We start from the raw sequence: 144,179 nt of genomic DNA on the forward strand, positions 1-144,179 counted from the left end.
GTCTGATACTCCTTCCATTTCAATATTATCGCTTGCAAAGTGCTCCTTGGGATGTTTAAAGCTTGGGAAATCTTTTTGTATCCAAATCCGGCTTTAAACTTCTTCGCAACAGTATCTCGGACCTGCCTGGTGTGTTCCTTGTTCTTCATGATGCTCTCTGCGCTTTTGACGGACCTCTGAGACTATCACAGTGCAGGTGCATTTATACGGAGACTTGATTACACACAGGTGGATTGTATTTATCATCATTAGTCATTTAGGTCAACATTGGATCATTCAGAGATCCTCACTGAACTTCTGGAGAGAGTTTGCTGCACTGAAAGTAAAGGGGCTGAATAATTTTGCACGCCCAATTTTTCAGTTTTTGATTTGTTAAAAAAGTTTGAAATATCCAATAAATGTTGTTCCACTTCATGATTGTGCACCACTTGTTGTTGATTCTTCACCAAAAAATACAGTTTTACATCTTTATGTTTGAAGCCTGAAATGTGGCAAAAGGTCGCAAAGTTCAAGGGGGCCGAATACTTTCGCAAGGCACTGTAATTCATACTACTGTAGCAAACATTATATTAAGCAGGACATTCAAATGAGCCTTAAATGTATAATCCAAAGTAGTGTGAAATGCTCTCATAAGCAACCTGGAAATGGAGGTTACTCCCCTGAGTTTTCCCCCATTCATATTCAGAATACATTGTGAAAAACTAAAATCTTTGCTCACCATTTTTGTTCCAGGCAGATATAGTACATCCATAACTATCGGTTTCCTCATTAGCAGGGAGGAGTTTCTGCAATCAAATTGCCCTCGTGCCACAATTTTAGCAAACACAGAAGGGGGCCTTGGAGAACAAAAGTCGTCTGGCACACTGTTTAGAGTTTCAACAACATGAATATCCTATTTCTAGCCTACAATCATCGATGTTACTACTAATGTGAAAACAAGAAAAAATATGACTTTTCTTGCTAATTTTAAGACAATTGTCAAATAATGTTAACATTCATTACAGACGTCAATTGCTTTACAACATCATAGCTACGCTGTTGGCATCACCTTTTACAGTGGACTTCTGCTGTTGTGGGCCTTTAATCATCTGTCTGACTTTGTTGTTCACACAGGAGAGATACGGGACTATCGTGGATCCTCTGGGGAGCCTCAACAACCTCATGATGCTGAAGAGGGAGAGAAGGGTCTCTCCAGATCAGAACACCTCAATAAACACCTGCAGAGACCCACAGTGCAGAGAACTCACTGCTGCTCTGACTGTGGGAAGAGATTAACCTCATCAGGCATTACAATTCATCAGAGAATACACACAGGAGAGAAATCTTACAGCTGTGATCAATGTGGGAAGAGTTTGTGTCGATCTGGAGAGCTGACAGTGCACCAGAGAACACACACAGGAGAGAAACCTTACAGCTGTGGTCAATGTGGGAAGAGTTTTACAACATCTGGCTCTCTGACTCAACACCTGAGAACACACACAGGAGAGAAATCCTATAGCTGTGATCAATGTGGGAAGAGTTTTGTTCAATCTGACCAGCTGACACGACACCAGAGAACACACACAGGAGATAAACCATATAGCTGTGATCAATGTGGGAAGAGGTTTGGTCGATCTTGCCATCTGACTCTACACCAGAGAATACACACAGGTGAGAAACCCTATAGCTGTGATCAATGTGGGAAGAGATTTGCTACATCTGGCCACCTGACTCTACACCAGAGAACACACACAGGAGAGAAACCTTATAGCTGTGGTCAATGTGGGAGGAGTTTTAGTCAATCTGGAGATCTCAGAGTGCACCAGAGAACACACACAGGAGAGAAACCATATAGTTGTGATCAATGTGGGAAGAGATTTGCTACATCTGGCCACCTGACTCTACACCAGAGAACACACACAGGAGAGAAACCTTATAGCTGTGGTCAATGTGGGAGGAGTTTTAGTCAATCTGGAGGTCTCAGAGTGCACGAGAGAATACACACAGGAGAGAAACCTTATAGCTGTGGTCAATGTGGGAGGAGTTTTATTCAATATGGAGATCTCAGAGTGCACAAGAGAATACACACAGGAGAGAAACCATATAGCTGTGATCAATGTGGGAAGAGTTTTGGTCAATCTGGAGAGCTGACAGTTCACCAGAGAACACACACAGGAGAGAAACCTTATAGCTGTGGTCAATGTGGGAGGAGTTTTAGTCAATCTGGAGATCTCAGAGTGCACAAGAGAATACACACAGGAGAGAAACCTTATAGCTGTGATCAATGTGGGAAGAGGTTTGGTCGATCTTGCCATCTGACTCTACACCAGAGAATACACACAGGAGAGAAACCCTATAGCTGTGATCAATGTGGGAAGATATTTGCTACATCTGGCCACCTGACTCTACACCAGAGAAAACACACAGGAGAGAAACCTTATAGCTGTGGTCAATGTGGGAGGAGTTTTAGTCAATCTGGAGATCTCAGAGTGCACAAGAGAATACACACAGGAGAGAAACCTTATAGCTGTGATCAATGTGGGAAGAGATTTGCTACATCTGGCAACCTGACTCTACACCAGAGAACACACACAGGAGAGAAACCTTATAGCTGTGATCAATGTGGGAGGAGTTTTAGTCAATCTGGCAATCTGACTCTACACCAGAGAACACACAGGATTGAATTCTCATAGCTGTGACCAGAGATCATCTGATAAAAGATCTCTGATCAAATATTAGAAAATACATACATGAAGGAGTTGTTTCATGATTTCAGTGAATTAATGTCACAATGTAGAATGTTTTTTACATTGTATGAGGAGTATTGTAATGATTTCACAATGTAGAAGCCTAAACGTTGGCCCCCTTATGAATTGATTTCAACATGTTATGGATATTAGCCTCATGGGGAAAATCCAGTCTCTGAAATGGAAGAGTACTATATCGGATCAAATCAAATGTATTTAAATAGCCCTTCTTACATCAGCTGATATCTCAAACAGAAACCCAGCCTAAAACCCCAAACAGCAAGCAATGCAGGTGTAGAAGCACGGTGGCTAGTATAAACTCCCTAGAAAGGCCAAAATCTAGGAAGAAACCTTGAGAGGAACCAGGCTATGAAGGGTGGCCAGCCCTCTTCTGGCTGTGCCGGGTGGAGATTATAACAGAACATGGCCAAGATGTTCAAATGTTCATAAATGACCAGCATGGTCAAGTCATAATAATCACAGTAGTTGTCGAGGGTGCAACAGATCAACACCTCAGGAGTAAATGTCAGTTGGCTTTTCATAGCCGATCATTAAGAGTATCTCTTCCATTCCTGATGTCTCTAGAGAGTTGAAAACAGCAGGTTTGGGACAGGTAGCACATCCGGTGAACAGGTCAGGGTTCCATAGCCGCAGGGAGAACAGTTGAAACTGGAGCAGCAGCACGGCCAGGTGGACTGGGGACAGCAAGGAGTCATCATGCCAGGTAGTCCTGAGGCCTGGTCCTCCGAGAGAGAGAAAGAAAGAGAGAATTAGAGAGAGCATACTTAAATTCACACAGGACACCGGATAAGACAGGAGAAGTACTCCAGATATATCAAACTGACCCTAGCCCCCTGACACATAAACTACTGCAGCATAAATACTGGAGGCTGAGACAGGAGGGGTCAGGAGACACTGTGGCCGATGATACCCTCAGACAGGGCCAAACAGGAAGGATATAACCCCACCCATTTGCCAAAGCACAGCCCCCACACCGCTAGAGGGATATCTTCAACCACCAACTTACCATCCTGAGACAAGGCCGAGTAAAGCCCACAAAGATCTCCGCCACGGCACAACCCAAGGGGGAGCGCCAACCCAGACAGGAAGATCACGTCAGTGACTCAACCCACTCAAGTGACACACTTCTCCTAGGGACGGCATGAAAGTGCACCAGTTTGCCAGTGACTCAGCCCCTGTAATAGAGTTAGAGGCAGAGAATCCCAGTGGAGAGAGGGGAACCGGCCAGGCAGAAACAGCAAGGACGGTTCGTTGCTCCAGAGCCTTTCCGTTTACCTTCACACTCCTGGGCCAGACTACACTCAATCATATGACCCACTGAAGAGATGAGTCTTCAGTAAAGACTTAAAGGTTGAGACCGAGTCTGCGTCTCTCACATGGATAGGCAGACCATTCCATTCAAATGGAGATCTACAGGAGAAAGCCCTGCCTCCAGCTGTTTGCTTAGAAATTCTAGGGACAATTAGGAGTTGTGTTACACTTACCACATTGGTGACCCACTTGAATGAAAATGCAACACTTTAAAATGTGGCGTGCTGTTTTCTACAAATTGTCCTCTAACCAGGGATGTACTCCCAGGGATGTACTCCCAGATTCCGTGTGTTTTTTGAGCTGTTAGTTTTAACAGGACGTGCAACCTCATCTCTCTCCTCTCTCACAATTTTTTTTAGCATGATCTCGATGAGTGATGGCAAATAAGTGCTGCAGTCCCTTGTTTAGCGACCCCTATATTTAATGCATCACTCCCAAATGTAGCTGACTTATATTATTATATCTCCCATTATATCTCCCATTTCCATGTGTTTTTTTTTGTTGTGTCAGTTTCAACAGCACGTACAACCTAATTTCCCACCTAATCGATATCAGTGATTTATTGCTATTTGTCAAAACAACAGTGTTTCTGGTGCTTGTGCAGTTTATAAGGAGCTTGTTTAAAAAATACAAGTAATGTGATTTTTGTGGCAGATGTTTGTGTAAATAGCACATGTTATGTTTAGGTTTTCAATTTATCCCCAAACTGTTCCTGCATATTGGTTATTGATTTGGACACGTTAAAACTGTGTTTTGACATTGGGCTATCCCACCAAGCAAAATTATATTGAAAAGACATTGAAAATATGACTATGCAATCAAATATTTCATATTTACATTTCATGTAACATTTGGTAGTGATATTTATTCATGCAACCAACATGACAATTTTTGGTACAATTATATTGACATTGTTGCCCTGTTTTTAGAATATCAGGGTTAATTCTCACATGTGCCAAACCAAATGTTCTAGAGCATGATATTGGGGACTGGGCCCAGATCCAACAACATGCCTATCTAGTGAACCCTGAAAAGAGAGAGAAGCTCCGCAGTGAGGTGGAAAGTTATTACGGATATCACAGGAGTTTCCTCTTGAAATCAGTCCGTGGTAAGGAAAACTTGATTGCTGATTATCTCTGGGGTGGGCAGTCAAAAAGATTTGTGTTTTGCGTTGAGCCAGTGTGTTTATTTGGAGTTTTATCTCTTATTCTTTTCCGTATTGAAACTGCACTGTTGGTTAGGGGCTCATAAGGAAGCATTTCACTGTTGTATTCGGTGTATGTGACTAATACAATTTGATCTGAGTTTTGTTTGGGCTCGTTCCAAGAGGACGAGAGTTCTAGAAGCTAGTGAGTTTTAGGAAGACGAGAGTTCTAGAAGCTAGTGAGTTGTAGGATTATATAGAAAGAAAAAGGAGAAAAAAATAACATGATTGTTTATTATTATTTAGGAATAGGTGTTTTTTCTTGTTTTTAATTGTTGACAGCCAGTAGACACCATGTTTATATTGGTGAAGGTGAACCAGTGTAGTTGATTATAATGTGAAATGGAAGTTGTTTTCTGTTGGTGGTGAGCAAAAGTGTCCAACAAAAATATAGGATATGTTTGTTGTCTTAAGGGGGAAGGTGATACAGGCTTTGGTTTTTCCATCTATGTTTTGAGGTTGGACTTTAGCACGTCTATCTCGTTAGCACGTAGGACGCACTGATTGGTGTCACCTCGTTAGTCAGTATGTGTTACACCTGTGCTGGCTTGTCCATCTCGTTAGTGAGAAGGTTTTTCACCTGAGCTGGTCCAGGTTCTATTTAAGAGTGTCTGGTCCAGTGCTCCAGTTGTCTTGATAGATGTGACAAATCAAAACCTTTAGTTGCACTACTGTTTTGGTTTGCTTCCTGTTTTTAAGTTTGTTGTGGGTTTTTCTCTTGTTTGCCTCTTCTTGGGCAGATTTAGTGGGTCTCATGGTGGGTGTCTTTTAGGTCCCAGTTGTTGTTACTAGTCAACTTTCAGTGGACACTGTGAGAGCAAAACTTCAACATTATGTTATTATACTTTTATTGTATCAAATGGTTGTTTTATGTAACAGAATAGAGGTTTCTTAGAACTATTGTGTCTGTGTTCTACTGAGGATGTGCCTCTGGGAGATAACACTGACAGGAGATTTACAATGTATTTTGGGTGATTAAGACCTAAAGAGACAGTATTCCAGATTAAGAGTTAATGTTTCTGTTCTATATGGTACCAGGGAGAGATGACCCCAGGGCCAGACCCTGGTTTCTACACAGAGTACTGTTTTTACAGCAGATACTGTCTGCTGTGAATTATAAGTATCTTTCATACAAATCTTAACCTTGTGACCCGTTGTATACATCTGTTGTTGGTCATATAGGTTGAAAGGGGTGTGTCTTAGCTATAAAATACCTTTGTATTTTTGTCTCGTGGCTCTCAACGAATCATCTGGGGGTGATTTGTTGACCAGCCAATATTATCGTAGAGCACTCAATTGATTCACTTTATATGTGTGTGTTGGATTGACCTGCTCCCTTATTAATAAGTGAATAAAGATTTAGTTTAAGAATACATCTGACTTGTGTGATAAGTTTGTTTCTCATTTGATATTAAAGAAATTAACAACCACATTTGGCAATGTGAATCTTGACTTGGTGACTCTGAGTATAAATGTATGAGTTGCATTATCCTAGGAACTAACCATGAGATAGATATTCCTGCAGGTAAAAATATTGTTGAAAAACTAATTGATTAGGTATGTTTGGGAATAGCATTGTGTGACTGATATGAGAGTTGTGTGAATGTGGAAATGAGTGTTAATCTGACGTTTGGATAGTAACATATAGAAATATGACTACTCAGATTATTGAAATTTGGATAATAAACGGGATGATATTTTAGAAAGCAGCGGGAGGTCTATAGTTCCTGGGAGTCTTGATTTTGCCGTGGTCTCTGAAAGGTTAGAGAACTGTTGAGGATCCCATGGTCATTGTCTGGGAAACAAAAGTTTATTTTTTTATTCTGCTGGGAGTATGTTTGGAGAGTTGCTTCTTAGCTATGGAGAGTCCTTGAAAAAGCCAATTGAATGGTTTTTGTGAGTAGCTAAGAATTAATTTTTATATGGATTCTGTGAATATATGAACATATGATGAATTGTATGTGTGTTTAATGATTACTAGAGATTTGATCAAGTAAAACTGGGAATATAATTAGATATAATTTAAGCAACCCGTATGTAGACAAACGTAGGTTTTAAGTTGGTATCTTTAATGGATAATTTGATAAAGACGAGGTTTAAGCATTATTAAACAGTCTACAAAGTCTGGGCAGTTGTCTCAGAAACTGATGGGAGTGTGTCCACGGTAAGTTACCCTAAGGATGAAACTATAAAAACGCTTATAGGATTTTCTCAGTCCGGGTACTACATTTGAAATAAAACTGCCCTTAAGGCCTGTGGGCCTTCCCAGTATGAGAGGAGTTGCTAGATTTATTGAATAAACCTTTTTTCCATCAAGTTAGAGTGAACCAAAGTGCCTGACTAACTGTTGATGGCTGTTGATGGCATCACAGTGGCAGAATCACCTGAAAGACACACATCGCCATCTGCTGACTGGAGTTGGTATCGCAGTTGAGAAAATAACTTTCAGACAAAAAGCTAAAAAAGTTATTTGAAGAACCTTTTGTGGGAACCCCTATACGTTATTTGAAGAACCCCTTATCATGGTTCCTCAAGGAACCTTTTGGGGTTCCTTTTGTAACTCCCTGTCCACCCTCCCTCCATTATAAAAACATATTATAATAATATTGACAATATTGACTTAAATAATGAATTGTTTATTTAGTGGCACCACAAATGTGAATTCATATTTACAAAACAATTTACCAAACAAAACAGATTACAAAACTGCAACATTTCTGCAGACATGTCAGACCATAATAAATAATACATTTACCTCATATTGTGCTTTTCATGACATTTAAAAAATATATACAAATGTGAATTAATATTTACAAAACAATTTACCCAACATTTTTTTTTTAAATGATGATGTACAATAAAAACAACACACATTAAAAATGAATCATAGGTAAACTAACAACATTGTAGACTTGATAATAAATGCAGATTTTTCAGCTTTAGTGTGTATATCATATTCACTTAGTTATGTTAGGAAGTTTGCCATCTTTATGACTGGCCCTGGTAACTTCACCCAACTTCTCCTATCCCCAGAACACAGAAACGTAATAACATAAGTGTTTTTCTGACATTTTTGAGAAATTTAAGGGAACATTTTTTAAAAAATACAGCCGAAGCAGAGCCCCAAGTCCCATGGGGACGTCCTCGAGGGCGTGGATGTTCTCCCCATCAAAGGCCAGCGGGATTTCACTCTCATGGTGAAATGGATTTCCACCGATGTGCAGTAAAGGAGTGAAGAGCGGTGAAATCTGTGTCAACAAAAGTAAGAAAAGATTAATACACATACAATTAACAAAGACCATAACAAATGTTCAGCTGTAGTTTTATATAAGCATGCTCACCTATGTTTATGAACAAACAGATGAATGGTGCATAAGCATACCATGTCACGGACATAAAGGCCACTCGAGTCCTCTTTGAAGAGGTAGGGCAAGAGCAGAATCGCTGCTGTGGTCTCCAGTCCTAGTAAAGCATTGATCTTACTATACTTGCTAATTTTATTACAAAATACATTAGAGAAAGGGAAGGAATAAGAGCAAATACCTCTTCTGTATTTTCCTTCAGGGACTGTCAAAATAGCAGGATGATGTCCTCACCCCTGCCTCGCCTCTCTACCTCTGCTAGTAATTTAATTCTCTTTTTGTCTATATCCATTCCATGGACTTGATTAATTTCTGAGAAGTTCTGAAAAGATAATTAACGCGGACATGTAACGTTTCCAAAATGGGATAGTATTGTACATGTAACGTTTCTAAAATGGGATAGTATTGTACATGTAACGTTATACCCCCGTGTGAGTTAATAGTGTTGCTGGCTGTAGCAGGCTATATAAAGAGAAAGACCTCCATTGACGATTCAGTTCGTTGTACATCTCGTCTGGACAGGTCACCGTCCTTACTTAGTTAGTTAACGTTTGCTAGTTCATTATCACAAAACTGAGAACTGCTCTAGATTGGAAACTTACGTTAATGAGAGTGTAAAGCCATGTTGGCTTTATGGAAAATATATACAATATATGGGAACAAATATAGTTGAGGGAAATAATCCAAACCTTGTTCTGCCTAGTTAGGACACAATGTTATCTAGCTAGATAACGGTACTGTACTGTAGCTCATACAACGCCGATGATCAAACCCGGCTTTCTAATATTTACGGTAATTAACTATAGTAACGTTACGGAAGATATTCACAGAAAACCATCATTGTCTTCGTTATTCATTATTAGTATGTTATATTATTATAATTATTATTTATAGACATATTCAGAGCCAAACATCAACCCAACTTAACCTTTTTAACTTGTTGTCGCATCCAAACTTGTCACCGTCGTTATCAGTTGTAATTGCGAAGTTCCCGGAAAAAGTCCAGCAACAACGGAGGTTCCTCGATGAACCCACCTTCTAACAAGTTCTTTGAAGAACCTTTTGGGCTGTTTTTCATTGACCAAGAACCCTGCGGTTCTTATGGGATCTGAGAACAACTCCAGTTGAAGCAGTTCAGCAGTCATAAAGCCTTATTTCCTTTAATGAACTACTAAAATAGTGATTTTGTCAGACAGCAGCTCTACACTTTATTGACTGATCCATTCATCCTTCCATCCCTCCTCAGCCTTCCTCTCCTCTGAAGACCCAGTGAGGGTGGAGCTCAGTCAGAGAGCTGTTGAGGGACTGGTTAGGAAGAACACTTCTACAGCCAGAGGTGAGAGGTCACAGATGGTAAATATTCTTAGGGGATCTGAGAACAACTCCAGTTGAACCCTTCATTTTTAGAGTTGTAATCGGATCTCTTTACTCTCAGATTCAAAACATGATGATTAGCATCAACGAAATGACGTTGAACTGGGCAGTCAGCGGCTGCTGCTCCAATACAGTATGAGGTGAGACGGTGAACTGATGTTGAACTGGGCAGTCAGCTGCTGCTGCTCGAATACAGTATGAGGTGAGACAGTGAACTGATGTTGAACTGGGCAGTCAGCGGCTGCTGCTCCAATACAGTATGAGGTGAGACGGTGAACTGATGTTGAACTGGGCAGTCAGCTGCTGCTGCTCCAATACAGTATGAGGTGAGACAGTGAACTGATGTTGAATTGGGCAGTCAGCGGCTGCTGCTCCAATACAGTATGAGGTGAGACGGTGAACTGATGTTGAACTGGGCAGTCAGCTGCTGCTGCTCGAATACAGTATGAGGTGAGACAGTGAACTGATGTTGAATTGGGCAGTCAGCGGCTGCTGCTCCAATACAGTATGAGATGAGACGGTGAACTGATGTTGAACTGGGCAGTCAGCGGCTGCTGCTCCAATACAGTATGAGGTGAGACGGTGAACTGATGTTGAATCATAATAATTAAGTTAATTAAAATTAATTAGTGAAACTATTAAAAAAATAGTGTATGGCATATTAAATACAGTGCCTTGCGAAAGTATTCGGCCCCCTTGAACTTTGCGACCTTTTGCCACATTTCAGGCTTCAAACATAAAGAAATAAAACTGTATTTTTTTGTGAAGAATCTACAACAAGTGGGACACAATCATGAAGTGGAACGACATTTATTGGATATTTCAAACTTTTTTAACAAATCAAAAACTGAAAAATTGGGCGTGCAAAATTATTCAGCCCCCTTAAGTTAATACTTTGTAGCGCCACCTTTTGCTGCGATTACAGCTGTAAGTCGCTTGGGGTATGTCTCTATCAGTTTTGCACATCGAGAGACGGAATTTTTTTCCCATTCCTCCTTGCAAAACAGCTCGAGCTCAGTGAGGTTGGATGGAGAGCATTTGTGAACAGCAGTTTTCAGTTCTTTCCACAGATTCTCGATTGGATTCAGGTCTGGACTTTGACTTGGCCATTCTAACACCTGGATATGTTTATTTTTGAACCATTCCATTGTAGATTTTGCTTTATGTTTTGGATCATTGTCTTGTTGGAAGACAAATCTCCGTCCCAGTCTCAGGTCTTTTGCAGACTCCATCATGTTTTCTTCCAGAATGGTCCTGTATTTGGCTCCATCCATCTTCCCATCAATTTTAACCATCTTCCCTGTCCCTGCTGAAGAAAAGCAGGCCCAAACCATGATGCTGCCACCACCATGTTTGACAGTGGGGATGGTGTGTTCAGCTGTGTTGCTTTTACGCCAAACATAACGTTTTGCATTGTTGCCAAAAAGTTCAATTTTGGTTTCATCTGACCAGAGCACCTTCTTCCACATGTTTGGTGTGTCTCCCAGGTGGCTTGTGGCAAACTTTAAACAACACTTTTTATGGATATCTTTAAGAAATGGCTTTCTTCTTGCCACTCTTCCATAAAGGCCAGATTTGTGCAATATACGACTGATTGTTGTCCTATGGACAGAGTCTCCCACCTCAGCTGTAGATCTCTGCAGTTCATCCAGAGTGATCATGGGCCTCTTGGCTGCATCTCTGATCAGTCTTCTCCTTGTATGAGCTGAAAGTTTAGAGGGACGGCCAGGTCTTGGTAGATTTGCAGTGGTCTGATACTCCTTCCATTTCAATATTATCGCTTGCACAGTGCTCCTTGGGATGTTTAAAGCATGGGAAATCTTTTTGTATCCAAATCCGGCTTTAAACTTCTTCGCAACAGTATCTCGGACCTGCCTGGTGTGTTCCTTGTTCTTCATGATGCTCTCTGCGCTTTTGACGGACCTCTGAGACTATCACAGTGCAGGTGCATTTATACGGAGACTTGATTACACACAGGTGGATTGTATTTATCATCATTAGTCATTTAGGTCAACATTGGATCATTCAGAGATCCTCACTGAACTTCTGGAGAGAGTTTGCTGCACTGAAAGTAAAGGGGCTGAATAATTTTGCACGCCCAATTTTGCAGTTTTTGATTTGTTAAAAAAGTTTGAAATATCCAATAAATGTCGTTCCACTTCATGATTGTGTCCCACTTGTTGTTGATTCTTCACAAAAAAATACAGTTTTATATCTTTATGTTTGAAGCCTGAAATGTGGCAAAAGGTTGCAAAGTTCAAGGGGGCCGAATACTTTCGCAAGGCACTGTATATTAGGCTATTATTATCATATAGAAACATCATGGAATATTGGACATAATAGCATCAACATACATTATTGTTTCATTCAATTTCACATTATACGGATATTTCATTTTTTCAAGTTCAGAAGTCAGAACCCATCACCTGCTATGTAAAAGAGACAGAAGAATGCACAATGGTCAATGTTATCTGGGATCCTTGGGACATCCCTACCCTCAACCCTACATTAACCATTGTAAATGTCAACTTCAACGGGCTAGTGACTTCCCAAGGATCTATCTCTACCTGAAAATACATGATCTAGGTTATTAATAGTTGGTATTCAGCAGTCTTAAAGCCTTATTTCCTTTAATGAACTACTAAAATAGTGATTTTGTCAGACAGCAGCTCTACACTTTATTGAGTGACTGATCCATTCATCCTTCCATCCCTCCTCAGCCTTCCTCTCCTCTGAAGACCCAGTGAGGGTGGAGCTCAGTCAGAGAGCTGTTGAGGGACTGGTTAGGAAGAACACTTCTACAGCCAGAGAGGTGAGAGGTCAAAGATGGTAAATATTTATGTCCCCTTGGCGGTTCATCACGTAAGCAAAAGGTAGTATGTTCCATCATCCATGTTTATTTACATTAGTACAAATTGTCCACTGATATTGGTGTAATTTCTCAACCCTTTTGGCTGTATGAAAGTTAATTTCCCCTCAGACACAAACATTTGTTCTTTGATATTATGAAGGTCATTTGTGTAGAATTTACTTTCCCCCACATCTCTTTACATTGCTTATGCATATTTGGTGGCCTGACTGCGTCCAAGGCCCATCCTGTTAGATCTGAACCTAATGGAGCGATCGGATGACAGAAATCACATTTAGGTGCCAGGTGTAACTGAGGCCATAAATGCTCCATATCCATTACTTTGAGAGTTTTATATAATATTACTAAATATATTTCTTTCTGTGTTGCAGGGGCAGTCAAGAAATGGAACGGCAAGGCCACAGAACATGACATAAGCAGAGCTGTGGGAGACCACCTCAAGCCCCTGGTAGAGCTGGGGGTGGTGTTTACCACTCCACCACGCCTTCAGCAGGCTGGAAAAGTGGGATTGATCTGTTTGATCCATTTGTCTGTTTCAGTTTTCAGTAGTTTGATCGTTTGATGTATTGTTCATTTCAACATTTTTAATTTTCAACAAATGCACTGGGTTGGTTGAAAAGTGATACTAAACTTACATACCATGCACTGAATTGATACTGTTTTTCATACTAAGATGGACCATGCGCTATAATGACAAGGTAGAAGATAGCATGAAAGACAATATAAATTCAGTCTAAGATGGACCATGCGCTATAATGACAAGGTAGAAGATAGCATGAAAGACAATATAAATTCAGTCTAAGATGGACCATGCGCTATAATGACAAGGTAGAAGATAGCATGAAAGACAATATAAATTCAGTCTAAGATGGACCAAAATATGCCTTTGCACATATTTGTTCATTGGTTTAGCAAGAGTCTGTTGATTGGTTGGAAACTGGGTTAACTTGTTTTGATTGGTTGGTCACTGAGTTAATTTGTGTTGATTGGTTGGTCACTGAGTTAATTTGTTTTGATTGGTTGGTCACTGAGTTAATTTGTTTTGATTGGTTGGTCACTGAGTTAATTTGTTTTGATTGGTTGGTCACTGAGTTCATTTGTTTTGATTGGTTGGTCACTGAGTTAATTTGTTTTGATTGGTTGGTCACTGAGTTAATTTGTTTTGATTGGTTGGTCACTGAGTTAATTTGTTTTGATTGGTTGGTCACTGAGTTCATTTGTTTTGATTGGTTGGTCACTGAGTTAATTTGTGTTGATTGGTTGGTCACTGAGTTAATTTGTTTTGATTGGTTGGTCACTGAGTTCATTTGTTTTGATTGGTTGGTCACTGGGTTAACTTGTTTTGATTGGTTGGTCACTGAGTTAATTTGTTTTGATTGGTTGGTCACTGAGTTAATTTGTTTTGATTGGTTGGTCACTGAGTTCATTTGTTTTGATTGGTTGGTCACTGAGTTCATTTGTTTTGATTGGTTGGTCACTGAGTTCATTTGTTTTGATTGGTTGGTCACTGAGTTAATTTGTTTTGATTGGTTGGTCACTGAGTTAATTTGTTTTGATTGGTTGGTCACTGAGTTAATTTGTTTTGATTGGTTGGTCACTGAGTTCATTTGTTTTGATTGGTTGGTCACTGAGTTAATTTGTTTTGATTGGTTGGTCACTGAGTTCATTTGTTTTGATTGGTTGGTCACTGAGTTAATTGGTTTTGAAATATGATCAGATCAAGCTTTATTTATACAGCACATTTCAGACATGGATGCAACACAATGGCTTCACAGGAAAAAAACTGAAATATTTAGTACACAACAAACAGAAACTTAACTGAAAGACTGAGCATTTTAAGGAAATGTCATTGATTCAAATATTAACAATTGGATGCAACATCCAATACAAATTATAAACTTGTTTTACTCCATTGTTTGTTGTTATGTTCTCCATCAAGAAACCCCAAAAACTAAATGTTACATGAATTGGAAAAAATATCAAAAGCAAATGTGATCGGTGAGGTATGGAATAATAAAACATGTCTTTGTCAGGCTGAATGTTTGAAATATGAGGTGATTTGAGTCATGCTTCTTCAGTAGTGGAATAAAGACAATTAGCACTTGAATGTTGTCAATAAATACTGGAGTGATGTTAGATTGTTAATAATATTGATTATAGGTGTATAAGCTAAATTAAGTTATGAAAAAAGACCTGAAAATATATACTTTATAAACAATACAAAACATACAAACATTAATATCACACCTGATCTTTTTGTTAAATCACATAAATAGAACTCATTCAATTCAGAGCCTGGATTCGTCCCCAGAGGCTAATATTAATATCATGCTGAAATCAATTTATCAAATTGAACAGGGGGCAAACGTTTAGGGTTCTACATTGTGAAATTCATTAAAATACTCCTACTACAATGTTACAACATTCTACATTGTGACATCATTAGAATACTCCTACTACAATGTTACAACATTCTACATTGTGACATCATTAGAATACTCCTACTACAATGTTACAACATTCTACATTGTGACAAAATTTCATTGATATCATGAAACAACTCCATGTATTTTCTGATGTTTGACTAGATATATTTTATCAGAGTATCTCTTGTCACATTGATCATAGCCATAAGGTTTCCCTCATGTGTGTGTCCGCTGGTGTGATATAAGGCTGTTTGACTGAGTAAAACTCTTCCCACATTGATTACAGCTATGGGATTTCTCTCCTGTGTATTCTTTGGTGTGATTTCAGGCTGCTTGACTGAGTAAAACTCTTCCCACATTGATTACAGCTATAAGATTTCTCTCCTGTGTGTATTCTCTGGTGTATCTTCAGATAGACAGATGTAGCAAAACTCTTCCCACATTGATCACATCTAAAAGGTTTCTCTCCTGTGTGTATTCTCTGGTGTATCTTCAGATAGACAGATGTAGCAAAACTCTTCCCACATTGAGTACAGCTATATGGTTTCTCTCCTGCGTGTGTTATCTGGTGTGATATCAGGCCGCTTGACTGAGTAAAACTCTTCCCACATTGATCACAGCCGTAAGGTTTCTCTCCAGTGTGTATTCGCTGGTGTGATTTCAAGTTGCTTGGCTTAGTAAAACTCTTCCCACATTGATCACAGCCAAAAGGTTTCTCTCCAGTGTGAATTCTCTGATGTATTTTAAGGTCTACTTCCCACAGTCAGAGCAGAAGTGAAGATTCTCTCCAGTGTGTATTCTCAGGTGTAGTTTAAGTGAATCTGATTTTAAGTAACTCTTCCCACATTCAGAGCAGTGGTGAGGTTTCTCTCCTGTGTGTACTCTCTGGTGTATTCTCTTATGTAGTTTAAGTGAATCTGATCTTGAGTAACTCTTCCCACATTCAGAGCAGTGGTGAGATTTCTTCCCTGTGGGTCTCTGCAGGTGTTTTTTGAGGTGTTCTGATCTGGAGAGACTCTTCTCTGCCTTGTCAGCATCATTATGTTGTTCTCCTGTGTGAACAACAAAATCAGACAGATGGTAAAAGGCTCAAAACAGCAGAAATCCACTGTTTATTTGAGTTAAAAGGTGATGCCTAGAGCGTACCCATGAAGTTGTACAACAATTGACGTCTGTTAAATTATTTGACAAATGTCTTAAAACAGTGAAATGAGCAACAATTTTGTATTGTTTTCACATTAGTAGTAACATCGATGATTGGAGGCTAGAAACAAGTTATTAAAGTTGCTGAAACTCTAAGCAATGTGCCAGACGACTTTTAGTCTCCAATTTTGGCCCCTTTCTGTGTGTAAAATTGCAGCACAAGGGCGGCGCACACACAATTTGGTTGCAGAAACTCCTCCCTGCTAATGAGGAAACTGCTAGTTATGGATGTAGTATATCTGGTAATAAGGAAACCACTAGTTATGGATGTAGTATATCTGCTAATGAGGAAACCACTAGTTATGGATGTAGTATATCTGGTAATGAGGAAACTACTAGTTATGGATGTAGTATATCTGGTAATGAGGAAACCACTAGTTATGGATGTAGTATATCTGGTAATGAGGAAACCACTAGTTATGGATGTAGTATATCTGGTAATGAGGAAACCACTAGTTATGGACGTAGTATATCTGGTAATGAGGAAACCACTAGTTATGGATGTAGTATATCTGGTAATGAGGAAACCACTAGTTATGGATGTAGTATATCTGGTTGGAGCAAAAAATGGTGAGCCAAGATTTTAGTTTTTCACTATGTATTCTGAATATTACAGCTCACTATCATCGCAGATCAGGAGTGCTACTGAAGGAAACTCACATTAAGCTCTGTGTCTATTCACTAATTCACCACCGTGGGGGAAAACTCGGGGGAGTTCTCATAGGCTGACAGCAAAAATAGCCTCCATTTCCAGGTTGAATATGAGTGCATTTCACACTATTTTTGGAATATAATTGTAAAGCTTGCTTGAATCTCCTGCTTAGTGTAATGTTTGTGGAAGTCTCAAATCAACTGCTTCATACTTAAACACTTCAACCAGTAAAATGCTCTTTAGCTTTTCCATCAGCCTGACAATGAGGGTTTGTAAACTAAGTGTTTGCCAAATTGGCCCATAACTTCACCTAACAACAACATAGACCTACTGTAGGACCCATAACTTCACCTAACAACAACATAGACCTGCTGTAGGACCCATAACTTCACCTAGCAATAACATAGACCTACTGTAGGACCCATAACTTCACCTAGCAATAACATAGACCTACTGTAGGACCCATAACTTCACCTAGCAATAACATAGACCTACTGTAGGACCCATAACTTCACCTAGCAATAACATAGACCTACTGTAGGACCCATAACTTCACCTAACAACAACATAGACCTACTGTAGGACCCATAACTTCACCTAACAATAACATAGACCTACTGTAGGACCCATAACTTCACCTAACAACAACATAGACCTATTGTAGGACCCATGACTTCACCTAACAACAACATAGACCTACTGTAGGACCCATAACTTCACCTAATAACAACATAGACCTACTGTAGGACCCATACCTTCACCTAACAACATACACCTACTGTAGGACCCCTAACTTCACCTAACAACAACATACACCTACTGTAGGACCCATGACTTCACCTAACAACAACATAGACAACAACATAGACCTACTGTAGGACCCATAACTTCACCTAACAACAACATAGACAACAACATAGACCTACTGTAGGACCCATAACTTCACCTAACAACAACATAGACCTACTGTAGGACCCATAACTTCACCTAACAACAACATAGACCTACTGTAGGACCCATGACTTCACCTAACAACAACATAGACCTACTGTAGGACCCATAACTTCACCTAACAATAACATACACCTACTGTAGGACCCATAACTTCACCTAACAACAACATAGACCTACTGTAGGACCCCTAACTTCACCTAACAACAACACAGACCTAGAACTATAAATAATTTAATATTTCAGGTGAAACATGGAAACTAAAATGTCTTTGTCATGACATTTCATAACCTGATCACCAGATAATTTTGTGAATAATCCCACTAGGCTACTCTGTAATGTGTTGTCATTCTAAATGTCCTGAAGAAAGTAAAATCGCTCTCTTTTTCTCCTTCTGGTTAGATTATCTTTATCTCTGGCTCCCTCGAGTCATTTGTGTGTCTTAATTATTTGATCAAACAACGTGCTTAAAGCATCAGACCAGTTCAGTACATATAGTTGATTTTATTAAAACACATGGGTTGTGTCTGTATTTGGAAAAATACACAACATTTCAACCAATCGATTTGTAGAAATAACAGATGACTCTTGGTGGACCAAGATTTATGTTAGGTGGGGACAGTACTAGAACATGATTTTGGGGCTCCTGAGTGGCGCAGCGGTCTAAGACATTGCATCTCAGTGCTTGAGGCATCACTACAGACACCCCGGTTCGAGTCCAGGCTGTGTCACAACCGGCCTTGATTGGAAGTTAAATAAAGTGTAAAACATTTTAAAATGAAATAAAACATAGTTTATTCAGAAAGTTCAGACCCCCTTCCCTTTTTCCACATTTTGTTACGTTACAGCTTTATTTTCAAATGGATTTAAACAAATAGAATCCTCATTAATCAACACACAATAATGAAAAAGTGAAAACAGGTAAAAACAATATGAAATAACTTATTTCCATACGTATTCAGACCCTTTGCTATGAGACTCGAAATTGCTTTCAGGTGCATCCTGTTTCCATTAATCATCCTTGAGATGTATCTACAACCTGTTCGGAGTCCACCTGTGGTAAATTAAATTGATTGGACATGATTTGGAAGGCACACACCTGTCTATATATAAGGTCCCAGAGCTGACAGTGCATGCCAGAGCAAAAACCAAGCAATGAGGTCGAAGGAATTGTCCTTAGAGCGCCGAGACAGGATTCAAGGCACAGATCTGGGGAAGGGAACCCCAAAAAATGGCTGCTGCATTGAAGGCTTTCCTCTGACACTGCCTACTATATATGTCCTGGATGGCAGGAAGCTTGGCCACAGTAATGAACTGGGCCGTTCGCACTACCCTCTGTAGCGGTCAGATGCCGAGCAGATGCCATACCAGACGGCGATGCAGCCAGTTAGGATGCTCTCGATGGTGCTGTTGCATTGCCTTTTGAGGATCTGAGGACCCATGCCAAATCTTTTCAGTCTCTTGAGGGGGAAAAGGTTTTGTTGTGCCCTCTTCATGACGGTCTTGGTATATACCCACGTGGGTGTTTGAAAGATGAACTGAGGTCCACACTTCAGTCCAGTTGATGGTGGTAATGCACCTCAAAGAGAAGTATGTGTTGATTGATTCGTGTTTAATGAGTGAGAGTTTAAAACAAACTTTTGCATTGAACCATACTTCTAGGCATATCTTTCATCATAGCCAAAATGTGGTTTATTCAATTATTCAGTTGCAAACGAGCTATACGTGCTAACGAGCTATACGTGTTAACAAGCTATACGTGCTAACGAGCTATACGTGCTAACGAGCTATACGTGCTAACGAGCTATACGTGTTAACGAGCTATACGTGCTAACGAGCTATACGTACTAACGAGCTATACGTGTTAACAAGCTATACGTGCTAACGAGCTATACGTACTAACGAGCTATACGTGTTAACAAGCTAAACGTGCTAAAGTCCAACCTCAAAACATAAATGGAAAAACCAAATAATGTAACATTTTCCCCCTTATGACAACAAATAGATCCTATATTTTTTTTCACCCACAAGCCTCTAGAACTCTCGTCTTCCTAAAACTAACTAAGTTCTAGAACTCTCGACCCCTTGGAACAAAATAAATTGTAATCCATGGCAAAGCGCTTGCTAAACGCAAAACTTGCTGACTGCCCACCTTTGAGACAATCAGCAACCTACTCCTGCAATATCCGTAGTAACTTTCCACCTTACTTCTCTCTCTCTTTTCAGGGTTCAATCGATAGGCATGTTGTTGGATTGGGGCCAAGTCCTCAATGTCATGCATTTGGGTTAGCACATCTGAGAATGAATCCTGATATTCTAAAAGCAGGGCAACAACGTCAATGTAATTGTATCCAAAAATGGTCAGCTGGTTGCATAAACAATTATGATTACTAAATGTTAAATAAATTGTAAATATGAAATATCAAAACCAAATGTACACCCCTTTGTTAATATGTATTGGCAATACTTCACTTAATGGTGAGGCATGGAATAATAAAACGTGTATATTTTGTCAGGCTGAATGTTTGAAATATGAGGTGATTTGAGACATGCTTCTTCAGTAGTGGAATAAAGACAATTAGCACTTGAATGTTGTCAAGAAATACTGGAGTGATGTCAGATTGTTAATAAAATTGATTATAGACCAATTTATTATACTGCTTTCATCTGCAACAATTATCATATTACATGTATTTTTTAACCAAGCAGCTTTTTCAACTAGTAGAAAACAGCTAGCTACATTTAGAAGTGCTGCATTTTGATTAAAGTGGGTCACCAACGCAGTAAGTGTAACACAGCTCATTTTTTTGTTAGTCACTTTTTGATAAATACTCTTTCAATTCAGAGCCTGGATTTTCCCCTGAGGCTAATATCCATATCATGCTGCAATCAATTGAACAGGGCAAACGATGAGGTAGAACATCATTAAAATACTCCTACTACAATGTTAAAACATTCTACATTGTGACATCATTAAAATACTCCTACTACAATGTTAAAACATTCTACATTGTGACATCATTAAAATACTCCTACTACAATGTTAAAACATTCTACATTGTGACATCATTAGAATACTCCTACGACAATGTTAAAACATTCTACATTGTGACATTTTTTCATTGATATCATAAAACAACTTCTTCATGTATGCATTTTCTGATGTTTGATCAGAGATATTTTATCAGATTATCTCTTGTCACATTGATCACAGCTATGAGATTTCTCTCCTGTGTGTGTTCTCTGGTGTCGAATCAAATGGCTAGATTGAACAAAACTCCTCCCACATTGATCACAGCTATAAGGTTTCTCTCCTGTGTGGTTTCTCTGGTGTTGAGTCAGATGGCTAGATTGAACAAAACTCCTCCCACATTCATCACAGCTATAAGGTTTCTCTCCTGTGTGTCTTCTCTGTTGTAATGTCAGACCGCCAGATGTAGTAAAACTCCTCCCACATTGACCACAGCTATAAGGTTTCTCTCCTGTGTGTGTTCTCTGGTGTATTGTCAGACCGCTAGATGTAGTAAAACTCTTCCCACATTGACCACAGCTATAAGGTTTCTCGCCTGTGTGTGTTCTCTGGTGTATTTTAAGTTTTGATGAAGATTTGCAACCTTTCCCACAGTCAGAGCAGCAATGAGATTTCTTCCCTGTGGGTCTCTGCTGGTGCTTCTTGAGGTGTTTTGATGTGGAGGGACTCTCCTCTGCCTCGTCAGCATCATGAGGTTGTTGAGGCCCCCCAGAGGATCCAAGATAGTCAGGTCTCTCTCCTGTGAGAACAAAAAGTCAGACAGGCGGTTTAAGGCCCACAACAGCAAAAACACACTGTAAAAAGGTGATGCCAACAGCGTAGCCATGATGTTGTACAAACAATGATGTCTAACGAATGTTAATTATTTGACATTTGTCTTAAGACAGTCAAGTGAACAACAATAGTCATTTTGTCTTGTTTACCCATTAGTAGTAACATCGACAATTTTATGCAAGAAATACAATTTTAAAGTTGTTGAAATCCTAAGCAGTGTGCCAGACAACTTTTGGTCTCCAATATAGGCACCTTTCTGTAGGTCTATGTTGTTGTTAGGTCAAGTTATGGGTCCTACAGTAGGTCTATGGTATTGGTATAACTAGCGGTTTCTGCATTTGCATGGAGGAGTTTCTGCAACCAAATTGCGTTTTAGCAAACAGAGGGCAGAGTGATGCAGAGAGCGATGCACCTATTTGGGAATGTCTGAAAAGTACCACTAATGATTTGTGGAGCTTCTCAAAGTAATGTTTTCTTCACCTCAAACAGCAAGTAAACAAAGTCTTACATAATTTAATAGAGAGAGTAGATCTCGCTGGTCTGTCATAATATAGAAGAGAGAGTAGATCTAGCTGGTCTGTCATAATATAATCGATACAGTAGATCTAGCTGGTCTGTCATAATATAATAGAGAGAGTAGATCTCGCTGGTCTGTCATAATATAGTAGAGACAGTAGACATAGCTGGTCTGTCATAATGTATTGTAAACAGTAGATCTAGCTGGTCTGTCATAATATAGTAGAGACAGTTGATCTAGCTTGTCTGTCATAATATAATAGAGACAGTAGATCTAGCTGGTCTTTCATAATATAGTAGAGAAAGTAGATCTAGCTGGTCTCGCATAATATAATAAAGACAGTATATCTAGCTGGTCTGTCAAAATATAGTATAGGCAGTAGATTTGGCTGGTCTGTCGTAATATAATATAGACAGTAGATCTGTCTGGTCTGTCGTAATATAGTACTGACAGTAGATCTAACTGGTCTGTAATAATATAATAGGGACAGTAGTTCTAGCTGGTCTGTCATAATATAGTAGAGAATGTAGATCTAGCTGGTCTGTCATTATATAGTAGAGACAGTAGATCTAGCTGGTCTGTCATAGTATAATAGAGACAGTAGATCCAGCTGGTCTGTCATAATAGAGTAGAGACAGTAGATCTAGCTCGTCTGTCATAATATAATAGAGACAGTAGATCTAGCTGGTCTGTCATAATATAGTAGAGACAGTAGATCTAGCTGGTCTGTCATAATATAGTAGAGACTGTAGATCTGGCTGGTCTGTCATAATATAGTAGATACAGTTGGTCTAGCTGGTCTGTCATAATATAATAGAGACAGTAGATCCAGCTGGTCTGTCATAATATAGAAGAGACAGTAGATCTAGCTGGTCTGTCATAATATAATAGATACAGTAGATCTAGCTGGTCTGTCATAATATAATAGAGAGAGTAGATCTCGCTGGTCTTTCATAATATAGTAGAGACAGAAGATCTAGCTGGTCTGTCATAATATAATAGATACAGTAGATCTGGCTCGTCTGTCAAAATATATTAGAGGCAGTAGATCTAGCTGGTCTGTCATAATATAGTAGAGACTGTAGATCTGGCTGGTCTGTCATAATATAGTAGAGACAGTAGATCTAGCTGGTCTGTCATAATATAATAGATACAGTAGATCTAGCTGGTCTGTCATAATATAATAGAGAGAGTAGATCTCGCTGGTCTGTCATAATATAGAAGAGACAGTAGATCTAGCTGGTCTGTCATAATATAATAGATACAGTAGATCTAGCTGGTCTGTCATAATATAATAGAGAGAGTAGATCTCGCTGGTCTTTCATAATATAGTAGAGACAGTAGACATAGCTGGTCTGTCATAATATAATAGAGACAGTAGATCTAGCTGGTCTGTCATAATATAGTAGAGACAGTAGATCTAGCTTGTTTGTCATAATATAATAGAGACAGTAGGTCTAGCTGGTCTGTCATAATGTATTGTAAACAGTAGATCTAGCTGGTCTGTCATAATATAGTAGAGACAGTAGATCTAGCTTGTCTGTCATAATATAATAGAGACAGTAGATCTAGCTGGTCTGTCATAATATAGTAGAGACAGTAGATCTAGCTTGTTTGTCATAATATAATAGAGACAGTAGATCTAGCTGGTCTTTCATAATATAGTAGAGAAAGTAGATCCATCTGGTCTCGCATAATATAATAAAGACAGTATATCTAGCTCGTCTGTCAAAATATAGTATAGGCAGTAGATTTGGCTGGTCTGTCGTAATATAATATAGACAGTAGATCTGTCTGGTCTGTCGTAATATAGTACAGACAGTAGATCTAACTGGTCTGTAATAATATAATAGGGACAGTAGTTCTAGCTGGTCTGTCATAATGTATTGTAAACAGTAGATCTAGCTGGTCTGTCATAATATAGTAGAGACAGTAGATCTAGCTTCTCTGTCATAATATAATAGAGACAGTAGATCTAGCTGGTCTGTCATAATATGGTAGAGACAGTTGATCTAGCTGGTCTGTCACAATATAATAGATACAGTAGATCTAGCTGGTCGGTCAAAATATAGTAGAGACAGTAGATCTAGCTGGTCTGCCATAATATAGTAGGGACTGTAGATCTAGCTGGTCTGTCATAATATAATAGAGACAGTAGATCTAGCTGGTCTGTCATAATGTAATAAAGACAGTATATCTAGCTCGTCTGTGAAAATATGGTATAGACAGAAGATCTGTCTGGTCTGTCGTAATATTGTACAGACAGTAGGTCTAACTGGTCTGTCATAATATAATAGAGACAGTAGTTCTAGCTGGTCTGTCATAATATAGTAGAGAATGTAGATCTAGCTGGTCTGTCATAATATATTAGAGACAGTAGATCTAGCTGGTCTGTCATAATATAATAGAGAGAGTAGATCTCGCTGGTCTGTCATAATATAGAAGAGACAGTAGATCTAGCTGGTCTGTCATAATATAATAGATACAGTAGATCTAGCTGGTCTGTCATAATATAATAGAGAGAGTAGATCTCGCTGGTCTGTCATAATATAGAAGAGACAGTAGACATAGCTGGTCTGTCATAATGTATTGTAAACAGTAGATCTAGCTGGTCTGTCATAATATAGTAGAGACAGTAGATCTAGCTTGTCTGTCATAATATAATAGAGACAGTAGATCTAGCTGGTCTTTCATAATATAGTAGAGAAAGTAGATCTAGCTGGTCTCGCATAATATAATAAAGACAGTATATCTAGCTCGCCTGTCAAAATATAGTATAGGCAGTAGATTTGGCTGGTCTGTCGTAATATAATATAGACAGTAGATCTGTCTGGTCTGTCGTAATATAGTACAGACAGTAGATCTAACTGGTCTGTAATAATATTATAGGGACAGTAGTTCTAGCTGGTCTGTCATAATATAGTAGAGAATGTAGATCTAGCTGGTCTGTCATAGTATAATAGAGACAGTAGATCCAGCTGGTCTGTCATAATATAATAGAGATAGTAGATCTAGCTGGTCTGTCATATTATAGTAGAGACAGTAGATCTAGCTGGTCTGTCATAATATAGTAGAGACAGTAGATCTAGCCGGTCTGTCATAATATAATAGATACAGTAGATCTAGCTGGTCTGTCATAATATAGTAGAGACTGTAGATCTAGCTGGTCTGTCATATTATAATAGGGACAGAAGATCCATCTGGTCTTTCATAATATAATAGAGAGAGTAGATCTCGCTGGTCTGTCATAATATAGTAGAGACAGTAGACATAGCTGGTCTGTCATAATGTATTGTAAACAGTAGATCTAGCTGGCCTGTCATAGTAGAGTAGAGACTGAAGATCTGGTTGGTCTTTCATAATATAGTAGAGACTGAAGATCTAGCTGGTCTTTCATAATATAGTAGAGAAAGTAGATCTAGCTGGTCTCGCATAATAAAGACAGTATATCTAGCTCGTTTGTCAAAATATAGTATAGGCAGTAGATCTGTCTGGTCTGTCGTAATATAGTACAGACAGTAGATCTATATGGTCTGTAATAATATAATAGGGACAGTAGTTCTAGCTGGTCTGTCATAATATAGTAGAGACTGAAGATCTGGTTGGTCTTTCATAATATAGTAGAGACAGAAGATCTAGCTGGTCTGTCATAATATAATAGATACAGTAGATCTAGCTGGTCTGTCATAATATAGTAGAGACAGAAGATCTAACTGGTCTGTAATAATATAATAGGGACAGTAGTTCTAGCTGGTCTGTCATAATATAGTAGAGAATGTAGATCTAGCTGGTCTGTCATTATATAGTAGAGACAGTAGATCTAGCTGGTCTGTCATAGTATAATAGAGACAGTAGATCCAGCTGGTCTGTCATAATATAATAGAGACAGTAGATCTAGCTGGTCTGTCATATTATAGTAGAGACAGTAGATCTAGCTGGTCTGTCATAATATAGTAGAGACTGAAGATCTGGTTGGTCTTTCATAATATAGTAGAGACAGAAGATCTAGCTGGTCTGTCATAATATAATAGATACAGTAGATCTAGCTGGTCTGTCATAATATAGTAGAGACAGAAGATCTAACTGGTCTGTAATAATATAATAGGGACAGTAGTTCTAGCTGGTCTGTCATAATATAGTAGAGAATGTAGATCTAGCTGGTCTGTCATTATATAGTAGAGACAGTAGATCTAGCTGGTCTGTCATAGTATAATAGAGACATTCGATCCAGCTGGTCTGTCATAATATAATAGAGACTGAAGATCTGGTTGGTCTTTCATAATATAGTAGAGACAGAAGATCTAGCTGGTCTGTCATAATATAATAGATACAGTAGATCTAGCTGGTCTGTCATAATATAGTAGAGACAGAAGATCTAACTGGTCTGTAATAATATAATAGGGACAGTAGTTCTAGCTGGTCTGTCATAATATAGTAGAGAATGTAGATCTAGCTGGTCTGTCATTATATAGTAGAGACAGTAGATCTAGCTGGTCTGTCATAGTATAATAGAGACAGTAGATCCAGCTGGTCTGTCATAATATAATAGAGACAGTAGATCTAGCTGGTCTGTCATATTATAGTAGAGACAGTAGATCTAGCTGGTCTGTCATAATATAGTAGAGACAGTAGATCTAGCCGGTCTGTCATAATATAATAGATACAGTAGATATAGCTGTTCTGTCATAGTATAATAGATAGAGTAGGTCTTGCTGGCCTGTCATAGTAGAGTAGAGACTGTAGATCTAGCTGGTCTGTCATAATATAATAGGGACAGTAGATCCATCTGGTCTGTCATAATATAATAGAGACAGTAGATCTAGCTGGTCTGTCATAATGTTATAGAGATAGTAGATCTAGGTGGTCTGTCAAAATATAGTAGAGACTGTAGATTTGGCTGGTCTGTCATAATATATTAGAGACATTAGATCTAGCTGGTCTGTCATAATATAGTAGAGACAGTAGATCTAGCTTGTTTGTCATAATATAATAGAGACAGTAGATCTAGCTGGTCTTTCATAATATAGTAGAGAAAGTAGATCTAGCTGGTCTCGCATAATATAATAAAGACAGTATATCTAGCTCGTCTGTCAAAATATAGTATAGGCAGTAGATTTGGCTAGTCTGTCGTAATATAATATAGACAGTAGATCTGTCTGGTCTGTCGTAATATAGTACAGACAGTAGATCTAACTGGTCTGTAATAATATAATAGGGACAGTAGTTCTAGCTGGTCTGTCATAATGTATTGTAAACAGTAGATCTAGCAGGTCTGTCATAATATAGTAGAGACAGTAGATCTAGCTTGTCTGTCATAATATAATAGAGACAGTAGATCTAGCTGGTCTGTCATAATATAATAGAGACATTAGATCTAGCTGGTCTGTCATAATATAGTAGAGACAGTAGATCTAGCTTGTCTGTCACAATATAATAGAGACAGTAGATCTAGCTGGTCTGTCATAATATAGTAGAGACAGTAGATCAAGCTGGTCTTTCATAATATAGTAGACACTGTAGATCTGGCCGGTCTGTCATAATATAGTAGAGACAGTAGATCTAGCTGGTCTGTCATAATATAGTAGAGACAGTAGACCTAGCTGGTCTGTCATAATATAGTAGAGACAGTAGATCTAGCTCGTCTGTCATAATATAATAGAGACAGTAGATCTGGCTGGTCTGTCATAATATAGTAGAGACAGTAAATCAAGCTGGTCTGTCATAATATAGTAGAGACTGTAGATCTGGCCGGTCTGTCATAATATAGTAGAGACAGTTGGTCTAGCTGGTCTGTCATAATATAATAGAGACAGTAGATCCAGCTGGTCTGTCATAATATAATAGAGACAGTAGATCTAGCTGGTCTTTTATAATATAGTAGAGAAAGTAGATCTGGCTGGTCTCGCATAATATAATAAAGACAGTATATCTAGCTCGTCTGTCAAAATATATTAGAGGCAGTAGATCTAGCTGGTCTGTCATAATATAGTAGAGACTGTAGATCTGGCTGGTCTGTCATAATATAGTAGAGACAGTAGATCTAGCTGGTCTGTCATAATATAATAGATACAGTAGATCTAGCTGGTCTGTCATAATATAATAGAGAGAGTAGATCTCGCTGGTCTGTCATAATATAGAAGAGACAGTAGATCTAGCTGGTCTGTCATAATATAATAGATACAGTAGATCTAGCTGGTCTGTCATAATATAATAGAGAGAGTAGATCTCGCTGGTCTGTCATAATATAGTAGAGACAGTAGACATAGCTGGTCTGTCATAATGTATTGTAAACAGTAGATCTAGCTGGTCTGTCATAATATAGTAGAGACAGTAGATCTAGCTTGTTTGTCATAATATAATAGAGACAGTAGATCTAGCTGGTCTTTCATAATATAGTAGAGAAAGTAGATCTAGCTGGTCTCGCATAATATAATAAAGACAGTATATCTAGCTCGTCTGTCAAAATATAGTATAGGCAGTAGATTTGGCTGGTCTGTCGTAATATAATATAGACAGTAGATCTGTCAGGTCTGTCGTAATATAGTACAGACAGTAGATCTAACTGGTCTGTAATAATATAATAGGGACAGTAGTTCTAGCTGGTCTGTCATAATGTATTGTAAACAGGAGATCTAGCAGGTCTGTCATAATATAGTAGAGACAGTAGATCTAGCTTGTCTGTCATAATATAATAGAGACAGTAGATCTAGCTGGTCTGTCATAATATAATAGAGACAGTAGATCTAGCTGGTTTGTCATAATATAGTAGAGACAGTAGATCTAGCTGGTCTGTCGTAACATAGTAGAGACTGAAGATCTAGCCGGTCTGTCATAATATAATAGATATAGTAGATATAGCTGGTCTGTCATAGTATAATAGAGACAGTAGATCTAGCTGGTTTGTCATAATATAGTAGAGACAGTAGATCTAGCTGGTCTGTCGTAACATAGTAGAGACTGAAGATCTAGCCGGTCTGTCATAATATAATAGATATAGTAGATATAGCTGGTCTGTCATAGTATAATAGATAGAGTAGATCTTGCTGGCCTGTCATAGTAGAGTAGATACTGAAGATCTGGCTGGTCTGTCATAATATAGTAAAGACAGAAGATCTAGCTGGTCTGTCATAATATAATAGATACAGTAGATCTAGCTGGTCTGTCATACTATAGTAGAGACAGTAGATCTAGCTGGTCTGTCATAATATAGTAGAGACTGTAGATCTAGCTGGTCTGTCATAATATACTAGGGAAAGTAGATCCATCTGGTCTGTCATAATATAATAGAGACAGTAGATCTAGCTGGTCTGTCATAATATAATAGAGACAGTAGATCCAGCTGGTCTGTCATAATATAATAGAGACAGTAGATCTAGCTGGTCTTTTATAATATAGTAGAGAAAGTAGATCTAGCTGGTCTCGCATAATACAATAAAGACAGTATATCTAGCTCGTCTGTCAAAATATATTAGAGGCAGTAGATCTAGCTGGTCTGTCATAATATAATAAAGACAGTATATCTAGCTCGTCTGTCAAAATATATTAGAGGCAGTAGATCTAGCTGGTCTGTCATAATATAGTAGAGACTGTAGATCTGGCTGGTCTGTCATAATATAGTAGAGACAGTAGATCTAGCTGGTCTGTCATAATATAATAGATACAGTAGATCTAGCTGGTCTGTCATAATATAATAGAGAGAGTAGATCTCGCTGGTCTTTCATAATATAGTAGAGACAGTAGACATAGCTGGTCTGTCATAATGTATTGTAAACAGTAGATCTAGCTGGTCTGTCATAATATAGTAGAGACAGTAGATCTAGCTTGTCTGTCATAATATAATAGAGACAGTAGATCTAGCTGGTCTTTCATAATATAGTAGAGAAAGTAGATCCATCTGGTCTCGCATAATATAATAAAGACAGTATATCTAGCTCGTCTGTCAAAATATAGTATAGGCAGTAGATTTGGCTGGTCTGTCGTAATATAATATAGACAGTAGATCTGTCTGGTCTGTCGTAATATAGTACAGACAGTAGATCTAACTGGTCTGTAATAATATAATAGGGACAGTAGTTCTAGCTGGTCTGTCATAATGTATTGTAAACAGTAGATCTAGCTGGTCTGTCATAATATAGTAGAGACAGTAGATCTAGCTTCTCTGTCATAATATAATAGAGACAGTAGATCTAGCTGGTCTGTCATAATATGGTAGAGACAGTTGATCTAGCTGGTCTGTCACAATATAATAGATACAGTAGATCTAGCTGGTCGGTCAAAATATAGTAGAGACAGTAGATCTAGCTGGTCTGCCATAATATAGTAGGGACTGTAGATCTAGCTGGTCTGTCATAATATAATAGAGACAGTAGATCTAGCTGGTCTGTCATAATATAATAGATACAGTAGATCTAGCTGGTCTGTCATAATATAATAGAGAGAGTAGATCTCGCTGGTCTGTCATAATATAGAAGAGACAGTAGATCTAGCTGGTCTGTCAAAATATATTAGAGGCAGTAGATCTAGCTGGTCTGTCATAATATAGTAGAGACTGTAGATCTGGCTGGTCTGTCATAATATAGTAGAGGCAGTAGATCTAGCTGGTCTGTCATAATATAATAGATACAGTAGATCTAGCTGGTCTGTCATAATATAATAGAGAGAGTAGATCTCGCTGGTCTGTCATACTATAGAAGAGACAGTAGATCTAGCTGGTCTGTCATAATATAATAGATACAGTAGATCTAGCTGGTCTGTCATAATATAATAGAGAGAGTAGATCTCGCTGGTCTGTCATAATATAGTAGAGACAGTAGACATAGCTGGTCTGTCATAATGTATTGTAAACAGTAGATCTAGCTGGTCTGTCATAATATAGTAGAGACAGTAGATCTAGCTTGTTTGTCATAATATAATAGAGACAGTAGATCTAGCTGGTCTTTCATAATATAGTAGAGAAAGTAGATCTAGCTGGTCTCGCATAATATAATAAAGACAGTATATCTAGCTTGTCTGTCAAAATATAGTATAGGCAGTAGATTTGGCTAGTCTGTCGTAATATAATATAGACAGTAGATCTGTCTGGTCTGTCGTAATATAGTACAGACAGTAGATCTAACTGGTCTGTAATAATATAATAGGGACAGTAGTTCTAGCTGGTCTGTCATAATGTATTGTAAACAGGAGATCTAGCAGGTCTGTCATAATATAGTAGAGACAGTAGATCTAGCTTGTCTGTCATAATATAATAGAGACAGTAGATCTAGCTGGTCTGTCATAATATAATAGAGACAGTAGATCTAGCTGGTTTGTCATAATATAGTAGAGACAGTAGATCTAGCTGGTCTGTCGTAATATAGTAGAGACTGAAGATCTAGCCGGTCTGTCATAATATAATAGATATAGTAGATATAGCTGGTCTGTCATAGTATAATAGATAGAGTAGATCTTGCTGGCCTGTCATAGTAGAGTAGATACTGAAGATCTAGCTGGTCTGTCATAATATAATAGATACAGTAGATCTAGCTGGTCTGTCATAATATAGTAGAGACTGTAGATCTAGCTGGTCTGTCATAATATACTAGGGAAAGTAGATCCATCTGGTCTGTCATAATATAATAGAGACAGTAGATCTAGCTGGTCTGTCATAATATAATAGAGACAGTAGATCCAGCTGGTCTGTCATAATATAATAGAGACAGTAGATCTAGCTGGTCTGTCATAATATAATAGAGACAGTATATCTAGCTCGTCTGTCAAAATATATTAGAGGCAGTAGATCTAGCTGGTCTGTCATAATGTTGTAGAGACAGTAGATCTAGCTGGTCTGTCATAATATAATAGATACAGTAGATCTAGCTGGTCTGTCATAATATAATAGAGAGAGTAGATCTCGCTGGTCTGTCATAATATAGAAGAGACAGTAGATCTAGCTGGTCTGTCATAATATAATAGATACAGTAGATCTAGCTGGTCTGTCATAATATAATAGAGAGAGTAGATCTCGCTGGTCTTTCATAATATAGTAGAGACAGTAGACATAGCTGGTCTGTCATAATGTATTGTAAACAGTAGATCTAGCTGGTCTGTCATAATATAGTAGAGACAGTAGATCTAGCTTGTCTGTCATAATATAATAGAGACAGTAGATCTAGCTGGTCTTTCATAATATAGTAGAGAAAGTAGATCCATCTGGTCTCGCATAATATAATAAAGACAGTATATCTAGCTCGTCTGTCAAAATATAGTATAGGCAGTAGATTTGGCTGGTCTGTCGTAATATAATATAGACAGTAGATCTGTCTGGTCTGTCGTAATATAGTACAGACAGTAGATCTAACTGGTCTGTAATAATATAATAGGGACAGTAGTTCTAGCTGGTCTGTCATAATGTATTGTAAACAGTAGATCTAGCTGGTCTGTCATAATATAGTAGAGACAGTAGATCTAGCTTCTCTGTCATAATATAATAGAGACAGTAGATCTAGCTGGTCTGTCATAATATGGTAGAGACAGTTGATCTAGCTGGTCTGTCACAATATAATAGATACAGTAGATCTAGCTGGTCGGTCAAAATATAGTAGAGACAGTAGATCTAGCTGGTCTGCCATAATATAGTAGGGACTGTAGATCTAGCTGGTCTGTCATAATATAATAGAGACAGTAGATCTAGCTGGTCTGTCATAATGCAATAAAGATAGTAGATCTAGCTGGTCTTTCATAATATAGTAGAGAAAGTAGATCAAGCTGGTCTCGCATAATATAATAAAGACAGTAGATCTAGCTGGTCTGTCATAATATAATAGAGAGAGTAGATCTCGCTGGTCTGTCATAATATAGTAGAGACAATAGATCTAGCTGGTCTGTCATAATATAATAGATACAGTAGATCTAGCTGGTCTGTCATAATATAATAGAGAGAGTAGATCTCGCTGGTCTGTCATAATATAGTAGAGACAATAGATCTAGCTGGTCTGTCATAATATAATAGATACAGTAGATCTAGCTCGTCTGTGAAAATATGGTATAGACAGTAGATCTGTCTGGTCTGTCGTAATATTGTACAGACAGTAGATCTAACTGGTCTGTCATAATATAATAGAGACAGTAGATCTAGCTGGTCTTTTATAATGTTGTAGAGACTTTAGATCTGGCTGGTCTGTCATAATATAGTAGAGACAGTAGATCTAGCTGGTCTGTCATAATATAATAGATACAGTAGATCTAGCTGGTCTGTCATAATATAATAGAGAGAGTAGATCTCGCTGGTCTGTCATAATATAGTAGAGACAGTAGACATAGCTGGTCTGTCATAATGTATTGTAAACAGTAGATCTAGCTGGTCTGTCATAATATAGTAGAGACAGTAGATCTAGCTTGTCTGTCATAATATAATAGAGACAGTAGATCTAGCTGGTCTTTCATAATATAGTAGAGAAAGTAGATCTAGCTGGTCTCGCATAATATAATAAAGACAGTATATCTAACTCGCCTGTCAAAATATAGTATAGGCAGTAGATTTGGCTGGTCTGTCGTAATATAATATAGACAGTAGATCTGTCTGGTCTGTCGTAATATAGTACAGACAGTAGATCTAACTGGTCTGTAATAATATTATAGGGACAGTAGTTCTAGCTGGTCTGTCATAATATAGTAGAGAATGTAGATCTAGCTGGTCTGTCATAGTATAATAGAGACAGTAGATCCAGCTGGTCTGTCATAATATAATAGAGATAGTAGATCTAGCTGGTCTGTCATATTATAGTAGAGACAGTAGATCTAGCTGGTCTGTCATAATATAGTAGAGACAGTAGATCTAGCCGGTCTGTCATAATATAATAGATACAGTAGATCTAGCTGGTCTGTCATAATATAGTAGAGACTGTAGATCTAGCTGGTCTGTCATATTATAATAGGGACAGTAGATCCATCTGGTCTGTCATAATATAATAGAGAGAGTAGATCTCGCTGGTCTGTCATAATATAGTAGAGACAGTAGACATAGCTGGTCTGTCATAATGTATTGTAAACAGTAGATCTAGCTGGCCTGTCATAGTAGAGTAGAGACTGAAGATCTGGTTGGTCTTTCATAATATAGTAGAGACAGAAGATCTAGCTGGTCTGTCATAATATAATAGAGACAGTAGATCTAGCTGGTCTTTCATAATATAGTAGAGAAAGTAGATCTAGCTGGTCTCGCATAATAAAGACAGTATATCTAGCTCGTCTGTCAAAATATAGTATAGGCAGTAGATTTGGCTGGTCTGTCGTAATATAATATAGACAGTAGATCTGTCTGGTCTGTCGTAATATAGTACAGACAGTAGATCTAACTGGTCTGTAATAATATAATAGGGACAGTAGTTCTAGCTGGTCTGTCATAATATAGTAGAGAATGTAGATCTAGCTGGTCTGTCATTATATAGTAGAGACAGTAGATCTAGCTGGTCTGTCATAGTATAATAGAGATAGTAGATCCAGCTGGTCTGTCATAATATAATAGAGACAGTAGATCTAGCTGGTCTGTCATATTATAGTAGAGACAGTAGATCTAGCTGGTCTGTCATAATATAGTAGAGACAGTAGATCTAGCCGGTCTGTCATAATATAATAGATACAGTAGATATAGCTGTTCTGTCATAGTATAATAGATAGAGTAGGTCTTGCTGGCCTGTCATAGTAGAGTAGAGACTGAAGATCTGGTTGGTCTTTCATAATATAGTAGAGACAGAAGATCTAGCTGGTCTGTCATAATATAATAGAGACTGTAGATCTAGCTGGTCTGTCATAATATACTAGGGACAGTAGATCCATCTGGTCTGTCATAATATAATAGAGACAGTAGATCTAGCTGGTCTGTCATAATGTTATAGAGATAGTAGATCTAGGTGGTCTGTCATAAAATAGAAGAGACATTAGAACTAGCTGGTCTGTCATAATATAGTAGAGACAGTAGATCTAGCTGGTCTGTCATAATATAGTAGAGACAGTAGACCTGTCTGGTCTGTCATAATATAGTAGAGACTGTAGATTTGGCTGGTCTGTCATGATATAGTAGAGACACTAGATCTAGCTCGTCTGTCATAACATAATAGAGACAGTAGATCTAGCTCGTCTGTCATATTATAATAGATACAGTAGATCTAGCTGGTCTGTCATAATGTTATAGAGATAGTAGATCTAGGTGGTCTGTCAAAATATAGTAGAGACTGTAGATTTGGCTGGTCTGTCATAACATATTAGAGACATTAGATCTAGCTGGTCTGTCATAATATAGTAGAGACAGTAGATCTAGCTTGTCTGTCATAATATAATAGAGACAGTAGATCTAGCTGGTCTGTCATAATATAGTAGAGACAGTAGATCAAGCTGGTCTGTCATAATATAATAGAGACAGTAGATCTAGCTGGTCTGTCATAATGTTATAGAGATAGTAGATCTAGGTGGTCTGTCAAAATATAGTAGAGACTGTAGATTTGGCTGGTCTGTCATAACATATTAGAGACATTAGATCTAGCTGGTCTGTCATAATATAGTAGAGACAGTAGATCTAGCTTGTCTGTCATAATATAATAGAGACAGTAGATCTAGCTGGTCTGTCATAATATAGTAGAGACAGTAGATCAAGCTGGTCTGTCATAATATAGTAGACACTGTAGATCTGGCCGGTCTGTCATAATATAGTAGAGACAGTAGATCTAGCTGGTCTGTCATAATATAGTAGAGACAGTAGACCTAGCTGGTCTGTCATAATATAGTAGAGACAGTAGATCTAGCTCGTCTGTCATAATATAATAGAGACAGTAGATCTGGCTGGTCTGTCATAATATAGTAGAGACAGTAAATCAAGCTGGTCTGTCATAATATAGTAGAGACTGTAGATCTGGCCGGTCTGTCATAATATAGTAGAGACAGTCGGTCTAGCTGGTCTGTCATAATATAATAGAGAGAGTAGATCTCGCTGGTCTGTCATAATATAGTAGAGACAGTAGACATAGCTGGTCTGTCATAATGTATTGTAAACAGTAGATCTAGCTGGTCTGTCATAATATAGTAGAGACAGTAGATCTAGCTTGTTTGTCATAATATAATAGAGACAGTAGATCTAGCTGGTCTTTCATAATATAGTGGAGAAAGTAGATCTAGCTGGTCTCGCATAATATAATAAAGACAGTATATCTAGCTCGTCTGTCAAAATATAGTATAGGCAGTAGATTTGGCTAGTCTGTCGTAATATAATATAGACAGTAGATCTGTCTGGTCTGTCGTAATATAGTACAGACAGTAGATCTAACTGGTCTGTAATAATATAATAGGGACAGTAGTTCTAGCTGGTCTGTCATAATGTATTGTAAACAGTAGATCTAGCAGGTCTGTCATAATATAGTAGAGACAGTAGATCTAGCTTGTCTGTCATAATATAATAGTGCCAGTAGATCTAGCTGGTCTGTCATAATATAATAGAGACAGTAGATCTAGCTGGTCTGTCATAATATAGTAGAGACAGTAGATCTAGCTGGTCTGTCGTAATATAGTAGAGACAGTAGATCTAGCCGGTCTGTCATAATATAATAGATATAGTAGATATAGCTGGTCTGTCATAGTATAATAGATAGAGTAGATCTTGCTGGCCTGTCATAGTAGAGTAGATACTGAAGATCTGGCTGGTCTGTCATAATATAGTAAAGACAGAAGATCTAGCTGGTCTGTCATAATATAATAGATACAGTAGATCTAGCTGGTCTGTCATACTATAGTAGAGACAGTAGATCTAGCTGGTCTGTCATAATATAGTAGAGACTGTAGATCTAGCTGGTCTGTCATAATATACTAGGGACAGTAGATCCATCTGGTCTGTCATAATATAATAGAAACAGTAGATCTAGCTGGTCTGTCATAATGTTATAGAGATAGTAGATCTAGGTGGTCTGTCATAAAATAGAAGAGACATTAGAACTAGCTGGTCTGTCATAATATAGTAGAGACAGTAGATCTAGCTGGTCTGTCATAATATAGTAGAGACAGTAGACCTGTCTGGTCTGTCATAATATAGTAGAGACTGTAGATTTGGCTGGTCTGTCATAATATATTAGAGACATTAGATCTAGCTGGTCTGTCGTAATATAGCAGAGACACTAGATCTAGCTCGTCTGTCATAATATAATAGAGACAGTAGATCTAGCTCGTCTGTCATATTATAGTAGAGACAGTAGATCTAGCTGGTCTGTCATAATATAGTAGAGACAGTAGATCTAGCTGGTCTGTCATAATATAATAGATACAGTAGATATAGCTGGTCTGTCATAGTATAATAGATAGAGTAGGTCTTGCTGGCCTGTCATAGTAGAGTAGAGACTGAAGATCTGGCTGGTCTTTCATAATATAGTAGAGACAGAAGATCTAGCTGGTCTGTCATAATATAATAGATACAGTAGATCTAGCTGGTCTGTCATAATATAGTAGAGACTGTAGATCTAGCTGGTCTGTCATAATATAACAGGGACAGTAGATCCATCTGGTCTGTCATAATATAATAGAGACAATAGATCTAGCTGGTCTGTCATAATATAATAGAGACAGTAGATCTAGCTGGTCTGTCATAAAATAGAAGAGACAGCAGATCTAGCTGCTCTATCGTAATATAGTAGAGAAGGTAGATCTATCTGGTCTATCATAACATAGTAGAGAAGGTAGATCTAGCTGGTCTCGCATAAAATGATAAAGACAGTAAATCTAGCTCGTCTGTCAAAATATAGTGCAGACAGTAGATCTAGCAGGTCTGTCATAATGTAATAGAGACATTAGATCTAGCTGGTCTGTGATACTATAGAACGCACAGTAGATCTAGCTGGTTTGTCATAAATTAGTAGAGACAGTATATCTAGCTGGTCTGTCATAATATAATAGAGACAGTAGTTCTAGCTGGTTTTTCACGTTATAGTAGAGAATGTAGTTCTAGCTGGTCTGTCATACTATAGTAGAGACAGTAGATCTAGCAGGTCTGCCATACTATAGTAGAGACAGTAGATCTAGCAGGTCTGTCATAATATAATAGATACAGTAGCTCTAGCTGGTCTGTCATAATATAGTAGAGACTGTAGATCTAGCTGGTCTGTCATAATATAATAGGGACAGTAGATCTATCTGGTCTGTCATAATATAATAGAGACAGTAGATCTAGCTGGTCTGTCATAATATAGAGGAGACAGTAGATCTAGCTGGTCTGTCATAATATAGAGGAGACAGTAGATCTAGCTGGTCTGTCATAATATAGTAGAGACACTTGATCTAGCTGGTCTGTCATAATATAATAGAGACAGTAGATCTAGCTGGTCTGTCATAATATAGAAGCGACAGTAGATCTAGCTGGTCTGTCATAATATAGTAGAGACACTTGATCTAGCTGGTCTGTCATAATATAGTAGAGACACTTGATCTAGCTGGTCTGTCATAATATAGTAGAGACACTTGATCTAGTGGTCAAGTGGTCACCACCTCTAGTGGTGTGGGGGCTGTGCTTTGGCAAAGTGGGTGGGGTTATATCCTTCCTGTTTGGCCCTGTCCGGGGGTGTCCTCGGAGTGGGCCACAGTGTCTCCTGACCCCTCCTGTCTCAGCCTCCAGTATTTATGCTGCAGTAGTTTATGTGTCGGGGGGCTAGGGTCAGTTTGTTATATCTGGAGTACTTCTCCTGTCCTATTCTGTGTCCTGTGTGAATCTAAGTGTGCGTTCTCTAATTCTCTCCTTCTCTCTTTCTCTCTCTCGGAGGACCTGAGCCCCAGGACTACCTGACATGATGACTCCTTGCTGTCCCCAGTCCACCTGGCTGTGCTGCTGCTCCAGTTTCAACTGTTCTGCCTTATTATTATTCGACCATGCTGGTCATTTATGAACATTTGAACATCTTGGCCATGTTCTGTTATAATCTCCACCCGGCACAGCCAGAAGAGGACTGGCCATCCCACATATGCTCTCTCTAATTCTCTCTTTCTTTCTCTCTCTCGGAGGACCTGAGCCCTAGGACCATGCCCCAGGAATACCTGACATGATGACTCCTTGCTGTCCCCAGTCCACCTGACTGTGCTGCTGCTCCAGTTTCAACTATTCTGCCTTATTATTATTCGACCATGCTGGTCATTTATGAACATTTGAACATCTTGACCATGTTTTGTTATAATCTCCACCCGGCACAGCCAGAAGAGGACTGGCCACCCCACATAGCCTGGTTCCTCTCTAGGTTTCTTCCTAGGTTTTGGCCTTTCTAGGGAGTTTTTCCTAGCCACCGTGCTTCTACACCTGCATTGCTTGCTGTTTGGGGTTTTAGGCTGGGTTTCTGTACAGCACTTTGAGATATCAGCTGATGTACGAAGGGCTATATAAATAAATTTGATTTGATTTGATCTAGCTGGTCTGTCATAATGTAAAAAATATAGTAGATCTAGCTGGTCTTTCATAATATAGTAAAGTAGATCTAGCTGGTCTCGCATAATATAATAAAGACAGTATATCTAGCTCGTCTGTCAAAATATAGTAGAGGCAGTAGATCTAGCTGGTCTGTGACAGAACCCAGTCACCCTGGCCCCTCCCCCCTACAGACCGCACCAATCCCCACTGTGATCAATTCAGTGTCAAGACGGCTCTAGGTCGCCTGCAACCGACTAATGATAGGTGTCTGAGTCGACTGACTCTCAGATAATCTTCCACTGCCTCGGCCCTGTTTACACCTACAAGGTGCCCCCCTCACACAGGAAAACACACTCAGAGCCTACTGACTGGGCCCTGTTTACACCTCCAAGGTTCCCCCTCACACAGGAAAACACACTCAGAGCCTACTGCCTCGGCCCTGTTTACACCTCCAAGGTTCCCCCTCACACAGGAAAACACACTCAGAGCCTACTGACTGGGCCCTGTTTACACCTCCAAGGTGCCCCCCTCACACAGGAAAACACACTCAGAGCCTACTGACTGGGCCCTGTTTACACCTCCAAGGTGCCCCCCTCACACAGGAAAACACACTCAGAGCCTACTGACTGGGCCCTGTTTACACCTCCAAGGTTCCCCCTCACACAGGAAAACACACTCAGAGCCTACTGACTGGGCCCTGTTTACACCTCCAAGGTTCCCCCTCACACAGGAAAACACACTCAGAGCCTACTGCCTCGGTCCTGTTTACGAGGCTTTTATAAAAACTACACTTAGCGTGTTTAGATCACCTCTTTTTATTTAAACTAGGTTTGAGATGTGGTATCCACTCGCCTCGCTGCCTCTCAGATCAAAGGTGCTCCAGGTGCTCCATCTGCGCCGTTCCCAAAGTGTGGTCTCCCTGAGATCCCAAGTTAGAGGGATCCCTGGTGTACCATTTACCCAGGTCGTCAGGAGCGGTCACCAAGTGAAGATTAACATCCCCAAATGTGGTTAAGTTCTTTAATATCAAATGAGGAAACAAACTTATCACACAATTAAGTGTTATTCTTAAACTAAATCTTTATTCACTTAATAATAAGGGAGCAGGTCAATACAACGCATACATAAAGAGAATCAATTGAGTGCTCTACGATAATGATGCCTGGTCGATGAATCAGCTCCAGATGGTTCATAGAGCCACGAGACAAAAGTACAAAGGTCTTTTACAGCCAAGACACACCCCTTTCAACCTATATGACCAACAACAGATGTATAGAACGGGTCACAAGGTTAAGATTTGTATGAAAGATACTTATAATTCTCAGCAGACAGTGTCTGCTGTAAAAACAGTACCCTGTGTAGAAACCAGGGTCTGGCCCTGGGGTCATCTCTCCCTGGCACCATAGAGAACAGAAACATTAACTCGTGCTCTGGAATGCGGTCTCTTTAGGTTTTATCACACAAAAGACATTGGAAATCTCCTGTCAGTGTTATCTCCCAGAGGCCCATCCTCAGTAGAACACAGACAGTATAGTTCTAAGAACCCTCTATTCTGTTGCATAAAACAACCATTTGATGCAATAAAAGTATTATAACATATTGTTGAAGTTTTGCTCTCAGTGTCCACTGAAAGTTGACTAGTAACAACAACTCGGACCTAAAAGACACCCACCATGAGACCCACTAAATCTGCCCAAGAAGAGGCGAACAAAAGAAAAACCCGCACCAAACTTAAAAACAGGAAGCAAACGTGTTGACTCTCCACATCTATCAAGACAACTGGAGCACTGGGCCAGACACTTAAATAGAACCTGGACCAGCTCAGGTGAAACACCTTCCCACTAATGAGATGGACAAGCCAGCACAGGTGTAACACATACTGACTAACGAGGTGACACCAATCAATCTCTTCCATTTCAGAGCCTGGATTTTTCCCCTGAGGCTAATATCCAAATTATGTTGAAATCAATTGATAAGGGGGCAAACGTTGAGGCTTCTACATTTTTACACTATTAAAATAATCCTAAAACAATGTTAAAACATTCTACATTGTGACATTAATTTGTTGAAATCATGAAACAACTACTTCATGTATGTATTTTCTAATATTTGATCAGAGATCATTTATCAGATTATCTCTGGTCACAGCTATGAGCTTTCTCTCCTGTGTGTGTTCTCTGGTGAAGAGTCAGAGAGCCAGATGAAGCAAATCTCTTCCCACATTGACTACAGCTATAAGGTTTGTCTCCTGTGTGTTTTCTCTGGTGCACTGTCAGCTCTCCAGATTGACCAAAACCCTTCCCACATTGATCACAGCTATACGGTTTCTCTCCTGTGTGTGTTCTCTGGTGTTGAGTCAGGTGGACAGATCGAATAAAACCCTTCCCACATTGATTACAGCTATAAGGTTTCTCTCCTGTGTGTATTCTCTGGTGTTGAGTCAGAGAGCCACATGTAGTAAAACACTTCCCACATTGACCACAGCTATAAGGTTTCTCTCCTGTGTGTATTCTCTGGTGTTCAGTCAGAGAGCTAGATGAAGAAAAACTCTTCCTACATTGACCACAGCTAAAAGGTTTCTCTCCTGTGTGTGTTCCATGGTGTACAGTCAGAGTGCTAGATGTAGTGAAACTCTTCCCACATTCACCACAGATATAAGGTTTCTCTCCTGTGTGTATTCTCTGGTGTCGAATCAGATGGCCAGATGTAGTAAAACTCTTCCCACATTGACCACAACTATAAGGTTTCTCTCCTGTGTGTGTTCTCTGGTGCACTGTGAGCACTCCAGATCCACCAAAACTCTTCCCACATTGACCACAGCTATAAGGTTTCTCTCCTGTGTGTATTCTCTGGTGTTCAGTCAGAGTGCTGGATGTAGTAAAACTCTTCCCACATTGACCACAGCTAAAAGGTTTCTCTCCTGTGTGTGTTCTCTGGTGTTCAGTCAGAGTGCTAGAGGCAGAAAAACTCTTCTCACATTGACCACAGCTATAAGGTTTCTCTCCTGTGTGTGTTCTCTGATGAATTTTAATGCCTGATGAGGTGAATCTCTTCCCACAGTCAGAGCAGCAGTGAGTTCTCCTCCCTGTTGATCTCTGCAAGTGTTTCTTGAGGTGTTCTGATCTGGAGAGACTATTCTCTGCCTCTTCAGCATCACAAGGTTGTTGAGGCTCCCCAGAGGATCCACGATAGTCAAGTATATCTCCTGTGTGAACAACAAAGTCAGACTGATGATTAAAGGCCCACAACAGCGGTAATCCACTGTAAAAGGTGATGCCAACAGCATAGCCATGATGTTGTACAACAATTGATGTCTGTAATGAATGTTAAAACTATTTGACAATTGTCTTAAACGAGCAAGAATAGTCATATTTTGTCTTGTTTTCACATTAGTAGTAACATCCATGATTGTAGGCTAAAATTGCAGCACGAGGGCAATGTGACTGCAGGAACTCCTCCCTGCTAATGAGGAAACCGATAGTTATGGATGTACTATATCTGCCTGGAGCAAAAATGGTGAGCAAAGATTTTAGTTTTTCACAATGTATTCTGAATATGAATGGGGGAAAACTCAGGGGAGTAACCTCCATTTCCAGGTTGCTAATGAGTCATTTTCACACTGCTTTGGATTATAATTGTAAGGCTCGATTGAATGTCCTGTTTAATATAATGTTTGCTACAGTATTATGAACTATGTGTAATTATTGAAGAACCGCGTTAATGACAGTATCCATTTGGGTGTTAAGAAAGTAAAGATTCTATTTTTTATTTCACCTTTATTTAAACAGGTAGGTCAGTTGAGATCAAGTTCTCATTTACAACTGCCACCTGGCCAAGATAAAGCAAAGCAGTGTGACAAAAAAACAACAGAGTTACACATGGAATAAACAAACATGCAGTCAATAACACAATAGAAAAATCTATATACAGTGTGTGCAAATTGAGTAAGGAGGTAAGGCAATAAATAGGCCACAGTAGAGAAGTAATTACAATTTAGCAAATTATCACTGGAGTGATACATGTGCAGATGATGATGTGCAAGTAGAAATACTGGTGTGCAAAAAAGTAAATAAAAACATGGGGATGTGATAGGCAGTTGGATGGGCTATTTACAGATGGGCTATATACAGCTGCAGCGATTGGTAAGCTGCTCAGATAGCTGATGCTTAAAGTTAGTGAGGGAGATGTAAGTCTCCAACTTCAGCGATTTTTGCAATTCATTCCAGTCTTTGGCAGCAGAGAACTGGAAGGAAAGGCAGCCAAAGAGGTGTTGGCTTTGGGGATGACCAGTGAGATATACCTCCTGGAGCACGTACTATGGGTGGGTGTTGCTATGGTGACCAGTGAGCAGAGTTAAGGGGGAGCTTTCCCTAGCAAAGACTTATAGATGACCTGGAGCCAGTGGGTTTGGTGACGAATATGTAGCGAGGGCCAGCCATTGTAAGTCAGAACCGTCCAGAGTAGTGATGCTAGTCAGGCGGGCGGGTGCGGGCAGCGATCGGTTAAAGAGCATGCATTTAGTTTTACTTGTGTTTAAGAGCAGTTGGAGGCCACAGAAGGAGTGTTATATGGCATTGAAGCTTGTTTGGAGGTTTGTTAACTCTTGGATCTACCCATCCCGGATCCGGGAGAATTGTCATCAACTGACACTAAGTAGCATAACGCAACGGACAAAAAATCTTACTAGAAAATATTCATATTCATGAAATCACAAGTGAAATATATTCAAACACAGCTTAGCCTTCTGTTAATCACCCTGTCATCTCAGATTTTGAAAATATGCTTTACAGCCAGCAAGACAAGCATTTGTGTAAGTTTATCGATAGCCTTGCATAGCATTATGCCTAGTTAGCATCAGGCAATCTGGTCACGAAAATCAGAAAAGCAATCAAATTAAATCGTTTACCTTTGATGAGCTTTGAATGTTTTCACTCACGAAACTCCCAGTTAGATAGCAAATGTTATTTTTTTCCAAAAAGATTATTTTTGTAGCCGAAATAACTCTGTTAGTTCTTCACGTTTGGCTGAGAATTCGACCAGAAATTGCGGTGATGACTTTGCCGAAAAATATTCCAAATTAGCGCCATAATAGCAACAGGAACATGGCAAACGTTGTTTATAATCAATCCTCAAGTTGTTTTTCAAATATCTATTCGATAATATATCAACCGGTACTGGTGGCTTCTTAGTAGGAAAGAGAGAAACAATGGCCGCATTTGTCTTTTACGCACAAAACACTCTGAGACCTACTGTAGGACCCATAACTTCACTAACAATAACATAGACCTACTGTAGGCCCCATAACTTCACCTAACAACAACATAGACCTACTGTAGGGCCCATAACTTCACCTAACAATAACATAGACCTACTGTAGGACCCATAACTTCACGTAACAACAACATAGACCTACTGTAGGGCCCATAACTTCACCTAACAATAACATAGACCTACTGTAGGACCCATAACTTCACGTAACAACAACATAGACCTACTGTAGGGCCCATAACTTCACCTAACAATAACATAGACCTACTGTAGGACCCATGACTTCACCTAACAATAATATAGGCCGAGGACTATAAATCATTTCATATTTCAGGTGATACATGGAAACTAAAATGTCTTTGTCATGACATTTCATAACCTGATCACCAGATAATTTTGTCAATAATCCCACTAAGCTACTCTGTGATGTGTTGTCATTCTAAATGTCCTGAAAAAAGGAAAATAGCTCTGTGTGTGGTACAATAGCCTATCCATCAAGGAACAGTTCTCTACACATTATGAGCTAAGTATCTCTGTGTCCAAACAGACTAACGAGACCCGACTGTAAATCAAGTAGACAATAACACACTATAAACATCAATTTGTTAGGGATGTTGGATCCAACATGGAGCACGGCATAACTGTCTTTACCAGAGTAATGAATGAAGAAGCACTTTGGTTGTTGTTGCATGTCGTGATGTTTGTCATTTGACTGGAATTCAGAAAATTATTTCCTGGATCAGCTGATGATAGTTGAACATGTGACTGTAACTAAACAGCTACAGTATTAAGAATTATGTGTAATTATTGAAGAACCGCAATAATGACAGTATTGATTTGGGTGTTGTCAATAAAGTTAAGGTGACTCTCGGTTAGAACCACTGGATTTTGCAAACTCAAATGATTTATAATTTCTGTGCCCATGAAAACTGTTTTCCCAGCGTAATATAAGGAGACACTAAATGTTACGTAGGTAGAGTGCATTTCAGAGATCTGACTCCCAAAAAATGTACTAACAGGACAATAACCTAAACCACAAGGCCAAATCTACACTGGAGGAGCTTACCAAGATGACATTGAATGTTCCTGGGTGGCCTAGTTACAGTTTGGACTTAAATCGTATTGAAAATCTCTGGTAAGACTTGAAAATGGCTTTCTAGATCAAAAACCGACTTGACAGAACAGGAAGGATTTTAAAAAGAATAATGAATTTCACATGAAGATCAGTCGCCTATTGGATGACATCACGACTTCCCATCAAGCCAACTCCTTAAATACCTTACTATGACATCACTCACTCCTTCTAGTTTCCAGTTGTCTAAAAAAACACTATTTTGCTCAAAACATTTATTTTGTTTCCCTTTAGTGTGTTTATACTTTAGTGTATTTGTATATCACTTTTCAATAGGAAAAGTTAAAAATCACTGGAGGACGTCATGAACAATTCATACAATACAAAAACATATTCAAGAGTAGAACGCCCTTTTAAAATGTACACATTAGTTCAACAACTGCAGAGTTTGTGTCCCTGTTTTATAAGATAGTACTCACTGTATTTACTGGTGTTAATCAGATCAATGTCCCTGTTTTATAAGATAGTACTCACTGTATTTACTGGTGTTAATCAGATCAATGTCCCTGTTTTATAAGATAGTACTCACTGTATTTACTGGTGTTAATCAGATCAATGTCCCTGTTTTATAAGATAGTACTCACTGTATTTACTGGTGTTAATCAGATCAAGGTCCCTGTTTTATAAGATAGTACTCACTGTATTTACTGGTGTTAATCAGATCAAGGTCCCTGTTTTATAAGATAGTACTCACTGTATTTACTGGTGTTAATCAGATCAATGTCCCTGTTTTATAAGATAGTACTCACTGTATTTACTGGTGTTAATCAGATCAATGCCCCTGTTTTATAAGATAGTACTCACTGTATTTACTGGTGTTAATCAGATCAATGTCCCTGTTTTATAAGATAGTACTCACTGTATTTACTGGTGTTAATCAGATCAATGTCCCTGTTTTATAAGATAGTACTCACTGTATTTACTGGTGTTAATCAGATCAATGTCCCTGTTTTATAAGATAGTACTCACTGTATTTACTGGTGTTAATCAGTTCTCCAGTCTTCTCTTCTTCGTCCTCCTCTAATGTGACAGTAATCTCCCCCTCTTCGTCCTTCCTTAAAAAAACGTCTTCATCTTCTTTCACTGTCACAGTAACCTCCTTCTCTCCAAAACCTGCATCCTCCTCTTTCTCTTCCTCCTCTTCTTTTACTGTAACATCCTCCTCCTCCTCTTTCACTCTGAACGCGTCTTCCTCGTCTTTCACTGAAACGTCTTCCTCCACCTCTTTCACAGTAACAGCCTCACCCTCTACTTGTTCTTGTATTGTAACAGCCTCCTCTTTGACGAGAGCTTCTTTCTCCGTCCAGCAGATCTTCTCTTCTTTATCAGGAGGAGAGTAGCTTAGTGAACTCATGGTCGGGGATAACAGCTAGTTAGCATTAGCGACTAGACTAGTGCTAACTTGACCAGACAGCTAATTGACTTACAACGTAAATATTAAATTAAATGAGGTAGCTAGTTGTTTACACATAAGTATGTTTAAATCATAGTGTTAAATAAACTAGTAAATTGTCTAAAGAGCTTGAATGTTCCGACTTTGTTGTCCAGCGAACTACCGAGGTGGCTGCAGTTGTTGAGGAAGCGTTCCGTCCACTAGATTATACGTCACAGTAGAAACATCGCCTGAAAGAACCATATCGCCATCTGCTGTCTGGAGGGAGGAAACGCAGTTGAGGAGGGAAAACTTTTTTTCTTCTTCATTGAATTATAATATTATAAAGCAGTTTAGATAAACGTTTTTTTCCTCTCCATTAAATATGAATATTATATCAACACGTACAAAGAGCAACAAGTGTTGTTTGATTAGTTCAGGTTTTTTATGAGATTCCAAAACAAACTCTACATCAACTCCACATCTTTATTTCTGATTCAGTCAAATAACTAGATTTTATAAAAAGCACCTAGTTATTGATACCCTTGATAAAGATGAGCAAAAATTACTGTATGAAATAAATAAATAAACTTTACCCACTACCAGGATATTTTAGCCCAAAACCTGGATACCTCTCTGCTAGGAGGCTGACACTTGGCCATAAGTGGATCTTCCAGCAAGACACATCATCATCCACAAAGAGATGGTTACTTGGGCACAAAATCAACATTTTCCATGGCCATCTCAGTCTTCGGACTTGAACTCCCTTTGAACATCTGTGGTTTGAATTGAACAGGGCAGTCCATAAGCGCAGACGAAATAAATCAAAGACCTGGAGAGATTCTGTATGGAGGAATGGTCTAAGATCCCACCCAATGTGTTCTCTAATCTCATAAAACATTTTAATGTCATTATCTTTTTCAATTGTATCAGTATAAAATAATATAATTTCCCTTTTATTGTTGGTGTAACAATACATCATGTAGATGTATATAATGAACAGACTAGGTCTATTCTGCTCCTACATGGTATAACAATACATCATGTAGATGTATATAATGAAAAGACTAGGTCTATACTGCTCCTACATGGTGTAACAATACATCATGTAGATGTATATAATGAAAAGACTAGGTCTATACTGCTCCTACATGGTGTAACAATACATCATGTAGATGTATATAATGAACAGACTAGGTCTATTCTGCTCCTACATGGTGTAACAATACATCATGTAGATGTATATAATGAACAGACTAGGTCTATACTGCTCCTACATGGTTTAACATCATGTAGAGAGGTATGCTACCGTTCAAAAGTTTGAGGTCACTTAGAAATGTTCTTGTTTTTGAAAGAAAATCATATTTTTTCATGTATCGTTTATAAAAACCTGTTTTTGCTTTTTCATTATGGGGTATTGTGATGTCATTTTGGGGTATTGTGATGTCATTATGGGGGTATTGTGATGTCATTATGGGGTATTGTGATGTCATTATTGGGTATTGTGTGTACATTGATGAGGGGAAAAAATATTTAATCCATGTCAGAATAAGGCTGTAAAGTAACAAAATGTGGAAAAAGTTAAAGGGTCTGAATACTTTCCGAATGCACGGTATATATAGGGGCAGTACTCAGTGACATCACTTCCTGAAACAGGAGGTAAAAATATATAACATAGGTTCAAAATATCAACATTCAATGTATCAAAAATATATGACCACGCTGAAAGTGGAAACGCCAGCCCAGCCACAATCCTAGAGGTTCACTGATGATCAACCTCCTCCTTCACATCTGACTCCTGATGATCAACCTCCTCCTTCACATCTGACTCCTAATTATCAACCTCTTCCTTCACATCTGACTCCTGATGATCAACCTCCTCCTTCACATCTGACTCCTGGTCATCAACCTCCTCCTTCACATCTGACTCCTGATGATCAACCTCCTCCTTCACATCTGACTCCTGATGATCAACCTCCTCCATCACATCTGACTCCTGATGACCAACCTCCTCCTTCACATCTGACTCCTGTTGATCAACCTCCTCCTTCACATCTGACTCCAGTGATCAATCCAGAGCGTCTTCTTTCTTGGGGGGAATCCCGATGGACGACATCATCCAATAGGCCGTCATCACCACCACCGCCCACAAGTTAATTGTCATTCAGGTTATCAATGGGAAGAGCATCAGCAATATGTCCTGTCTGGTAACTTGTCTCATTTAATGGATTTGGACAACATTCACAAATTCTACAGCACAACGGCAGAGACATGTCTTACGTGTAAAACTAACAATGACTCAATAATCCTTCTGGGAATGTTATGACGTCATAAAGTTATGGGAGGAGTTAGAAAGTTGGCTGTCAGAAGTACAGTTATACAATGTAAAATGACTTTTGATCAGTCTGTCTGCAAGAAAGAAAATAAAAAGTTGAAAGTGAGTGGGCGACGGAGAGAAATAAAATGGTGCTGATGCGGCGCTGGAGACGGGGGTGTGTTCTAGTGGGTCTGGGCAGGTGTGATGTAGTTAATGGAGATGGAGGTGTGTTCTAGTGGGTCTGGGCAGGTGTGATGTAGTTAATGGAGATGGAGGTGTGTTCTAGTGGGTCTGGGCAGGTTTGATGTAGTTAATGGAGACGGAGGTGTGTTCTAGTGGGTCTGGGCAGGTGTGATGTAGTTAATGGAGATGGAGGTGTGTTCTTTTATTTATTTTATTTTTATTTTACCTTTATTTAACCAGGTAGGCAAGTTGAGAACAAGTTCTCATTTACAATTGCGACCTGGCCAAGATAAAGCAAAGCAGTTCGACAGATACAACAACACAGAGTTACACATGGAGTAAAACAAACATACAGTCAATAATAAAGTATAAACAAGTCTATATACAATGTGAGCAAATGAGGTGAGAAGGGAGGTAAAGGCAAAAAAAGGCCTTGGTGGCAAGGTAAATACAATATAGCAAGTAAAACACTGGAATGGTAGTTTTGCAATGGAAGAATGTGCAAAGTAGAAATAAAAATAATGGGGTGCAAAGGAGCAAAATAAATAAATAAATTAAATACAGTTGGGAAAGAGGTAGTTGATAGGGCTAAATTATATGTGGGCTATGTACAGGTGCAGTAATCTGTGAGCTGCTCTGACAGTTGGTGCTTAAAGCTAGTGAGGGAGATAAGTGTTTCCAGTTTCAGAGATTTTTGTAGTTCGTTCCAGTCATTGGCAGCAGAGAACTGGAAAGAGAGACGGCCAAAGAAAGAATTGGTTTTGGGGGTGACTAGAGAGATATACCTGCTGGAGCGTGTGCTACAGGTGGGGGATGCTATGGTGACCAGCGAGCTGAGATAAGGGGGGACTTTACCTAGCAGGGTCTTGTAGATGACATGGAGCCAGTGGGTTTGGCGATGAGTATGAAGCGAGGGCCAGCCAACGAGAGCGTACAGGTCGCAATGGTGGGTAGTATATGGGGCTTTGGTGACAAAACGGATTGCACTGTGATAGACTGCATCCAGTTTGTTGAGTAGGGTATTGGAGGCTATTTTGTAAATTACATCGCCAAAGTCGAGGATTGGTAGGATGGTCAGTTTTACAAGGGTATGTTTGGCAGCATGAGTGAAGGATGCTTTGTTGCGAAATAGGAAGCCAATTCTAGATTTAACTTTGGATTGGAGATGTTTGATATGGGTCTGGAAGGAGAGTTTACAGTCTAACCAGACACCTAAGTATTTGTAGTTGTCCACGTATTCTAAGTCAGAGCCGTCCAGAGTAGTGATGTTGGACAGGCGGGTAGGTGCAGGTAGTGATCGGTTGAAGAGCATGCATTTAGTTTTACTTGTATTTAAGAGCAGTTGGAGGCCACGGAAGGAGAGTTGTATGGCATTGAAGCTTGCCTGGAGGGTTGTTAACACAGTGTCCAAAGAAGGGCCGGAAGTATACAGAATGGTGTCGTCTGCGTAGAGGTGGATCAGAGACTCACCAGCAGCAAGAGCGACCTCATTGATGTATACAGAGAAGAGAGTCGGTCCAAGAATTGAACCCTGTGGCACCCCCATAGAGACTGCCAGAGGTCCGGACAACAGACCCTCAGATTTGACACACTGAACTCTATCAGAGAAGTAGTTGGTGAACCAGGCGAGGCAATCATTTGAGAAACCAAGGCTGTTGAGTCTGCCGATGAGGATGTGGTGATTGACAGAGTCGAAAGCCTTGGCCAGATCAATGAATACGGCTGCACAGTAATGTTTCTTATCGATGGCGGTTAAGATATCGTTTAGGACCTTGAGCGTGGCTGAGGTGCACCCATGACCAGCTCTGAAACCAGATTGCATAGCAGAGAAGGTATGGTGAGATTCGAAATGGTCGGTAATCTGTTTGTTGACTTGGATTTCAAAGACCTTAGAAAAGCATGGTATGATAGATAAAGGTCTGTAGCAGTTTGGGTCAAGAGTGTCCCCCCCTTTGAAGAGGGGGATGACCGCAGCTGCTTTCCAATCTTTGGGAATCTCAGACGACACGAAAGAGAGGTTGAACAGGCTAGTAATAGGGGTGGCAACAATTTCGGCAGATAATTTTAGAAAGAAAGGGTCCAGATTGTCTAGCCCGGCTGATTTGTAGGGGTCCATATTTTGCAGCTCTTTCAGAACAGCAGCTGAATGGATTTGGGAGAAGGAGAAATGGGGAAGGCTTGGGCGAGTTGCTGTTGGGGGTGCAGTGCTGTTGACAGGGGTAGGAGTAGCCAGGTGGAAAGCATGGCCAGCAGTAGAAAAATGCTTATTGAAATTTTCAATTATGGTGGATTTATCAGTGGTGACAGTGTTTCCTATCTTCAGTGCAGTGGGCAGCTGGGAGGAGGTGTTCTTATTCTCCATGGACTTTACAGTGTCCCAGAACTTTTTTGAGTTAGTGTTGCAAGAAGCAAATTTCTGCTTGAAAAAGCTAGCCTTGGCTTTTCTAACTGCCTGTGTATAATGGTTTCTAGCTTCCCTGAACAGCTGCATATCACGGGGGCTGTTCGATGCTAATGCAGAACGCCATAGGACGTTTTTGTGTTGATTAAGGGCAGTCAGGTCTGGGGAGAACCAAGGGCTATATCTGTTCCTGGTTCTAAATTTCTTGAATGGGGCATGTTTATTTAAGATGGTTAGGAAGGCATTTTTAAAAAATATCCAGGCATCCTCTACTGACGGGATGAGGTCAATATCCTTCCAGGATACCCCGGCCAGGTCGATTAGAAAGGCCTGCTCGCTGAAGTGTTTCAGGGAGCGTTTTACAGTGATGAGAGGAGGTTGTTTGACCGCTGACCCATTACGGATGCAGGCAATGAGGCAGTGATCGCTGAGATCTTGGTTGAAGACAGCAGAGGTGTATTTAGAGGGGAAGTTGGTTAGGATGATATCTATGAGGGTGCCCGTGTTTAAGGCTTTGGGGAGGTACCTGGTAGGTTCATTGATAATTTGCGTGAGATTGAGGGCATCAAGTTTAGATTGTAGGATGGCTGGGGTGTTAAGCATGTTCCAGTTTAGGTCGCCTAGCAGCACGAGCTCTGAAGATAGATGGGGGGCAATCAGTTCACATATGGTGTCCAGAGCACAGCTGGGGGCAGAGGGTGGTCTATAGCAGGCGGCAACGGTGAGAGACTTGTTTTTAGAAAGGTGGATTTTTAAAAGTAGAAGTTCAAATTGTTTGGGTACAGACCTGGATAGTAGGACAGAAATCTGCAGGCTATCTTTGCAGTAGATTGCAACACCGCCCCCTTTGGCAGTTCTATCTTGTCTGAAAATGTTGTAGTTTGGAATTAAAATGTCTGAATTTTTGGTGGTCTTCCTAAGCCAGGATTCAGACACAGCTAGAACATCCGGGTTGGCAGAGTGTGCTAAAGCAGTGAATAGAACAAACTTAGGGAGGAGGCTTCTAATGTTAACATGCATGAAACCAAGGCTATTGCGGTTACAGAAGTCGTCAAGAGAGCGCCTGGGGAATAGGAGTGGAGCTAGGCACTGCAGGGCCTGGATTCACCTCTACATCGCCAGAGGAACATAGGAGGAGTAGAATAAGGGTGCGACTAAAAGCAATAAGAATTGGTCGTCTAGAACGTCTGGAACAGAGAGTAAAAGGAGGTTTCTGGGGGCGATAAAATAGCATCAAGGTATAATGTACAGACAAAGGTAAGGTAGGATGTGAATACAGTGGAGGTAAACCTAGGTATTGAGTGATGAAGAGAGAGATATTGTCTCTAGAAACATCATTGAAACCAGGAGATGTCATTGCATGTGTGGGTGGTGGAACTAATAGGTTGGATAAGGTATAGTGAGCAGGACTAGAGGCTCTACAGTGAAATAAGCCAATAAACACTAACCAGAACAGCAATGGACAAGACATATTGACATTAAGGAGAGGCATGCTTAGTCGAGTGATCAAAAGGGTCCAGTGAGTGGAGAGGTTGGTTTAGGGTCACGGCGATTTAGACAGCTAGCCAAGCCAACCGGTAGCAAGCTAGCATAGGATGGAGTCTGTTGTTAGCCACCTCTTGCGTTCGGTCAGTAGATTAGTGGGGTTCCGTGTGGTAGAGGGGATTAATCCAAATCACACAACAACAACAAAAATAAGAACAATAGATATAGTTATAGAGGCCCGAGAAGAAAACATAATAATTCAAATAAATAAATTGTCCGATTGTCTATTCAGATAGCAGCCGGAAAGACAGCTAACGGTTAGCGGGCCGCAGATGGGCGTTCCGGTAACGTCGCGACAGAGGAGCCAGCCGGATCTCCTTCAGGTAGATAACGTCGGCAGTCCGGTTGTGAAGGCCCGGTGGGGCTCCGCGTAGGCAGTGAAACGGGTCCGGATAGGTGACTGCAGCCCAGGAGTGAATGATGGAAACTCAGGCGTGATTGACGGAGCTGGCTAGCACCGGAACAATCGATGTTTGCTCCGGAATCGACGAAAGCCGACTGTCACACGGATAGCAGCTAGCTAGCTGTGAGATCCGGGTATGAATGTCCAGAGAGCAGTTGAAATCCAGGGACATGGAGAGAAAAATTGGTCCGGTATGTTCCGTTCCGAGCCGCGCTGCGCTGCGCTGTTCTAGTGGGTCTGGGCAGGTGTGATGTAGTTAATGGAGACGGGGTGTGTTCTAGTGGGTCTGGGCAGGTGTGATGTAGTTAATGGAGATGGAGGTGTGTTCTAGTGGGTCTGGGCAGGTGTGATGTAGTTAATGGAGATGGAGGTGTGTTCTAGTGGGTCTGGGCAGGTTTGATGTAGATAATGGAGACGGAGGTGTGTTCTTGTGGGTCTGGGCAGGTGGAGATGGAGGTGTGTTCTAGTGGGTCTGGGCAGGTGTGATGTGGTTCATGGAGATGGAGGTGTGTTCTAGTGGGTCTGGGTAGGTTTGATGTAGTTAATGGAGATGGAGGTGTGTTCTAGTGGGTCTGGGCAGGTTTGATGGAGTTAATGGAGATGGAGGTGTGTTTAACGTTTGCAAGCTTGAGCTTGATATCGACCTAGTGTGACCTTCCTGGTCCTGTCGTCTCTCAAGTCAGTGAGTCAACACAGGAAGGTGCAATGGATGGATAGTTCATTTATTTCCAAAGCTGCAATGATGGGACACACACAGTCTGGATGAATGATCAGTAGTGACAGGATATAAATACCACTCCCACAGCAATTCTACATTAATCTGCCCTGTAATATACTAACAAAAAAAACTGTTGAAATGTCTATCAAAGTTATTGGGATCGTATAGTGGATTTAACAATTCCTACTAATTCCTCATTTACTATAATAAAAATAAATACATTATTTCCATGTGTCTTATATTCACTACATCAGAATAAACTGTCATCCATTTTAGTATCAAAAAATTATCAAATTAACCTGAAATATTACTCAAAGTCCCCCTCTGGTGGCGAAGAAGTATGATACACCTAAACTAATAAAACCGGCTAATATACTCGCTGGTGTTCATGAGTTTATAAAACATGTACTTTATACATTTGTCATAAATGACCTGCATTGATGAGACACAGTGTGGATGAATTATCAGTAGTCGACAGGGTAAAAATAGCACTCCTAAAAGAAGATGCATTTTCCAGTTAGATACCAACTTGAAAGAGGGATCTTTAGCATAAAACCCACAAGGAAAACAGAGATTTGGCAAATAACATATAAAGAGAGGCTGACTTGACACCAAACCAACAACAGTAGTTACTAAAACATAAATTGCTAATGTGTGATTTAAAACGTGGATTTTATGATGTAATGTCAATTTTATACCTTTCTATCCCAGGACCACTCAATTTTCAAATTCTCCATAAATCTGCTGTGGATTACCCAGAATCCCACACCTTTATCACACGAGCGGGGCAGCGGTCTAAGGCACTGTTCTTAACTGAATTGCCTAGCTAAATAGAGGATACAAATATTTTTTAAATGTAACTTCGTTACACTGGCAAACAAACTCAGTAGCACAGAGAATATCATCCATATGACGTTGAGAAATACTGCATTGTGTGTAATTTGGAAGAGTCACAAAATAAGTTAATAAATATGTAATAACGCAAAAACATAACTGTTTGTTCTTATAGGTACCATATCGTGACGACAACTAGCTTACTAAGTCTTTAACCACACTGTATTGTTACACTGGTGAGTAAAAACTCCTGCTTCCTACACTTTAACTTGTTGTCTGAAGATAAAATATACATTTTACTCAACTGCGTTACCCACTCCAGTCAGCAGATGGCGGTCTGGGAATTTAAGGTTATGCTGTTGGTGTGACGTATAATCTAGTGGACGGAAGGTTTCTTTCAACAGCAGCAACAGTTTGTCAGAAACCTCGGTAGCTTGCTAGACCAAATAGCCGAACCAATAAAGCTCTTTAGACGCTTTAGTGTTTATTAGCCACTGTCTTTTAAAACCACTTCTGTCGTCTAGTTAGTTATCCGATTTAATTTCATATTTAGAGTGTTGTTATTAGTCAGCTAGCGGGCTGGTTAAGTTAGCATTAGCCTAGCTAGCTAACATCTCCGACCATGCGGTCACTAAGCTACTCTCCTTCTAATGAAGAGAAGGATATCACAGTAAAACAAGAAGTAGAGAGTGGGGCCGTTACTGTGAAAGAAGAAGAGGACGCGTTCAGAGTGAAAGACGAGGAAGATATCACAGTAAAACAAGAAGTAGAGAGTGAGGCTGTTACTTTGAAAGAAGAGGAAGACACTCCTGCTGCTAAGGAAGAGGTGGATATCACAGTAAAACAAGAAGTAGAGGGTGGGGCCGTTACTTTGAAAGAAGAAGAGAAAGACACGTTCAGAGTGAACGAGGAGGAGGATGTTACTGTAAAAGAGGAGGAGGATGTTGTTACTTTAAAATTGGAGGAGGATGTTACTGTAAAAGAAGAGGAGGATGTTACTGTAAAAGAAGTGGGGGATGTTACTGTAAAAGAAGAGGAGGATGTTACTGTAAAAGAAGTGGGGGATGTTACTGTAAAAGAAGAGGAGGATGTTACTGTAAAAGAAGAGGAGGATGTTACTATAAAAGAAGAGGAGGATGTTACTATAAAAGAAGAGGGGGGTGTTACTGTAAAAGGAGAGGATGATTCCGTTTTTGGAGTGAAAGAGGAGTGGGAAATGACTGTTACATCAAAAGAAGAGGAGGAACCTGGATATCTGGGCCCGGTTTCCCAAACGCATCTTAAGGCATCCAATGGTTCTAACGATGAACCGGCCCTGATTAACACTAGTAAGTACTGTCTTAACAACAGAGGCACAAATTCTGCAGTTGTTGAACTGATGTTTGGTGTTAAAGCAGAAATCTGCAATTGCTACATCCATTTTGTTACTTTTAAATTATTTATTTATAGCTATTGATTATTGAGGAATATAACACATGCCGCTTAGTTCAACTGTTGTACCCCATCAGAACCCCAAATAAGCTTTTTTTATTCCAATGTTTAGAAACAATGTAAACCAACACTGTATCGCCTCAACATGGTTAAAACTATAATGTTGATATCATGGATGGTCAGTCCTTGCATCCATAGGTCTGTCTATGAATTTGAGAGTAGTTACATTTCTCCAGTCCCATCCATCATCTTATTACCAAAACAGTGGTGGAATGACAGCTTTGTTATTGTCACAACTGCAGATTAGTTGTGAGGGTTTTTTAAACATCAAGAAAATGGCTGCCCAGAGACATGTTTTGGTAAACAGTTGAGGGATGGGGTAAGGAGAAGTGTAACCACTCTCAAATGCATAGAGAAATCTATTGTAGCAACCGTACATCTTGGCGTAACAGTGATAAGGTGTTGGCTTGACAGTCACTGGACCCAGGTTTGAGTTCAGCTCAGGGCCTCCCCCTGAATTAAATACACTATGATTACAAAGACTATGAATACATCCATGAGGTCAAAATGATCGTTTTAAACAGATTGAGGCTATATAGTATATTCAATCAATCAAATTTATTTTATATAGCCCTTCGTACATCAGCTGATATCTCAAAGTGCTGTACAGAAACCCAGCCTAAAACCCCAAACAGCAAGCAATGCAGGTGAAGAAGCACGGTGGCTAGGAAAAACTCCCTAGAAAGGCCAAAACCTAGGAAGAAACCTAGAGAGGAACCAGGCTATGTGGGGTGGCCAGTCCTCTTCTGGCTGTGCCGGGTGGAGATTATAACAAAACATGGTCAAGATGTTCAAATGTTCATAAATGACCAGCATGGTCGAATAATAATAAGGCAGAATAGTTGAAACTGGAGCAGCAGCACAGTCAGGTGGACTGGGGACAGCAAGGAGTCATCATGTCAGGTATTCCTGGGGCATGGTCCTAGGGCTCAGGTCCTCCGAGAGAGAGAAAGAAAGAGAGAATTAGAGAGAGCATATGTGGGATGGCCAGTCCTCTTCTGGCTGTGCCGGGTGGAGATTATAACAGAACATGGCCAAGATGTTCAAATGTTCATAAATGATCAGCATGGTCGAATAATAATAAGGCAGAACAGTTGAAACTGGAGCAGCAGCACAGCCAGGTGGACTGGGGACAGCAAGGAGTCATCATGTCAGGTAGTCCTGGGGCATGGTCCTAGGGCTCAGGTCCTCCGAGAGAGAGAAAGAGAGAAGGAGAGAATTAGAGAACGCACACTTAGATTCACACAGGACACCGAATAGGACAGGAGAAGTACTCCAGATATAACAAACTGACCCTAGCCCCCCGACACATAAACTACTGCAGCATAAATACTGGAGGCTGAGACAGGAGGGGTCAGGAGACACTGTGGCCCACTCCGAGGACACCCCCGGACAGGGCCAAACAGGAAGGATATAACCCCACCCACTTTGCCAAAGCACAGCCCCCACACCACTAGAGGGATATCTTCAACCACCAACTTACCATCCTGAGACAAGGCTGAGTATAGCCCACAAAGACCTCCGCCACGGCACAACTTAAGGGGGGGGGGGGGGGGGGCGCCAACCCAGACAGGATGACCACATCAGTGACTCAACCCACTCAGGTGACGCACCCCCTCCAGGGACGGCATGAGAGAGCCCCAGTAAAGCCAGTGACTCAGCCCCTGTAATAGGGTTAGAGGCAGAGAATCCCAGTGGAAAGAGGGGAACCGGCCAGGCAGAGACAGCAAGGGTGGTTCGTTGCTCCAGAGCCTTTCCGTTCACCCTCCCACTCCTGGGCCAGACTACACTCAATCATATGACCCACTGAAGAGATGAGTCTTCAGTAGAGACTTAAAGGTTGAGACCGAGTTTGCGTCTCTGACATGGGTAGGCAGACCGTTCCATAAAAATGGAGCTCTATAGGAGAAAGCCCTGCCTCCAGCTGTTTGCTTAAAAATTCTAGGGACAATTAGGAGGCCTGCGTCTTGTGACCGTAGCGTACGTGTAGGTATGTACGGCAGGACCAAATCAGAGAGATAGATAGGAGCAAGCCCATGTAATGCTTTGTAGGTTAGCAGTAAAACCTTGAAATCAGCCCTTGCTTTGACAGGAAGCCAGTGTAGAGAGGCTAGCACTGGAGTAATATGATCAAATTTTTTGGTTCTAGTCAGGATTCTAGCAGCCGTATTTAGCACTAACTGAAGTTTATTTAGTGCTTTATCCGGGTAGCCGGAAAGTAGAGCATTGCAGTAGTCTAACCTGGAAGTGACAAAAGCATGGATTAATTTTTCTGCATCATTTTTGGACAGAAAGTTCCTGATTTTTGCAATGTTTCGTAGATGGAAAAAAGCTGTCCTTGAAATGGTCTTGATATGTTCTTCAAAAGAGAGATCAGGGTCCAGAGTAACGCCGAGGTCCTTCACAGTTTTATTTGAGACGACTGTACAACCATTAAGATTAATTGTCAGATTCAACAGAAGATCTCTTTGTTTCTTGGGACCTAGAACAAGCATCTCTGTTTTGTCCGAGTTTAAAAGTAGAAAGTTTGCAGCCATCCACTTCCTTATGTCTGAAACACATTCTTCTAGCAAGGGCAATTTTGGGGCTTCACCATGTTTAATTGAAATGTACAGCTGTGTGTCATCTGCATAGCAGTGAAAGTTAACATTATGTTTTCGAATAACATCCCCAAGAGGTAAAATATATAGTGAAAACAAAAGTGGTCCTAAAACGGAACCTTGAGGAACACCGAAATTTACAGTTGATTTGTCAGAGGACAGACCATTCACAGAGACAAACTGATATCTTTCCGACAGATAAGATCTAAACCAGGCCAGAACTTGTCCGTGTAGACCAATTTGGGTTTCCAATCTCTCCAAAAGAATGTGGTGATCGATGGTATCAAAAGCAGCACTAAGGTCTAGGAGCACGAGGACAGATGCAGAGCCTCGGTCCGATGCCATTAAAATGTCATTTACCACCTTCACAAGTGCCGTCTCAGTGCTATGATGGGGTCTAAAACCAGACTGAAGCATTTCGTATACATTGTTTGTCTTCAGGAAGGCAGTGAGTTGTTGCGCAACAGCCTTTTCTAAAATTTTTGAGAGGAATGGAAGATTCGATATAGGCCGATAGTTTTTTATATTTTCTGGGTCAAGGTTTGGCTTTTTCAAGAGAGGCTTTATTACTGCCACTTTTAATGAGTTTGGTACACATCCGGTGGATAGAGAGCCGTTTATTATGTTCAACATAGTAGGGCCAAGCACAGGAAGCAGCTCTTTCAGTAGTTTAGTTGGAATAGGGTCCAGTATGCAGCTTGAAGGTTTAGAGGCCATGATTATTTTCATCATTGTGTCAAGAGATATAGTACTAAAACACTTGAGTGTCTCTCTTGATCCTAGGTCCTGGCAGAGTTGTGCAGACTCAGGACAACTGAGCTTTGAAGGAATACGCAGATTTAAGGAAGAGTCCGTAATTTGCTTTCTAATAATCATAATCTTTTCCTCAAAGAAGTTCATGAATTTATCACTGCTAAAGTGAAAGTCATCCTCTCTTGGGGAATGCTGCTTTTTAGTTAGCTTTGCGACAGTATCAAAAAGGAATTTCGGATTGTTCTTATTTTCCTCAATTAAGTTAGAAAAATAGGATGATCGAGCAGCAGTAAGGGCTCTTCGGTACTGCACAGTACTGTCTTTCCAAGCTAGTCGGAAGACTTCCAGTTTGGTGTGGCGCCATTTCCGTTCCAATTTTCTGGAAGCTTGCTTCAGAGCTCGGGTATTTTCTGTGTACCAGGGAGCTAGTTTCTTATGAGAAATGTTTTTAGTTTTTAGGGGTGCAACTGCATCTAGGGTATTGCGCAAGGTTAAGTTGAGTTCCTCAGTTAGGTGGTTAACTGATTTTTGTCCTCTGGCGTCCTTGGGTAGGCAGAAGGAGTCTGGAAGGACATCAAGGAATCTTTGTGTTGTCTGTGAATTTATAGCACGACTTTTGATGATCCTTGGTTGGGGTCTGAGCAGATTATTTGTTGCAATTGCAAACGTAATAAAATGGTGGTCCGATAGTCCAGGATTATGAGGAAAAACATTAAGATCCACAACATTTATTCCATGGGACAAAACTAGGTCCAGCGTATGACTGTGACAGTGAGTGGGTCCAGAGACATGTTGGACAAAACCCACTGAGTCGATGATGGCTCCGAAAGCCTTTTGGAGTGGGTCTGTGGACTTTTCCATGTGAATATTAAAGTCACCAAAGATTAGAATATTATCCGCTATGACTACAAGGTCCGATAGGAATTCAGGGAACTCAGTGAGGAACGCTGTATATGGCCCAGGAGGCCTGTAAACAGTAGCTATAAAAAGTGATTGAGTAGGCTGCATAGATTTCATGACTAGAAGCTCAAAAGACGAAAACGTCATTTTTTTTTTTGTAAATTGAAATTTGCTATCGTAAATGTTAGCAACACCTCCGCCTTTGCGGGATGCACGGGGGATATGGTCACTAGTGTAGCCAGGAGGTGAGGCCTCATTTAACACAGTAAATTCATCAGGCTTAAGCCATGTTTCAGTCAGGCCAATCACATCAAGATTATGATCAGTGATTAGTTCATTGACTATAATTGCCTTTGAAGTAAGGGATCTAACATTAAGTAGCCCTATTTTGAGATGTGAGGTATCATGATCTCTTTCAATAATGACAGGAATGGAGGTGGTCTTTATCCTAGTGAGATTTCTAAGGCGAACACCGCCATGTTTAGTTTTGCCCAACCTAGGTCGAGGCACAGACACGGTCTCAATGGTGATAGCTGAGCTGACTACACTGACTGTGCTAGTGGCAGACTCCACTATGCTGGCAGGCTGGCTAACAGCCTGCTGCCTGGCCTGCACCCTATTTCATTGTGGAGCTAGAGGAGTTAGAGCCCTGTCTATGTTGGTAGATAAAATGAGAGCACCCCTCCAGCTAGGATGGAGTCCGTCACTCCTCAGCAGGTCAGGCTTGGTCCTGTTTGTGGGCGAGTCCCAGAAAGAGGGCCAATTATCTACAAATTCTATCTTTTGGGAGGGGCAGAAAACAGTTTTCAACCAGCGATTGAGTTGTGAGACTCTGCTGTAGAGCTCATCACTCCCCCTAACTGGGAGGGGGCCAGAGACAATTACTCGATGCCGACACATCTTTCTAGCTGATTTACACGCAGAAGCTATGTTGCGCTTGGTGATCTCTGACTGTTTCATCCTAACATCGTTGGTGCCGACGTGGATAACAATATCTCTATACTCTCTACACTCGCCAGTTTTAGCTTTAGCCAGCACCATCTTCAGATTAGCCTTAACGTCGGTAGCCCTGCCCCCCGGTAAACAGTGTATGATCGCTGGATGATTCTCAAGTCTAATACTGCGGGTAATGGAGTCGCCAATGACTAGAGTTTTCAATTTGTCAGAGCTAATGGTGGGAAGCTTCGGCGTCTCAGACCCCGTAACGGGAGGAGTAGAGACCAGAGAAGACTCGGCCTCTGACTCCGACCCGCTGCTTAATGGGGAAAACCGGTTGAAAGTTTCTGTCGGCTGAATGAGCGACACCGGTTGAGCGTTCCTACAGCATTTCCTTCCAGAAACCGTGAGAAAGTTGTCCGGCTGCGGGGACTGTGCCAGGGGATTTATACTACTATCTGTACTTACTGGTGGCACAGACGCGGTCTCATCCTTTCCTACACTGAAATTACCCTTGCCTAGCGATTGCGTCTGAAGCTGGGCTTGTAGCACAGCTATCCTCGCCGTAAGGCGAGTACAGCGACTACAATTAGAAGGCATCATGTTAATGTTACTACTTAGCTTCGGCTGTTGGAGGTCCTGACGAATCGTGTCCAGATAAAGCGTCCGGAGTGAAAAAGTTGAGTAGGAAAAAACAAAAATATAAACGGTAATTAAAAAGTAAAAACCGTAAATTTGTCAGGTAGCAAAACAGGTTGGCAACAAAACGCACAGCAACTCAAAAACAAGTCTGCAAGTCGTGATTCTATTCTAGAATTGATCCATGATGTCATAATGATAGTTTAACCAGGTTTCTAGGATATATATGGTATATTATAGAATTGATCCATGATGTCATAATGATAGTTTAACCAGGTTTCTAGGATATATAGTATATTCTAGAATTGATCCGTGATGTCATAATGATAGTTTAACCAGGTTTCTAGGATATATAGTATATTCTAGAATTGATCCATGATGTCATAATGATAGTTTAACCAGGTTTCTAGGATATATAGTATATTCTAGAATTGATCCATGATGTCATAATGATAGTTTAACCAGGTTTCTAGGATATATAGTATATTCTAGAATTGATCCATGATGTCATAATGATAGTTTAACCAGGTTTCTGGGCTATATAGTATATTATAGAATTGATCCATGATGTCATAATGATAGTTTAACCAGGTTTCTAGGATATATAGTATATTCTAGAATTGATCCGTGATGTCATAATGATAGTTTAACCAGGTTTCTAGGATATATAGTATATTCTAGAATTGATCCGTGATGTCATAATGATAGTTTAACCAGGTTTCTAGGCTATATAGTATATTCTAGAATTGATCCATGATGTCATAATGATAGTTTAACCAGGTTTCTAGGATATATAGTATATTCTAGAATTGATCCATGATGTCATAATGATAGTTTAACCAGGTTTCTAGGATATATAGTATATTCTAGAATTGATCCATGATGTCATAATGATAGTTTAACCAGGTTTCTGGGCTATATAGTATATTATAGAATTGATCCATGATGTCATAATGATAGTTTAACCAGGTTTCTAGGATATATAGTATATTCTAGAATTGATCCGTGATGTCATAATGATAGTTTAACCAGGTTTCTAGGATATATAGTATATTCTAGAATTGATCCGTGATGTCATAATGATAGTTTAACCAGGTTTCTAGGATATATAGTATATTCTAGAATTGATCCGTGATGTCATAATGATAGTTTAACCAGGTTTCTAGGCTATATAGTATATTCTAGAATTGATCCATGATGTCATAATGATAGTTTAACCAGGTTTCTAGGATATATAGTATATTCTAGAATTGATCCGTGATGTCATAATGATAGTTTAACCAGGTTTCTAGGCTATATAGTATATTCTAGAATTGATCCGTGATGTCATAATGATAGGTTAACCAGGTTTCTGGGCTATATAGTATATTATAGAATTGATCCATGATGTCATAATGATAGTTTAACCAGGTTTCTAGGATATATAGTATATTATAGAATTGATCTGTGATGTCATAATGATAGTTTAACCAGGTTTCTAGGATATATAGTATATTATATAATTGATCCATGATGTCATAATGATAGTTTAACCAGGTTTCTAGAATATATAGTATATTCTAGAATTGATCCGTGATGTCATAATGATAGTTTAACCAGGTTTCTAGGCTATATAGTATATTCTAGAATTGATCCATGATGTCATAATGATAGTTTAAATTATATAGTTCAATTGATTTTGATTAGACTTTGTTGCTGTTTGAGGTGAAGAAAAAATGACTTTGAGAAGCTTCACAACTCATTAGTGGTGCAGCGTTAAGACAATCAGAAATACTATCAGACATCCCCAAATGAAACTTTGACTATAATTACTCTTTCCTGAAGGAGGGAAACGAGGTACAACACCTGTTTGAACCCGCCCCTTCCTGGGTCGGTGAAGAGCGGTATTAAATTTAAGGAATAAATCCAAGCCTCACTCATCACCTGTAGAAGGCGGGGCTTCCAGCGAGGCGTGGATTTAATAGTATGTTGTACCTAGTTTCCCTCCTTCAGGGAACAGTAGTTATAGTCATAACGTTATGCTTGTAATATGATGAACTTCAACTTCAATACGGATCTTGGGAATCATTTTCTGAATAACAAACATCACGACATGCAACAACAACCAAAGTGCTTCTTCATTCATTACTCTGGTAAAGACAGTCATGCCGTGCTCCACGTTGGATCCAACATCCCTAACAAATTGATTTTTATAATGTGTTATTGTCTGCTTGATTTACAGTAGGGGCTTGTTAGTCTGTTTGCACACAGAGACACTGAGTTCATAATGTGTAGAGAACTGTCCCTTGATGGATAGGCTATTGTACAAAACACAGAGATATTTTCCTTTATTCAGGACATTTAGAATGACAACACATTACAGAGTAGCCTAGTGGGATTATTCACAAAATTATCTGGTGATCAGGTTATGAAATGTCATGACAAAGACATTTTAGTTTCCATGTTTCACCTGAAATATTAAATGATTTATAGTCCTCGGTCTGTTGTAAGGGTCCTACAGTAGGTCTGTGTTGTAAGTTATGGGTTCTACAGTAGGTCTGTGTTGTAAGTCATGGGTCCTACTGTAGGTCTGTGTTGTTGTTAGGTGAAGTTATTGGTCCTACAGTAGGTCTATGCTTCTGTTAGGTGATGTTATAGGCAAATTTGGCAAACACTTAGTGTTCAAACCCTCGTTGTCAGGCTGATGGAAAATCTAGCAAAAAGCATTTTACTGGTTGAAGTGTTTTTTAAATACAATGCGGTTGATTTGTGATGACGACACAAACATGATTTTAAGCAGGACATTCAAACGAGCCTTACAATTCCAAAGTAGTGTGAAATGCTCTCATAAGCAACCTGGAAATGGAGGTTACTTCCCTTCCCTACTTTTCCCCCATTCATATTCAGAATACATTGTGAAAAACTAAAATCTTTGCTCACCATTTTTGCTCCAGGCAGATATAGTACATCCATAACTATCGGTTTCCTCATTAGGGGGACGAGTTTCTACCACCAAATTGCATGTGCATCGCCCTCGTGTCGCAATTTTAGCAAACACAGAAAGGTGCCTATGTTGGAGACCAAAAGTTGTCTGGCACACTTCTTAGAGTTTCAACAACTTTAATAACTTATTTCTAGCCTACAATCATCGATGTTACTACTAATGTGAAAACAAGACAAAATAGGACTATTCTTGCTCATTTTAAGACAATTGTCAAATAATCCCATTCTCCCATTCTGCTGCTTCCGTGTTACTGTTGGCTGATTCTACTTAATGATACCAGCTGGTTGTTTCTACCACTTGAGGCGGCGTAGGTGGCATGTCAAGCATCAGCTGGGAGAAGTCTATGATAGGTATCTCCTCTGCTTCCCCCTGTTGTCCAGTTTCTGCAGGTGTGGTCCATGGTTCCATGAGGTCCCGTGAATGCCCTGTGTTGCTGTCCCCATTGCTTGATGGAGTGGGCAGATTCTTTTCATTCATCTTGTCACACCAGATATACGACATCCATAACTAGTGGTTTCCTCATTAGCATGGAGGAGTTTATGCAATCAAATTGCCCTCGTGCCGCACAAACACAAAGGGGCCTGTATTGTAGACCAAAAGTCTTCTACCACACTGCTTAGAGTTTCAACAACATGAATAACTTATTTCTAATCTACAATCTTAGATGTTACTACTAATGTGAAAACAAGACAAAATATGACTTCCTGCTCATTTTAAGACAATTTTAACATTCATTACAGACAACAATTGTTGTACAACATCATGGCTACACTGTTGGCATCACCTTTTACAGTGGATTACCGCTGTTGTGGGCCTTTAATCATCTGTCTGACTTTGTTGTTCACACAGGAGAGAGACGGGACTACCGTGGATCCTCTGGGGAGCCTCAACAACCTCATGATGCTGACAAGGCAGAGAAGAGTCTCTCCAGATCAGAACCCCCCAATAAACACCTGCAGAGATCCACAGGGAAGATAACTCACTGCTGCTCTGACTGTGGGAAGAGATTCACCTCATCCGGCATTACAATTCATCAGCGAACACACAGAGGGGAGAAATCTTATAGCTGTGATCAATGTGGGAAGAGTTTTACTACATCTGGCTCTCTGACTTTACACCAGAGAACACACACAGGAGAGAAACCTTATAGCTGTACTCAATGTGGGAAGAGTTTTACTCAGCTCGGCAGCCTAATAACACACCAGAGAATACACACAGGAGAGAAACCTTATAGCTGTACTCAATGTCGGAAGAGTTTTACTAATCCATCCGGCCTAATATCACACCAGAGAACACACACAGGAGAGAAACCTTATAGCTGTACTCAATGTGGGAAGAGGTTTACTCAACAATGCAACCTGATATCACACCAGAGAACACACACAGGAGAGAAATCCTATAGCTGTGATGAATGTGGGAAGAGTTTTGCCCAATCTGGAGCGCTGACAGTGCACCAGAGAATACACACAGGAGAGAAACCTTTTAGCTGTGGTCAATGTGGGAAGAGTTTTGGTCAATCTGGAGATCTGAGAGTGCACCAGAGAACACACACAGGAGAGAGACCTTATAGCTGTGATCAATGTGGGAAGAGTTTTGCCCAATCTGGAGCGCTGACAGTGCACCAGAGAATACACACAGGGGAGAGACCTTATAGCTGTAGTCAATGTGGGAACAGTTTTGCTGCATCAAGAACTCTGACTCAACACCAGAGAATACACACAAGAGAGAAATCTTTTGTCTGTGAATAATGTGGGAAGAGTTGTGGTCAATCTGGCCATCTGGTATCACACCAGAGAGCACACACAGGAGATAAACCTTATAGCTGTGATCAGTGTGCCAAGAGATACTTTAATAAAAGATCTCTGATCAAACATCAGAAAATACATACATTAATTAGTTATTTCATGATATCAATGAAAAGATGTCACAATGTAGAATGTTTTAACATTGTAGTAGGAGTATTTTAATGACGTCACAATGTAGAACCCTAAACGTTTGTCCCCTGTTCTATTGATTTCAACATGATATGGATATTAGACTCAGGGGGAAAATCCAGGCTCTGAAATGGAAGAGTATTATTTAACAAACAGTGATTAACAAAAAATGTGTTTTGTTCCACTTACCACGTTCGTGATCCACTTGAATCAAAATGCAACACTTTAAAATGTATCAAGCTGTTTTCTGCAAGTTGTCCTCTAACCAGGGATGTACACATTACTCCCAAATTCAGTGTGGTTTTTGAGCTGTTAGCTTTAACATGACGTGCAACCTCATCTCTCTTCTCGCACAAATGATTTTAGCATGATATTGATGAGTTATAACAAATAAGTGTTGTGTTCCTTTGTTTAGTGACTCCTAAATTTAAATGCATCCCTCCAAAATGTAGCTGACTGTCTTCTGCAGGTTGTCCTCTAACCAGTGAGGTAAAAGATATCTCCCATTTCCATGTGTTTTTTTAGTTGTGTTAGTTTCAACATCACGTACAACCTAATTTCCCCTCTAATCGATATCAGTGATTTATTGCGTCTTGTCAAAACAACAGCGTTTTTGGTGCTTGTGCAGTTTATAAGGAGCTTGTTTTAAAAATACAAGAAATATGATTATTGTGGCAGATGTTTGTCTATATAGCACATTTTATGTTTAGGTTTTCAATTTATCCCTAACTGTTTCTGCATATTGGTTATTGATTTGGAGACATTAAAACTGTGTTTTGACATTGGGGATATCACACCTAGCAAAATGTAATTGAAAAGACGTTGAAAATAAGACTATGCAACTAAATATTTCATATTTACATTTCATGTAACATTTAGTAATCATAATTATTTATGCAACCAACTGACCATTTTTGGGTACAATTATATTGACGTTGTTGCCCTGCTTTTAAAATATCAGGGTTAATTTTCCAGCCTGCTGAAGGTGTGGTGGAGTGGTAAACACCACCCCCTGCTCTACCAGGGGCTTGAGGTGGTCTCCCACAGCTCTGCTTGTGTCATGTTCTGTGACCTTGCCATTCCATTTCTTGACTGCCCCTGTAACACAGAAATAAATACATTTAGTCATATTGTATAAAACATTAAAAGTAATCATTATGGAGCGTCTATGGCCTCAGTTACACCTGGCACCTAAATGTGACTTCTGTCATCCGATCACTCCAAGCTGCATTAGGTTCAGATCTACCAGGATTGGCCTTTGACAGTCTGGATGCAGTCAGGCCACTGAATATAAATAAGTAACGTAAAGAGGTGGGGTGAATGAGTGGGGAAAAGTACATTCTACACAAATGACCATAATAGCAAAGAACAAATGTGTGTGTCTGAGACCTCCTGTCTCAGCCTCCAGTATTTATGCTGCAGTAGTTTATGTGTCGGGGGGCTAGGGTCAGTTTGTTATATCTGGAGTACTTCTCCTGTCCTATTCGGTGTCCTGTGTGAATTTAAGTGTGCTCTCTCTAATTCTCTCTTTCTCTCTCTCGGAGGACCTGAGCCCTAGGACCATGCCTCAGGACTACCTGACATGATGACTCCTTGCTGTCCCCAGTCCACCTGGCCGTGCTGCTGCTCCAGTTTCAACTGTTCTGCCTTATTATTATTGGACCATGCTGGTCATTTATGAACATTTGAACATCTTGGCCATGTTCTGTTATAATCTCCACCCGGCACAGCCAGAAGAGGACTGGCCACCCCACATAGCCTGGTTCCTCTCTAGGTTTCTTCCTAGGTTTTGGCCTTTCTAGGGAGTTTTTCCTAGCCACCGTGCATCTACACCTGCATTGCTTGCTGTTTGGGGTTTTAGGCTGGGTTTCTGTACAGCACTTTGAGATATCAGCTGATGTACGAAGGGCTATATAAATACATTTGATTTGATTTTGATTTGAAATTAACTTTCATACAGCCAAAAGGGGTGGGAAATTACACCAATATCAGTCGTCAATTTGCACTAATGTAAATAAACATGGAACATATTCCCTTTTGCTGATGTGATGAACCACTAAGGGGACATAAATATTTACCATCTAAACCATGTGTCCTCTCACCTCTCTGGCTGTAGAAGTGTTCTTCCTAACCAGTCCCTCAACAGCTCTCTGACTGAGCTCCACCCTCACTGGGTCTTCAGAGGAGAGGAAGGCTGAGGAGGGTTGGAAGGATGAATGGATCAGTCACTCAATAAAGTGTAGAGCTGCTGTCTGACAAAATCACAATTTTAGTAGTTCATTAAAATAAATAAGGCTTTATGACTGCTGAACACCAACTATCAATCACTTAGATTGTGTAATTTCAGGTAGCGATACATCCATGGGACGTCCCTAGCCCATTGAAGTTTACATCTAAAATGGTTAAGTTAGGGATTAAGGTTAGGGTTTAGGGTAGGGATGTCCCAAGAATCCCAAATAGCATTGACCATTGTGCATTTGTAACCGATGTGAAATGGCTAGCTAGTTAGCCTGGTGTGCGCTAATAGCGATGATAACGATGTTTCGTGGGAGGCAGTTGTTTATGTGTGCAGAGTCCCTGGTTCGAGCCCAGGTAGGGGCGAGGAGAGGGACGGAAGCTATACTGTTACACATTCTTCAGTCTCTTTTACGTAGCCGGTGTAAAAGAAACACAGACAAGACAAGTAGGCGCTTAGGTCATTATGGTCATTGTAGTTTAAAAAAATAGCATCTAATTATGTGTTACTGTATGTTAGAGAAGAATGTGTTCTTTCTATTCCAGGGGACAGCAGAGTAACTTCATCGATTCCACTCCTTCATCAATACAAGCAGTGAACATCTGAAATTCACCCTCACCTTTAATGCGCATGAAACAAGTTACCAGATGGTTGGACTATACTTTTCTCATCAATCATCTTAAATACCATACTTAAAAACTGGAAATCAACCAATCCTTACCTATGATGTTAACTACAACAGAAATAACTTAAAATGTATAACTTTAAATTAAACCAATCGTTTGCACTCATGACTTGAGTGATTAAAGTAAACCAACGTTTTGGAAAGACATAATGCCATCTAACCAATCAAAGAATGTTAGCTATATGCAGTTATCTTAGACAGCCAGCTAACGTTAGCTATTTAGCCAACTAGCTATTAGCCTAAACAGCATAACCAACCAGCGCGGTTACGGTCAGCAGAGACCAACTACCGGAGACCAATTATAACCCATCTAACAGTAAGCCAAGGTGTAAAAAGTTACAAAACTCCCGAGGTCGAATTCACAGAAAACATGCTGAAAAGTAGTGATGGGGAAACAAAGCTTTCTGAAGTATTGGCTCTTTCCAGATAATAATTTAAAAATAAATACATAGGTTCATTACTCAAGGCTTTGAGCGACACAGAATTTAGAATGGCCACATTTTGAAAAATGACATCCCACACGGTAGCAGCGTAGCCTTCATGTCTTCTACGAAACCACGGGCCCTGATCGAGAGCATCAAGTCCATGCTGCATTGTGGGTAAACGGTGACTGGCTGACTGATTTATAAATAATAATGAGTAGTTATTTATGGCGCAAGGTGATTTATAAATTAAGTGATTTGTAAATTAGTCAGTCAGCAGCCACCTGCACTGGCGGCTGCAATGTCGAACGAGCCCAAATTCATCAATACCAAACCACTCAGGTGTTCAACGAAATGATTCTTTAGACGTCATTGATCACGTGCTGCTGATAAAGGGACTCTGCTTTGAATTATACCGCTTAGCGACTTCAGTACATGCCTCATAGCTCCAGTCTCAAACTTAACCCCGTTCCTGATGATGAAGAAGAGGTGGTCTGCCTGCTGGATGGAGAAAGACGCTCTCGTGGAAGAGGAGGCTGTTACAATACAAAAACAAGTAGAGGTTGAGGCTGTTATTGTGAAAGAAGAAGAGAAAGAGGTCTCAGTTAAAGAAGAGGAAGACTCGTTCAGAGTCAAAGTGAAAGAAGTGGAGGGGGAAGTGACTGTCACATCGAAAAATGAAGAAGAGGAGGAAACTGGATATCTGGGCCCGGTTTCCCAAGCGCATCTTAAGGCGTCGGATGGTTCTAACGATGAACGGGCCCTGATTAACACGAGTAAGTACTGTCTTAAAAACAGAAGCACAAGCTCTGCGGTTGTTGAACTGATGTGTGGTGTTAAAGGAGAAATTTGCAATTGCTACATCCATATTTTGACTTTTAAATTATTTATTTATAGCCATTGATTCTTGAAGAATATAACCCATGCCTTATGAGCTTAGTTCAACTGTTTACCACATCAGAACAACCCCAAATAAGCTTTTTTTGCTCCAATGTTTAGAAACAATGTAAACCAACACTGTATAGCCTCAACATGGTTAAAACTATAATGTTGATATCATGGATGGTCAGTCCTTGCATCCATAGGTCTGTCTATGAATTTGAGAATAGTTCAATTTCTCCAGCCCCATCCTTCATCTTATTACCAAAATAGTGGTGTAATTACAGCTTTGTTATTGGTTGACCTGCAGATTGGTTGATTGAATGTTGTGTGTCTTTTTTAAAGGGGCCATCTAGTTTTTCAACAAACAAAATGGCTGCCTAGGGACCTGAGCTGTGTTAGAATACTCATACTAACCGTACTATTTGTGATGTTAATTGAGTATATAGTTTGCTTATTATAGTATGATGTAGTTAGTATGCCAAATGTTCCCGGATGTCGTACTAAATTCACCAAAATATGAAATATACACGCAGTACTTTACGGCCCATAATCCAATTCTTCAGGAAATGGGCGTGACTTCACATCGATTTCAGATTTGAAGAAAATGGAGGAAAATATTCAGCCAAAGTCCAACGAGAGCGGATACAAATGAACTGCTTTAAAAACCTGTTGGTACTAGGGGGCAGTATTTTCATTTTTGGAAAAATAACGTTCCCAAATTAAACAGGATATTTTGTCAGGACAAGATGCTAGAATATGCATATAATTGACAGCTTAGGATAGAAAACACTCTAAAGTTTCCAAAACTGTAAAAAATATTGTCTAACAGAACTGATGTTACAGGCGAAAGCCTGAGAAAAATCCAATCCGGAAGTGACTCATCTTTTGAAAGCCCTGCGTTCCGATGTGTCCCTATTGAGCTGTGAATGCCCTATCAACCAGATTACGCTTTCTACGTATTCCCCAAGGTGTCTACAGCATTGTGACATAGTTTTACGCATTTATATTGAAAAATACCCGTAGGCGGCTTCATTGCGCAAGTTGTCACCTGACGCTCCCTGAGAAATTCTTGCATAAAATACAGAGGTAGCCATTATTCCAATCGCTTCTACTGAGAAACCAATTGTCCCGGTTGATATATTATCGAATAGATATTTGAAAAACACTGAGGATTGATTATAAACAATGTTTGCCATGTTTCTGTCGATATTATGGAGCTAATTTGGAATATTTTTCAGCGTTGTCATGACCGCAATTTCCGGTCGATTTCTCAGCCAAACGCGAAGAACAAAAGGAGCTATTTCGCCTACAAAAATAATCCTTTGGGGAAAAAATGAACTTTGGCTATCTACCTGGGAGTCTCGTGAGTGAAAACATCCGAAGTTCATCAAAGGTAAACGATTTAATTTGATTGCTTTTCTGATTATCGTGACAAGGTTGCCTGCTGCTAGCAAGGCATAATGCTATGCTAGGCTATCGATAAACTTACACAAATGCTTGTCTAGCTTTGGCTGTAAAGCATATTTTGAAAATCTGAGATGACAGGGTGATAAACAAAAGGCTAAGCTGTGTTCCAATCTAGGAATAGGAATATTTTCTAGGAAGATTTATGTCCGTTGCGTTATGCTAATTAGTGTCAGATGATAACGGTCCCGTTCACGGGCTGGGGTGTCACTAGAGGTTAAATAATTATGACAAATGTTGAGCAATGTAATAAAGTAATGACTTTTCAAATAAGTTACGTTACACGTTATGTTAGCTACACTATCCTTACAAAGGCATAGCATATCTTTACAGCAGTATGTATCGGTATGTTAACTAGCTACCTAACGTCAGTTGGCTACTTATACATCAAACTTGCCAGTATAGTAACTATATTCTAACTAACTACCCAATGTTTGTTGACTTGATTAGAGCGCAGAATAACTGATGGATTTAATAAAGCTCAATACCTGTTGAATATGGACGGTGTCAGTAAACATCTGCAAAAAATGCTCAAATGAAATTGTTGCCAGCAGCACAGTTAGTCACCAACACTCTGGATAACATGAAAACTGCCTAACCAGCTCTGCTAGGGCAAGTAAAATGGTAAGAGTGAGGTTTTCTCTGATTTGTGTCTAGCAAGCTATCCAACGTTAGCCAGTTAGCTTGGGTGCTTTACTGTCATTGCGAGGTCAGAACGCTTGGGATCAACCCTACTCCTCAGCCATATAGTATTAGTTTACAAACAGTGGTGTTATACGAGCTTATGTTTTGGTTTCTGGTGGGGTAATACGGCTGAAACATTTGAGGCATTTATAAGTTATATTCTTCAAGAATCAATGGTTATATAGTAAATGGGTATTTCTATAACTGCCAGTGTAGATTTCCTGTGGGGGTCAAATTGTTAGAGCTGTTGATAAGTCATTGTATAATACTCCAGCAATTATTTTCATGCCATTACATTAAAGGCGAAAGATTGTCTTTTCTTAGCAAGGTGTTGCTCAAATAATGTTAGGTGCTAATCTCTAGTTAGCGGGCTAGCTAGCTTGCTAAATGTATTAAGAGTCAGAGCAAACGTAGCTAGCTAATACTGCCTGGTACCAGTGCTGGTGTAGGCCTAGATAAGCATCAAATCAAATCAAATTTATTTATATAGCCCTTCGTACATCAGCTGATATCTCAAAGTGCTGTACAGAAACCCAGCCTAAAACCCCAAACAGCAAGCAATGCAGGTGTAGAAGCACGGTGGCTAGGAAAAACTCCCTAGAAAGGCCAAAACCTAGGAAGAAACCTAGAGAGGAACCAGGCTATGTGGGGTGGCCAGTCCTCTTCTGGCTGTGCCGGGTGGAGATTATAACAAAACATGGTCAAGATGTTCAATTGTTCATAAATGACCAGCATGGTCGAATAATAATAAGGCAGAATAGTTGAAACTGGTGCAGCAGCACAGTCAGGTGGACTGGGGACAGCAAGGAGTCATCATGTCAGTTATTCCTGGGGCCTGGTCCTAGGGCTCAGGTCCTCCGAGAGAGAGAAAGAAAGAGAGAATTAGAGAGAGAATATGTGGGATGGCCAGTCCTCTTCTGGCTGTGCCGGGTGGAGATTATAACAGAACATGGCCAAGATGTTCAAATGTTCATAAATGACCAGCATGGTCGAATAATAATAAGGCAGAATAGTTGAAACTGGAGCATCAGCACAGCCAGGTGGACTGGGGACTGCAAGGAGTCATCGTGTCAGGTAGTCCTGGGGCATGGTCCTAGGGCTCAGGTCCTCCGAGAGAAAGAGAGAAGGAGAGAATTAGAGAACGCACACTTAGATTCACACAGGACACCAAATAGGACAGGAGAAGTACTCCAGATATAACAAACTGACCCCAGCCCCCCGACACATAAACTACTGCAGCATAAATACTGGAGCATGTATGTGCAGCGGTATCTTATCAGAAAGGAGTAGGCGAAGTATGAAGATGTTGGTTAGCTAGCAGGCTACATGAAGTAAGAAAACAAAATGTAATGTAACATCTAATTACGCTCAACTGGAAACACTGACCGACACTTTGGTTCCTACCATGTCTTCTGAGGTTTATTGTCAGACTACACTCATCAGGTGTATTGCTGCCACCTACTGTACGGGGTTGTAAAAATAACCAAAACGCAAAAGAAATGGGATTAACAAATCATGCTAATTACGTAAAATAAAAAATAAACACTTCCCAAATTCACTCCAATACCCTGAATTTCAAACATAAATGGTGCTATTCAGATCCCTACACAGGTTCAGGAACCTGGGAGGGGGGAACTTCTTCATTCAGTACTCCCTGTAACATTTTGTCTGAAGTCCTGGGGATCCAGAAATCTGTTTGCCGCCTTCACAATGATGTCTAGCTTCTTAGATGTCTTATTAGTTTATTATTAATGCAATTTATCACTGCAGCAGTGAGGGCAATGGAAACGCAATTTTAGAAACTGCTAGAACACTGTGGTGGTCTGCTTGAAACCTGTTGGTATTACAGAGTTGGACACGGCCATGTTATTATCCCACACAGTCTATAAGCAATTTCTAATAAGCAATTTCATAAATGCGTGCAGCGTCTGGTTGCTCCTCATGACACACCACAGAGCAGCAAATATTCTTTACATCATCAACATAGGAATCCCCCGTTTTTATTAAATAATTGAGAAACACAAATTACTTGAGGGAACCAGAGATCAAGATAGGATAACCATTAGGAAAAACTCTTCCTCTTCCCGCTGCTGCTGGCCTTCATAAATTCTGACGTTATGCTCCTGAAGTTTCCAGTAATAGACTAAAACAGCAGTCGCCAACGTTTTCCATTTGGAGTGAACATTTATCTAACCATTTCTACTGATCTGGTGCCAGTTATGATTTTCATATTCACATTTTACTGGAACAGTTACATTTTTAATGCATCTCAAAATCATTGTCTGTGATTAATATACATTCTATATAAATGAAAATTATGTCTAAATAATGTTTACTGCCATTGACAACTATGTAAAAATAGCCTACATAAAGCCAACAAATAAAAACATCTAGAAAATATCCAGATAAAAATAAATCACATTGGCTGCGCATGGGCTGTCTACATAGAACTTTAAACAGTGTATCAATTATCACCTAGGTCTGTCCGAAACGTGATGGCAACATTGTATGAAATAGTTTGGGACAGACACAGCTGTAAGCTATTTGTGAAAGGGATAAGAAGTAATCAGGTATTGTATGACATTTCCACTGGATCAGAGCAGAGCATAACATTTTTCCATGCATAAACTCCTCCATGCTAATGCAGAAACCGCTCGTTATACCATAGACCTACCGTAGGACCCATAACTTCACCTAACAACAACATAGACCTACAGAAAGGTGCCTATATTGGAGACCAAAAGTTGTCTGGCACACTGTTTAGGATTTCAACAACTTTAAAAACGTATTTCTTGCATACAATCATCGATGTTACTACTAATGGCAAAACAAGACAAAATATAACTATTGCTGTTCACTTGACTGTCCAGACAAATGTCAAATAATTCACATTCATTACAGACATCATTGTTTGTACGACATAATGGCTACGCTGTTGGCATCTCCTTTTTACAGTGTATTTTTGCTGTTGTGGGCCTTAAACCAACTGTCCGACTTTTTGTTCACACAGGAGAGAGACTTAACTATAGTGGATCCTCTGGGGGGCCTCAACAACCTCATGATGCTAACGAGGCAGAGGCGAGTCTCTCCACTTCAAAACACCTCAAGAAACACCAGCAGAGACCCACAGGGAAGAAATCTCATTGCTGCTCTGACTGTGGGAAAGGTTGCAAATCTTCATCAGAACTTAAAATACACCAGAGAACACACACAGGAGAGAAACCTTATAGCTGTGGTCAATGTGGGAGGAGTTTTACCACATCTAGCGGTCTGACATTACACCAGAGAACACACACAGGAGAGAAACCTTATAGCTGTGATCAATGTGGGAGGTGTTTTGTTCAATCTAGCCATCTGACTGAACACCACAGAACACACACAGGAGAGAAACCTTATAGCTGTGATCAATGTGGGAGGAGTTTTGTTCAAGCTAGCAATCTGACTCAGCACCAGAGAACACACACAGGAGAGAAGCCTTATAGCTGTGATCAATGTGGGAGGAGTTTTACTACATCTAGCATTCTGACAGTACACCAGAGAACACACACAGGAGAGAAACCTTATAGCTGTGATCAATGTGGGAGGAGTTTTGTTCAAGCTAGCCATCTGACTCAACACCAGAGAACACACACATGAGAGAAACCTTATACTTGTGATTTATGTGGGAGGAGTTTTGTTCAAGCTAGCAATCTGACTCAACACCAGAGAACACACACAGGAGAGAAACCTTTTAGCTGTGATCAATGTGACAAGAGATACTCTGATAACAGATCTCTGATCAAAAAGTCAGAAAATACATGCATGAAGAAGTTGTTTCATGATATCACTGAAATAATGTCACAATGTAGAATGTTTTAACATTGTAGTAGGAGTATTTTAATGATGTCACAATGTAGAATGTTTTAACATTGTAGGAGTATTTTAATGATGTCACAATGTAGAATGTTTTAACATTGTAGTAGGAGTATTTTAATGATGTCACAATGTAGAATGTTTTAACATTGTAGTAGAAGTGTTTTAATGATGTTCTACCTTATCGTTTACCCTGTTCAATTGATTGCAGCATGATATGGATATTAGCCTCAGGGGAAAATCCAGGCTCTGAATTGAAATATTATTTAACAAAGTGAGTAACAAAAAAAGAGCTGTGTTACACTTACTGCGTTGGTGACCCACTTTAATCAAAATGCAGCACTTCAAAATGTAGCTAGCTGTTTTCTACTAGTTGAAAAAGCTGCTTGTTTAAAAAAATACATGTAATATAATAATTGTTGCAGATGTTTGTATTTTCACACATGAAAGCAGTATAATAAATTGGTCTATAATCAATTTGATTAACAATCTGACATCACTCCAGTATTTCTTGACAACATTCAAATGCTAATTGTCTTTGTTCCACAACTGAAGACGCATGACTCAAATCACCTACTCATATTTCAAACATTCAGCCTGACAAAATATATGTTTTATTATTCCATGCCTCACCATTAAGTTACTACGGATATTGCAGGAGTTGGTTGCTGATTGTCTCAAGGGTCGGCAGTCAACCAGTTTTGTGTTTAGCCAGTGCGTTGCCATGGATCACAATTTATTTTGGCTGCACGTTTTTCCGTATTGGAGATTAGTTTTGTTTGGGCTCGTTCCAAGGGGACGAGACTTCTAGAAGCTAGTGGGTTTTAGGATTCTATTGAAAGAAACAATTTAAAAAATAATACTATTGCATATTCTTATTTACAAATTTGTTTTTGTCTTGTTTTTAATTGTTGACAGCCAGACACCATGTGTATTTTGTAGAACCATTGTAGTTGATTATAATGTGAAATGGAAGTTATTTTCTGTTGGGGGTGAGCAGACATGTTCAACAAAAATATAGGATATATTTGTTGTCTACAGGGGGAAGGTGCTACAGGCTTTGGTCTTCCATTTATGTTTTGAGGTTGGACTTTAGCAGGTATAGCTCGTTAGCAGGTAGGGTGCACTGATTGGTGTCACCTCGTTAGTCAGTATGTGTTACACCTGTGCTGGCTTGTCCATCTTGTTAGTGGGAAGGTTTTTCACCTGAGCTGGTCCAGGTTCTATTTAAGAGTGTCTGGCCCAGTGCTCCAGTTGTCTTGATAGATGTGGAGAGTCAACACCTTTAGTTGCTCCACCTTTCTGGTTTAAAGATGTTTTCACTTCAGGTTGAAGCTTCTTTCTGAAGAGAGCTTTTTTTTGAAGAAAAAAAAATGAATACAAACAAGCAAACCTGGTCGGTTCCGGGGATTGGTATAGCAAATACCGTAAGATTTTCATGGACTGAAAAGGAGATGGAACCTTGGGGCAGGGAAACTTTTGGAAGGACCATATTGATGGGATGCCTCAGGATAGAGGTGAAGGAAGTACTCTGCCTTCAAGGCAACCCAAATGAAAAGGGTTTTGATGTGACGTTTCACAAGCAAGAGAAACATGACGAAGTAATGAAGATGGCAAAGGAAGTGGAAAGAAAAGGACCCCTGTGCCATTATGCGGTGACCAGCCTGGCAAAGAACAACTTCAGGGTGGTCACCGTAAACATGTACAATCCGCACGTGAAGGATGAAGAAGTGAGGGCCTTTCTGGGGAGATACATGGACAATGTCTCCTCAGCGAGGTACCTCAGGGACTCCCTGGGTTTCTGGAACGGGAGGAGAGGGTTCCAGGCGTTACTCAGGGAGTCCCCGAAGAGTGTGGATGGCTACCTCCATCCTCCGGCGATGTTCTCCCTGGGGGCTGACAGGGGAACACTCTACTATGCACGTCAGCCCCCGTTCTGCAGGCGTTGTATGGCCTACGGCCATATCCTGGCCTCGTGCAGCGCCAAGAAATGTCGTTTTTGTGGGTCGGAAGAGCACGAGGCCAAGGAGTGTGACGATCCCAAGGCTTGCCACGGGTGTGGCTCAAGAGCACACCTGTGGCGTGATTGCCCGGCTCGTCACAGGTCATACGCGTCTGCAGCTGGGGGGGGAGCGGGGGATGGGGGGAGGAAAGAAAGGACGCGTGCGGATTGCATGGATGGCACAGGGGAAAAGATGGCGCAGGAAGAAGATGGGAAGAAGGATGAGGTGGAAAGAAAGAGGCGAGGAGAAGAAAATAATGGAACAGAAGGAGAGAAGAAAAAGGGGACGGAAGAAGGTGGAGGAGCTGAGAAGAGGGAGAAGGGGACAGTGGTACGAGAAGGAGTGGAAGAGGGAACGGGGACAGTGGTACGAGAAGGAGTGGAAGAGGGAACGGGGACAGTGACGGAGAAGGAGGAGTGGAGGTGGGAGGGGAGGGGGTGGTAGGGGGGGGAGATGGGGGGAAGGAGTGGGGGGACAGCCTGCCAGGCTTCCTCGAGGTCGAAATGAGGGATTTGGTGGAGGGGTTAGTGGGGATGGGACGTTGTCTCCCCGCTACCTCCTTCACCAAAGAAGAAAGGGATAAAGAGGGGGAGCTTGGCAGGAAGTGAGAGGGAGGGGGGTGTGGAGGGGGAGGGGGGGGTTAAGAGAGTGGCGGGGGGGAGGGGAGGGTAATTTGTCCTCCCGGTTTGCCTCAGCCCCTTGCATTTTAGTGGATGACTCCAGTGAGGGGTCGGTGGGTTGTTTGCTAGAGGGATCCCAACTCCTGTTTGGGGAGATGGGGTCCCCTACATGCAGCCCCGAGGCAAACAGGGAGGGGGGGGTGGTGGGTGGGGAGGGAGGACCCAACACACTGCCTGGATCATGGGTTGGGATGGAGGACGGGGGGGGGGGCGTCAGGAGAGGAGAGGACGTCCCCGCCGGTGGAGATGGACCAGGGGAGCATCGGGTGAGTCTCCTGGTTTTTCTTTGGGTTTTGGGGCTTTTATTTGTTGTAAATAATTAAATGAATAGTTCTGTTTCTTTTTTTAGTCTAAATGTTAGGGGGTTAAGGGATAATGTTAAAAGGAGGGCGGTTTTTTGTTATTTAGAGGGTGTGGGGTTAGATTTCTGTTTTTTACAGGAGGTTCACCTGAGGGATGGTGGGGATGTGTGTAGATTTAAGAGGGAGTGGGATAAGGGGGAATCTTTTTGGGGCATAGGAGGGGTGCACTCAACAGGAGTAGGGATTTTGTGTGGGCATAGAGAGGTTAAAATAGAGAACACTTTGGTAATAATGCAGGGTAGAGTTTTGGGGATAGATGTTAAGTTTAGAGAAGCTAGATATAGGTTAATTGGGGTGTATGGGCCACAGGTGGCGGCAGACAGGAGGGAGATGGTGGACTGTCTGGCGCCCCTGTGTGTTACAAACAGGCACTTGGTGATAGGAGGAGACTTTAATATAGATTTAGGGGTAGGCGGTGATAGCAGTGCAGGTGCCATCTCTGGGCTAATGGCTTGCCATGGTCTGGTTGATGGTGGCCTGCACACTACTCCGGCAATGGTCGGTCCTACATGGCGCAACTCCAGGGGGGTTGCGCGGAGGCTCTACATTTTTGTATCCAGGTCTTTGGGTCAGTTGTCTGGGCGGCTGTTGCCTGTTTTCTTCACGGATCACGACGGGGTGTTCCTGCAGGTGGGGTCGCCAGTCTGCCTCTTCGGTAGGGGGTACTGGAAGTTAGATCGGGATATACTGGAGGAGCAGGCTTTCGTTGATGCATTTTTTTGTTTCTTTCGGAGGCTTGACGGCCTCCGGTCCATGTGCGAGGGGGTGTTAGAGTGGTGGGATTTAGTCAAGGGGAGGATGAGGGCTTTTATAATAGGATATTGTAGAAGGAAAAAAAGGGAGGAAAGGAGGGAGGTGGATCGTATCCAAAGGTTAATTGAACTCGAGTACGAGGCAGGCAACCTCGGCGGGTCCATTGACTGGGAGAGATTCGCAGCCCTAAAGGCGCAGCTCAGGGAGCTGCAGGAGCAGAAGGCTCGAGCTTTCCTGGAGCGTGCGCATAGTGGCTTTCTAGAACATAATGAGACTTGTTCCGCTATGTTCTTTAAGTCGGTTAGGGCCAGACAGAGTAGGAAGGTAATGAAGGGAGTTAGGGAAGAAAATGGTAGTATAGTAAGTAAACCAGAGGAAATGGTCAGGGTGACAACTGATCATTTCCAAGGTTTATTTAAGGAAAGGGAAATAGATGTAGAGCAGGGAAACGTGTTTTTAGAACACTTGTCCCGGTGGTTGCCAGAGGACATTAGAGACGTGATGGAGGCCCAGATCTCACTAGAAGAGGTTGAGAGCGCTCTTAGGAGGATGGGAAAAGGGAAGGTGCCTGGGATGGATGGGCTGCCGGCTGAGTTTTACCTCAAGTTTTGGGGTATACTTGGACCAGTGGTTCTCGAAGTCTTGAAGGCCATCCTTGAGACGGAGGTCCCGGGGGGATCAATGGCTGTTGGTGTGCTGTCACTTCTTTATAAGAAGGGGGAAGCAACTGACCTTGGCAACTGGCGGCCATTGACCATGCTGTGCGTAGATTACAAGATTCTTGCAAAGGTTTTAGCAGACCGGTTGCGCACAGCCCTTCCCTACGTCGTCCACGAGGATCAGACGTGCGGGGTAGAGGGCCGCTCTATAAGATGGAACCTACAGTTGATCAGGGATTCCATCGCTTGGGTTGAAGATAGAGGGCTGCCTTTAATGGTAGCAGCGCTAGATCAGGCGAAAGCTTTTGATCGAGTGAATAGATCTTTTCTATTCAGAGTGTTAGGTAGATTAGGATTTGGGGAGAAGTTTATAGGATGGATCCGTACTTTAAATGTCGGAGCGGGGTGTCGAGTTAGTGTAAATAGTCACTTAGGTGACGTTTTTGACCTCTCGTCTGGGGTCAGGCAGGGATGCCCACTCTCGGCTCTCCTCTTCGTTCTGTACATGGAGCCTCTGGGGGCTGCCATTAGGGCAGACACAGGGGTGGAAGGCTTGTTGATCCCTGGAAGCGGTGGGCTGCGTGTTAAGATGACACAGTACGCCGACGACACTTCCTTGCTGTTGTGCAAGGACTCGTGCCTGACAAGGTCCCTTGCCATCTTTGGGGATTTCACCCGAGCGTCGGGAGCGGTTCTGAACCATGCAAAGTCTTCCGTCAAGTTTTTCGGAAGATGGCGCGGTAGAACGGATGTGCCTGGGGGGTTATCTCTCTGTGAAGGGGCCCTGAGGATTCTCTGGGTTCATTTTGAGACCTCCGGCTCAGCGACGCTAAACTGGAACATGCGTATCGCAGTGGTACAGAGGAAGCTAGCAATGTGGAAGGCAAGGTATTTGTCTTTTATGGGCAAAGTCCTGGTCCTAAAGGTGGATGTGTTGCCGTCTCTTTTGTATGTGGCATACATCTATCTTTTGCCAGCTTGTCTGAGGAGGCCTCTAGTGAGGCTTGTGTTTCAGTTTATGTGGAGTGGCAGGTGCGAGTGGGTCGCCAGGGCACGCATGATCTGTCCCATCGGGGAGGGAGGTAGGGGGGTACCACATTTCCCCCTCAAGCTGGAGGCCATTTTTGTTTCTTTCTTGTTGACGGAGCTTGCTCGTCCGGTTATACACCCGTCCGGTTACCTCCTGCGGGTGTTCTTCTCGTATAAGGCGAGAAGCGTAATGGTGTGGTCTAACGCGGGTCCTCGGGCGGAACAGCTGCCGTGGCATTTTGGCCATGCGGCCAAGTGGCTGCGTGCGCACCCCGAGGTTGAAGTTGCCCGAGTAGGTTTAGACCACAGGCACCTACCTGTACGAGGAGGTCAGGCAGGCAGGGAGTCCTGCGCCTGTAGCGGGCATCTCGTCAGTGGTCTGGGAGGGAGTGCAGGCGCGGGGCCTGGACAACAGGCTCAAGGACCTGAATTGGTTGGGCCTCCATAAGTGCTTGCCGGTACGTGCCATCTTGTACCGGTATAGTTTGGTGCAATCCCCCACCTGTCCAAGATCCTCTTGTGGCAGGGAGGAGACTGTGCGCCATGCCTTTTGGGACTGTGCCTTTGCCGGACTAGTCTGGGCTAGGGCACGGGTAATGCTAGGTGTGGTTAGGAGTGATTTTGTTGTGACATGGGCTAGGCTAGAGAGAGGCGTAGGGAGAGCAAAGGGAACGGATAGGGACAGGTTTCTGCTCTGGCTTCTCATGAGTCTCTTTAAAAAGGGACTGTGGGAAGCCAGGCAGAATTTAGTCAAGACAGGGAGAGATTGGGGGGTGGAAGGGATAGTGAGAAGGGTGGAAGGTGATTTGAGGGGGAAGATGAAGAGGGAGGAGAGGAAGTGGGGGAAGCATGCGGCACGGGAGAGGTGGAAAGGGGGTTTAGGGCTGGGAGTGTTAGAGTGAGTTTGGTAAGGGGATAGATTAGGGAAGGGGAGATAGGGAAAGGGTTAGGTATTGGTTAGGTATGACGGGGAGGGACGATGCTCCCCTGAGGTTTGTTTTTGTTTGATGTTTTTGTAAATACAATGAATTAAGAATGAATGAGAATTATGATTTTGTAATAGTATGAATGGTATTGATTGTAATAAATTATTTTAACCACCACCGTTTTGGTTTGCTTCCTGTTTTTAAGTTTGTTGTGGGTTTTTCTCTTGTTTGCCTCTTCTTGGGCAGATTTAGTGGGTCTCATGGTGGGTGTCTTTTAGGTCCCAGTTGTTGTTACTAGTCAACTTTCAGTGGACACTGAGAGCAAAACTGCAACATTATGTTATTGTACTTTTATTGTATCAAATGGTTGTTTTATGCAACAGAATAGAGGGTTCTTAGAACTATTGTGTCTGTGTTCTACTGAGGATGGGCCTCTGGGAGGAAACACTGACAGGAGATTTACAATGTCTTTTGGGTGATTAAAACCTAAAGAGACAGTATTCCAGATTATGAGTTAATGTTTCTGTTCTATATGTTACCAGGGAGAGATGACCCCAGGGCCAGACCCTGGTTTCTACTCAGAGTACTGTTTTTACAGCAGATGCTTATAATTCTCAGCAGACAGTATCTTTCATACAAATCTTAACCTTGTGACCCGTTCCATACATCTGTTGGTCATATAGGTTGAAAGGGGTGTATCTTAGCTATAAAAGACCTTTGTACTTTTGTCTCGTGGCTCTCAACGAATCATCTGGGGGTGATTTGTTGACCAGCCATCATTATCGTAGAGCACTCAATTGATTCACTTTATATGTGTGTGTTGTATTGACCTGCTCCCTTATTAAGTGAATAAAGATTTAGTTTAATAAGAATAAATCTGACTTGTGTGATAAGTTTGTTTCTCATTTGATATTAAAGAAATTTACAACCACATTTGGCAATGTGAATCTTGACTTGGTGACCGCTCCTGACGACCTGGGTAAATCGTCCTTGAGGGATCCCTCAAACTTGGAATCTCATGGAGACCACACTTCGGGAACGGAGCAGATGGACCCACCTGAGGCAGCGAGCAGATTCTATACACCTAGTTTTTTTTAAAGTGAGTTTTTAGAATATCCTCGTAGGCTCTGAGTGTATATTCCTGTGTGAGGGGGGCACCTTTGAAATGTAAACTGAGCCGAGGCAGTAGGCTCTGAGTGTGTATTCCTATGTGAGGGGGCACCTTGGAGGCGTAAACCGGGCCGAGTCAGGACCTGAGTGTGTACTCCTGTGTGGGGGTGTAAACAGGGCCCAGTCAGGAGGCTCGGAGTGTGTATTCCTATGCGAGGGGGCACCTTGGAGGTGTAAACAGGGCCGAGTCAGGACCTGAGTGTGTACTCCTGTGTGGGGGTGTAAACAGGGCCCAGTCAGGAGGCTCTGAGTATAAATGTATGAGTTGCATTATTCTAGGAACTAACCATGAGATAGAATTGTGAAAATATTCCTGCAGGTAAAAATATTGTTGAAAAACGAATTGATTAGGTATGTTTGGGAATAGCATTGTGTGACTGATATGAGAGTTGTGTGAATGTGGAAATGAGTGTTAATCTGACGTTTGGATAGTAACATATAGAAATATGCTTACTCAGATTATTGAAATTTGGATAATAAACGAGATGATATTTTAGAAAGCAGCGGAAGGTCTATAGTTCCTGGGAGGCTTGATTTTGCCGTGGTCTCTGGGAGGTTAGAGAACAGTTAAGGATCCCATGGTCATTGTCTGGGAAACAAAAGTTTATTTTTTTATTCTGCTGGGAGTATGTTTGGAGAGCTGCTTCTTAGCTATGGAGAGTCCTTGAAAAAGCAAATTGAATGGTTGTCGCAAGTCGCTGAGAATATCTTACGTTTTATATGGATTCTGTAAATATAGGAAAAGATGATGAATTGTATGTGTGTATAATGATTACTACAGATTTGATAAAGTAAAACTGGGAATATAATTAGATACAATTTCAACAACCCATATGTGGACAAACGTAGGTTTTAAATTGGTATCTTTAATGGATAATTTGATAAAGATGAGGTTTATACTTTCAGACAAAAAGCTAAAAAAGTTATTTGAAGAACCCCTTATCATGGTTGCTCAAGGAACCTTTTGGGGTTCCTTTTTTAACTCCCTGTCCACCCTCCCTCCATTATAAAAACAGATTATAATAATATTGACAATATTGACTTAAATAATTAATTGTTTATTTAGTGGCAGCACAAATGTGAATTAATATTTACAAAACAATTTACCCCCCCAAAAAAACACATTACAAAATTGCAACATTTCTGCAGACATGTCAGACTATAATAAATAATAAAAGTACTTTGTAAAGTGCTTTTCATGACATTTAAAACACATCTAAAATAGCTGTGGGGTCTTTGTAATGTAGGTTTGATAGTTATATTTTCAATAATGAATGGTTAGCTGTTATGTGACAATTAGGTCAAAAACTCTATTTTATATTTTTTGGTGTAGATGGCCAAGGAAGTTGCACAGAACTTCCCCAACATCCCAAATTGATATGGAACCTTCAAAAAACACATGGAGCAACTGCAGAAATAAATGGCTGAGGATATACTAAAAATGTCTGGTATGTAATGACATTTAATTCAAAGTAAATGTCAATTCTTTATTTTTATGTAGTTGTGTGGGACAGCCATATGTTCAGTTCATGCCTATGATTTCAGAGTTCAAAAAAGCCTGCTTCATGTGTGCCACTGATGAAGAACCTGGATGTGGCCCAGACTGACAGGGTTAGTAACTTTATTTAACATGTTTATAATCTTTTGACAACAGTGACGGCATGTAAGACAATTTATGATATAACACAATGGATGGCTAATTCGTCATACTGCATCGATATTTGATATTACTTCTAACGTGTTCCGCTTTGTTTTAGATTGAATGCTTTGCCAACGGGGGTTCCATGTGCTGTGCCTCAGAATGAAGACCAAAGAGTTCACCAGAGTAAAGAACACAAACTGGAAGTGCAGTCTTTGTTGTTGAAAATGTCTGCTCTACCCCATCCACACTGAAGAGGCTCTGACATGTACATCAACCAGGGATAAAGAGGAAGTTAACACTGACATGTACATCAACCAGGGATAAAGAGGAAGTTAACACTGACATGTACATCAACCAGGGATAAAGAGGAAGTTAACACTGACATGTACATCAACCAGGGATAAAGAGAAAGTTAACACTGACATGTACATCAACCAGGGATAAAGAGGAAGTTAACACTGACATGTACATCAACCAGGGATAAAGAGGAAGTTAACACTGACGTGTACATCAACCAGGGATAAAGAGGAAGTTAACACTGACATGTACATCAACCAGGGATAAAGAGGAAGTTAACACTGACATGTACATCAACCAGGGATAAAGAGGAAGTTAACACTGACATGTACATCAACCAGGGATAAAGAGGAAGTTAACACTGACATGTACATCAACCAGGGATAAAGAGGAAGTTAACACTGACATGTACATCAACCAGGGATAAAGAGGAAGTTAACACTGACATGTACATCGACCAGGGATAAAGAGGAAGTTAACACTGACATGTACATCAACCAGGGATAAAGAGGAAGTTAACACTGACATGTACATCAACCAGGGATAAAGAGGAAGTTAACACTGACATGTACATCAACCAGGGATAAATAGGAAGTTAACATGGTGAAATCCCACTGCAGCCCACCTCACCAGCTAACTCTCCATCCCTGTTCAGTATATGTATTGGCCAGCAAACCCACTGCAGCCCACCTCACCAGCTAACTCTCCATCCCTGTTCAGTATATGTATTGGCCAGCAAACCCACTGCAGCCTACCTCACCAGCTAACTCTCCATCCATGTTCAGTATTTGTATTGACCAGCAAACCCACTGCAGCCTACCTCACCAGCTAACTCTCCATCCCTGCTTTGAACAATTAATAGCATGACTCTCGTACTTTGCCATTTTCTTTTATGGTTGATGTTAACGATAAAAGGATATATTATCTGTCTCTCTCTCCTATCTGTCTCTCTCCTATCTGTCTCTCTCTCCTATCTGTCTCTCTCTCCTATCTGTCTCTCTCCTATCTGTCTCTCTCCTATCTGTCTCTCTCTCCTATCTGTCTCTCTCTCCTATCTGTCTCTCTCTCCTATCTGTCTCTCTCTCCTATCTGTCTCTCTCTCCTATCTGTCTCTCTCTTCTATCTGTCTCTCTCTCCTATCTGTTTCTCTCTCCTATCTGTCTCTCTCTCCTATCTGTCTCTCTCTCCTATCTGTCTCTCTCTCCTATCTGTCTCTCTCCTATCTGTCTCTCTCCTATCTGTCTCTCTCTCCTATCTGTCTCTCTCCTATCTGTCTCTCTCTCCTATCTGTCTCTCTCTCCTATCTGTCTCTCTCTCCTATCTGTCTCTCTCCTATCTGTCTCTCTCTCCTATCTGTCTCTCTCTCCTATCTGTCTCTCTCTCCTATCTGTCTCTCTCTCCTATCTGTCTCTCTCTCCTATCTGTCTCTCTCCTATCTGTCTCTCTCTCCTATCTGTCTCTCTCTCCTATCTGTCTCTCTCTCCTATCTGTCTCTCTCCTATCTGTCTCTCTCTCCTATCTGTCTCTCTCCTATCTGTCTCTCTCTCCTATCTGTCTCTCTCTCCTATCTGTCTCTCTCTCCTATCTGTCTCTCTCCTATCTGTCTCTCTCTCCTATCTGTCTCTCTCTCCTATCTGTCTCTCTCCTATCTGTCTCTCTCTCCTATCTGTCTCTCTCTCCTATCTGTCTCTCTCCTATCTGTCTCTCTCTCCTATCTGTCTCTCTCCTATCTGTCTCTCTCTCCTATCTGTCTCTCTCTCCTATCTGTCTCTCTCTCCTATCTGTCTCTCTCCTATCGCTGTTAAATACGGGAAATATGGGAAAAGGAAAAAAACAGGGGAAAGTACTTAGAACAAATTTGAAACTATGAAAAATGTATGTTACACCTTGTGATTTTACACTACACAAACCAGACTGTGCAATATGGAAAGTTAGTCAGCAGACAATAGGTCACACGACCAAGGAGCTATTGAATTTTTAATAAAAAATTGTTTTTAATGTAAAACCATGTGAGATGAAAATGGACAAACTAAAGTTTGTGCAATATAGAAGTGTAGTCAGTGGACATTCTGAACCTTTTTGAAGTCTGAAGATTGAAGTCAGTAGATCACATGACCAAGGACCTATTGAAATTTGAATGTAAAAAAAGTTTGTACTTTGTTTACGCTCCCTAACTAATTCAACAAGGAATACAAAATATTGCTCACATTTCCACATGTTTATTAGCTTTGGAAAGAGAATGAATGTCCAAATCGTGAAAATAAGAACTGTGCAATGTTGTGCGCAATATTTCCAACATCATGACACTTATTTGGAGTCTGTGGCTCAAGTGGTTTGAAAGCTATTGAGGTTTGAAAGCACGAATATCTGTCGAATATCCAACTTAAAACTGTCTTTACCTCGGTCGTTACACTGGCATACAAACTCGGTAGCACAGAGTTGATCATCCATATGACGTTGGGAAATAGTGCATTGTGGGTAGTTTAGAAGATTTTCCGAAATAAGTTAATAAATATGTAATAACGCAAAAACATAACTGTTTGTTCTTATAGGTAACCATAAAGTGACTACAACTAGCTTACTAAGTTTTTAACCACACTGTATTGTTACACTGGTGAGTTAAAACTCATGCTTCCTACACTTTAACTTGTTGTCTGAAGATAAAATATACATTTTACTCAACTGCGTTACCCACTCCAGTCAGCAGATGGCGGTCTGGGAATTTAAGGTTATGCTGTTGGTGTGACGTATAATCTAGTGGACGGAACGCTTCTTTCAGCAGCAGCAACAGTTAGTCAGACACCTCAGTAGCTTGCTACACAAAATAGACGAACTGTGTTAGACACTGTGTTTTAAACCCACTTCTATCGTCTAGTTAGTTATCCGCTTTAATTTCATATTTACGGTGTTGTTATTAGTCAGCTAGCGGGCTGGTTAAGTTAGCATTAGCATAGCTAACATCCCCGACCATGCGGTCACTAAGCTACTCCCCTGCTAAAGGAGAGGGTGATATCACAGTAAAACAAGAAGTACAGGGTGAGGCCATTACTGTGAAAGAAGAAGAGGAGGAGGATGCAGTTTATGGAGTGAAAGAGGAGGAGGGAGAGATGACTGTTACATCGAAAAAGGAGCAGGTGGGAGAAGAGGAGGAACCTAGATATCTGGGCTCGATTTCCCAAACGCATCTTAAGGCATCCAATGGTTCCAACAAAGAATTTAGCCATAAGATGGTTTTGAGAAACCGTTCCCTGATTAACACTAGTAAGTACTGTCTTAAAAACAGAGGCACAAACTCTTCAGTTGAACTGATGTTTGGTGTTAAGGTGGAAATCTGCAATTGCTACATCCATATTGTGACTTTTAAATTATTTATTTACAGCCATTGATTCTTGAAGAATATAACACATGCCTCGTGAGCTTAGTTCAACTGTTGTACCACATCAGAACCCCAAATAAGCTTTTTTTATTACAATGTTTAGAAACAATGTAAATCAACACTGTATCGCCTCAACATGGTTAAAACTATAATGTTGATATCATGGATGGTCAGTCCTTGCATCCATAGGTCTGTCTGTCTGTAGTTACATTTCTCCAACCCCATAATCATTTTATTACCAAAACAGTGGTGGAATGACAGATGTGTTATTGTTTGAACTGTAGATTGCTGGATTGTGTGGGTTTTAAAAAAACAACACCTAGCGACCTCGTCAAGACGTTCAGACATCGTGGCGTAACAGTTATAAGGTGTTGACTTGACAGTCGCTGGACCCAGGTTTAAGTTCAGCTCAGGGCCTCCCCCTGAATTCACTACACTATGAATACAACGACCGGCCATCCATAAGGTCATAATGATCATTTAACCAGGTTTCTAGGCTAAATAGTATATTCTAGAATTCATCCATGATGTCATAATGATAGTTTAACCAGGTTTCTAGGATATATAGTATATTCTAGAATGACCAGTGTAGAAATGTTCAGTAATAGACTACACCAGCAGTCGGCAACCTTTTCCAGTTGGACCATTTCTACTAATTTCTACTAATCTGTGTGCCAATTATGATTTTCATATGCACATTTTCGTGGAACAGTTTCATTTAATTTATAATAGTATCTCAAAATTATTGTCTAGAATCTACATTCTATCTAAATCTTAATGAAAATTATACAAATCTAAGAATAACTTTTATTGCCATTGCCAACTATGTAAAGAAAAATAGCCTACATAAAGCCAACAAATAAAAATATTGCATTCTGCAGGTAGAAAATATCTTGATAAAAATAAATATCCTAGAAATCACATTGGCTGCACATGGCCTGTCTACAACAAACTTGAAACACTGTATCAACTATCAACTGGGTCAGGAAACTCGGATAGTAAGCTTGCAACATTGTATAAAATATTCTTGGCCCTCAGTTTCCTGCTCCAGTGAGTTCTGGACACACACAGTAGGTGTAGGCTATTTGTGAAAAGGATAAGAAGTAATCAGGTTTTTTATGACATTTCCACTGGATCAGAGCATTACATTTTTCCCTTTCATGCAGAGTGGTAATCGAAAGGGCAAGAGCTAGAAATATTTTACAAAAATTCTTTGAGGAACTATTGTCATTTGCAATTGATTTTGATTAGACTTTGTTTACTTGCTGTTTGAGGTGAATAAAGCATTACTTTGAGAAGCTCCACAACTCATTAGTGGTGGTGCGTTAAGACAATCAGAAATACTATCAGACATCCCCAAATGGGCACATTTATAGGCCTACATTTGTGTGCAGGCCAGGTAGTCTCGTCCTACTTCTATTTGCGTAATTGGGTGTGCGTCCTTACTCAACATTGACAGGAATGTTTCAAACAAAAGACAAAACCTCTTGGAACTACCCATCCCGGATCCGGGGGAATTGTCATCAACTGACACTAATTAGCTAACTAACGCAACAGACAAAAACTCTTACTAGATACAAGTGAATGAAATCACAAGTGAAATACACTGCTCAAAAAAATAAAGGGAACACTAAAATAACACATCCTAGATCTGAATGAATGAAATATTCTTATTAAATACTTTTTTCTTTACATAGTTGAATGTGCTGACAACAAAATCACACAAAAATTATCAATGGAAATCAAATTTATCAACCCATGGAGGTCTGGATTTGGAGTCACACTCAATTAAAGTGGAAAACCACACTACAGGCTGATCCAACTTTGATGTAATGTCCTTAAAACAAGTCAAAATTAGGCTCAGTAGTGTGTGTGGCCTCCGCGTGCCTGTATGACCTCCCTACAACGCCTGGGCATGCTCCTGATAAGGTGGCTGATGGTCTCCTGAGGGATCTCCTCCCAGACCTGGACTAAAGCATCCGCCAACTCCTGGACAGTCTGTGGTGCAACGGTGGATGGAGCGAGACATGATGTCCCAGATGTGCTCAATTGGATTCAGGTCTGGGGAACGGGCGGGCCAGTCCATAACATCAATGCCTTCCTCTTGCAGGAACTGCTGACACACTCCAGACACATGAGGTCTAGCATTGTCTTGCATTAGGAGGAACCCAGGTCCAACCACACCACATATGGTTTCACAAGGGATCTGAGGATCTCATCTCGGTACCTAATGGCAGTCAGGCTACCTCTGGTGAGCACATGGAGGGCTGTGCTGCCCACCAAAGAAATGCCACCCCACACCATGACTGACCCACTGCCAAACTGGTCATGCTGGAGGATGTTGCAGGCAGCAGAACGTTCTCCACGGCGTCCCCAGACTCTGTCACGTGCTCAGTGTGAACCTGCTTTCATCTGTGAAGAGCACAGGGCACCAGTGGCGAATTTGCCAATCTTGGTGTTCTCTGGCAAATGCCAAACGTCCTGCACGGTGTTGGGCTGTAAGCACAAACCCCACCTGTGGACGTTGGGCCCTCATACCGCCCTCATGGAGTCTGTTTCTGACCGTTTGAGCAGACACATGCACATTTGTGGCCTGCTGGAGGTCATTTTGCAGGGCTCTGGCAGTGCTCCTCCTTGCACAAAGGCGGAAGTAGCGTCCTGCTGCTGGGTTGTTGCCCTCCTACGGCCTCCTCCACGTCTCCTGATGTACTGGCCTGTCTCCTGGTAGCGCCTCCATGCTCTGGACACTACGCTGACAGACACAGCAAACCTTCTTGCCACAGCTCGCATTGATGTGCCATCCTGGATGAGCTGCACTACCTGAGCCACTTGTGTGTTTGTAGACTCTGTCTCATGCTACCACTAGAGTGAAAGCACCGCCAGCATTCAAAAGTGACCAAAACATCAGCCAGGAAGCATAGGAACTGAGAAGTGGTCTGTGGTCACCCCCTGCAGAACCACTCCTTTATTGGGGGTGTCTTGCTAATTGCCTATAATTTCCACCTGTTGTCTATTCCATTTGCACAACAGCATGTGAAATGTATTGTCAATCAGTGTTGCTTCCTAAGTGGACAGTTTGATTTCACAGAAGTGTGATTGACTTGGAGTTACATTGTGTTGTTTAAGTGTTCCCTTTCTTTTTTTGAGCAGTGTATATTCAAACACAGCTTAGCCTTTTGTTAATCACCCTGTTATCTCAGATTTTGAAATTATGCTTTACAGCCAAAGCTAGACAAGCATTTCTGTAAGTTTATCGATAGCCTAGCATAGCATTATGCCTAGCTAGCAGCAGGCAACCTGGTCACGAAAATCAGAAAAGCAATCAAATTAAATTGTTTACCTTTGATGAACTTCGGATGTTTTCACTCACGAGACTCCCAGGTAGATAGCCAAAGTTCATTTTTTCCCAAAATATTATTTTTGTGCAGATATACTACGTCCATAACTATCGGTTTCCTCATTACCAGATATACTACATCCATAACTAGTGGTTTCCTCATTACCAGATATACTACATCCATAACTAGTGGTTTCCTCATTAGCAGATATACTACATCCATAACTAGTGGTTTCCTCATTACCAGATATACTACATCCATAACTAGTGGTTTCCTCATTAGCAGATATACTACATCCATAACTAGTGGTTTCCTCATTACCAGATATACTACATCCATAACTAGTGGTTTCCTCATTAGCAGATATACTACATCCATAACTAGTGGTTTCCTCATTACCAGATATACTACATCCATAACTAGTGGTTTCCTCATTACCAGATATACTACATCCATAACTAGTGGTTTCCTCATTAGCAGATATACTACATCCATAACTAGTGGTTTCCTCATTACCAGATATACTACATCCATAACTAGTGGTTTCCTCATTAGCAGATATACCACATCCATAACTAGTGGTTTCCTCATTACCAGATATACTACATCCATAACTAGTGGTTTCCTCATTACCAGATATACTACATCCATAACTAGTGGTTTCCTCATTAGCAGATATACTACATCCATAACTAGTGGTTTCCTCATTACCAGATATACTACATCCATAACTAGTGGTTTCCTCATTAGCAGATATACTACATCCATAACTAGTGGTTTCCTCATTAGCAGATATACTACATCCATAACTAGTGGTTTCCTCATTAGCAGATATACTACATCCATAACTAGTGGTTTCCTCATTACCAGATATACTACATCCATAACTAGTGGTTTCCTCATTAGCAGATATACTACATCCATAACTAGTGGTTTCCTCATTACCAGATATACTACATCCATAACTAGTGGTTTCCTCATGACCAGATATACTACATCCATAACTAGTGGTTTCCTCATTAGCAGATATACTACATCCATAACTAGTGGTTTCCTCATTACCAGATATACTACATCCATAACTAGTGGTTTCCTCATTACCAGATATACTACATCCATAACTAGTGGTTTCCTCATTACCAGATATACTACATCCATAACTAGTGGTTTCCTCATTACCAGATATACTACGTCCATAACTAGTGGTTTCCTCATTAGCAGATATACTACATACATAACTAGTGGTTTCCTCATTACCAGATATACCACATCCATAACTAGTGGTTTCCTCATTGCCAGATATACTACATCCATAACTAGTGGTTTCCTCATTAGCAGATATACTACGTCCATAACTAGTGGTTTCCTCATTACCAGATATACTACATCCATAACTAGTGGTTTCCTCATTACCAGATATACTACGTCCATAACTAGTGGTTTCCTCATTACCAGATATACTACGTCCATAACTAGTGGTTTCCTCATTACCAGATATACTACATACATAACTAGTGGTTTCCTCATTAGCAGATATACTACATCCATAACTAGTGGTTTCCTCATTACCAGATATACTACATCCATAACTAGTGGTTTCCTCATTACCAGATATACTACATCCATAACTAGTGGTTTCCTCATTAGCAGATATACTACATCCATAACTAGTGGTTTCCTCATTACCAGATATACTACGTCCATAACTAGTGGTTTCCTCATTACCAGATATACTACGTCCATAACTAGTGGTTTCCTCATTACCAGATATACTACATCCATAACTAGTGGTTTCCTCATTACCAGATATACTACGTCCATAACTAGTGGTTTCCTCATTACCAGATATACTACATCCATAACTAGTGGTTTCCTCATTACCAGATATACTACATCAATAACTAGTGGTTTCCTCATTAGCAGATATACCACATCCATAACTAGTGGTTTCCTCATTACCAGATATACTACATCCATAACTAGTGGTTTCCTCATTACCAGATATACTACATCCATAACTAGTGGTTTCCTCATTACCAGATATACTACATCCATAACTAGTGGTTTCCTCATTACCAGATATACTACATCAATAACTAGTGGTTTCCTCATTAGCAGATATACTACGTCCATAACTAGTGGTTTCCTCATTACCAGATATACTACATCCATAACTAGTGGTTTCCTCATTACCAGATATACTACATCAATAACTAGTGGTTTCCTCATTACCAGATATACTACGTCCATAACTAGTGGTTTCCTCATTACCAGATATACTACGTCCATAACTAGTGGTTTCCTCATTACCAGATATACTACATCCATAACTAGTGGTTTCCTCATTACCAGATATACTACATCAATAACTAGTGGTTTCCTCATTAGCAGATATACTACGTCCATAACTAGTGGTTTCCTCATTACCAGATATACTACATCCATAACTAGTGGTTTCCTCATTACCAGATATACTACATCCATAACTAGTGGTTTCCTCATTACCAGATATACTACGTCCATAACTAGTGGTTTCCTCAGTAGCAGATATACTACATCCATAACTAGTGGTTTCCTCATTACCAGATATACTACATCCATAACTAGTGGTTTCCTCATTACCAGATATACTACATCCATAACTAGTGGTTTCCTCATTAGCAGATATACTACATCCATAACTAGTGGTTTCCTCATTACCAGATATACTACATCCATAACTAGTGGTTTCCTCATGACCAGATATACTACATCCATAACTATCGGTTTCCTCATTACCAGATATACTACATACATAACTAGTGGTTTCCTCATTACCAGATATACCACATCCATAACTAGTGGTTTCCTCATTACCAGATATACTACATCCATAACTAGTGGTTTCCTCATTAGCAGATATACTACGTCCATAACTAGTGGTTTCCTCATTACCAGATATACTACATCCATAACTAGTGGTTTCCTCATTACCAGATATACTACATCAATAACTAGTGGTTTCCTTATTACCAGATATACTACATCCATAACTAGTGGTTTCCTCATTACCAGATATACTACATCCATAACTAGTGGTTTCCTCATTACCAGATATACTACATCCATAACTAGTGGTTTCCTCATTACCAGATATACTACATCCATAACTAGTGGTTTCCTCATTAGCAGATATACTACATCCATAACTAGTGGTTTCCTCATTACCAGATATACTACATCCATAACTAGTGGTTTCCTCATTACCAGATATACTACATCCATAACTAGTGGTTTCCTCATTACCAGATATACTACATCCATAACTAGTGGTTTCCTCATTACCAGATATACTACATCCATAACTAGTGGTTTCCTCATTACCAGATATACTACATCCATAACTAGTGGTTTCCTCATTACCAGATATACTACATCCATAACTAGTGGTTTCCTCATTACCAGATATACTACATCCATAACGAGTGGTTTCCTCATCAGCATGGAGGAGTTTCTGCAGTCAAATTGCCCTGGTGCCGCAATTTTAGAAAACACAGAAGGGGGGCCTGTATTGTAGACCAAAAGTCTTCTACCACACTGCTTAGAGTTTCAACAACATGAATAACTTATTTCTAGTCTACAATCTTAGATGTTACTACTAATGTGAAAACAAGACAAAATATGACTTTTTGCTCATTTTAAGACAATTGTCAAATAATTTTAACATTCATTACGAACAGAAATTGTTGTACAACATCATGGCTATGCTGTTGGCATCACCTTTTTCAATGGATTTCCGCTGTTGTGGGCCTTTAATCATCTGTCTGACTTTGTTGTTCACACAGGAGAGAGACGTGACTATCGTGGATCCTCTGGGGAGCCTCAACAACCTCATGATGCTGAGGAGACAGAGAAGAGTCTCTCCAGATCAGAACACCTCAATAAACACCCACAGAGACCCACAGGGAAGAGAACTCACTGCTGCTCTGACTGTGGGAAGAGTTTCACCTCCTCAGCAGGCATTAAAATTCATCAGAGAATCCACACAGGAGAGAAATATTTTACCTGTATTCAATGTGGGAAGAGTTTTACTACATCTGGCTCTCTGACATTGCACCAGAGAATACACACTGGAGAGAAACCTTATAGCTGTGGTCAATGTGGAAAGAGTTTTACTAGATCTGGCCATCTGACATTGCACCAGAGAATACACACAGGAGAGAGACCTTATAGCTGTGTTCAATGTGGGAGAAGTTTTACTAAATCTAGCAATCTTACAGTACACCAGAGAAAACACACAGGAGAGAAACCTTATAGCTGTGGTCAATGTGGGAAGAGATTTACTAGATCTGGCCATCTGACATTGCACCAGAGAATACACACAGGAGAGAAACCTTATAGCTGTGGTCAATGTGGGAAGAGTTTCACTACATCTGGCTATCTGACATTGCACCAGAGAATACACACTGGAGAGAAACCTTATAGCTGTGGTCAATGTGGGAAGAGTTTTACTACATCTGGCAATTTGACTCAACACCAGAGAATACACACAGGAGAGAAATCTTATAGCTGTGGTCAATGTGGGAAGAGTTTTACTACATCTGGCCATCTGACATTGCACCAGAGAATACACACAGGAGAGAAACCTTATAGCTGTGGTCAATGTGGGAAGAGTTTTACTACATCTGGCCATCTGACATTGCACCAGAGAATACACACAGGAGAGAAACCTTATAGCTGTGATCAATGTGGGAAGAGTTTTGGTAGATCTGACAAGCTGACATCACACCAGAGAACACACACAGGAGAGAAATATTATAGCTGTGTTCAGTGTGACAAGAGGTACTCTGATAAAAGATCTCTGATCAAACATCAGAAAATACATACATGAAGGAGTTATTTTTGAGCTGTTAGTTTTAACAGGACGTGCAACCTCATCTCCCTCCTGTCGGCACAATTGATTTCAACATGATATTGATGAGTGATGACAAATAAGTGTTGTGTTCCTTTGTTTAGCGCCCCCTACATTTAAATGCATCACTCCAACATGTAGCTGACTGTCTTCTGCAGGTTGTCCTCTAACCAGTGAGGTGAAATATATCTCACATTTCCATGTTTTTAGTTGTGTTAGTTTCAACAGCACATACAACCTGATTTCCTCCCTAATTGATATCCGTGATTTTTCTTCTATTTGTCAAAACAACAGTGTTTCTGGTGCTTGTGCAGTTTATAAGGAGCTTGTTTAAAAAATACAAGTAATATGATTATTGTGGCAGATGTTTGTGTAAATAGCACATGTTATGTTTAGGTTTTCAATTTATCCCCAAACTGTTCCTGCATATTGGTTATTGATTTGGAGACATTAAAACTGTGTTTTGACATTGGGGCTATCACACATAGCAAAATGTAATTGAAAAGCCATTGAAAATAAGACTATGCAACTAAATATTTCATATTTACATTTCATGTAACATTTAGTAGTGATATTTATTAATGCAACCAACTGACAATTTTTGGTACAATTATATTGACATTATTGCCCTACTTTTAGAATATCAGGGTTAATTCTCAGATGTGCTAGAGCATGACATTGGGGACTGGGCCCCGATCCAACAACATGCCTATCTAGTGAACCCTGAAAAGAGAGAGAAGCTCCGCGGTGAGGTGGAAAGTTACTACGGATATTGCAGGAGTTTCCTCTTGAAATCAGACATGTCTGTGGTAAGGACAACTTGGATGCTGATTGTCTCAAAGGTGGGCGGTCAAAAAGATTTGTGTTTTGCGTTTAGCCAGTGCGTTGCCATGGATCACAATTTATTTTGACTGCACGGTTCTTTGTATTGGGGATGAGTTTTGTTTGGGCTCGTTCCAAAGGGATGAGAGTTCTAGAAGCTAGTGAGTTTCAGGAAGACGAGAGTTCTAGAATCTAGTGAGTTTCAGGAAGACGAGAGTTCTAGAAGCTAGTGAGTTTCAGGAAGACGAGAGTTCTAGAAGCTAGTGGGAAAACAAGGTGTTTTTCCTATATTTAATTGTTGACAGCCAGTAGACACCATGTTTATATTGGTGAAGGTGAAGCATTGTGGTTGATTATATTGTGAAATGGAAATTGTTTTATGTTGGTGGTGAGCAAACTTATCCAACTAAAATATAGGATATATTTGTTGTCTTAAGGGGGAAGGTGTTCCAGGCTTTTGTTTTTCCATTTATGTTTTGAGGTTGGACTTTTGCCCGTGTAGATTGTTAGCATATAGGGAGAACCAATCAGAGCCCCTCCTAAAACATGTTTAGTTGTGGTTGTTGTTAGTTCCCTCTTCTGTTTGAGGGACATTTTTGGTTTTCTTGCTGGAGAACGTAACATCAAACAATGGAGAAAGACAGGATATTTTGGGTTGCATATTGCAGTGAATTGTTAATATTTTAATCGATGACATTTCCTTAGAATGCTCATTAGTTTTCAGTTATTCTGTTTTTTTATCCTCTTATGTTTGTGTTTTAAATATTTGTTTATTTTCATTGTTTTTTTCCTGTGAACCCGTTGGTTTGTATCCGTGTCTGAAATGTGCTGTATAAATAAAGCTTGATTTGATTTGAACATATTGCAAAACAAATTAACCCAATGACTGGCAATCAACAGACTAGCAAAACCAATGAACAAATATGTGAAAAAGCAAGATCCATCTTAGTGTAAATTCAGTAAATCTTCCACTATGGTATGTGTGTTTAGTATCACTTTTCAACCAATCCCAGGCCATTTGTTGAAGATGAAAAATTTTGAAATCAATCTTATGTGAAAGGATTCAACTACTGAAAACTGAAACTAACAAATGGATCAATCCCACTTTTTCAGCCTGCTGAAGACGTGGTGGAGTGGTAAACACCACCCCCAGCTCTACCAGGAGAGGTGGTCTCCTACAGCTCTGCAGCCTTGCCGTTCCATTTCCTGACTGCTCCTGCAACACAGAAATAAATATATAATATATTTAGTCATATTATATAAAACACTCAAATTAATGGCTATGGAGCATCTACGGCCTCAGTTACACCTGGCACATAAATGTGATTTCTGTCATCCGATCGCTCCATTTGGTTCAGATCTAACAGGATGGGCTTTTGACATGTAAAATGGTTACGGTAGGGGTTAAGGTTAGGGTTGGTAAATACCCATTAAATTGCTGGGAGATTATACATGGAGTGTGCGACTTTCTTTTGATTGTTTATTCGCCGTTAGTCAGCACCTCCACACAAAGTATTTTTCTGGGTGTGCGCCAGCTCATGTTTTTTAAGGGAAGGTAACAACACATGCTCCACGCTGATCCTCAACACAGTGGCCCCTCAGGAGTGCGTGCTCAACCCCCTCCCGTACATCCTGTTCACTAATAACTGCACGACCAGGCATGACTCCAACACCATCATTAAGTTTTCCGATGCCACAACAGTGGTAGGCCTGATCACCAACCACGAGGAGACAGCCTATATGGAGGAGGTCAGAGATCTGGCTGTGTGGTGCCAGGACAACAACCTCTCCCTCAACGTGACCAAGACAAAAGAAGATGATTGTGGACTACAGGGAAAGGAAGACAGAGCACACCCCCATTCTCATCGACGGGGCTGTAGTGGAGCAGGTTGAGAGCTTCAAGTTCCCTGGTGTCCGCATCACTAGCAAACTATCACGGTCCAAGCACACCAAGACAATCGTGAAGACGGCACGACAAAACCTATTCCCCCTCAGGAGATGAAAAAATGTAGCATGGGACCTCAGATCCTCAAAAGGTTCTACAGCTGCACCATCGAGAGCATCCTGACTGGTTGCATCACTTTCTGGTATAGCAACAGCTTGGCCTCCAACTACAAGGCACTACAGAGGGTAGTGCGTACAGCCCAGTACATCACTGGGGCCAAGCTTCCTGCCATCCAGGACCTCTATACCAGGCGGTGTCAGAGGAAGAGCCCCCCCACACACTCTGTTATCATCTATGCATTGTCACTTTAATAACTCTCCCTATATGTACATATTACCTCGATTGCCTCGACTAACCGGTGCCCCAGCACGTTGACTCTGTACCAGTACCCCCTGTATGTAGTCTCCACATTGACTCTGTACCGGTAACCCCTGTATATAGCCTCCACATTGACTCTGTACCGTAACACCCTGTATATAGCCTCCACATTGACTCTGTACCGGTACCCTCTGTATATAGTCTCCACATTGACTCTGTACTGGTAACCCCTGTATATAGCCTCCACATTGACTCTGTACCGTAATACCCTGTATATAGTCTAGCTATTGATATTTAACTTCTGCTCCTTAATTACTTGTTCCTTTTATTTCTTATTCTTATTTGTAGTTTTTTAAAACTGCATTGTTGGTTAGGGGCTTGTAAGTCAGCATTTCACTGTAAGGACTCACTGTAAGCATTTCACTGTTGTATTCGGCGCATGTGACTAATACAATTTGATTTGATAGTACAGTGAAATGATTGATGAATGAAATGAAATGATAGTACAGATTTCTCATAGTACAGAATGAATGACTGACCGCCCAGTTCAACATCAGTTCACCATATCACCTCATGATGTCTTGGAGCAGCAGCAGCTGACATGATCGTCTCCCTGAGACCCCATGTTAAAGGGATCCCTCGTGCACCATTTACCGAGGTCGTCAGGAGCAGTCACCTAATCAGGATTCACATCCCCATCGCCAAATGTGTTTGTTAATTTCTTTAATATCAATTGAGACAAACTTATCACGTGAGTTATTCTTAATCTAAATCTTTATTCACTTAATAATAAGGGAACAGGTCAATACAACACACACATATAAAGTGAATCAATTGAGTGCTCTACGATAATGATGGCTGGTCAACAAATCACCCCCAGATGATTCATAGAGCCACGATACAAAAGTACAAAGGTCTTTTATAGCTAAGATGCACCCCTTTCAACCTACATGACTAACAACAGATGTATAGAACGGGTCACAAGGTTAAGATTTGTATGAAAGATACTTATAATTTACAGCAGACAGTGTCCGCTGTAAAAACAGTACTCTGTGTAGAGACCAGGGTCTGGCCCTGGGGTCATCTCCCCCTGGTAACATATAGAACAGAAACATTAACTCATGTTCTGGAATGCAGTCTCTTTAGGTTTTATCACCCAAAAGACATTGTAAATCTCCTGTCAGTGTTTCCTCCCAGAAGGCCCATCCTCAGTAGAACACAGACACAATAGTTCTAAGAACCCTCTATTCTGTTGCATAAAACAACCATTTGATACAATAAAAGTACAATAACATAATGTTGAAGTTTTGCTCTCAGTGTCCACTGAAAGTTGACTAGTAACAACAACTGGGACCTAAAAGACACCCACCATGAGACCCACTAAATCTGCCCAAGAAGAGGCAAACAAGAGAAAAACCCACAACTTAAAAACAGGAAGCAAACCAAAAAGGTGGTTAAAATAATTTATTACAATCAATACCATTCATACTATTACAAAATCATAATTCTCATTCATTCTTAATTAATTGTATTTACAAAAACAAACCTCAGGGGAGCATCGTCCCTCCCCGTCATACCTAACCAATACCTAACCCTTTCCCTATCTCCCCTTCCCTAAACTATCCCCTTACCAAACTCACTCTAACACTCCCAGCCCTAAACCCCCTTTCCACCTCTCCCGTGCCGCATGCTTCCCCCACTTCCTCTCCATCTTCCCCCTCAAATCACCTTCCACCCTTCTCACTATCCCTTCCACCCCCCAATCTCTCCCTGTCTTGACTAAATTCTGCCTGGCTTCCCACAGTCCCTTTTTAAAGAGACTCATGAGAAGCCAGAGCAGAAACCTGTCCCTATCCGTTCCCTTTGCTCTCCCTACGCCTCTCTCTAGCCTAGCCCATGTCAAAACAAAATCACTCCTAACCACACCTAGCATTACCCGTGCCCTAGCCCAGACTAGTCCGGCAAAGGCACAGTCCCAGAAGGCATGGCGCACAGTCTCCTCCCTGCCACAAGAGGATCTTGGACAGGTGGGGGATTGCACCAAACTATACCGGTACAAGATGGCACGTACCGGCAAGCACTTATGGAGGCCCAACCAATTCAGGTCCTTGAGCCTGTTGTCCAGGCCCCGCGCCTGCACTCCCTCCCAGACCACTGACGAGATGCCCGCTACAGGCGCAGGACTCCCTGCCTGCCTGACCTCCTCGTACAGGTGCCTGTGGTCTAAACCTACTCGGGCAACTTCAACCTCGGGGTGCGCACGCAGCCACTTGGCCGCATGGCCAAAATGCCACGGCAGCTGTTCCGCCCAAGGACCCGCGTTAGACCACACCATTACGCTTCTCGCCTTATACGAGAAGAACACCCGCAGGAGGTAACCGGACGGGTGTATAACCGGACGAGCAAGCTCCGTCAACAAGAAAGAAACAAAAATGGCGTCCAGCTTGAGGGGGAAATGTGGTACCCCCCTAACTCCCTCCCCGATGGGACAGATCATGCGTGCCCTGGCGACCCACTCGCACCTGCCACTCCACATAAACTGAAACACAAGCCTCACTAGAGGCCTCCTCAGACAAGCCGGCAATGGATAGATGTACGCCACATACAAAAGAGACGGCAACACATCCACCTTTAGGACCAGGACTTTGCCCATAAAAGACAAATACCTAGCCTTCCACATTGCTAGCTTCCTCTGTACCACTGCGATACGCATGTTCCAGTTTAGCGTCGCTGAGCCGGAGGTCTCAAAATGAACCCCGAGAATCCTCAGGGCCCCTTCACAGAGAGATAACCCACCAGGCACATCCGTTCTACAGCGCCATCTTCCGAAAAACTTGACGGAAGACTTTGCATGGTTCAGAACTGCTCCCGACGCTCGGGTGAAATCCCCAAAGATGGCAAGGGACCTTGTCAGGCACGAGTCCTTGCACAACAGCAAGGAAGTGTCGTCGGCGTACTGCGTCATCTTAACACGCAGCCCACCGCTTCCAGGGATCAACAAGCCTTCCACCCCTGTGTCTGCCCTAATGGCAGCCCCCAGAGGCTCCATGTACAGAACGAAGAGGAGAGCCGAGAGTGGGCATCCCTGCCTGACCCCAGACGAGAGGTCAAAAACGTCACCTAAGTGACTATTTACACTAACTCGACACCCCGCTCCGACATATAAAGTACGGATCCATCCTATAAACTTCTCCCCAAATCCTAATCTACCTAACACCCTGAATAGAAAAGATCTATTCACGCGATCAAAAGCTTTCGCCTGATCTAGCGCTGCTACCATTAAAGGCAGCCCTCTATCTTCAACCCAAGCGATGGAATCCCTGATCAACTGTAGGTTCCATCTTATAGAGCGGCCCTCTACCCCGCACGTCTGATCCTCGTGGACGACGTAGGGAAGGGCTGTGCGCAACCGGTCTGCTAAAACCTTTGCAAGAATCTTGTAATCTACACACAGCATGGTCAATGGCCGCCAGTTGCCAAGGTCAGTTGCTTCCCCCTTCTTATAAAGAAGTGACAGCTCACCAACAGCCATTGATCCCCCCGGGACCCCCGTCTCAAGGATGGCCTTCAAGACTTCGAGAACCACTGGTCCAAGTATACCCCAAAACTTGAGGTAAAACTCAGCCGGCAGCCCATCCATCCCAGGCACCTTCCCTTTTTCCATCCTCCTAAGAGCGCTCTCAACCTCTTCTAGTGAGATCTGGGCCTCCATCACGTCTCTAATGTCCTCTGGCAACTGCCGGGACAAGTGTTCTAAAAACACGTTTCCCTGCTCTACATCTATTTCCCTTTCCTTAAATAAACCTTGGAAATGATCAGTTGTCACCCTGACCATTTCCTCTGGTTAAATTACTATACTACCATTTTCTTCCCTAACTCCCTGCATTACCTTCCTACTCTGTCTGGCCCTAACCGACTTAAAGAACATAGCGGAACAAGTCTCATAAACTTAACATCTATCCCCAAAACTCTACCCTGCATTATTACAAAAGTGTTCTCTATTTTAACCTCTCTATGCCCACACAAAATCCCTACTCCTGTTGAGTGCACCCCTCCTATGCCCCAAAAAGATTCCCCCTTATCCCACTCCCTCTTAAATCTACACACATCCCCACCATCCCTCAGGTGAGCCTCCTGTAAAAAACAGAAATCAAACCCCACACCCTCTAAATAACAAAAAACCGCCCTCCTTTTAACATTATCCCTTAACCCCCTAACATTTAGACTAAAAAAAGAAACAACTATTCATTTAATTATTTACAACAAATAAAAACCCCAAAACCCAAAGAAAAACCAGGAGACTCACCCGATGCTCCCCTGGTCCATCTCCACCGGCGGGGACGTCCTCTCCTCTCCTGACGCCCCCCCGTCCTCCATCCCAACCCATGATCCAGGCAGTGTGTTGGGTCCTCCCTCCCCACCCACCATCCCCCCCTCCCTGTTTGCCTCGGGGCTGCATGTAGGGGACCCCATCTCCCCAAACAGGAGTTGGGATCCCTCTAGCAAACAACCCACGACCCCTCACTGGAGTTATCCACTAAAATGCAAGGGGCTGAGGCAAACCGGGAGGACAAAATACCCCCCCCCCCGCCACTCTCTTAACCCCCCCCTCCCCCTCCACACCCCCCTCCCTCTCACTTCCTGCCAAGCTCCCCCTCTTTATCCCTTTCTTCTTTGGTGAAGGAGGTAGCGGGGAGACACAACGTCCCATCCCCACTAACCCCTCCACCAAATCCCTCATTTCGACCTCGAGGAAGCCTGGCAGGCTGTCCCCCCACTCCACTCCTTCCCCCCATCTCCCCCACCTCCACTCCTCCCTCGTCACTGTCCCCGTTCCCTCTTCCACTCCTTCTCGTACCACTGTCCCCTTCTCCCTCTTCTCAGCTCCTCCACCTTCTTCTTCTTCCGTCCCCTTTTTCTTCTCTCCTTCTGTTCCATTCTTTTCTTCTCCTCGCCTCTTTCTTCTCACCTCATCCTTCTTCCCATCTTCTTCCTGCGCCGTCTTTTCCCCTGTGCCATCCATGTAATCCGCACGCGTCCTTTCTTTCCTCCCCCCATCCCCCGCTCCCCCCCCAGCTGCAGACGCGTATGACCTGTGACGAGCCGGGCAATCACGCCACAGGTGTGCTCTTGAGCCACACCCGTGGCAAGCCTTGGGCTCGTCACACTCCTTGGCCTCGTGCTCTTCCGACCCACAAAAACGACATTTCTTGGCGGTGCACGAGCCCAGGATATGGCCGTAGGCCATACAACGCCTGCAGAACGGGGGCTGACGTGCATAGTAGAGTGTTCCCCTGTCAGCCCCCAGGGAGAACATCACCGGAGGATGGAGGTAGCCATCCACACTCTTCGGGGACTCCCTGAGTAACGCCTGGAACCCTCTCCTCCCCTAATAATGGCTTCCTTTGCCATCTTCAATACATCATCATGTTTCTCTTGCTTGTGAAACGTCACATCCCTTTTCATTTGGGTTGCCTTGAAGGCAGAGTACTTCCTTCACCTCTATCCTGAGGACCATCAATATGGTCCTTCCAAAAGTTTCCCTGCCCCAAGGTTCCATCTCCTTTTCAGTCCATGAAAATCTTACGGTATTTGCTATACCAATCCCCGGAACCGACCAGGTTTGCTTGTTTGTATTCATTTTTCTTCTTCAAAAAAAAGCTCTCTTCAGAAAGAAGCTTCAACCTGAAGTGAAAACATCTTTAAACCAAAAAGGTGGCGCAACTAAAGGTGTTGACTCTCCACATCTATCAAGACAACTGGAGCACTGGGCCAGACACTCTTAAATAGAACCTGGACCAGCTCAGGCGAAACACCTTCCCAATTACGAGATGGACAAGCCAGCACAGGTGTAACACATACTGACTAACGAGGTGACACCAATCAGTGCGTCATGCTACATGCTAACGAGATAGGACCAGGCCTCAGGACAACCTGGCATGATGACTCCTTGCTGTCCCCAGTCCACCTGGCCGTGCTGCTGCTCCAGTTTCAACTGTTCTCCCTGCGGCTATGGAACCCTGACCCGTTCACCGGATGTGCTACCTATCCCAAACCTGCTGTTTTCAACTCTCTAGAGACAACAGGAACAGAAGAGATACTCTTAATGATCGGCTATGAAAAGCCAACTGACATTTACTCCTGAGGTGTTGATCTGTTGCACCCTCGACAACTACTGTGATTATTATTATTTGACCATGCTGGTCATTTATGAACATTTGAACATCTTGGCCATGTTCTGTTATAATCTCCACCCGGCACAGCCAGAAGAGGGCTGGCCACCCCTCATAGCCTGGTTCCTCTCTAGGGTTTTTCCTAGATTTTGGCCTTTCTAGGGAGTTTTTACTAGCCACCGTGATTCTACACCTGCATTGCTTGCTGTTTGGGGTTTTAGGCTGGGTTTCTGTACAGCACTTTGAGATATCTGCTGATATAAGAAGGGCTTTATAAATACATTTGATTTGATCCAAGTGGGCACACGTTTAGGCTTCTACATTGTGAAATCATTACAATACGCCTACTACAATGTTAAAAAATTCTACATTGTGACATTAATTCATTGAAATCATGAAACAACTACTTCATGTATGTATTTTCTAATATTTGATCAGAGATCATTTATCAGATTATCTCTGGTCACAGCTATGAGATTTCAATCCTGTGTGTTCTCTGGTGTTGAGCCAGAGAGCCAGATTGACTAAAACCTTTTCCACATTGACCACAGCTACAAGATTTCTCTCCTGTGTGTGTTCTCTTGTGCACTGTCAGATCTCCAGATCGACAAAAACTCCTCCCACATTTACCACAGATATAAGGTTTCTCTCCTGTGTGTGTTCTCTGGTGTCGAGTCAGGTTGCCAGATGTAGCAAATCTCCTCACACATTGACCACAGCTATAAGGTTTCTCTCCTGTGTGTGTTCTCTGGTGTCGAGTCAGGTTGCCAGATGTAGCAAATCTCCTCCCACACTGATCACAGCTATAATGTTTCTCTCCTGTGTGTTTTCTCTGGTGTTGAGTCAGGTTGCCAGATGTAGCAAATCTCTTCCCACATTGATCACAGCTATAAGGTTTCTCTCCTGTGTGTGTTCTCTGGTGTTTAGTCAGGTGGCCAGTTGTAGAAAATCTCTTCCCACATTGATCACAGCTATAACGTTTCTTTCTTGTGTGTGTTCTCTGGTGTACTTTCAGAGAGATTAATGTTGTAAAACTCCTCCAACATTGACCACAGCTATAAGATTTCTCTCCTGTATGTGTTCTCTGGTGTTGAGTCAGGTTGCCAGATGTAGCAAATCTCCTCCCACATTGATCACAGCTATAAGATTTCTCTCCTGTGTGTTTTCTCTGGTGTTGAGTCAGGTTGCCAGATGTAGCAAATCTCTTCCCACATTGATCACAGCTATAAGATTTCTCTCCTGTGTGTGTTCTCTGGTGTTGAGTCAGGTTGCCAGATGTAGTAAATCTCTTCCCACATTGACCACAGCTATAAGAATTCTCTCCTGTGTGTGTTCTCTGATGAATTTTAATGCCTGATGATGTGAATCTCTTCCCACAGTCAGAGCAGCAGTGAGTTCTCTTCCCTGTGGGTCTCTGCGGGTGTTTATTGAGGTGTTCTGATCTGGAGAGACTCTTCTCTGTCTCCTCAGCATCATGAGGTTGTTGAGGCTCCCCAGAGGATCCACGATAGTCACGTCTCTCTCCTGTGTGAACAACAAAGTCAGACAGATGATTAAAGGCCCACAACAGTGGTAATCCAGTGTAAAAGTTGATGCCAACAGCATAGCCATGATGTTGTACAACAATTGACATCTGTAATGAATGTTAACATTTTTGTCTTAAAATGAGCAAGAAGTCATATTTTGTCTTGTTTTCACATTAGTAGTGACATCTAAGATTGTAGACTAGAAATAAGTTATTCATGTTGTTGAAACTCTAAGCAGTGTGGTAGAAGACTTTTGGTCTACAATACAGGCCCCTTTGTGTTTTCTAAAATTGCGGCACGAGGGCAATTTCATTGCATAAACTCCTCCATGCTAATGAGGAAACCACTAGTTATGGATGTCGTATATCTGGTGTGACAAGAGATGAAAAGAATCTGCCCACTCCATCAAGCAATGGGTACAGCAACACAAGGCATTCACGGGACCTCATGGAACCATGGACCACACCTGCAGAAACTGGACAACAGGGGGAAGCAGAGGAGATACCTATCATAGACTTCTCCCAGCTGACGCTTGACATGCCACCTACGCCGCCTCAAGTGGTAGAAACAACCAGCTGGTATCATTAAGTAGAATCAGCCAACAGTAACACGGAAGCAACAGAATGGGAGTTAGTAGTGCATGACCTAGATTTAGAATAAGAAGCTTCCATTTAGACACAGGTCTAAGATGACGTAATAAGCAATCTACCATCCCAGTGTAAGCACTCAGTGTAAGCAATCTATAGTCCCCGAGTAAGCACTCAGTGTAAGCAATCTACAGTCCCCGAGTAAGCACTCAGTGTAAGCAATCTACAGTCCCCGAGTAAGCACTCAGTGTAAGCAATCTACAGTTCCCGAGTAAGCGGCCGGTGCAAGCAGCAGGGCAGTGTCAGTGTGAAAGTGTGGTTTAGCCACAGCTCCAGAAACTTGCGAACTTCCCCTGTAAAAAGGTATATAAAGAGAACAGAGATCATAAGAGAGGCATGATCCTCACTGACATATGAGACAGACTTCATATGGAGAATCCTCATAGGTAAATTTACTATTGCACTATACGCTTTTTGTTAGACGAGAACCATATTTGAAACACAGGGGTCTTGACACCTCTTGATCACAGACAAAGCGGCAGTAAAACAGTGAGACATCAAGTACAGATGTGATTAGCAATACAAGGAAACAGCCAAGTACCCGTTACAATATATTGAGTCCATACACAGAGTTGGAAGTGTATTAGGATATTGGAATTTGGAATCTAGCGTTAGTGCTGTGAGAATACCAATTACCAATTAAAGAATATTTGGGGCAGCAGGGTAGCCGAGTGGTTAGAGAGTTGGACTAATAACCGAAAGGTTGCAAGTTCGAATCCCCGAGCTGACACGGTACAAATCTGTCGTTCTGCCCCTGAACACTGTTCCTAGGCCGTCATTGAAAATAAGAATTTGTTCTTAACTGACTTGCCTAGTAAAATAAAGGTAAAATAAAAAACTGTCATTGTGTGTCAAAATATATACCAATACTAGTTTCCAAGTGACTACTAGCTGACGAGCATAATAACCAATAGAAGAAGTTATTAGGTATTGATATATACAGAGGTAAAAGAAACTTGAAGGTAAGGAATTATAGGAAGAATCCATAACACTCTGAATATTTAAATGGGAGTATATCTATCCAAGGCCTCATACTAGACCGGAAAATAAGGGAGTGACAACGTGAACGAAGGAACAAACCCAACTCACGCTTAGGGCCATTACGAAGAAATAGAAGGGTTGGTAGGGCCGCACGGCTAGGCCCTTGTTACACCGCAGTAACTAAAATCCTAAAGTCCTCTGCCCAGCCAGAAGACGGGGTAGAGGCATTTGCTGCAGGTATAAGGCAAAAGTCAGCAACTATCATTATGACATCATGGATTAATTCTAGAATATACTATATAGCCTAGAAACCTGGTTAAACTATCATTATGACATCATGGATGAATTCTAGAATATACTATATAGCCTAGAAAACTGGTTAAATTATCAATATGACCTCATGGATGGCCAGTCCTTGTATTCATAGTGTATTGAATTCAGGGGGAGGCCCTGAGCTGAACTCAAACCTGGGTCCAGCGACTGTCAAGTCAACACCTTATAACTGTTACGCCAAGATGTCTGAACTTCTTGACGAGGTCGCTCGGTGTTGGGTTATGGTTTCTACAATATCGTTCTCTATGAATTTGAGAGTGGTTAGCAATGGGTCTCCTTCCCCCATCCCTCAGCTGTTTACCAAGTCTCTAGGCAGCCATTTTGTTGTGGTTTTAAAAAAAAAACACAATCCAGCAATCTGTAGTTCAAACAATAACAAATCTGTCATTTCACCACTGTTTTGGTAATAAAATGATTATGGGGTTGGAGAAATGTAACTACAGACAGACCTATGGATGCAAGGCCTGACCATCAATGATATCAACATTATAGTTTTAACCATGTTGAGGCAGCAGGGTAGCCTAGTGGTTAGAGCGTTGGACTAGTAACCGGTTGCAAGTTCATATCCCCGAGCTGACATTTTGAGGCGATACAGTGTTTATTTACATTGTTTCTAAACATTAAAGTAAAAAAAGCTTATTCTGGGTTCTAAACAGTTGAACTAAGCTCATGAAGCATGTGTTATATTCTTCAAGAATCAATGGCTATAAATAAATTATTTAAAAGTCATAACATGAATGTAGCAATTGCAGATTTCTGCTTTAACACCAAACATCAGTTCAACAACTGCAGAGTTTGTGCCTCTGTTAAGACAGTACTTACTAGTGTTAGTCAGGTTACGGTTTCTCAAAATCACATTTTGGCTAAATTCATCATTAGAACCATTGGATGCCTTAAGATGCATTCGGAAAACCGGGCCCAGATATCCAGGTTCCTCTTCTTCCTCCTTTTTCGATGTAACAGTCATCTCTCTCTCCTCCTCTTTCACTCTATAAACTGCATCCTCCTCTCGTTTTACTGTAACATCCTCCTCCTTTTTCACTCTGAACGCGTCTTCCTCTTCTTTCACAGTAACGGCCTCTACTTCTTGTTTTACTGTGATATCCACCTCTTCTTTAGCAGAAGGAGAGTAGCTTAGTGACCGCATGGTCGCGGATGTTAGCTATGCTAATGCTAACTTAACCAGACTGCTAGCTGACTAATAACAACAACGCCGTAAATATTAAATTAAATCGGATAACTAACTAGACAAAAGAAGTGTGTTTAAAATACAGTGGCTAATAAACACGAAAGCGTCTAAAGAGCTTTACTGGTTCAGCTTTTTTGTCTAGCAAGCTACCGAGGTGGATAACTTACTGTTGCTGTTGAAAGAAGCGTTCCGTCCACTAGATTATACGTCACACCAACAGCATAAAGTCTCAGACCGCCATCTGCTGACTGGAGTGGGTAACGCAGTTGAGTAAAATGTATATTTTATTATCAGACACAAAGTTAAAGGGTAGGAATCAGGGACATCGCTAGAACTAAAATATATATTAGCCCCCACTAAATAAATCAATATCAGTCCATATATTTTTTCTGTGATTTCTTTTTTTCGTCAACCGTTCCATCGCATTTTAAAAGTCCTACCGGTTCGGCACTAGGACCGGGGGAGGCTGCTGCTACACTAGTGACTGTTAGACTTTCTTCAGCAAAGATGGCAGACAGAAATACTAGGAGAGAGGGGTACCCCTACACAGACAAGAAATGGATCAAAGATGGCCAGCACACCAGGCTGTCATTTTGTAAAACAGTGGATGTATAGAATCTAGCTAGCTGAAAAATGTACTGCAAATTTAATGTGCAATTTTGTAAGCTTAACTTGCTGATATTTGCCATGCAGATAGATGAAATCGCGTAGATTGCTATGTTCTTGTTATTCTTGTTCTTGCTTATTATACAGTGGATGATTAAAATCCCTGAATGCCCATGGATGTGTAGCTAGCTATCTAGCCAATCTGTGTATGGACCCAAATGTTTGGTATACATATTAGTTCAGAACCTAGCTATGAACCTCAGCTATCATAGCCAGTTGCATCAACTTCAAAACAGCCTGAATGACATTAATGAAGCCTATGGATTGAGAAGAATATATGATCATGTTGTACCAAGGATGCAAGTCGTATATACATATAGTTATTACTATGCATGAGATCCCCACATTGTAGCCTGTACATTTAATATATTCACTGATCATGTACTCTACCTTGGCAAATTAATGTGCAGTTTAGGTATGAATGTCTTTGAGGTGATCAAATTCCTGTCTTTTGACTGCATGTATGTATTACATTTATACACTTCAACAGTGTTTACCAATCTTGGTCCTATCCACACATCTCTCTCTTGTGTTACAGTATTATGTTCCTCCATATATGTACATCATTCTCCCATATGTTCAACAGGAATCTGTGTGAGGCCTCACCTGGTGTCCACACGACACTAAGTGGCTGCAGAGTACTTTATGCTGAAAAACATGAACGGACCCACAAGGACAAACAATACATTATAGTTAAAGAAATAATTAAGTGTCTTACTATTCTCCATGGTTGGCCCCCTTGCCTATTCTTTGAAGGTGGAAGGAGACACAGTTATAAACCTGAACCTGCTTACTGCACAACACAATCCATCAATCAAAATCAAATCAAATTTTATTTGTCACATACACATGGTTAGCAGATGTTAATGCGAGTGTAGCGAAATGCTTGTGCTTCTAGTTCCGACAATGCAGTAATAACCAACAAGTAATCTAACTAACAATTCCAAAACTACTGTCTTATACACACAAGTGTAAGGGTATAAAGAATATGTACATAAACATATATGAATGAGTGATGGTACAGAGCAGCATAGGCAAGATACAGTAGATGGTATTGAGTGCAGTATATACATATGAGATGAGTATGTAAACAAAGTGGCATAGTTAAAGTGGCTAGTGATACATGTATTACATAAAGATGCAGTAGATGAAATAGAGTACAGTATATACGTATACATATGAGATAAATAATGTAGGGTATGTAAACATTATATTAGGTAGCATTGTTTAAAGTGGCTAGTGATATTATACATCAATTCCCATCTATTCCCATTATTAAAGTGACTGGAGTTGAGTCAGTATGTTGGCAGCAGCCACTCAATGTTAGTGGTGGCTGTTTAACAGTCTGATGTCCTTGAGATAGAAGCTGTTTTTCAGTCTCTCGGTCCCAGCTTTGATGTACCTGTACTGACCTCGCCTTCTGGATGATAGCGGGGTGAACAGGCAGTGGCTCGGGTGGTTGTTGTCCTTGATCTTTATGGCCTTCCTGTGACATCGGGTGGTGTAGGTGTCCTGGAGGGCAGGTAGTTTGCCCCCGGTGATGCGTTGTGCAGACCTCACAGACCCTCTGGAGAGCCTTACGGTTGTGGGCGGAGCAGTTGCCGTACCAGGCGGTGATACAGCCCGCCAGGATGCTCTCGCTTGTGCATCTGTAGAAGTTTGAGTGCTTTTGGTGACAAGCCAAATTTCTTCAGCCTCCTGAGGTTGAAGAGGCGCTGCTGCGTCTTCTTCACGATGCTGTCTGTGTGGGTGGACCAATTCAGTTTTGTCTGTGATGTGTACGCCGAGGAACTTAAAACTTACTACCCTCTCCACTACTGTTCCATCGATGTGGATAGGGGAGTGTTCCCTCTGCTGTTTCCTGAAGTCCACAATCATCTCCTTAGTTTTGTTGACGTTGAGTGTGAGGTTATCACCTCCTCCCTGTAGGCCGTCTCGTCGTTGTTGGTAATCAAGCCTACCACTGTTGTGTCATCCGCAAACTTGATGATTGAGTTGGATGGAGGCTTGCGTGGCCACGCAGTCGTGGGTGAACAGGGAGTACAGGAGAGGGCTCAGAACGCACCCTTGTGGGGCCCCAGTGTTGAGGATCAGCGGGGTGGAGATGTTGTTACCTACCCTCACCACCTGGGGGCGGCCCGTCAGGAAGTCCAGTACCCAGTTGCACAGGGCCGGTTCGAGACCCAGGGTCTCGAGCTTGATGACGAGTTTGGAGGGTACTATGGTGTTAAATGCTGAGCTGTAGTCGATGAACAGCATTCTCACATAGGTATTCCTCTTGTCCAGATGGGTTAGGGCAGTGTGGTTGAGATTGCATCGTCTGTGGACCTATTTGGGCGGTAAGCAAATTGGAGTGGGTCTAGGGTGTCAGGTAGGGTGGAGGTGATATGGTCCTTGACTAGTCTCTCAAAGCACTTCATGATGACGGAAGTGAGTGCTACGGGGCGGTAGTCGTTTAGCTCAGTTACCTTAGCTTTCTTGGGAACAGGAACAATGGTGGCCCTCTTGAAACATGTGGGAACAGCAGACTGGTATAGGGATTGATTGAATATGTCCGTAAACACACCGGCCAGCTGGTCTGCGCATGCTCTGAGGGCGCGGCTGGGGATGCCGTCTGGGCCTGCAGCCCTGCGAGGGTTAACACATTTAAATGTCTTACTCACCTCGGCTGCAGTGAAGGAGAGACCGCATGTTTTCGTTGCAGGCCGTGTCAGTGGCACTGTATTGTCCTCAAAGCGGGCAAAAAAGTTATTTAGTCTGCCTGGGAGCAGGACATCCTGGTCCGTGACTGGGCTGGATTTCTTCCTGTAATCCGTAATTGACTGTAGACCCTGCCACATGCCTCTTGTGTCTGAGCCGTTGAATTGAGATTCTACTTTGTCTCTGTACTGACGCTTAGCTTGTTTGATAGCCTTGCGGAGGGAATAGCTGCACTGTTTGTATTCGGTCATGTTACCAGACACCTTGCCCTGATTAAAAGCAGTGGTTCGCACTTTCGGTTTCACGAGAATGCTGCCATCAATCCACGGTTTCTGGTTAGGGAATGTTTTAATCGTTGCTATGGGAACGACATCTTCAACGCACGTTCTAATGAACTCGCACACCGAATCAGTGTATTCGTCAATGTTGTTGTCTGACGCAATACGAAACATGTCCCAGTCCACGTGATGGAAGCAGTCTTGGAGTGTGGAGTCAGCTAGGTCGGAACAGCGTTGGACAGACCTCAGCGTGGGAGCCTCTTGTTTTAGTTTCTGTCTGTAGGCAGGGATCAACAAAATGGAGTCGTGGTCAGCTTTTCCGAAAGGGGGGCGGGGCAGGGCCTTATATGCGTTGCTTCCTCCCAGTGCTGCGAGGACAACATGATACGGACAGACGACACAAACGTGGTTGAACACAACAACAGCCAGGGCGGACTGATGACACGGCTCTGTCCAATGGCCACTGCATCAGGTAGAATGGGAGCTACTGCTTTGGGAAAACAGACACTTTACTGCATCCCTCAGAGCAATACACCTGCCGGTGGGGTAAGGAATCAGGAAGCAGATGTTCTCTCCAGAGGAGGCCGTCTTCCTTCAGACTGGAGGATACAGCCCACGATAGTGGAGAGGAATCAGGCAGCAGATGTTCTCTCCAGAGGAGGCCGTCTTCCTTCAGACTGGAGGATACAGCCCACGATAGTGGAGAGGAATCAGGCAGCAGATGTTCTCTCCAGAGGAGGCCGTCTTCCTTCAGACTGGAGGATACAGCCCACGATAGTGGAGATGTTCTCTCCAGAGGACGCCGTCTTCCTTCAGACTGGAGGATACAGCCCACGATAGTGGAGATGAATCAGGCAGCAGATGTTCTCTCCAGAGGAGGCCGTCTTCCTTCAGACTGGAGTATACAGCCCACGATAGTGGAGAGGAATCAGGCAGCAGATCTTCTCTCCAGAGGAGGCCGTCTTCCTTCAGACTGGAGGATACAGCCCACGATAGTGGAGATGAATCAGGCAGCAGATGTTCTCTCCAGAGGAGGCCGTCTTCCTTCAGACTGGAGGATACAGCCCACGATAGTGGAGATGATCTGGGCGTGATTCGGATCGGCCGTCGTCAAATCTGTTCGCATCGCGAGACTCAACCCATTGTCCCATGTGGTTCTCTATAAAGGGTCCAGCAGGCCCAGATGGGGGTCGATGCCCTATCACACAGACTCAACCCATTGTCCCATGTGGTTCTCCATAAACGGTCCAGCAGGCCCAGATGGGGGTCGATGCCCTATCACACAGACTCAACCCATTGTCCCATGTGGTTCTCCATAAAGGGTCCAGCAGGCCCAGATGGGGGTCGATGCTCTATCACACAGATGGGGGTCGAAGCCCTATCACACAGATGGGGGTCGATGCTCTATCACACAGATGGGGGTCGATGCTCTATCACACAGATGGGGGTCGATGCCCTATCACACAGATGGGGGTCGATGCTCTATCACACAGATGGGGGTCGATGCCCTATCACACAGATGGGGGTCGATGCTCTATCACACAGATGGGGGTCGATGCCCTATCACACAGATGGGGGTCGATGCTCTATCACACAGATGGGGGTCGATGCCCTATCACACAGATGGGGGTCGATGCTCTATCACACAGATGGCCGCTGTAGGCGTTTGCACCAATTCCGTTGATCCACTTGAGGAAGAGAGAGAGAGAGAGTCAGTTCTACTTGTTGCTCCACGTTTGCCACAGCATCACTTGTTTTCAGACCTTGTACAGCGAACAACCTCCCATGGTAGCAGGGAAGTCCTCCAGGAGCTGATGGCAGCAGGGAAGTCCTCCAGGAGCTGATGGCAGCAGGGAAGTCCTCCAGGAACTGATGGCAGCAGGGAAGTCCTCCAGGAGCTGATGGCAGCAGGGAAGTCCTCCAGGAACTGATGGCAGCAGGGAAGTCCTCCAGGAGCTGATGGCAGCAGGGAAGTCCTCCAGGAGCTGATGGCAGCAGGGAAGTCCTCCAGGAGCTGATGGCAGCAGGGAAGTCCTCCAGGAGCTGATGGCAGCAGGGAAGTCCTCCAGGAGCTGATGGCAGCAGGGAAGTCCTTATCTACATTGAAAGTGTATATGACAGCCGTCTCTAAGGGTCATGACCAGATTACTGCTGCGTCACATCCTCTAGAATCACTATTCATGAAAGGTGCCCGCAGGCTAACGGCTACAGGCTACAGGCTACAGACTACAGGCTACAGGCTACAGACTACAGGCTACAGGCTACAGGCTACAGACTACAGGCTACAGACCACAGCCTACAGGCTGCTCAGCTTCTTCAACTTGTTCAATGGTTACATAATTTATGCACAACTCCAGTTGTGGTTATAGTTGGACTGATAAGAGTGAGGCTGGATTTTATGAGTCCTGTGGAAATAGGTTCCAACGGGCAGGTAGTTGACCTCATATTATGGACCATTTCAGAGACAGATGTTGGGGTTGTCAATGAGAATGTGGTGAAACTGCAGCTGGGAGGCTCAGTGTGAAGCAGAGAGACAGGTCTGAGTCTAGGGGTAGATTGTACAGTGAAACTGGAGCTGGGAGGCTCGGTGTGAAGCAGAGAGACAGGTCTGAGTCTAGGGGTAGATTGTACAGTGAAACTGCAGCTGGGAGGCTCAGTGTGAAGCAGAGAGACAGGTCTGAATCAAGGGGTAGATTGTACAGTGAAACTGCAGCTGGGAGACTCAGTGTGAAGCAGAGAGACAGGTCTGAGTCTAGGGGTAGATTGTACAGTGAAACTGCAGCTGGGAGGCTCAGTGAGAAGCAGAGAGACAGGTCTGAGTCTAGGGGTAGATTGTACAGTGAAACTGCAGCTGGGAGGCTCAGTGAGAAGCAGAGAGACAGGTCTGAGTCTAGGGGTAGATTGGACAGTGAAACTGCAGCTGGGAGGCTCAGTGTGAAGCAGAGAGACAGGTCTGAGTCTAGGGGTAGATTGGACAGTGAAACTGCAGCTGGGAGGCTCAGTGTGAAGCAGAGAGACAGGCCCGAATCAGGGGGTAGATTGGACACTGAAATAAATGCTCTTTATTTCGGATTTGGGGATTTGAAAAATGCATGAAATATTGTACTTTATTCAATGGAGTGGGTAAAGGAGGAGTTTTTCTGGTGGTTGAACTAATTTCTTTACAACAGAAATTATTATTCTGGGGTCCCTCCTCACCATTATTATTCTGGGGTCCCTCCTCACCATTATTATTCTGGGGTCCCCCCTCACCATTATTATTCTGGGGTCCCCCTCACCATTATTATTCTGGGGTCCCCCTCACCATTATTATTCTGGGGTCCCCCCTCACCATTATTATTCTGGGGTCCCCCCTCACCATTATTATTCTGGGGTCCCCCTCACCATTATTATTCTGGGGTCCCCCCTCACCATTATTATTCTGGGGTCCCCCTCACCATTATTATTCTGGGGTCCCCCTCACCATTATTATTCTGGGGTCCCCCTCACCATTATTATTCTGGGGTCCCCCTCACCATGATAATTCTGGGGTCCCCCCTCACCATTATTATTCTGGGGTCCCCCTCACCATTATTATTCTGGGGTCCCCCCTCACCATTATTATTCTGGGGTCCCTCCTCACCATTATTATTCTGGGGTCCCTCCTCACCATTATTATTCTGGGGTCCCTCCTCACCATTATTATTCTGGGGTCCCCCCTCATCATTATTATTCTGGGGTCCCTCCTCACCATTATTATTCTGGGGTCCCCCCTCACCATTATTATTCTGGGGTCCCCCTCACCATTATTATTCTGGGGTCCCCCTCACCATTATTATTCTGGGGTCCCCCTCACCATTATTATTCTGGGGTCCCCCTCACCATTATTATTCTGGGGTCCCCCCTCACCATTATTATTCTGGGGTCCCTCCTCACCATTATTATTCTGGGGTCCCTCCTCACCATTATTATTTTGGGGTCCCCCTCACCATTATTATTCTGGGGTCCCCCCTCACCATTATTATTCTGGGGTCCCCCCTCACCATTATTTTTCTGGGGTCCCCCCTCACCATGATAATTCTGGGGTCCCCCTCACCATTTGCAATTAGATTAGTGTAACTTGTGTGCAGCTCCTCTTTGAATGCAGTCTGGTGATATGCTTCTACATTCATACTCATTACAAATCTGCACTAATGAATCACCACACGCTTTCCTTTGGACATCTGCTAGTAAGATACCACAACAAAAAACACCACACAGGTGCAGTGAAATGTGTTGTTTTACAGGGTCGGCCACAGTAGTACGGCATCCCTGGAGCAAATTAGTTCCTTGCTTAAGGACACATCAACAAATCTTTCAGATGTTTTCCTGTTCCACTCTGGTATTCAAACCACTCTAACCGTTAGGCTACTTGCCGCCCATTATTTTGCTATTATGTGATGAAAGAAATGAAAAATAGGAGCTTTTTTTTTGTCTGGGAATAAAATAAACATCGATCTCAACTGCGTTACCCACTCCAATCAGCAGATGGCGATGAGCGTCTTTCAGGCGACGCTGCCAGTGTGACGTATAATCTAGTGGACGGGACGTTTCTTCAACAACAACAACAGCTGGTCAGACACCTCGGTAGCTTTCAAGACAAAATAGTCGTTGTTTAGTTGCACCTGTGTTTTAAAAATACGTATGTCTTATTGCTAGCTAGTTTCCCCATTTAATTTCATATATACGTTGTTAGGTAGCTGGCTTGATAAATGAGCTTATCAATAGGCTAACGAACGCTAGCTAGTTAGCTAACATTCCCGACCATGAGTTCACTAAGCTACTCTCCTCCTGATAAAGAAGAGGAGGTCTGCTGGACGGAGAAAGAAGCGCTGGTGAAAGAGGAGGAGGAAGAGGAGGATGTTACAATAGAAAAACAAGTAGAGGATGAGGCTGTTACTGTGAAAGAAGAAGAGAAAGGCGTTTCAGTGAAAGAAGAGGAAGACGCGTTCAGAGTGAAAGAGGAGGAGGATGTTACAGTAAAAGAAGAGGAGGAAGAGAGAGAGGAGGATGCAGTTTTTTGGGTGAAAGAGGAGGAGGAGGATGAGATGACTGTCACATTGAAAGAGGAGGAGACAGGAGATCTGATTAAGACCCGTAAGTACTGTCTTAAAAACGGCAGCACAAACTATTGTTGAACTGATGCGTGGTTTTAAAGCGACGTTCGACTGACTGTTTATGCTTGAATATGTTGTTTAATGTAGGAATTGAAAAAACTACACTGTACGATGTGTGTAGATATAGAGGATGTAGCGTAGCCCTGTTGTAGATATAGAGGATGTAGCGTAGCCCTGTTGTAGATATAGAGGATGTAGCGTAGCCCTGTTGTAGATATAGAGGATGTAGCGTAGCCCTGTTGTAGATATAGAGGATGTAGCGTAGCCCTGTTGTAGATATAGAGGATGGTTGTAGCGTAGCCCTGTTGTAGATATGGAGGATGTAGCGTAGCCCTGTTGTAGATATAGAGGATGTAGCGTAGCCCTGTTGTAGATATGGAGGATGTAGCGTAGCCCTGTTGTAGATATAGAGGATGTAGCGTAGCCCTGTTGTAGATATAGAGGATGTAGCGTAGCCCTGTTGTAGATATGGAGGATGTAGCGTAGCCCTGTTGTAGATATGGAGGATGTAGCGTAGCCCTGTTGTAGATATAGAGGATGTAGCGCAGCCCTGTTGTAGATATAGAGGATGTAGCGTAGCCCTGTTGTAGATATAGAGGATGTAGCGTAGCCCTGTTGTAGATATAGAGGATAAATCCATTTCAATTCAATCATTTTTATTTTTATTTATTTCACCTTTATTTAACCAGGTAGGCTAGTTGAGAACAAGTTCTAATTTGCAACTGCGACCTGGCCAAGATAAGGCATAGCAGTGTGAACAGACAACACAAAGTTACACATGGAGTAAACAATTAACAAGTCAATAACACAGTAGAAAAAAGGGGAGTCTATATATACATTGTGTGCAAAAGGCATGAGAAGGTAGGCAAATAATTACAATTATGCAGATTAACACTGGAGTGATAAATGATCAGATGGTTATGTACAGGTAGAGATATTGGTGTGCAAAAGAGCAGAAAAATAAATAAATAAAAACAGTATGGGGATGAGGTAGGTGAAAATGGGTGGGCTATTTACCAATAGACTATGTACAGCTGCAGCGATCGGTTAGCTGCTCAGATAGCAGATGTTTGAAGTTGGTGAGGGAGATAAAAGTCTCCAACTTCAGCGATTTTTGCAATTCGTTCCAGTCACAGGCAGCAGAGAACTGGAACGAAAGGCGGCCAAATGAGGTGTTGGCTTTAGGGATGATCAGTGAGATACACCTGCTGGAGCGCGTGCTACGGATGGGTGTTGCCATCGTAACCAGTGAACTGAGATAAGGTAGAGTGTCCGTAGTGTCCGTAGTGTCCATAGTGTCCATAGTATCCATAGTGTCCATAGTATCCATAGTGTCCATAGTATCCATAGTGTCCATAGAGTGTCCATAGTGTCCGTAGTATCCATAGTGTCCATAGTATCCATAGTGTCCATAGTATCCATATTGTCCATAGAGTCCATAGTATCCATAGAGTGTCCAAGGTGTCCATAGTATCCATAGAGTGTCCATAGAGTGTCCGTAGTGTCCATAGAGTGTCCGTAGTGTCCATAGTGTCCATAGAGTGTCCATAGTGTCCATAGTGTCCGTAGTATCCATAGTGTCCGTAGTGTCCAAGGTGTCCATAGAGTGTCCGTAGTATCCATAGTGTCCATAGAGTGTCCGTAGTGTCCGTAGTATCCATAGTATCCATAGTGTCCGTAGTGTCCATAGTATCCATAGTGTCCGTAGTGTCCGTAGTGTCCAAGGTGTCCATAGTGTCCATAGTGTCCGTAGTGTCCATAGTGTCCATAGAGTGTCCGTAGTGTCCGTAGTGTCCATAGTATCCATAGAGTGTCCGTAGTATCCATAGTGTCCATAGTGTCCGTAGTATCCATAGTCCGTAGTGTCCATAGTGTCCAAGGTGTCCATAGTATCCATAGTGTCCGTAGTGTCCATATAGTGTCCAAGGTGTCCATAGTGTCCATATAGTATCCATAGTGTCCATATAGTATCCATAGTATCCATAGTGTCCGTAGTGTCCGTAGTGTCCATAGTATCCATAGTGTCCATAGTGTCCATAGTGTCCATAGTATCCATAGAGTGTCCATAGTGTCCATAGTATCCATAGTGTCCGTAGTGTCCATAGTATCCATAGTGTCCATAGTATCCATAGTATCCATAGTGTCCGTAGTGTCCATAGTGTCCATAGTATCCATACTGTCCGTAGTGTCCATAGTGTCCATAGTGTCCATAGTGTCCATAGAGTCCATAGTGTCCATAGTATCCATAGAGTCCATAGAGTCCATAGAGTCCATAGTATCCATAGAGTCCGTAGAGTCCGTAGAGTCCGTAGTGTCCATAGTATCCATAGTATCCATAGTATCCATAGAGTCCATAGAGTCCATAGAGTCCATAGTATCCATAGTATCCATAGTGTCCATAGTGTCCATATAGTGTCCATAGTGAAGTGGTCAGAATGTGACTTTTTGGACCTGAATGGCAAAACATTCAGGAGATGTAGAGGCGGCAGGTAGTCTAGTGGTTAGAGTGTAGGGGCGGCAGGTAGCCTAGTGGTTAGAGTGTAGAGGAGGCAGGTAGCCTAGTGGTTAGAGTGTAGGGGCGGCAGGTAGCCTAGTGGTTAGAGTGTAGAGGCGGCAGGTAGCCTAGTGGTTAGAGTGTAGGGGCGGCAGGTAGCCTAGTGGTTAGAGCCTTGGACTAGTAACCAAAAGATTGCAAGATCGAATCCCCGAGCTGACAAGGTGAAAATCTGTCGTTCAGCCCCTGAACAAGGCAGTTAACCCACTGTTCCTAGGCCTTCATTAAAAATAAGAATTTGTTCTTAACTGACTTGTCTAGTTAAATAAATAATAAAAAATGTTCAAAGTTGACCTGTTTTGTATTCCCCACCACACCATGAGACATCCCATGTTTGAATCACTGGAATAGACAAACGGTTGAGTTTGATATCATTTAAAAGCTTACAAAAAGGGTTGTTAAGCTGTTTTATAACCCCCCCAAAAAAAAAAAAAAAATAAATAAATAAACAATTATTACATTTTTAACGTCAATTATCTAAAACGTGTAGTTTAGACCCTCTGAGAGGTCAGTTGAATACAGGGAGTCATTTCAATTATACACATAGAATTCATAGAATGGACCTTTCAGACCATAGAATGGACCTTTCAGACCATATAATTCATAGAATGGACCTTTCAGACCATAGAATTCATAGAATCGACCTTTCAGACCATAGAATTCATAGAATGGACCTTTCAGTTCATAGAATCGACCTTTCAGACCATAGAATTCATAGAATGGACCTTTCAGACCATATAATTCATAGAATGGACCTTTCAGACCATAGAATGGACCTTTCAGACCATAGAATGGACCTTTCAGACCATAGAATGGACCTTTCAGACCATAGAATTCATAGAATGGACATTTCAGACCATAGAATTCATAGAATGGACATTTCAGACCATAGAATTCATAGAATGGACATTTCAGACCATAGAATTCATAGAATTGACCTTTCAGTTCATAGAATCGACCTTTCAGACCATAGAATTCATAGAATGGACCTTTCAGACCATAGAATTCATAGAATGGACCTTTCAGACCATAGAATTCATAGAATGGACCTTTCAGACCATAGAATGGACCTTTCAGACCATAGAATTCATAGAATGGACCTTTCAGACCATAGAATTCATGGAATGGACCTTTCAGACCATAGAATTCATAGAATGGACCTTTCAGACCATAGAATTCATGGAATGGACCTTTCAGACCATAGAATTCATAGAATGGACCTTTCAGACCATAGAATTCATGGAATGGACCTTTCAGACCATAGAATTCATGGAATGGACCTTTCAGACCATAGAATTCATAGAATGGACCTTTCAGACCATAGAATTCATAGAATGGACCTTTCAGACCATAGAATGGACCTTTCAGACCATAGAATGGACCTTTCAGACCATAGAATGGACCTTTCAGACCATAGAATGGACCTTTCAGTTCATAGAATGGACCTTTCAGACCATAGAATGGACCTTTCAGACCATAGAATGGACCTTTCAGTTCATAGAATGGACCTTTCAGACCATAGAATGGACCTTTCAGACCATAGAATGGACCTTTCAGACCATAGAATGGACCTTTCAGTTCATAGAATGGACCTTTCAGACCATAGAATGGACCTTTCAGACCATAGAATGGACCTTTCAGTTCATAGAATGGACCTTTCAGACCATAGAATGGACCTTTCAGACCATAGAATGGACCTTTCAGTTCATAGAATGGACCTTTCAGACCATAGAATGGACCTTTCAGACCATAGAATGGACCTTTCAGACCATAGAATGGACCTTTCAGTTCATAGAATGGACCTTTCAGACCATAGAATGGACCTTTCAGACCATAGAATGGACCTTTCAGACCATAGAATGGACCTTTCAGACCATAGAATGGACCTTTCAGTTCATAGAATGGACCTTTCAGACCATAGAATGGACCTTTCAGACCATAGAATGGACCTTTCAGACCATAGAATGGACCTTTCAGTTCATAGAATGGACCTTTCAGACCATAGAATGGACCTTTCAGACCATAGAATGGACCTTTCAGACCATAGAATGGACCTTTCAGACCATAGAATGGACCTTTCAGACCATAGAATTCATAGAATGATTCCTTCATAGAAAATGACTCAAGTAAAAGTCACAGAGTAAAATACTACTTGAGTAAAAGTATTTGGTTTTAAATATACTTAAATGTCAAATTATAAATGTAATTCCTAAAATATACTTTTAAGTATAAAAAGTAAAAGTATAAATAATTTCACATTCCTTATATTAAGCAGACCAGACGGCACCATTTTCTTTTTAAAAATTATTTTACAGATACCCAGGGGCACACACCAACACTCAGACGTAATTTACAAACAATGCATTTGTCAGATCAGATGCAGTAAGGATGACCAGGGATGTTCTCTTGATAAGTGTGTGAATTGGACCATTTTTCCAACCGTTGAATGTCAACTTAAATGGTCTCTATTCTGTTTATTTTTATGATTTCAACAGGTTTCTTATGGAGGATTGACAGTATAATTTAAAATAAATAATAAAAAAAATTCAAAGTTGACCTGTTTTGTATTCCCCACCACACCATGAGACATCCCATGTTTGAATCACTGGAATAGACAAACGGTTGAGTTTGATATCATTTAAAAGCTTACAAAAAGGGTTGTTAAGCTGATTTATAACCCCCCCCCCCCCCCCCCCCCCCCCCCAAAAAAAAAAAAAAAAAAAATACATTTTTAACCTTTTTAATGTCAATTATCTAAAACGTGTAGTTTAGACCCTCTGAGAGGTCAGTTGAATACAGGGAGTCATTTCAATTATACACATAGAATTCATAGAATGGACCTTTCAGTTCATAGAATCGACCTTTCAGACCATAGAATTCATAGAATGGACCTTTCAGACCATAGAATTCCTAGAATGGACCTTTCAGTTCATAGAATGGACCTTTCAGTTCATAGAATTCATAGAATGGACCTTTCAGTTCATAGAATTCATAGAATGGACCTTTCAGACCATAGAATTCATAGAATGGACCTTTCAGACCATAGAATTCATAGAATGGACCTTTCAGACCATAGAATTCATAGAATGGACCTTTCAGACCATAGAATTCATAGAATGGACCTTTCAGCCCATAGAAGTCATAGAATGGACCTTTCAGACCATAGAATTCATAGAATGGACCTTACAGACCATAGAATTCATAGAATGGACCTTTCAGACCATATAATTCATAGAATGGACCTTTCAGACCATAGAATGGACCTTTCAGCCCATATAAGTCATAGAATGGACCTTTCAGACCACAGAATTCATAGAATGGACCTTTCAGCCCAGTGGTGAAAAAAGTACCCAACTGTCAAACTGGAGTAAAAGTAAAGGTTCCTTCATGGAAAATGACTCAAGTAAAAGTCACAGAGTAAAATACTACTTGAGTAAAAGTCTAAAAGTATTTGGTTTTAAATATACTGAAATGTCAAATTATAAATGTAATTCCTAAAATATACTTTTAAGTATAAAAAGTAAAAGTATAAATAATTTCACATTCCTTATATTAAGCAGACCAGACGGCACCATTTTCTTTTTAAAAATTATTTTACAGATAGCCAGGGGCAAACACCAACACTCAGACATCATTTACAAACAATGCATTTGTCAGATCAGATGCAGTAAGGATGACCAGGGATGTTCTCTTGATAAGTGTGTGAATTGGACCATTTTTCCAACCGTTGAATGTCAACTTAAATGGTCTCTATTCTGTTTATTTTTATGATTTCAACAGGTTTCTTATGGAGGATTGACAGTATAATTTAAAATAAATAATAAAAAAAATTCAAAGTTGACCTGTTTTGTATTCCCCACCACACCATGAGACATCCCATGTTTGAATCACTGGAATAGACAAACGGTTGAGTTTGATATCATTTAAAAGCTTACAAAAAGGGTTGTTAAGCTGATTTATAACCCCCCCCCCCAAAAAAAAAAAAAAAATACATTTTTAACCTTTTTAATGTCAATTATCTAAAACGTGTAGTTTAGACCCTCTGAGAGGTCAGTTGAATACAGGGAGTCATTTCAATTATACACATAGAATTCATAGAATGGACCTTTCAGTTCATAGAATCGACCTTTCAGACCATAGAATTCATAGAATGGACCTTTCAGACCATAGAATTCATAGAATGGACCTTTCAGTTCATAGAATGGACCTTTCAGTTCATAGAATTCATAGAATGGACCTTTCAGTTCATAGAATTCATAGAATGGACCTTTCAGACCATAGAATTCATAGAATGGACCTTTCAGACCATAGAATTCATAGAATGGACCTTTCAGACCATAGAATTCATATAATGGACCTTTCAGACCATAGAATTCATAGAATGGACCTTTCAGCCCATAGAAGTCATAGAATGGACCTTTCAGACCACAGAATTCATAGAATGGACCTTTCAGCCCAGTGGTGAAAAAAGTACCCAACTGTCAAACTGGAGTAAAAGTAAAGGTTCCTTCATGGAAAATGACTCAAGTAAAAGTCACAGAGTAAAATACTACTTGAGTAAAAGTCTAAAAGTATTTGGTTTTAAATATACTTAAATGTCAAATTATAAATGTAATTCCTAAAATATACTTTTAAGTATAAAAAGTAAAAGTATAAATAATTTCACATTCCTTATATTAAGCAGACCAGACGGCACCATTTTCTTTTTAAAAATTATTTTACAGATAGCCAGGGGCAAACACCAACACTCAGACATCATTTACAAACAATGCATTTGTCAGATCAGATGCAGTAAGGATGACCAGGGATGTTCTCTTGATAAGTGTGTGAATTGGACCATTTTTCCAACCGTTGAATGTCAACTTAAATGGTCTCTATTCTGTTTATTTTTATGATTTCAACAGGTTTCTTATGGAGGATTGACAGTATAATTTAAAACAACAGATATTCCCATTCAAGTCCAACATTCTCTGATGTGTGGACCTCCAAACGTCTTTGTGGTTCGATTTGGAAGTCGAAATGTACATTTTATGACCATTTTAGAACATTTTTCGACCAAAACATGACACCCATGAGAACAAGATTGGATTTGGAGCTCTACATAATTTGTTTTTAAAATCTCACCAAGTTTACTTTTAATGATGTAATGTTGTGAAAACTGACCTCAGGTTATTGAGGGTTGTTGTCTAGATTAAACCTCATAAGAAGACAGTTTTATCATGTGGAGGTTTCATTCAGGCCTCTGTTTAACTAAATAATCTGTTTATCTTTGGCAGGAGAGAGACCAGACTCTCCCTCTGACAGCGGGAAGAGTCCTTCAGGGGAACCAGACCCAGAGACGCCCAAACCAGCCAAACGACATCACTGCTCGCACTGCGGAAAGAGTTTTACTAAGTTACGAAACCTAAAAGAGCATGAGAGGACACACACAGGAGAAAAGCCTTTCCAATGCTCCCAGTGTGGAAATAGTTTTAGTCAGTTAGGTAGCCTGAAAATACACAAGAGAATACACTCTGGAGAGAAGCCTTACCACTGCTCCCATTGTGGATTGACTTTTACCTGGTTAGGGAGCCTGAAGTCACATGAGAGAATACACACAGGAGAAAAGCCCTACCAATGTTCCCACTGTGGAAAGAGTTTTAGGTGGTTAGAAGGCCTGACAAAGCATGAGAGGACACACACAGGAGAAAAGCCCTACCAATGCTCCCACTGTGGAAAGAGTTTTACTCAGTTGGGGAACCTGAAATCACATCAGAGGATACATACACAGGAGGAGAAGACATACCACTGCTCTAATTGCGGAAAGACATTTTCCCGGGCAGAGGACCTGAAATCACATGAGAGAATAGAGAGTCTGTGTTCTGACTTGTGTTTTTGATTGAGAATTTGGGTTTTTGTTCATGCGACATTAAATCGTATTATTTATATGAAATCATTTTAAAAAAAAGAGCTTTACTTTTGTTTGAGTTTTTTCATCTGGAGACCTGATCATGTCTAAAATCAAATCAAATATTTTAAAATATGTAAAAAATAAAAATAAAAAAAAATCTTATTAGCTTCGATTGATTGGATGCAAAATGTCAACCCTATGATGTTGTTTATTATATTATTTGCAAAATGTAAATTATTATATAAGTAAGTAGCCTTCCAGAACAGCTCATAGAAACAGGAGCCTTGTCTTGTATGATCCAGAACAAATCAAAGTTTATTTGTCACGGGAGTTAAGACAACAGGTGTAGTAGACCTTACAGTGAAATTATTACTTACAGGCTCTAACCAACAGTGTGATTTTTAAGTAAAAAATAGGTATTAGGTGAACAATAGATAAGTACAGAAATAAATACAACAGTAAAAAGACAGGCTACATACAGTAGAGAGGTTATATACAGTAGAGAGGCTATATACAGTAGAGAGGCTATATACAGTAGAGAGGTTATATACAGTAGAGAGGCTCTATACAGTAGAGAGGCTCTATACAGTAGAGAGGCTATATACAGTAGAGAGGCTATATACAGTAGAGAGGCTATATACAGTAGAGGTTATATACAGTAGAGGCTATATACAGTAGAGAGGTTATATACAGTAGAGAGGCTATATACAGTAGAGAGGTTATATACAGTAGAGAGGCTCTATACAGGAGAGGCTACATACAGTAGAGAGGCTATATACAGTAGAGAGGCTACATACAGTAGAGAGGCTACATACAGTAGAGAGGCTATATACAGTAGAGAGGCTACATACAGTAGAGAGGTTATATACAGTAGAGAGGCTACATACAGTAGAGAGGCTATATACAGTAGAGAGGCTACATACAGTAGAGAGGTTATATACAGTAGACAGGCTACATACAGTAGAGAGGTTATATACAGTAGAGAGGTTATATACAGTAGAGAGGTTATATACAGTAGAGAGGTTATATACAGTAGAGAGGTTATATACAGTAGAGAGGCTATATACAGTAGAGAGGTTATATACAGTAGAGAGGCTATATACAGTAGACAGGCTACATACAGTAGAGAGGTTATATACAGTAGAGAGGCTATATACAGTAGAGAGGTTATATACAGTAGAGAGGTTATATACAGTAGAGAGGCTACATACAGTAGAGAGGCTATATACAGTAGAGAGGTTATATACAGTAGAGAGGCTATATACAGTAGAGAGGCTTTATACAGTAGAGAGGCTATATACAGTAGAGAGGCTACATACAGTAGAGAGGTTATATACAGTAGAGAGGTTATATACAGTAGAGGCTCTATACAGTAGAGAGGCTATATACAGTAGAGAGGCTACATACAGTAGAGAGGCTATATACAGTAGAGAGGTTATATACAGTAGAGAGGTTATATACAGTAGAGAGGTTATATACAGTAGAGAGTCTATATACAGTAGAGAGGCTAAATACAGTAGAGAGGCTATATACAGTAGAGAGGCTACATACAGTAGAGAGGCTATATACAGTAGAGAGGCTACATACAGTAGAGAGGCTACATACAGTAGAGAAGCTACATACAGTAGAGAGGCTACATACAGTAGAGAGGCTACATACAGTAGAGAGGCTATATACAGTAGAGATGCTACATACAGTAGAGAGGCTACATACAGTAGAGAGGCTACATACAGTAGAGAGGCTATATACAGTAGAGAGGCTACATACAGTAGAGAGGCTACATACAGTAGAGAGGTTATATACAGTAGAGAGGCTACATACAGTAGAGAGGCTACATACAGTAGAGAGGTTATATACAGTAGAGAGGTTATATACAGTAGAGAGGCTATATACAGTAGAGGGGCTACATACAGTAGAGGGGCTACATACAGTAGAGAGGCTACATACAGTAGAGAGGTTATATACAGTAGAGGGGCTACATACAGTAGACAGGCTACATACAGTAGAGAGGCTACATACAGTAGAGAGGTTATATACAGTAGAGAGGTTATATACAGTAGAGAGGTTATATACAGTAGAGAGGCTACATACAGTAGAGAGGTTATATACAGTAGTGAGGCTATATACAGTAGAGAGGCTACATACAGTAGAGAGGTTATATACAGTAGAGAGGTTATATACAGTAGAGAGGCTATATACAGTAGAGAGGTTATATACAGTAGAGAGGTTATATACAGTAGAGCGGCTACATACAGTAGAGAGGCTACATACAGTAGAGAGGCTATATACAGTAGAGAGGCTACATACAGTAGAGAGGTTATATACAGTAGAGAGGCTATATACAGTAGAGAGGCTACATACAGTAGAGAGGCTACATACAGTAGAGAGGCTACATACAGTAGAGAGGTTATATACAGTAGAGAGGTTATATACAGTAGAGAGGCTACATACAGTAGAGAGGCTATATACAGTAGAGAGGCTATATACAGTAGAGAGGCTACATACAGTAGAGAGGTTATATACAGTAGAGAGGCTATATACAGTAGAGAGGCTACATACAGTAGAGAGGTTATATACAGTAGAGAGGTTATATACAGTAGAGAGGCTACATACAGTAGAGAGGCTATATACAGTAGAGAGGCTATATACAGTAGAGAGGCTACATACAGTAGAGAGGTTATATACAGTAGAGAGGCTACATACAGTAGAGAGGCTACATACAGTAGAGAGGCTATATACAGTAGAGAGGCTATATACAGTAGAGAGGCTACATACAGTAGAGAGGCTATATACAGTAGAGAGGTTATATACAGTAGAGAGGCTACATACAGTAGAGAGGTTATATACAGTAGAGAGGTTATATACAGTAGAGGGGCTATATACAGTAGAGAGGCTATATACAGTAGAGAGGCTACATACAGTAGAGAGGCTACATACAGTAGAGAGGCTATATACAGTAGAGAGGCTACATACAGTAGAGAGGCTATATACAGTAGAGAGGCTATATACAGTAGAGAGGCTACATACAGTAGAGAGGCTACATACAGTAGAGAGGCTATATACAGTAGAGAGGCTATATACAGTAGAGAGGCTATATACAGTAGAGGCTATATACAGTAGAGAGGCTATATACAGTAGAGAGGCTACATACAGTAGAGAGGCTACATATAGTAGAGAGGCTATATACAGTAGAGAGGATATATACAGTAGAGAGGCTACATACAGTAGAGAGGCTACATACAGTAGAGAGGCTATATACAGTAGAGAGGCTATATACAGTAGAGAGGCTACATACAGTAGAGAGGTTATATACAGTAGAGAGGCTATTACAGTAGAGAGGCTACATACAGCTACATACAGTAGAGAGGCTACATACAGTAGAGAGGCTACATACAGTAGAGAGGTTATATACAGTAGAGAGGCTACATACAGTAGAGAGGCTACATACAGTAGAGAGGCTACATACAGTAGAGAGTCTACATACAGCTACATACAGTAGAGAGGCTACATACAGTAGAGAGGCTATATACAGTAGAGAGGCTACATACAGCTACATACAGTAGAGAGGCTACATACAGTAGAGAGGTTATATACAGTAGAGAGGCTCTATACAGTAGAGAGGCTACATACAGTAGAGAGGCTACATACAGTAGAGAGGCTGCATACAGTAGAGAGGTTATATACAGTAGAGAGGCTCTATACAGTAGAGAGGCTACATACAGTAGAGAGGTTATATACAGTAGAGAGGCTCTATACAGTAGAGAGGCTACATACAGTAGAGAGGCTACATACAGTAGAGAGGCTACATACAGTAGAGAGGTTATATACAGTAGAGAGGTTATATACAGTAGAGAGGCTACATACAGTAGAGAGGCTACATACAGTAGAGAGGCTACATACAGTAGAGAGGCTACATACAGTAGAGGGGCTATATACACTAGAGAGGCTATATACAGTAGAGAGGCTCTATACAGTAGAGAGGCTACATACAGTAGAGGGGCTACATACAGTAGAGAGGCTCTATACAGTAGAGAGGCTACATACAGTAGAGAGGCTACATACAGTAGAGAGGCTACATACAGTAGAGAGGCTACATACAGTAGAGAGGCTACATACAGTAGAGAGGTTATATACAGTAGAGAGGTTATATACAGTAGAGAGGCTACATACAGTAGAGAGGCTATATACAGTAGAGAGGCTATATACAGTAGAGAGGCTACATACAGTAGAGAGGTTATATACAGTAGAGAGGCTACATACAGTAGAGAGGCTACATACAGTAGAGAGGCTATATACAGTAGAGAGGCTATATACAGTAGAGAGGCTACATACAGTAGAGAGGCTACATACAGTAGAGAGGTTATATACAGTAGAGAGGCTATATACAGTAGCAAGGTTATATACAGTAGAGAGGTTCTATACAGTAGAGAGGTTATATACAGTAGAGAGGTTATATACAGTAGAGAGGTTATATACAGTAGAGAGGTTATATACAGTAGAGAGGTTCTATACAGTAGAGAGGTTATATACAGTAGAGAGGTTATATACAGTAGAGAGGTTCTATACAGTAGAGAGGTTATATACAGTAGAGAGGTTCTATACAGTAGAGAGGTTATATACAGTAGAGAGGCTATATACAGTAGAGAGGCTACATACAGTAGAGAGGCTACATACAGTAGAGAGGATACATACAGTAGAGAGGCTATATACAGTAGAGAGGCTACATACAGTAGACAGGCTACATACAGTAGAGAGGCTATATACAGTAGAGAGGCTACATACAGTAGAGAGGCTACATACAGTAGAGAGGCTATATACAGTAGAGAGGCTACATACAGTAGAGAGGCTATATACAGTAGAGAGGCTATATACAGTAGAGAGGCTACATACAGTAGAGAGGCTATATACAGTAGAGAGGCTACATACAGTAGAGAGGCTCTATACAGTAGAGAGGCTATATACAGTAGAGAGGCTACATACAGTAGAGAGGCTATATACAGTAGAGAGGTTATATACAGTAGAGAGGTTATATACAGTAGAGAGGTTATATACAGTACAGAGGCTACATACAGTAGAGAGGCTACATACAGTAGAGAGGCTCTATACAGTAGAGAGGCTACATACAGTAGAGGTTATATACAGTAGAGAGGCTACATACAGTAGAGAGGCTACATACAGTAGAGAGGCTACATACAGTAGAGAGGCTATATACAGTAGAGAGGTTATATACAGTAGAGAGGCTATATACAGTAGAGAGGCTACATACAGTAGAGAGGCTACATACAGTAGAGAGGTTATATACAGTAGAGAGGCTACATACAGTAGAGAGGCTACATACAGTAGAGAGGCTACATACAGTAGAGGCTACATACAGTAGAGAGGCTATATATAGTAGAGAGGCTATATACAGTAGAGGCTATATACAGTAGAGAGGCTACATACAGTAGAGAGGCTACATATAGTAGAGAGGCTACATACAGTAGAGAGGTTATATACAGTAGAGAGGCTCTATACAGTAGAGAGGCTACATACAGAAGAGAGGCTACATACAGTAGAGGCTACATACAGTAGAGAGGCTATATACAGTAGAGAGGCTACATACAGTAGCGAGGCTCTATACAGTAGAGAGGCTACATACAGTAGAGAGGCTACATACAGTAGAGAGGCTATATATAGTAGAGAGGCTATATACAGTAGAGGCTATATACAGTAGAGAGGCTATATACAGTAGAGAGGCTACATACAGTAGAGAGGCTACATACAGTAGAGAGGCTACATACAGTAGAGAGGTTATATACAGTAGAGAGGCTATATACAGTAGAGGGGCTATATACAGTAGAGAGGCTATATACAGTAGAGAGGCTACATACAGTAGAGAGGCTACATACAGTAGAGAGGCTATATACAGTAGAGAGGCTACATACAGTAGAGAGGCTATATACAGTAGAGAGGCTATATACAGTAGAGAGGCTACATACAGTAGAGAGGCTACATACAGTAGAGAGGCTATATACAGTAGAGAGGCTATATACAGTAGAGGCTATATACAGTAGAGGCTATATACAGTAGAGAGGCTATATACAGTAGAGAGGCTACATACAGTAGAGAGGCTACATATAGTAGAGAGGCTATATACAGTAGAGAGGCTATATACAGTAGAGAGGCTACATACAGTAGAGAGGCTACATACAGTAGAGAGGCTATATACAGTAGAGAGGCTATATACAGTAGAGAGGCTACATACAGTAGAGAGGTTATATACAGTAGAGAGGCTATTACAGTAGAGAGGCTACATACAGCTACATACAGTAGAGAGGCTACATACAGTAGAGAGGCTACATACAGTAGAGAGGTTATATACAGTAGAGAGGCTACATACAGTAGAGAGGCTACATACAGTAGAGAGGCTACATACAGTAGAGAGGCTACATACAGCTACATACAGTAGAGAGGCTACATACAGTAGAGAGGCTACATACAGTAGAGAGGCTATATACAGTAGAGAGGCTACATACAGCTACATACAGTAGAGAGGCTACATACAGTAGAGAGGCTACATACAGTAGAGAGGTTATATACAGTAGAGAGGCTACATACAGTAGAGAGGCTACATACAGTAGAGAGGCTACATACAGTAGAGAGGTTATATACAGTAGAGAGGCTCTATACAGTAGAGAGGCTACATACAGTAGAGAGGTTATATACAGTAGAGAGGCTCTATACAGTAGAGAGGCTACATACAGTAGAGAGGCTACATACAGTAGAGAGGCTACATACAGTAGAGAGGTTATATACAGTAGAGAGGTTATATACAGTAGAGAGGCTACATACAGTAGAGAGGCTACATACAGTAGAGAGGTTATATACAGTAGAGAGGCTACATACAGTAGAGAGGCTACATACAGTAGAGAGGCTACATACAGTAGAGAGGTTATATACAGTAGAGAGGCTACATACAGTAGAGAGGCTACATACAGTAGAGAGGTTATATACAGTAGAGAGGCTACATACAGTAGAGAGGTTATATACAGTAGAGAGGCTACATACAGTATAGAGGCTACATACAGTAGAGAGGCTACATACAGTAGAGAGGTTATATACAGTAGAGTGGCTACGTACAGTAGAGAGGCTACATACAGTAGAGAGGCTACATAAAGTAGAGAGGCTACATACAGTAGAGAGGTTATATACAGTAGAGAGGCTCTATACAGTAGAGAGGCTACATACAGTAGAGAGGTTATATACAGTAGAGAGGCTACATACAGTAGAGAGGTTATATACAGTAGAGAGGCTACATACAGTAGAGAGGCTACATACAGTAGAGAGGCTACATACAGTAGAGAGGTTATATACAGTAGAGTGGCTACATACAGTAGAGAGGCTACATACAGTAGAGAGGCTACATAAAGTAGAGAGGCTACATACAGTAGAGAGGTTATATACAGTAGAGAGGCTCTATACAGTAGAGAGGCTACATACAGTAGAGAGGCTACATACAGTAGAGAGGTTATATACAGTAGAGAGGCTACATACAGTAGAGAGGCTACATACAGTAGAGAGGTTATATACAGTAGAGAGGCTACATACAGTAGAGAGGTTATATACAGTAGAGAGGCTACATACAGTAGAGAGGCTACATACAGTAGAGAGGCTACATACAGTAGAGAGGTTATATACAGTAGAGTGGCTACATACAGTAGAGAGGCTACATACAGTAGAGAGGTTATATATAGTAGAGAGGCTATTACAGTAGAGAGGCTACATACAGCTACATACAGTAGAGAGGCTACATACAGTAGAGAGGCTACATACAGTAGAGAGGTTATATACAGTAGAGAGGCTACATACAGTAGAGAGGCTACATACAGTAGAGAGGCTACATACAGCTACATACAGTAGAGAGGCTACATACAGTAGAGAGGCTACATACAGTAGAGAGGCTATATACAGTAGAGAGGCTACATACAGCTACATACAGTAGAGAGGCTACATACAGTAGAGAGGCTACATACAGTAGAGAGGTTATATACAGTAGAGAGGCTCTATACAGTAGAGAGGCTACATACAGTAGAGAGGCTACATACAGTAGAGAGGCTACATACAGTAGAGAGGTTATATACAGTAGAGAGGCTCTATACAGTAGAGAGGCTACATACAGTAGAGAGGTTATATACATTAGAGATGCTCTATACAGTAGAGAGGCTACATACAGTAGAGAGGCTACATACAGTAGAGAGGCTACATACAGTAGAGAGGTTATATACAGTAGAGAGGTTATATACAGTAGAGAGGCTACATACAGTAGAGAGGCTACATACAGTAGAGAGGCTACATACAGTAGAGGGGCTATATACACTAGAGAGGCTATATACAGTAGAGAGGCTCTATACAGTAGAGAGGCTACATACAGTAGAGGGGCTACATACAGTAGAGAGGCTCTATACAGTAGAGAGGCTACATACAGTAGAGAGGCTACATACAGTAGAGAGGCTACATACAGTAGAGAGGCTACATACAGTAGAGAGGCTACATACAGTAGAGAGGTTATATACAGTAGAGAGGCTCTATACAGTAGAGAGGCTACATACAGTAGAGAGGCTACATACAGTAGAGAGGTTATATACAGTAGAGAGGCTACATACAGTAGAGAGGCTACATACAGTAGAGAGGCTACATACAGTAGAGAGGTTATATACAGTAGAGAGGCTACATACAGTAGAGAGGTTATATACAGTAGAGAGGCTACATACAGTAGAGAGGCTACATACAGTAGAGAGGCTACATACAGTAGAGAGGTTACATACAGTAGAGTGGCTACATACAGTAGAGAGGCTACATACAGTAGAGAGGCTACATAAAGTAGAGAGGCTATATACAGTAGAGAGGCTACATACAGTAGAGAGGCTCTATACAGTAGAGAGGCTACATACAGTAGAGAGGCTACATACAGTAGAGAGGCTACATACAGTAGAGAGGCTCTATACAGTAGAGAGGCTACATACAGTAGAGAGGCTCTATACAGTAGAGAGGCTACATACAGTAGAGAGGCTCTATACAGTAGAGAGGCTACATACAGTAGAGAGGCTCTATACAGTAGAGAGGCTACATACAGTAGAGAGGCTCTATACAGTAGAGAGGCTACATACAGTAGAGAGGCTACATACAGTAGAGAGGCTACATACAGTAGAGAGGCTATATACAGTAGAGAGGCTACATACAGTAGAGAGGCTACATACAGTAGAGAGGTTATATACAGTAGAGAGGCTCTATACAGTAGAGAGGCTATATACAGGAGAGAGGCTACATACAGTAGAGAGGTTATATACAGTAGAGAGGCTCTATACAGTAGAGAGGCTCTATACAGTAGAGAGGCTACATACAGTAGAGAGGTTATATACAGTAGAGAGGCTCTATACAGTAGAGAGGTTATATACAGTAGAGAGGCTACATACAGTAGAGAGGCTACATACAGTAGAGAGACTATATACAGTAGAGAGGCTACATACAGTAGAGAGACTATATACAGTAGAGAGGCTACATACAGTAGAGAGGCTACATACAGTAGAGAGACTATATACAGTAGAGAGGCTACATACAGTAGAGAGGCTCTATACAGTAGAGAGGTTATATACAGTAGAGAGGCTACATACAGTAGAGAGGCTACATACAGTAGAGAGACTACATACAGTAGAGAGGCTACATACAGTAGAGAGGCTACATACAGTAGAGAGGCTACATACAGTAGAGAGGCTATATACAGTAGAGAGGCTCTATACAGTAGAGAGGCTACATACAGTAGAGAGGCTATATACAGTAGAGAGGCTACATACAGTAGAGAGGTTATATACAGTAGAGAGGCTATATACAGTAGAGAGGCTCTATACAGTAGAGAGGCTACATACAGTAGAGAGGTTATATACAGTAGAGAGGCTACATACAGTAGAGAGGCTACATACAGTAGAGAGGCTACATACAGGCACTGGTTAGTCGGGCTAATTGAGGTAGTATGTACATCAATGTATAGTTAAAGGGACTATGCATATATGATAAATAGAGAGTAGCAGCAGCGTAAAAGAGGGGTTGGGGTGGTCGGGTATTGTGTCATTATGGGGTATTGCGTCATTATGGGGTATTGTGTCATTATGGGGTATTGTGTTATTATGGGGTATTGCGTCATTATGGGGTATTGTGTCATTATGGGGTATTGTGTCATCATGGGGTATTGTGTCATCATGGGGTATTGTGTCGTCATGGGGTATTGTGTCATTATGGGGTGTTATGTCATTATGGGGTATTGTGTCGTCATTACGGGGTATTGTGCCGTTACGGGGTATTGTATCGTTATGGGGTATTGTGTCATTACGGGGTATTGTGCCGTTACGGGGTATTGTATCGTTATGGGGTATTGTGTCGTCATTACGGGGTATTGTGCCGTTACGGGGTATTGTATCGTTATGGGGTATTGTGTCATTACGGGGTATTGTGTCGTTACGGGGTATTGTGTCGTTATGGGGTATTGTTTGTAGATTGATGAGGAGAAAAAATTATTTAATCCATTTTAGAATAAGGCTGTAACGTAACAAAATGTTGGAAAAGGGGAAGGGGTCTGAATACTTCCCGAATTCACTGTATATTTCAAATAGTATGTTGAAACAATGTTGAAATAAACATGTCTTCATTTTCACACAGTCAGAAACTATAAATAGATGTCTACATTTTACAATCAATTAGTAAAAAGAGATCCTCAAATATCACCTTCATTAGTAACTAACCATTGTTTTGCAAAGTTGGTTCCTGTTGAAGTGTTTGGTCCTGTTCGTATTTGGTCAAACAGAAACACTCTGATGATTGGTTGACCCAATAGAACCTTCCACAATTTCAGCCAATGGCTGTAAGTTACAGCTGGGGATGGAGGAACTGTGTGCAGTCGACTGTCTGCAATTGACTTTATGATCTTTGATCAAATGGTTGTTTTTTAAAGTTCATGTAGGCGCAAGATGGACACTTTTTATCCCCATAATGCATCACAATTTGAAAAGGCGGTGACTTTTCCGCTCGAACGAGCCCATTGCCATAACATGTGCAAAGGTGTCAGCAACGTCTGAGCAGAGAAACGCGCCCAAAGACTGCAGGTGGGGGCATTTAAAGAGCTAGCCCCAACCCTTTTCAGGTGAATGAGGTGGACTGAGGTGTGGCAACCAATAATGCTGTGTTCGTAACCAAGTGGGAGGTCGGGATTTTCCAATTGTGAAGTAGTAAATACCAGTTGAATGGCCGTTCATGTGGATTTTTTTTCCCAGTCGTATGTGGTAAGTTCCCACTTGGTTATGAATGCAGCGTACTGATAACTAACCCCAGATGTGTCATTGGCGTTGTTTCTAATGGGAACAAAGTTGTAATCGTGCCTCACATTCATCACATATCGTGCCTCACATAGTCATCATCTTGCTCCTTCATCACTTCAGCAAATCTTTCCCAAACTTCACTTTTGTGACCCTCCCGGTCTCTTTATTTTCAACTATCCATTTCGCAGATTTTCTTAATAAATTAATAAACAATTACCTGTGTGTTTGACTGAATGACAAAATATTGCTGATGTTAAGTAGTACAATTGTATTTAACCTGGCAAGTCAGTTAAGAACAAAATCTTATTTCCAATGACGGCCTACCAAAAGGCAAAATGCAGGACGGGAGATAGAAAAAATATATAGGACCAAACACATCACGACAAGAGAGACAACACAATCCTACAACACGTACACTACATAAAGAGAGACCTAAGACGACACACATGGCATGGCAGCAACACATGACAACAACATGACAGCAGCACAAGGCATTGTACAAACATTATTGGGCACAGACAACAGCACAAAGAGGAAGAAGGTCGAGACAACAATACATCAAGCAAAGCAGCCATAACACTGACAATTGACGTTATATTGTCGAGATTGGAGTTAAATCCCTAACTAGGTATTCATTTATTAACATTTTATTCATTAAGCAGACTCATATCAAACAACCCTGGGCGTTGCGTGCGCCATGCTTTACCAACTGAGCTACACGGAACTATTCTACCAGTATATATTCATAACGTACATATTCATATGTAGCTACAGGTCTGCAACTATTCTACCAGTATCTATTAATAACGTACATATTCATATGTAGCTACAGGTCTGCATTAAACTATTCTACCAGTATATATTCATAATGTACATATTCACATGTAGCTATAGATCTGCATATACGAATGTTTTGGCTGTAAGAAGTCAGACAAAACATATTTGCTCATCTTTAAATAAATAAACAATGTAGTGAATATTTTTCTAAACTGCGTTACCCATTTCATTCAGCTGACTGCGATATGCGACCTTCATATGGTGACGTCATATCTAATGGACCAACACGACACCGGAAGCTGTTTCACCAACACGAATACTGACTCATTCAACCACCTCTTTAGCCCTGTAGCCAACATACAACCGAAAGCATTAAAGCTCTTTAGACCATTTTTTGTGTAAATTGATCTCGGTGTTTTTAACACACCGATCTACTATTTAACTTAAACGTAACTTACTTGTTCAATTTACAAATGTGTTGATTATACTTAACCTAAGCTAATCGTCAATGCTAGCTAGCTAGCCCACCATGAGCTCTCCAAGCTACTCTCCTCTTGCTAAAGAAGAGGTCTGCTGGACGGAGAAAGAGGGTCTGTGGCTGAACATTGTCGTGAAAGAAGAGGGGGAGGATGTTTCAGTAAAAGGAGAGGAAGAAGCTTTCAGAATGAAAGAGGAGGAAGAGGAGGCTATCAGTATCACATTGAAAGAAGAGGAAGAACCTTTTGGAGTGGAAGAGGAGGCTATCTCAATAAAAGAGGAGGAAGACGCTTGGAGAGATGAAGAGGAGACTGAAGATCTGATTAACACCAGTGAGTACTGTCTTAAAAACACGGCCAGAAACTCTGCAGTTGTTGAACTAATGTGTGATTTTAAAGCCAAAGGGTCATTGCACTGAAATGTGCACCTCACCAGAACCCAAATATAAGCTTGTAAACAAACACTGTATTTGACTCAACGGTTTTAAAACCATCATTTTGATCTCATGGTCGGTCCTTGCATCCACAGCTCTGTCTATGAATTAGAGATGTTCCATTTGTTCAAACCCTCAGCTACTCTCCCCTATCTGTTTATTAGGACAGCAGAGATATAAAACGTTTAAGTACCAATAAGGAGTATGGTATTCATGGCTCTACCTTTCTCACACTTTATTATTCATGATTCTTTGATGATTATCCCTAATCATGTTAGCATCCATATTAATATACAAGTGTTCAGAAACATATTCTATTCTTGTGTGACTCGTATGATACGATAAATTATTTACTGTTCATTTCTGTTGGGAACAACATCATCTGAAACACAACCAAAACAAACTGCAAAT

General features: G+C 41.2%; 6 protein-coding genes, 1 long non-coding RNA gene and 1 pseudogene across 10 annotated transcripts in view; 5 read left to right on the plus strand and 3 right to left on the minus strand.

The window, feature by feature from the left end:
* Nucleotides 1-15,377: 15,377 nt before the first annotated feature.
* Nucleotides 15,378-16,443, minus strand: LOC118940057 (annotated as a pseudogene).
* A 24,461-nt stretch (nucleotides 16,444-40,904) lies between these two features.
* LOC110517554 (zinc finger protein 271-like) lies at nucleotides 40,905-47,855 on the minus strand. The gene is made up of 3 exons (XM_036948280.1): nucleotides 47,776-47,855; nucleotides 47,189-47,430; nucleotides 40,905-43,024 (listed from the first exon to the last, which is right to left on the minus strand). The coding sequence occupies exons 1-3, from the start codon at nucleotides 47,853-47,855 to the stop codon at nucleotides 41,952-41,954; spliced, it is 1,395 nt and encodes a 464-aa protein (XP_036804175.1). The 3' UTR covers nucleotides 40,905-41,951.
* An 8,535-nt stretch (nucleotides 47,856-56,390) lies between these two features.
* On the plus strand, nucleotides 56,391-69,024 carry LOC118940188 (zinc finger protein 436-like). Its single transcript, XM_036948605.1, has 2 exons — nucleotides 56,391-57,320; nucleotides 67,144-69,024. The coding sequence occupies exons 1-2, from the start codon at nucleotides 56,615-56,617 to the stop codon at nucleotides 68,040-68,042; spliced, it is 1,605 nt and encodes a 534-aa protein (XP_036804500.1). The 5' UTR covers nucleotides 56,391-56,614; the 3' UTR covers nucleotides 68,043-69,024.
* A 2,891-nt stretch (nucleotides 69,025-71,915) lies between these two features.
* On the plus strand, nucleotides 71,916-101,446 carry LOC118940058 (zinc finger protein 660-like). The gene is made up of 3 exons (XM_036948281.1): nucleotides 71,916-72,347; nucleotides 98,513-98,565; nucleotides 98,623-101,446. The coding sequence occupies exons 1-3, from the start codon at nucleotides 72,047-72,049 to the stop codon at nucleotides 99,556-99,558; spliced, it is 1,290 nt and encodes a 429-aa protein (XP_036804176.1). The 5' UTR covers nucleotides 71,916-72,046; the 3' UTR covers nucleotides 99,559-101,446.
* On the plus strand, nucleotides 77,797-78,939 carry LOC118940196. The gene is made up of 2 exons (XR_005036736.1): nucleotides 77,797-77,933; nucleotides 78,102-78,939. It is a non-coding gene; the product is annotated as an uncharacterized LOC118940196 (long non-coding RNA).
* A 2,233-nt stretch (nucleotides 101,447-103,679) lies between the features above and the next one.
* LOC118940059 lies at nucleotides 103,680-113,702 on the minus strand. Its single transcript, XM_036948282.1, has 4 exons — nucleotides 113,147-113,702; nucleotides 110,256-110,361; nucleotides 107,634-107,958; nucleotides 103,680-103,754 (listed from the first exon to the last, which is right to left on the minus strand). The coding sequence occupies exons 1-4, from the start codon at nucleotides 113,469-113,471 to the stop codon at nucleotides 103,680-103,682; spliced, it is 831 nt and encodes a 276-aa protein (XP_036804177.1). The 5' UTR covers nucleotides 113,472-113,702.
* Nucleotides 113,703-121,664: 7,962 nt separating this feature from the next.
* Nucleotides 121,665-131,091, plus strand: LOC110513329 (zinc finger protein 239-like). Its single transcript, XM_036948620.1, has 2 exons — nucleotides 121,665-122,272; nucleotides 130,123-131,091. The coding sequence occupies exons 1-2, from the start codon at nucleotides 121,942-121,944 to the stop codon at nucleotides 130,722-130,724; spliced, it is 933 nt and encodes a 310-aa protein (XP_036804515.1). The 5' UTR covers nucleotides 121,665-121,941; the 3' UTR covers nucleotides 130,725-131,091.
* A 12,032-nt stretch (nucleotides 131,092-143,123) lies between these two features.
* Nucleotides 143,124-144,179, plus strand: part of LOC110511569 (zinc finger protein 239) — a 16,647-nt gene continuing 15,591 nt past the window's right edge. For all 4 annotated transcript variants that reach the window (XR_005036738.1, XR_005036739.1, XR_005036740.1 and 1 more), the window contains exon 1: nucleotides 143,124-143,667. Coding sequence is in view for 1 of the 4 variants with exons in the window: in XM_036948622.1 (XP_036804517.1) it covers nucleotides 143,388-143,667 (280 nt within the window). In the remaining 3 variants the exon portion in view is untranslated. The remainder of the gene's footprint in view (nucleotides 143,668-144,179) is intronic.

This window comes from Oncorhynchus mykiss, chromosome 17 (assembly GCF_013265735.2).
Source record: "Oncorhynchus mykiss isolate Arlee chromosome 17, USDA_OmykA_1.1, whole genome shotgun sequence".
Lineage (NCBI taxonomy): Eukaryota > Metazoa > Chordata > Actinopteri > Salmoniformes > Salmonidae > Oncorhynchus > Oncorhynchus mykiss.

Excerpts from the sequence above, each read along its gene's own strand:
- LOC110517554 (XM_036948280.1), bottom strand. The coding sequence starts at position 47,855 with ATGGTTCTTTCAGGCGATGTTTCTACTGTGACGTATAATCTAGTGGAC. Across the intron at positions 47,431-47,775 it reads CAACAACTGCAGCCACCTCG|CGTTTCAGTGAAAGACGAGG; the intron begins GTAGTTCGCTGG and ends GGTGGAGGAAGA. Across the intron at positions 43,025-47,188 it reads GATTAACACCAGTAAATACA|GAGATATACTTGACTATCGT; the intron begins GTGAGTACTATC and ends TTGTTCACACAG.
- LOC110513329 (XM_036948620.1), top strand. The coding sequence starts at position 121,942 with ATGAGTTCACTAAGCTACTCTCCTCCTGATAAAGAAGAGGAGGTCTGC. Across the intron at positions 122,273-130,122 it reads AGGAGATCTGATTAAGACCC|GAGAGAGACCAGACTCTCCC; the intron begins GTAAGTACTGTC and ends TATCTTTGGCAG.
- LOC118940059 (XM_036948282.1), bottom strand. The coding sequence starts at position 113,471 with ATGCGGTCACTAAGCTACTCTCCTTCTGCTAAAGAAGAGGTGGATATC. Across the intron at positions 107,959-110,255 it reads GAACACCTCAATAAACACCC|GGGAACACTCTACTATGCAC; the intron begins GCAGAGACCCAC and ends GGGGGCTGACAG. Across the intron at positions 103,755-107,633 it reads AAGATGGGAAGAAGGATGAG|GGGGAGATGACCCCAGGGCC; the intron begins GTGAGAAGAAAG and ends ATATGTTACCAG.
- LOC118940058 (XM_036948281.1), top strand. The coding sequence starts at position 72,047 with ATGATGAAGAAGAGGTGGTCTGCCTGCTGGATGGAGAAAGACGCTCTC. Across the intron at positions 72,348-98,512 it reads ACGGGCCCTGATTAACACGA|GAGAGAGACGTGACTATCGT; the intron begins GTAAGTACTGTC and ends TTGTTCACACAG. Across the intron at positions 98,566-98,622 it reads AGCCTCAACAACCTCATGAT|AGACCCACAGGGAAGAGAAC; the intron begins GCTGAGGAGACA and ends AAACACCCACAG.
- LOC118940188 (XM_036948605.1), top strand. The coding sequence starts at position 56,615 with ATGCGGTCACTAAGCTACTCTCCTTCTAATGAAGAGAAGGATATCACA. Across the intron at positions 57,321-67,143 it reads ACCGGCCCTGATTAACACTA|GAGAGAGACGGGACTACCGT; the intron begins GTAAGTACTGTC and ends TTGTTCACACAG.